Source organism: Camelus bactrianus, chromosome 17 (assembly GCF_048773025.1).
Source record: "Camelus bactrianus isolate YW-2024 breed Bactrian camel chromosome 17, ASM4877302v1, whole genome shotgun sequence".
Classification (NCBI taxonomy): Eukaryota; Metazoa; Chordata; class Mammalia; order Artiodactyla; family Camelidae; genus Camelus; species Camelus bactrianus.
This window is the reverse complement of record NC_133555.1, coordinates 15,874,609-16,018,787: the sequence shown is the minus strand read 5'-3', so window position 1 is coordinate 16,018,787 and position 144,179 is coordinate 15,874,609. Positions and strand designations below refer to the sequence as shown.

General features: G+C 44.0%; 1 protein-coding gene across 1 annotated transcript; it reads right to left on the bottom strand.

Annotated features, from left to right (window-relative positions):
- Nucleotides 1-54,608: 54,608 nt before the first annotated feature.
- RYBP (RING1 and YY1 binding protein) lies at nt 54,609-126,096 on the bottom strand. The gene is made up of 5 exons (XM_074344461.1): nt 125,940-126,096; nt 125,060-125,185; nt 59,351-59,527; nt 59,158-59,256; nt 54,609-58,692 (listed from the first exon to the last, which is right to left on the bottom strand). Exons 1-5 carry the CDS (start codon nt 125,969-125,971, stop codon nt 58,440-58,442), a joined length of 687 nt encoding a protein of 228 aa, XP_074200562.1. The 5' UTR covers nt 125,972-126,096; the 3' UTR covers nt 54,609-58,439.
- Between the last annotated feature and the right edge of the window lie 18,083 nt (nt 126,097-144,179).

Genomic DNA, 144,179 nt, shown 5'->3' with positions numbered 1-144,179 from the left:
CCATGTCCACTGCCCTTCACTGTATCCCTCCATCTCTCTCCCTTCCCCCTGCCCAGAAGCTTCTCTCTTCCCAACCCTTCTCCCACATCTATTATTTATGCCCTCAGTCCCTCCCATCCCCCTGAGCCCTAAGCTTTTGAAACTCCAAAGCAAAGAGCTGACACTCTTTGCTCTCAGTTTCTGCTGAGTCATCCCCTCCCCGAGGCAGTAAGTACAAAACGCACCGCACCGGGCAGCATGAAAGAGAAGGCGAGGTAGGAACACCCCAAGCAAAGAGCACATCACCTCTCACCACATGCTCTCCAAAGAGTTCTGTCAAGATTTAAGAGGATGATTTTTGTTTACTTGTTTCCCGAAAAGTAGAGCTGTGCCTGTGGGTATGTGTCACCATAGGAAAACCATAGGGCGGCCTCTCTCAGGAGACAAGATGCTGGAGGACAGAGGCTTCTCCACCCCCCTGCCCCTGTCCTTGTCCCCTCCCAGACCTTCATCCTTAGGAAAGTCCCTTTATCTGAGAGAGTGCGATGGTCACAAGTCTGTGATGGAGACCGTGGGAACTGGCAGGGCTCTGATGCTCAAAGGAAGCCGCTTCCAGGGAAGTTAGAGGTGCTTCAGACCTGAGCTTCCGAACAGGAGCATTATTTACACAATGAATCTTAATAATGCCATCGATTACCATAAAAATATTTCAGAAACATCCTCACCCACTTGGGGAAGGTTCCCAGCCAGGTGACGAGGGGAAGTCTTCTCTTTCCTCCTTGGTTGTGGGACCAGCCACCGACAGACAGTGCACCGTGGTCTGCGGTCTCGATGAGAGTAACTCTGCCATCGGCAGCACCGGCACAGCCCTGAGAATGAAGAAACTTGTTCAGGGACTAAGCTGGAAAATAAAGCGCCTCATGCAAATTTGGGAGACATCTCCATCCACAGCTTTCCTAAAAGACACCTCCTTCAGTCGTTCCATGCCAGTTCAACTCCTTTCAACAAGTGCATTTTCAAGTTTCAAGAGGGAACCAGGTGCCATGAGATGCAGCAGGGGCTGCCGTCACAGAGCGGCGCACCGGGACCCAAATGTTGGTCCTCAGTGCAAGGGTAAGTCACAGAATTTCTCTGCTGAATTTGTCGCAAAGTAACAGCATTTCTTGTATTCCTCCCGGGTTCCCGCATGGTGTTGGTGAGGAGCCCTCCACAAACCAGTCAGCTGATCTCTGGTACATCTTAGAACCTCTCCAAGTCTATTTCCCCAGCCATAAAATGGGAATAATTCTACATATCCTCTCTCATAACGCAGTGAGTCCCTCCTATCAGATCATCAGGCATCTGAGGACAAAGACCATGTCTTATTTATCTTCCCCAGGGCCCCGGAGAGGTACCCATTAGTAATAACAAGGACCACAATAATGAAAGTACCCTCTATTGAGGACCTACTATGTGCCAGGAACTCCGCTAATCACTGGCCACACATTATCTTGTTCAATACTTACAACAAATTTCAGTTTAGTATGGTTATTATTTCCATTTTACAGATGAAGAGACTGAGGTTCAGAGAGAAGAACTTTAACCTACTTGATTTTAATACAGGCATACCTCGTTTTATCGTGCTTCACTTTACTGCGCTTCACAGATACTGGGCTTTTTAAAAAACAAATTGAAGGTTTGTGGCAACCCTGCATCGAGCAAGTCTATCAACGCCACTTTTCCAACAGTATCTGCTCACTTCGTGCCTCTGTGTCACATTTTAGTAATTCTAGCAATATTTAAACCCGCACCCCCACCCCCATCATCAACAAAAAGATTACAATTCGTGAAGATTCAGATGATGGTTAGAATTTTTTAGCAATAAATTATTTTTAAATTAAGATATGCACATTGTTTCTTCACACATAATGCTATTGCACACTTAACAGACTGTGGGAGAGTGTGAACATCATTTCTGTATGCACTGGGAAACCAAAAACTTCGTGTGACTCGCTTTACAGTGACATACACATTATTGCGGTGGTTCGGAACTGAGTCTGCACATCTCCGAGGTCTGCCCATACTTGATCCTAGCTCATTTGCTCTCCCTTCCTTCCCCTCCCCAACTCTTCCCCCTCCCCCTTAGTAAAAAAAAAAAAGGAATACAATCTGGTATATGAAAAGATGTTCCATAAATGTAATTGCAGATAAATTCTGTCTAGAGCATCTGCAGCTCCCTCTCCTCCCTGAGAAACATTGGCCATTTATCTGTTCAGGAAACAATTATTACAAGTCCCCTCAGCACAGACTGAGGATAAAATAATGAGCAAAAATAATCATGATCCAGCCTCATCGTCCAGGAATATCGTCCAACCTTCTGGGCATCTCTGTAAACAAAAGGTGCTCTCTACCCTACCCCTACCCCCCACCCCCCGCCCAGGGTTTACTCATTCACTTTTAAACATGTACAATTTATTGAACTAAGATTGGGTTAGACTGCAAGTAACATGAAACTCAAATGTCAATGGCTACCTTAAACTATAAAGTTTAGGGGGTTTTTTTCCCTTCTATGACATTATGTCTAGTAATAATTTGTTTTCTAACAGAGAACAATCTTGATGGTTCTGTTGGTCTTTTCCTCATGGACATAATATGGCTGCCAAAGCTCCAGCCATTAACCTATATTCTAAGCAAGAGGAAAATGGGAAGGTCTTGAGCAAAAGAGCCCTTATCAGCTAAATCAGCCCCTTGTGGGGCTTTTCAGGAAGTCCTTTGCAACATCTTACACTTCTGTAACAGACACTGTTGATGCCTGTCCCTCCCATGTCCCCGGCACACTCATCAGTCAGGCAGCAAGAATTTCCTTCTACAAGCAACTTCCTTTGGCTCCAGTAGCTTGCTCAGGTTACCACACAGAGCAGGCCTGAAGTGCCAGAGTTAATGCGGCCCAGGAGCAGCCTCAACCAATAACACACAGCAGCTGGTGGGAAAATACTCCAGCTTTCCCACCAGCAGATGGGAAAGCCTGGGGCCTATTCTACACTACCTCTCAGAGGCTCCTGGTGCGACTTGAGCCCCAGTTGCCCCTAACAGTAACTCTCTCACTTCTAGGACCTGCGTTTGGCCTTTTCTCTTAGTCTTATTTCTCTGCTTCCGTAAGAATCCTTCCAGGAGTCATCTTCCAAATAAACTGTTGGCTCTTATATCTTTGCCTTAAAGATTCTGCTTCTGAGAACCCAAACTCAGACAGCCTGATGAGTCAGACTGCATCACCGGATCACTTTGGCTGCAAGAGTTTGGAAGGTGTGATCCTTTAAATGTATATTTTAGTGCTCCCATCAACAAGTAAGGGAGCAGCCACTGTGGAAAACAGTATGGAGATTCCTCAAAAGACTTGGAATAGACTTACCAGACGACCCAGTAATCCCACTCCTGGGCATATATCCAGAAGGAACCCTACTTCAAAAAGACACCTGCACCCCAATGTTCATAGCAGCACTATTTACAATAGCCAAGACATGGAAACAGCCTAAATGTCCATCAACAGATGACTGGATAAAGAAGCTGTGGTATATCTGTACAATGGAATACTATTCAGCCATAAAAACTGACAACATAATGCCATTTGCAGCAACATGGATGTTCCTGGAGAATGTCATTCTAAGTGAAGTAAGCCAGAGAGAAAGAAAAATACCATATGAGATCACTCATATGTGGAATCTAAAAAAAATTTTAAAAAGAACATAAATACAAAACAGAAACAGACTCATGGACATAGAATACAAACTTGTGGTTACCAAGGGGGCGGAGGGTGGGAACGGACAGACTGGGATTTCAAAATTTGTAGATACTGACAGCCATATGCAGAAGAGATAAACAAGATTATACTGTATAGCACAGGGAAATATATACAAGATCTTGTGGTAGCTCACAGTGAAAAAAAATGTGACAATGAATATATGTATGTTCATGTATAAATGAAAAATTGTGCTCTACACTGGAATTTGACACAACATTGTAAAATGACTATAACTCAATAAAAACAAAAAAAGTAAGGGAGAAGGGGAGGGTATAGCTCAAGTGGCAGAGCACATGCTTAGCATATACAAGGTCCTGGGTTCAATCCCCAGTACTGCCTCTAAAAATAAATAAACCCAATTACCTCCCCCCCAAAATAATAAAAATAAATAAATTTTTAAAAAGAAAGAAATCTTTGAATAAAATGAAAAAAAAAAGTAAGAGAGAAGAGGTAACATCTTGGGCGTGACTGTTTGGCAATCTCTACCACACCTAGATCAGGTCACCTCTAGATCAAGTCCAGAAGTCCCCACATTTGCCAAGGACCCTCCCATTATGCTGGGCACAGGGTTCCAGGAAGGCCAGGACAGCCTCTGCCCACAGGGAGCTTACAGTCTCAAGAGGGAAACAGACAAATAGCAACTATAATGCAGATGTGAAGGCACCAGGGCGGTACGGGTGCTGACTTCGGGAGCTAGTTCTGAGCGATCAATCGTGATGCTCTGCTAAGAGCTTTACGGGCATGAGAACGTTTAACCCTCCCAGCAGCCTCTGAGGTAAGGACTATTTTTACTTTTTTCACTCTACAGATGAAGAAACTGAGAATCGGGGAGATTGAATAACTTGCCCAAGGACATAGGACCAGTAAGTTTCAGAGTTCAAACTCAAAACTCAGTTTGTCTGACTCCTGGAGGTGGTATCTCGGCTGTGCACGGAAGGATGCTCAGTGAGACAGGTGGAGAAGATGGCAAGACAGCTCCAGGCAAAGAGAACAGCACGTGCAAAGGCCAGGAGGCTTGAGATGCTTAGGAAGGCCACATGGGCCGGGGAGGCTGCCCAGGCCTCAACAGATCCACCCCATGCAGACAGGGAGAGACAGCTTGGACAGGGCTGCTCCGGCCCCCAGAGCTGTGACCAGAGCTGCTCTCCCTCCCCCAGGACTCTGCCCCACCATCCCTACTGGCTCCCTCGCTCACAGGCTCCTGTCTCTTGCACACACACCTCCCACCTTCTGCCCTCCACACTGCCCTGCCATGCTCACCACCACGTGGGTACATTCAAATCAGATAGTCTGTCTGAGCCTCTGTTTTCTCATCTGTAAAACGGGAATTAAAATAGCTACCTCACAGAGTTGTAGTGAGGATTGAATGAGGTTGAATCAGTGAGTTCATAACAGTGTCTGGCGTACGTCGGTCTTTTTTTTTTTTTTTTAAACTGTCACTGTCACCAATACTGGTACCTCAGAGTGTCCAACCTCATGTGATATTTCTCCCTAATACTGCAAAGCATGTTCCCACCCCATCTCTTTTACTCCAGCTGTTCCTCCCGCCTGGGATGCCTTCTCTGTCTATTCAAGCCGTTCCCTCGTTAAAGCCTGGGACTCTCTCCCCTCCAGCTATGTCTCCACTGGCTCAAACTCGGCTGCAAATTAGAATCACTGGGGAGCTTTTAAAAATCCCCATGCGAGAGCTTGAGGGCATGATGCTAAGTGAAGTAAGTCAGATGGAGAAAGACTAATGCTTCATGATTTCACTCATACCTGGCATATGAAAAACAAAACAAAATAAATGCACACACCAAACCAAAGGCACAGATACAGAGGACAGAGGAGTGGTTACCAAGAGGGGAAGGCGCAGGGGAGAGGGTGGAACGGGGGAAGGGTATCAACTGTGGGGTGACGCGTGGAAACTCGACGTTCAGCGGCGAGCGCGCTGTAGTGCCTACAGAAGGAGACATAGAAGGCTGTACGTGTGAAACTTTTATAATGTTAGAAACTCATGTTACCTCAATAAAAAATAAGTTTAAAAAATCCCCACACGTTGGCCCCTGAGGGAGGCCTGCTTCAGAATGGAGTGGAGCAGGGCCCTGGCTCACTAGGTCGTCAGTCTCCCCCAGGTGACTTTGATTTGCAGGCAGGTTGGAGAACCAGTGACAAAGGCCTGCAGTTTGACCCACATTTGCCCAGTGCCTTTCATTGTTTGGTAGCTGGCCTGTGTATGTTTTTGTCTCATGCCCCAAGCAAAACCAAGTTCTTGCAAGGAAGCACCATGTGGAATCCCTCACGACTCCCAGCAAGCCAAGTGCTGACCCTCCTTCCCACACTCACTCAGGCCCGGTCGGCCAGGAGGCTGGTGGACACACAAGGGGTCATTTATCTCTGTCTCTCTTCTCCTCCCCTCCGCCCTTCCTGCTCAGCGGGGGCCGTCACTCCGATCCCCCAGGAGCTGGCCTCTGCCTTGTCCACACGCAGCTCTCGGTGGGGACTCCTCAAAGCACATCCAGAAGGCCTGCCCTGCCCTCCAGGCAGCCTGCCCCCGACAAGGGCAGGTCAGAGGGCCCCATGGGCTGGCGTGTGCGCAGCCGGCCTGTCCATCCATTCCCAGCCCCTGCGGCCGCCCCTTGGCCTCCCCTGCTGCCGGCCCATCCCCAGAGTCACCTAGGGAAGACAAATGTGCAGATGGATACAGAAAGCACTCTCCAAAACGGCCACGGAAGCATCTCCCACTCCACAGGCCCTTCTTACTGTGTCATCTTGCCCTCCCTGCCCCCATCACAGGGGAGAGTTGCCATCCCTCCCCCTGAACCTGGGCAGACAACTGTTCTGAGCACCAGTTGCCACATGAGGAGGAAGCAGCCCTGGAGAGGCCACATGCAGATGTGCTGGCCGGCAGCCCTGGCCGAGGCCTCAGCCGACAGCCAGATGGACCGCAGACGTGTGGGTAAGAACCTCCAGATGATTCCAGCCCCAGCCACCATGGACTGGACGGCAGGAGAGACCTGAGAGCACGCCGCTGCGCTGACCCAGCTGGCCCCAGACCCACCCCAGACCCGCGAGAGGTGATAATAAGATACTATGCAGCTTCGGTAGTTTTTCACAGCAAAGGAAAACAGATTCACTGTCCCCAAAGTGGGCACAGGCCTTTGGGAGAGGGAATTCTGGGGTCCCCAGGACCCAGAGGCTGGTCGAGAGGAGGGGATACAAGCTCTGGGTGGGCAGGCCCCTTGCCAGCAGACCCTCCTCTTCTTTATGGGGAGGGGCCCGGCTGGATAGAGGTGGCCCTGTGTCTCTGTGTCTAAGGGTGACACTGCCCCCAGGCACCCAGCCCAAAGGTGGCTCAGGGGTGACCGTCCAGACTGTGGGCCTTTGAGCCAAATTCTCACTCCTGCCTTCTGGGTGGAGGAGCAAGGGGCCCAGTGAACAAGCCGGGCTCTGCAGTGAGAGCCTGAAGCCATGTTTGACTTGGCTCCTACTGTGTTTTTTTAAGAAAAGGAATGTGTTGCCAACATTTAAAAATCAGAATACTTCAAATAAAAACCTGTAGATGTATAAATATGTATTCTCCCCCCTCCGATTATAGAGACAAACATGCCAAGATTTCCTCTTAAAAATCAGACAAGCTGGCCCCACTGGGTCCACATTTCCTTGTGGCAACAGCTAGCTTGAGCTGAGAATTAATAAGGGGTTTCCCCTCCAGTGCACCCTAGTCCCCACCACTCCCTACTGCCTTGCACTTAACCAGCCTTCACTTGTTACATTCCACTCCCTGGCCCCTGTAGACCCTGAGCCTTAGAATCGCCAAGGCCCAGATGCTCAGCTGGCCACCTCGGTTCATTACTTACTAGCTGCGTGACCTTGGGCAAGATACTTCTGTCTTCCAGCTTGTAAAACTATGACAGGCCTGCCTTAAAGAATGAGGTTGAGAACTAAAATTAAAATGCATGGGAAAGATTTATCTCAGCATCTGACATAGGGTAGGAACTTTCTAAATAATTGCTATTATGATCACCATGGTTATTTCTGTTATTCGAGGCCCCGGGCCTAATTCCCTGCCCACCATCTCATGGCTCCCGCTCAGCCCACACAAGCAGTCACCAACACCCCACTCTGCAATTCCGTCCCCTGGGCCCAGGAGAGCCACGGGGACGGGAAGCAGCCTCAAGCCGCAGCCTTGCCTTCAAATATAAATATTAGTGTTGGCCCAGCCTGGAAGTGCTGGGTGCAGAGAGCGAGCGTGCGGGAGCCCAGGCAGCACATCTGCCAAGAGCTGCCAGGCAGAGGGCCCCCCCTAGCCCTGCCTCCCCGAGCTCCAGGTTGCTTTCAGGAGGTCCGGGCTGGGAAGAACTCAGTTGGCAACATTTGTGCCCCCATCCAGGGTCTGTCCGCATCAGGCCTGGGGTGTCTGACTGCAGGGGAACAAGAGCTGACACTGGGGTCCAAGATCATGGCTTTGACAGTGATCAGCCCAGAGCAGGCAAAGGAAAAGCAAAGGCTTCCCTCGGGACGGCCAAGTCCAGGAGGGAGGCAGTTGGCTTCTGCAACTCAGGCTGAGTGATTTCCTTCAGCTGCAATGATCTGGTTATTTTAGGCAAAAGCAAGCAAACCAAAAGCCATGGGCTTCAGATCAGACTGCTGACTGAAACTAGAGCCCTACCTTGGCTACTTAAAGCTGCTAAATGTGGGCAGGGAGGGTCATTGTCATACCTGGGACCCTAAGAGGCCCAGGGTCTAAGGCACAGCTGTGTTCTCCTAGCTTCCCTATCAACAGCATGACGTCACAAATTTCCCAAGAACCAGGCCATCTAAGGAGGCAGTAGTTACACAGGGGCGGTGTTTGGGGTGGGTCAGGCCTGGGCTTGCATCCCAGCTCTGCTATTTACTAGCTGTGTGATCTTGGGCAAGTTTCTTAACTTCTCTGTCCCTCAGTTTACTTATCTGTAAAATGGTGATAATGCTACCTACCTCACAGGAGTGTTTTGAGGATGAAATGAGGTACTCCCTGTACCCCACAGCAGAGGGAAGGGTGCGTCTGGCCCCGAGGTGAGCGCTGTGATACGTGCCACCTCCCAAGTCGCTGACCAGCCTGTGGACAATCAGCCCTGTGCCCACACTGATGGAATCAGTGGCCGCCCCCTCCCCCATCACAGCTGTCACATCGCAGATCTACAGTGGAATACAGTGTGACATGGAACAAGACCTTCCTCCACGGCCTGATACGGAAAGATGGAGCAGGTCCCTCTGGACGGGCTTGTGGACGTCCAGGATGGCTGAGGAGTACCATTTTCTCGGCTCATCTATTCTTTCCCTGTTGGGGCAGGCACTGCAGGCGGATGCCCAGATGCCCATCACCTTGGCTGAGCATGAGATGCTGATGGCTCCGACCCCCTGCATGAAGCCTCGACTCCTGCCGCCCTGACTCCAGCAATAGCATCTGCCACTAATAACCATGGACACACAAGTCTCTGCTGGGGAAAAACTGCTTCTCCTTTGAATTTACTGCCAAGCCCAGCGAGTGTTCCAACTCGGCAGAATTATCAGCACTGAGCTAACAGTGAGAGATGGACCGAGAGGTGAGTGGGGACAGCCAGCAAACAGATCTATTTCCCAGCTCCAAGATTCTATCTGGGCTCCCCCACAACAAAAGATGAATTTCTCAGCGGAGGTGTCCACAGGCTCTTGTGGTGGAGTCAATATTCTTCCCCAGGCCTTTGCCGAGGGGCTGAGGGAGGAGGCAGGAGGACTCCAGCTAGCAGACCCCTTGCTGCAGCCCTCAGCATCTCCCCGCCCCAAGGAAGACTTCCTGCGATCCCATCCAAGAGGCCGCTGGAGGACCAGGGGAATAAAAGGAGTCTGAAAAATGCAGTTCTTAGGAGAAAAGAGATTGGCTGTCTGGAAGCTGAATGGAAAACAGTCAACTTCAATCCAATGGGAAATTCTTCTTTCCCCAGGCATTCTATCTGATGACTTTTCTCGGCCAATCTTGAGCCCTCGGCAGCCCTCCGGGGGTTGGAACTGCTTGTGCGGGGCCGCGGGGCCTGCTGGGACAAGGCTCCCAAGATGATAAAACTGCAAGTCTCCCTGACAGGCCAGGTGGTGCCCAAACATGCACAACGGTAAGGGCTGCTGGCCCTGGGGCTGTCGCTCTGAGTAGAAGGGGAGCCAGCACCAGAGGCTCCCCACCTGCCATGGGCGCCCAGGATGAGCTGCTAAGTGGCTTCACAGCTCTATGCCTGGACAGCCCTATCGATTCAACGGGAGGGGGACACAGGCTCTTACCAAGTGGGCGTCCGCCTAAAGATCATTGTTCATAGGTTTCAGCGTGGAGTGTTTCAGAAGGCTGGACACCTGGAAGCAAAACATGGGTCAGAGGGCATGCCATGAAACATTCTGATGGATCCTAAAAGCTCTCCCAGTTTTCACTCCTATGTCAGGCAACTTTTACTGGGTAACAACCCTGAAATTTGAGCTGCCCAAAACAATAAGCCTTTATTTTTCAGCTCACTTAGCTGCAGTTCAGTTGGGGTTGGACTGGTCCAGGCCATGTCTCCTGTCCTCTTTGGATCCGTGGCTCCCTGGGGAATGTCCTTCTTGTGGTGATGGCAGAGGTACAAGAAGGACAAGCAGAAACACTCAAGGACACTTAAGGCTTAGGCTCAGCGCAGGCTACCATCACCCCTGTCCCTGCTCCACTGGGCAAAGCATGTCCTGTGGCCAAGCCTGTGGCCAAGTCAGTGGGACAAGGAGGCATCGTCCTGTCACAAAGTTTGGAGTAAGGGAGGAAGGAACACATCCTAAACAATAATCTAGTCTGGACAACTCTGTCACATGTGTGCATGTCTGCTTGTGTGTGTGAGGATGTTTGCTGCAGCAGAGTTCGTGCTGTTGAAACCTAGAGAGAAAAACCCATCAACAGGGAGTGATTAAATAAATGACACTACATGGCTACAGTGGAATACTATGCAGCAGTCAAAAGGAACAGGGCCTGTCTCCATCAACTGATAGAGAAACATTCCCTAAGATATGGTAAGTGAGGAAAGAAAGTCACAGAAAAACAGATTCAGTATGATCCCTTTTAGAGGGAAAAACACCCCACCTGTGTATCCATGTGTGTGCACCTGTATGTGTCTGTGTGTCTGTATTTCTGTGCGTGCACATATCTGTGTGTCTGTATGTGTCTCTGTGTATGCGTGTGGATCTCTGTATGTGTATCTGTGTGACTGTGTCTGTGTATATGTGTGTCTGTGTGTATGTGTGTGTGTATATGTGTGTATGTGTGTGTGTATATGTGTGTATGTGTGTGTATGTTTGTGTCTGTGTGTATATAGAAGGAAGACTAGGAGGATGGTCATGGGCAGTTTTACCTGTGGGGAAAACTTTCTGAATTCTTGTAATCTTTTACACAGGGAATATGTTTATATATTATACATGAAGTTCTCTTTTTCTGGTTAGAATACCACAAGAAAAGAATATGAAAATACCATTGTTAGGGGCTTAAGACCTAATTACACGCAAATATTCTGGGGATTCGGGAATGCTAGAACTCTGCCAAACCAGGGCCACCCTCTCTCCTCCCCGCCGGCCATACACACTTCTGTGCCACAAAGTCTCTTTGGAAGACAAACTCTCAGGAGAGATCAGGAAAGAACACTAAAAGTGGCTTTTTTATTATGAGTTGGGCTGGTGCCCAGGCAGGCAGAGCCCTGGGGCAGGAAACCGAGCTGAAGCATGAGGCGCAGGCCCATGACACACACGGGCTTCTCTGCTGAGCCCGGGGCCAGTGTCCAGCTCTCTGCTGGGCCTGATGGCGACCAGAGTGTCAGGGATGCCGATGAGAAATGGAAAAGAGAGGGGCCGAGGGAGGTGGGCACACGGGCTCAGCCTCTGCTTGGCTCTCCACCCCGGACACCCATGAGGGGGAAGCCACGCCCCCCGTGAATGCCCCGCCCACCAGGAAACCCGGCTCCCTACTCACATCCCCTACTCCAGGCGCGGGAGGAGAACCGAGGCAGAGGCCAGCAGACTTTGTCCTTATAACCAACACAGCTTCCTCCAAATCTCTAGGCCTGCACTGTAGACTAGGGCAGCTGCTAACCCCATGAGGCCACTTACATTTAAATTGCCTTAAATTAAATTAAATAAGGGATCCAGCTGTCCAGCCACAGTCACGCATCTCACGTGTTCAGAAGACACTTGTGGCCGGTGCTCACCTACTGGGCGGCCCAGATGGAGAACACAGCCATTGACGTGGAAAGTTCTAGCAGCAATGCTGCTTTAGGCTCTCACAATAACTCCCAGTGGAGGGATGCGGTGTCCTCCCCAGACCTGTTCTTGGTACAGGAGTTGGGGGTGGGAGTGACAAACTGGACTCTTCTCTTCTGAGCATCATTAACGTTTAATTTCAAAGTGTCTGTGATTCACAGTATGGCAGGAGGCCTCTGGAGGACGTCAACAGTTCAGCCGCCCTTCAGGTGGGCGGGGACACTGGCCTCACACTGGCTGGTGGGTCCCAGCCCCACTCTCTTCCAGGGGCAGCCTGGGTCTGAAGCAAAGAAACTGCCATCTGTCTCCCCTTGGTACAGCAACAGTAGGTTCTGAAATCGAGTGAAGTCTGGCTTCTGTCCCTGCCATTCCATAAACCTGCTCTGTGAGAAACCCCCTGTGATGTCGTGAGGGCCAAGTTTCCGTACTCAGACCCAGGGCCCTCCTGTGACGTTCAACACTCCAGCCCGCCGCCTACAGAACACCCGCCAGCCTCCTGGGCCCTCGGCCCGACAGCACCCCTTGAGACCAACCCCCATCCTGGCCCTTTCCCTCACTCTCCCCAGAGATTGTCAGCTGACTGCCCATGGGCTGAATCCAGCTCACAGATGTGGATTCTTTGGCCCATATAGTACTTTCACGAAGCTTGGAAAAACTCTCCCAAAACAACAATAAATTTCACATAAAAATCCAGATTTCCAGCTTCCCTCAACAAACCGGGAGCTCTTAACAAGCCCAGGCTTGTCTTCCTACCTGGTGACCAGCCAGTGGGAGCGAGAGAGGCTGCATCTTCTTCCAGCAGTGATGTGGGCACTTCCGTTTGCCACAGGCCATGCTCCTCCCTAATGTGACCAGCCTGGCTCTCATGGACATTAAAGTGAGGGCCTCTATTCCCACTGTTCTTTGTTCTCACTGTCCCGTCCCTCGGGGCTCCATTCTCCTGGGGTTCCCAGGACGCTCTCATGCCAGACTTTCCACACACCCCCGGTCCTCATTTCTGTCACTTACCTGGGCCTCACGTGGACATCCCTGCAGCACCGCCCCCTTGTCCTGCACCAATACGCCATCTCCCCTCCCTCCACAGTCGGCTCCTCCCACCACGTCCCCAGGGATGGAAGTCTCCCCGCGTGAACCAGAGCACCAGGACTCACTACCACCCCTCCCTCCCTGCACCAGACTCCACAGCCCCTCACCTCTGGGGCACAGTCTGTCCTCACCTGGAGTAGCTCAGTAGCTTCCCACCTGAGAATAACAGCCATTCATTCAGGCATTTGGCAAGTATTTATCGAGCACCTACTGCGTGCCAGGCACTCTCCCAGGGGCAGCGACCAAAATGAACCAAGATCTCTGTCCTCGTGTGCTCACACTCTAGTGGAGGGAGATACGAAAACAACGGGAATGAGAAAAAAAGACATTCAAGTGTTAGAAGGTGATGGGGCTATGGAGAAGAATGAAAAGGGGAAGGAAGGAGAGAGAGGTGCTGCCATTTTAAACAGGTGGTGAGGAGTGGCTGCAAAAAGAATATGACATTTAAGCCACTGTCTGAAAGAGGTGAAGAAGTGAGCCATGTGGACATCAGCGGGCAAAGCAATTCAGGCAGAGGGAACAGCAGATGCAAAGCCCTGAGGCAGGAGACACCGGCTTATTTTAGGAAGAGCGCAGAGCTCCTGTGGTTGGAATGAGTACAAGAGCCGAGTGGGCATCTCAGGAGATGAATCAGGGAGGTACTTGATAGGGAGGGAGTTGCAGATCATGTAGCACCTTGAGGGCCATTGAAAGGACTTTGTTTTTTATGCTGAGAGAATGGGCTGGTCCCAGAAGGTTTGGGATAGAGGTGAGAGGTCTGACTTAATTTTATCAGAATTTCTCTGGCTGTTTTGTTGAGAGGAGACTGAAGGGGCCAGAACTGGGCAGGGTAACTAATTGGGAGGCTGCTGCAGTGAGGCAGGCAGGAGAGGGTGGGGGCTCGGACCACTAGGTAAAACAGAGGGATTGGGGGGAGGGAGGACGGGAGAGGGAATGGTTTACTGGATCCAAAGAAAGTAGCACCAAGTGGCTCTGGAGACATGTTAGGTGTGTGATGTGAGAGAAAGAGAGCAATTTGCAGATAAGGGCAAGGTTTATGGCTGAGTATCTGTAAGGATGCAGTCGGTGAATTTAACTAAGATTATTAATTGACTGTGTTCCAAGCACTGAACAAATTGTTTAATTCAATCTTCTTCCAAACCTACAAGTTTGAGACTAGTCCACGCAATGGGTAGATTAAAGAAGTAAGACTATGGAGGCAGGGCTGGACCACTTTCCCAGTTAAGCGTATGTCTCCTGAGCCAGCCTGTCCGGTTCAAATCTCGGCTCCCCCATTCTCTGGTTGGATCACCCAGGGCAGCTGATTTTACCATTTCTCCAGTCAGGACTGCATAAAAAACCACCCCAAACTTCACAACACTCATTTTATCGTGGTCGCTCATGATGTGGGGGCTGGCTGGGCTCAGCTGGTTGGTTCTCCCTGAGAACCATTCTTGCAGCTGAAGTCAGACATGGGCTGGGGATGGAGTCACCTCCAAGGCTTCCTCACTCACCTGTCTGGTCCCAGGGTGAGAAAGACTCAGAACTGCTGAGACTGGAAGGCTGGAGGTCCTTGGGGCTCTTTCTGTGTAGATGTGTTCTCCCCACATGGACTCTCCATCCAGCATGGCAACTTCAAGGCAGCCCGACTTCCTTCTTGGAGCTGAGGGCTCCAAAGGCACACGTCTCAAGAAAGACAGAGCCAGGAGGAAGCTGTACCACCATCCTGATCTAGTCTCAGAAGTCACAGGAGCAGTCTCTACCTCATTCTCATCTTCAGCATCCGATTGCTAATCCCAGTTCATATTTTAAGGCAAAGGGAACCCGGCTTCACCTCTTGAAGGGAGCATCAAAGAATCTTCAGGCATGTTCTAAAACCACTGTAACAAATTCTGTCCCTCAATTTCCTCATCTGTAAAATGGAAAAGATGATGATATTAACAGTCCACCTCAAAGGGCCATCACAAGGATGAAATGAGATAATTCAGGTGAAGTATTTATACAATGCTTTTATTTATATAATGTATACTAAATACATACATAGTAAGTATTTAAAAAAAACATATGGTTAATCATGTCATTTAGATCAAAATCTAGTAATTTTCAAGCCAACAATCGGCCTTTTCCTAGATTTTTCAGATGCCCACCTGGGTTTTGGCTTAGATGTTCTGAATTCTTCACAGGTGCCTGCCAGCCCTGGAAGGAACTCCCAGCTGAGTGGCACCTGGCTGGGCCTGGGAGTCAGGCCCCCCAGCTTCTGCTCCACACCTGGCAGATCAGGGTTAATTCACTTCTGGCTCGTTAGTGAATTCAGTTGCTGAGCTCACATCCCCAGCTTCCAGCCAAGCACCCCTGCTCTCCTCCAATGGAGCCATGTCAGAAGAGGGAAAATAATTAGTCATTAAAACAAGTGCTTCAGGAACATGACAAACGTCAAGACCCGGTCCCATGGCTGGCTGACATCCTGACATTTAAAACAGTTCCCCACTCCCGATGCTGAGATGCCTGGTCTCCCCAGTCATAGCTGGTGGCCCAGAGAACCCTCGGGCTGCCGTGCTGCCTGCAGATGCCCCGTGCCCTGGGGTTCCGCGAATAACTTGCTCTGCGGCATGTATCTAGCAAAGTGGCATCACACAGGGCATGCCCCGTGCTAACAAGGCCAAAGTCATGGCCCTGCCTCCCACCCACCAACCCACCTACCTGCTTGTCTAACCATACACCCACCAACCCACCCACCCATTTATGCATCTACTCACATATCCATCCAACTATATATACACCAGCCTACCCACCCATGCACCCATCTACCCACATACTCACCCACCCACACGTCTCTTCACCTATTCACTCATCCATCCATCAGCCAACTTATCTATCCACTCATTCTACCACTGAACGTTACCTATCCATCCATCTACCAAAGGAACCCAACCATGCCTCTACCAGCCAAGCCATTCATTGACCCAGCCAGGCAAATAGACACTTAATGAGCACCTGCTAGCCATTCATATATTCATCAATATATCCAGCAAGCATTTATTAATAGCTACCATTATATTCATTCATTCAACCAACATGTATAAAGAACTTATTATCTCATTCATTTATTCCAGCAATGGGCACCTACTGTATATGCATTCACTTAATAGTGATCAGGCAGCAAACATTTATTCATTCACTTAACAAACAGTGAAGCAACCGTTACTCAGTCAGTCAGCAAGTGAGAATTTATTGTGCACTTACTAATGCCAGACCCTGTTCCAGGCACATGGGATGCAATGAGAGTTAGGACAAAGTCTATGCCCTTAGGCAACAAACATTCCAAGCAAGCAGACAGACCCATCAAAAGAGAACTGTTCTACAAGGGTGCTAGTGAATTGACAGACACACAGGAATGTAGGAGAGCTCCAAGAAGGTGTGCAAAATCCCGTCCAGAAACTTTAGAGAAGGCTTCCAAGGGAGTCGGGTGAGCTATGACGTACCTACGGGATTGAAATTCAGACCACCTGGAATCCCAGCTGTCCCCTAGCTCTGTGACTTGGGGTTATGACTTGCCATCTGAATGCCAGTTTTCTTACCACAGACTGGAGGAAATAACAGTGCTTACCACATAGTGTTGTGAAGAGGGAGGCATCCATGGTTACTGATCAATAAGCAGCCATTCTTACTATTTACACTTAAGGCATGAGGAAGTTAGCCAGTGAGAAGTAGAAGGGAGGGCACTCCAGGCACCAAGAGCCAGATCCAGGCCAGAAGGCTGGGTGAGTGCAGGACCAGGGCACCGGGGACTAAAAGGGATGTAAGGTTGCTACAAGATGTGGTGAGAGCCCAGAAGGGAGGAAAGGAGGGACTGGGGGAAAATATGGGCCAGAGTGTCTAGGGCAGTGGTCCTCAAAATTTGCTCCCTGGAACACAGCACCAGCATCTCGTGGGAACTAGTTAGCAATGCAAATTCTTGGTCCCAACTCCACACCTACTAGATGAGAAGCTCAGGCTGGGACCAGCATCCAGTGGTCCACAAGATCTCCAGGTGACTGGGATGCACTCAAGTTTCTTGAGACTGGTTTAGGGGAACTGGGAGTTATTTTATACTGGGAGGAGGAGGGTGGGGTGGAGCCCAGCAAGATTTCCCAAAGGAAATGTTTGCCAAGAGGTTTACTCTCATTGCCAAACAATAGAATGCCTTTAGTTGCAAGATGTTGACAGGGAAACAAAGGGTAGAAAGTGTTGGTAACAGAAGAGAACCATCTTTCCCACTGGCAAAGCCATTCCCTGCCTGCTCCCAGGGGGATGGGATGGGGACACAGGGTCCAGGAGTGAGGAAGCTCTTCCCTTAGCGTCCCTTTAACTCCTGAAGGCAAGGGACAGCTTCCAGCTCAGACCGGAGGGCACCAGGCCAGGGATCTGCCAGCTGTGGGGGTCTGCCTCCCCCGTGCCCTCCCCCTCCGCCTGTCACACGCAGGGATGTCACAGGAAACAATGTGCTTTTGCTAGCGCCCTGGCTGCGTTGGCGGCGGCCTGGCGTCAGGCATCACAATGACTCTCATTTCCTAGGAAACAGGGAGTCGCACTTGTACCTTTGCTGGGAGCCTCCGCATTTGGAGCTGTCACATGACTCAGGGAGCTATTTTTAGCCTCCCCCAGCCCTGTGTTGTAGGAAGAATGATTTGATGAAAATACTAAACTCATTAAAAAGCCTGGGGGATGGGAAGGCAAGGAGTGGCTGCCTGAGCAGAGAGGCTGCAGCCTCCAAGATTCTGACCCAGGCTGAGCTGCACAGAGGGAATGACAGCTGGGACCTGGCATTTCCTTGGCATCCATGGCCTGGGGAGGTGGGTGGGCGGAGGGACCTGGTACTGCCGGCACGTACATGGGCCAGGCACTGTGCTCAGCACCTGACCTGAATCGTATTGTTTCCACTTCACAATACTTCTAGAAAACGAGAACCAACAACATCCCATTTTGCAGATGAGGAAACTGAGATTCAGAGGGGTTAAAGAAGCGATTCAGGGTCATGAGCTAGAGAGCTGTGAATCCAGGATTCGAACCCAGGCCACTTGACCCTGGAACTTACCCCATACTCATCCTGCCACAGAGAAACCAGTCTGTACTCACTAGCTGTTCATAGCAGGGGTATAGGGCCAATGACTTCATGACATGTAGGTCCTGCATTTACGAGGGCCCCACATTTAATCTCTGCTGTCACCATCTTGAAATTCTTAATCACTTTATAACAAAGGGTCGGTCCCATATCTTCAGTTTACCAATTAGGGGTCCAGCAAATTACACAGTGTGCCTCTGGAGGGGGTCCTCAGTCATATCCCCGATGCCAAGACGGCCAATAGCACATATGATTCTCTAGATCCTCACAGGCTCAAATCCTCCAAGAACACGTCCCAAGAAGCCCCAGTTTCAGGCCGAAGTGGGGAGACACTCTTCACCCCACTCCATCATTTCTAGTGTCATGCTCACGTCAGCCCTGTGAGGCGGATGTGAAGAAACGGCCCCATTTTACAGATGCAGAAGAATGAGCCTGGAGAAGAAAGTAACTTGTCCAAGGTCATGGCCAGAAAGTGGCTCAGCCACGATTAGAACCCAAGCCCAACAGCAAGTGCGGTGTGACCGTCAGGCCTCGTCCTGTGCTAGGCAGCCATCCCTTCATCCCACAAAGAAGGGTGACTCCAGTGTCCACTGCAGCCCCTTTCTCCATAGGTCTCAGAGCCAGAAGAGGGGCTGCAGGGAGGGGGCAGGGAGGGCAAACAACAGGCCAGTGGTTGGCACCCAACCTCCAGACATCCATGTGGGAAACCTCCCTGCTCCTTGAGCCAAAAACGTTTTAAATGCCCTTATGCAAACCAGCTCCTCCCAGTCCTACCCATCAATTTCCCAGCCTGTCCCAATGCTTCAGAGTCTCAGGTGGGATGACCTACTTTAGAGGCAATGGGGAGATAAAGCTGGAGAAGTTGCCGGCGGGAGGAAGGCTCACTTGAGACAGACACTCACCGGTCTAGGGGAACGTTCAGAGTATAGGGGAGGGCGGAGGGCCACAGGGAGACTGTACAGAATCATGTTTTGCCTTTGAAGGATGCCCGGAATCAGGGAGCCCGGAGATCAGAGCCCTAACCGAGTCTGCAGGTGCATCACCTACATCCCAACAGCTTCTTAGGCAAGCTCTCACGGGAGCCGCCCCGGCCTCGGGAGGGAGCCTGGCCATGCAGAGTTTACGCCATTAACGCTCCCAGGAGCAGCCTCAACCAAAGCCAGCTGGGAGGTGGGGCTCAAATATCCAAATTCCTCGCACCCCAAGGGGGACAATTCTCCTAAGGACCCAGTGGCACTGGGTCTCGTTTGCCTACAGCAGTGACCTGCTCCTTAACCCACCCCATCTTGGCTGCTTGCCTCCCCTCTCTCATTTCTCCCCCAAACACCCCACCTGTGTTTCCCGGGGTCCCCTCCAATCTTTGCCTCAGCATCTGCTTCTGAAAGGACCCAGCCTAGGACAGAAAACATTCATTCATTCATTCATCCATCCATTCATTCATTCATTCATTCATGTAAGTTACAGGTCTTCCTGGCCTTTCTGCCATTGTATGGCCTGTAAAGTGACTTCAAGGAGCGCTTCCGTGGGCCCTGCCTCTGCTCAGGTGCCTGGAGGGATGGATATGAATAAAAATAGGCAACTTTATCGAGAGCATCCCCTGTGCCGGGTCCTGGGCAAAGACCCTCACGCGCATCCCCTCTTTTTCCACCCCCAGCGAAGCAACAATTCTCAGCCTCCTTTTTCAGGCAGGGGAGTGAACTGTCGGGGAGGTTAAGTGTTTTCCCATGGAGACACAACAAGCAAGCAGCACCAGCGAGGTATGTGGGGATCCTGACCCTGCGGAAGCTGGACCTGACCACCAAGCTGCCCTTGGCCCATCGCCCCCACTGCCCGCCAGGCTCCCTCCCCAGCCCAGCAGCCTTCGTCCAACTGCTGTTCACAGTCTGACGGTCTGCGGAGAAGCTTAGATCCAAAGGGCTCACGCTCAACAGTCAACTGCCCATCCCTCTCTTTCCACACTCACTCTGTGACTTCAGGCAAGTCAGGTCACCTCTCTGAACCCCAACACTTCATCTCTAAAGCGGGGTGGTGGTGAGAGCTGCTTTGGGCTCTGATTATGAACCAATGCCCTGGGACTAGCACAGTCAGGACTTGGACCCAATTCGTCAGGCTCTAAACCCTGTATCTGAAGGTACCTCCCCACGACACACCCCCACACGTTTACCTACAGATCTAGCCAGGTGACTCTTGATAAGACGTAATTTCCAACTGTTTCCAGAAGTTTCCAGAAGTGTCTGGAAAGCAGTGGGCTGAACCTCAATCCTTTTCCTGTGGAAACAGTGTTCTCAGTCCACCAGAGCTGCTTTAATCCACGATGTGCCAAAGGCTGGTTCAGAGAACCTCTCACGCCTTACCCTACTGTATCAACTGGCCTCTCCTGCATGAGAAAAGACTGGGGCACAAAAGGTAGAATTCATAAGGCCAAGAACGTGGTACGCTCTGAAGTCAGGGGCCACCCATTGTGTGTGGGGCCGGGCAGAGGCAGGCAGGGGCTTCTGGAAAGCAGTGAGTGGTGATGCCCACCAGAGTTATAGAAGCCTCAGAGGCAGAGTCTGACTCTGCCATGGTCTAGCCAAGTGGCCTTGGTCAAATCACCTCCCTGAGCCTCAATTTCCTCATCTGTGAAATGGAATAGTAGCAGCATCCGTAGTATGAGGTTTTTGTGAGGATTATTACGTGAGATAACGTGTGTCATGGCCTCAGCTCACGGCCTAGGAAGGAAGTGGTACCTCCTGGTACACAGGGCAATAAGAGTGTGTGGTCAACTCTACTTTCAAACCTGACCACAGCCGCTTCTCCAGTTTACACATGCTTCTTATGATATGACTCTGATACTCCTCCCAGCAAGAGGCAGAATCTCTGTTCCCTTCTCTGGGATCTGAGCAGGCTTGTGGCTTTGGTGGAAATGACACTATGTGACTTCAAAGGTTGATTCGTAAAAGGCAATGCATCTTCCACGTGGTTCTCCTGGGATGCTCCCTCTTGGAACCCAGCCACCATTGCTGTAAGGAAGCCCAAGAAGCCCCATGGAGAGGCTCACAAGAAAAGCCAAGGCCCCTGGCTCCCAGTCCTGGCAGAGCGCCGAGCCCGCAGCCGGCATCTCTGTGCTGGCCCCGTGAATGAGTCGTCTTAACTCTTCCTCCAGCCCCAGCCAAGCTGCTTCCGCTTTTAACACGTGGAACTGAGAAAAACTCTCCCCTCTCAACCCTGCTCAAATGGCAGATTTATAAGCAAAATATCTGATACCTGTTGTTTTAAGTCACTAACTGGGGAACACTTTGCAGCAGTAGGTAACTGATTCAGAGCGGTAAAGGGAACTTGCCCCAAGGTCGCAGAGCTGGTCAGTGGAATTAAGCCTCGAACAAAAGTACCCAGCCTCCTGGAGCAATGCTTTTCCCTTTCACAATCCTGGTTTGACAGATGAGAAAAAGGACTCGGGGAAAATAAGTAACACACTCAAGGTCATAGATTAGTGTTATGAGTTGAATCGGGTCTCCTCCAAAAGATACGTTGAAATCCTAATGCCCAGTACTTCAGAATACGATCTTAAGTGGAGATAGGCTTTTTATAGAGGTAATTAAGCTAAGATGAGGTCATTAGGGTGAGCCCTAATTCAGCAGGACCGGTGTCCATATAAAAAGGAGACATCTGGACACAGAGACATCACACAGAGGGAAGACGGTGTTAAGGCACGGAGGAAGGCCATCCGCCAGGCAAGGAATACTCGAGGCTCCCACAAGCTAGAGGAGAGGCAGGGAACAGATTCTCCCTCACAGGCCTCAGAGGAATCAACTCTGCTGACACCTTGATTTTAGATTTCAAGCATCAAGATTTATGTGACAATAAATTTCAGTTGTTTGAATCACCCAGTTTGTGGTACCCTGTTACAGTAGCCCTGGGCAACTAATACAGCTAGGAAGTGGGAGGCTAACCCAGCTTTGTCTGAACTCCTAACAGTTATCCTCTACTGCTTCTCTCCTGAGACATTCTGGGAAGGCTTCCTGGAGGAAGTGACATCTATGAGGGATGCATAGGAGCTGGCTAAGAGGTGATGGGAGGGAAGAGTGTTCTCTGTAGAGGAGTAGCTTGGGGTGCCAGGAGACCTGCTCCAAGGACTGAAGAAGCTCTAGGGGCTGGAATGGGCTGCATGTGGCAAGGGCATCGGCTGGAGCAGGGCCCAGAGGATGGATGAGAATGGCCTTTGTGAATCCAGCAGGCAGGCCATTTGGATGTCATCCCGAGGGCAGTGGGGAGCCATCTGCCTTTTTCTTCCGAGCCTTGTCACCCCAGCAGGATTCCTCTAAGAGCATTTCACACTGCGCCCTGGCCCTCCTACTTGGAACCTGGAAGTGAGAGAAATGGTGGGTTTGCGCTCAGCAGGGGAGGAACTGTCTTTGCGAAGCCCCCTCCAGTCTGGGAATGAAGGTCTTCTGAGGCTGACTTCCACCCTGCGGCCCCTCAGAAAGTCTCATCCCTGCCAAGCATGAATCCAAATAAGGAAAAGCCTCCACAGAGCTGCTGGGGGTGGGGTTTGTTGGGAGGCCATCAGAGGGTGCCTGACAGAAATCTCACCTACAGGGCAGCCCCATCTCAGGAGGCACGGGGTGGGGTCCCCAGACTTGCTGCTCATGGGAAGGTTTAGAGATTAAGATCCAACCCTCACCCCCTGCAGAGCTGGGGCCTGTGAAGGGTCCTGTTAAGTGGAGCAAGGCCCACATGGTGAGGGGGTGTGGACGCCAGAAGCCTTTCTCCTACCACCTCCCCCGCCCACAAACCGAGAGCTTCCATGTGTCGCCTATTCTTTGCCTACATTCCTTTCATATCCAAATTCCTCAGCCAAACCAGAGTTTCTCAAGTCTCCCTGGGGCCGCCATCTCCCCCTCCCAGCCTCCTGAGTGCCTTCGGCCTCCACTGATAGCCACTCAACAGTTCACCAACCCTAGGCCAGCAAATGTTGTCAGCAAACATCCCATCAGGTAACTACAAGATGGAGCAGACGCTGGGGGAAGGGGGTAACTGGGACAAGGAAAACACAGCACCCAGCCCCTCTCCAAAGGCCCTAGTGGTCTTTTCCAAGAAGCTTGAGTTGTCTTGAAATCCTCCAACTGTCCCAGTGGGGGCTGTCAGGAGAGACTGGAGGACAGGGTGGTGGTCCCGACAGAAACCTGGGTGAACAGGAGCTTCCTGCTGCACACATCCCCCCTCCCCTAGGACACACGTGTGCCGCCCCCACCCAGTCAGGATGCAAGGCTCAAAGGAGGTCAAGGGCATGCACAGTGGGACGTGGGAGCACAGAGAAGGGAGGGGCTGGGGAGATGTTGAACTGAGACCTCTGTTTCTGTGTGCGTGTTTCATCTTTGCTGCTGGGAAGGAGAGCTGTTTGTGGCTGTTCAGTGGCCCCACGGGGAGCCAGGCCCTTCGGGGTTACTGCAGGGCTTGGAGACAGCCTCCGGCTGCTGTACAATCTAGAAGATTAGGCTGGATTCCCAGAGGGAAGAGAGTGGAACGATTGCCTCAGAAGGGGATGGAGTCTGAAAGCGCTCAGAGCACCCCCAGCGCGGTGGGCAGGGCTGGGGTGGGCAGATGCTGGCGGCCACATGGGACCCCTAAGGAGGCTGATCCCCCACATCTGACACCAACAAATGCCAGCCCCAGTGCGGCTTAGAAGGAGCAGCCCTGGGAGACTTCAAAGGATGGGCTGGGCTTCACGAAGAGGCGGCCAGGGTGGGGAAAGGCCGAGGGGCGCTATTCTGCATGCAAACCCTGTAGGAAAGATGCTGGGAAGACTCCGTGGGGATGGAGACAGATGAGATGGAGCCTCCCGGTCCCACCAGCACACGGGCTTGGAGTCAGGGTTAGGTGATCTTTAAGAACATACAGACAGAGGGACAGCTCCTGCATACCTGAGGTCACGGCTGCAGAGTCACCGGAGGAGGATGAAGGGAAACAAGGGGTGGGGGGAGGGGTGGAGAAGGAGCCAGGGAGGGAGGAGAAGCAGAGGAGGCGGCTTGAGAGAGAAAACTGACAGGCCCAGGAGTGAGATGGAAGAACTACAGAGGGAGAAAGACCCTGGAAAGGAGGGTGGAGGAGGGGAGAGGGGAGAGGGGAGAAGCTGGGAGAGAGGGGGACTGGGCAGAAAGGAGAGGAGGAGGAAGTGAAGATGAGGAGAACTGAGAGGCAGGGAAGGAGATGGGGAGAGGGCAGGGAAAGAACAGCTGATGGGGAAGATTGGGGAGATGGGGGAAAGCTAAATAAGGACCATCACAGGACCCAAGACAGCCAGCCCTGGGGTCCCAGCCTACACAGCTCCTGGCAAATGCTCCACAGCCGCTCATGTGCTGCCTGACCCCCATGCCTGGGGCAGAACCCCCTTACTGGCCCCCAGCATTAGGACTAGATTTCAAGGGTGTGAGTGGAGACTGAAACCCTAGTCCACACTCTGGCCCCCCTCTGTGTGCTCTAATGGGGCTGCTTCTCTAGTCCACACAGAGCCGGCCACTCGCCAAGCCCTGGGCCCTGGTGCCACATCTTCTTAGAGGCAGTGGCTTCTCTTGGTTCACAGGAAAGTGGCCTTTTTGCAGCCTATCTGCCCTAACTTTGGCTCACACACTGGATAGCAAGGTTGGCTGTGGGATGTCGCTGTTACCCTAGGCGGGTCATATGCTCACCTCACATTTAGAAGTTCAATTTCTAAAGAAGGAAGAACAAATCTTGAAGGGGAGCAGAGCCCCAGAGAGTGGGAGCAAGAAGGTGAGGTTGAGGGGAGGCAGGAGGAAACGGAGGCTGAGTGAAAGGCCTCCTGAGAAGGAAAGGCCAGGGTGAAATGTTAGGGGGCAGGGCGTGGGGGGTGGGTGCAAGGACAGGATGCACACGCGGCTTTCAGTACAAGGAGGGGGTGGCCCTGGGCCTTAAAAGTCAGACAATTCTGGCTCTGCTGCTCACCACTCTGGCTTTGGGCAAATTACTCCAACTCCTGGAACCTCGGTTTCTTCCTCTGAAAAATGGGTACAGTAAAACCATGGACTTCATGGTGTTACTGTGAGAGTGAAATGTCAACAGCCCATCCAGTAGCGCTGGGCACAAAGGAAGCCCTGAGCAACTGGAATCGATGACAAGGCCAGGTGCGTATGGAACTAGGTTGAAAGAAGGGAGGGGAAGAAGCTTCTAGAAGCCTCTTTAGCCTGGACCGTCAGTTTGCCTGGTTGGAAAAAACTAGTGCTAAGTCAGCAGGGACCTTAACCCCTTTCCATACTTTCTTAATTTCATGCTCAGCCAGACCCTAGGAGGGAGGATCTGAGGCTATGAAAGCCAGCTAACCAGCATGCCCAGTGCCGTCACAGGCCAACAAGCGGGCGAGCCCAGAGAGTTCCCTCCGCCTGGAGCACGCCCCACTCCAGCAGGAAGCAGCCTCAGCGCCTCTGAGATGAACAGTTCTCCCCTCAGGCTTAGAAACCCTGGCTGACTCCCCAGCTGGACCGGAGCCAGCGTTTGCCCCGTGATGAGAACCACTGCCTAGCTCCAGGGAAAGCCCAGGGTGGGCACAGGAATTCAGCGAGTGGGACGCCACCCCCAGGCTTCTCCTCATCCCTCTCGGGGAGAGCTGGGAAGGGGAGGCCTTGCGGCCAGAAAAGCCACATCCAAGTCCCTGATGCTCACGCCAGGAGTGGGTCCGGCAAGAGCACCACTGGACAGCAGAATCCAGGAGAGCAGAAAGGGAGGGATGGAGCGCAGAGGGGGCCTGAGTGCCCCCCCCCTTCCACCCTGGGCTGCTCGGATCAGGATGTTCTGAAATGAGGAGGCACATGAGGGAGTGACGCATGTGTGCCGTGTATCTGTGTGTGCACGTGTATGTGTACAGGGGAGGTGAGTGGCACTATGAGATGTCAAGGACACAATCTGAAAAACTAGGGGAGGTTTAGGCATTGATTTGGGCAGAGCAGGAGGAGGTGAGGCTGGAGGAGGGCGTGGAGAACAAGGGGAGGGGGAGGGGCATGAGGAAAAGGAGGCACCGGGGGTTTGAAGGGGAACTCATGCTCCCACTGTCTCCCGCCTACCCCCTCTGGGAAGAGCTCCGGGGGCCCCTGCTCTGAGGAAACCCTCACGGAGCACGTTGGTGGTGTGGGTAGTAATTGGTCCCGGGCGTCTCCTGCCCTGTCCCAGGGGCCTTCAGCCTCTCTGGCTGACAAGTAGGTCCCACTGGAATCCTCAGTCAGCTTACCTGCCCCTCCTCACCCCACCTTTCCTGATGAATCGGGAGCAGAGGCTGACTGGGGACCATTCATTCTGGACACTTCTGCAGGGAGTTAAGGCATGTTTTTAGTTTGATTTAGGATTTCTGTCAGGGATTTGCTAATACTCACCTGCCTGCTCCTTGGTGTCGGTGAGGTGAGATGAGTGACTGATGGTGGCCGACGGGGGGGGTGATAACCAGCCCTTTCAGGCTGACTGGATGACGGGATGTGTGACTGCGACCCTGGAGCCTGAGCTGGCCACCTTGACTGCCCCCCCCCCCCCCCGACTCGCTGAGACTGACCGACTGGCTGGCTGGTGTTTCCTCAGGGCTGGGACTGACCAGGCCACAGACGGTGGCTGCCTGTGACTCACAGTGACTGACTGTTCAGTAGACAGAAACTGACTGTGTCCAACTGACTGGTCTGGCTGAGGGCACCGACTACCCAACTCAGTCGCTGTAAAGGGAGTATCCGGCGACCTTCACTGCTGGGGACTGCGTGAGACGGACTAGACTGACTGAGCGCCACCCGACTGAGTGGCAGTGCTCCTGAGCCTGGCCGTGGGACAGTTTCCTGCCAGCTGACTGACTGGAGTGTGCTTATGGGCTGGCTGACTTTGATGGGCTGTTGGATGACAGATGATGTGGTGACACTAGGTGACTGGCTGGCTGCTTTGAGGTGGGCTGACTGACCCTGCCTTGACTGACTGGCTGGCTGGCTGGCTGACAGGCTGAGATCGACCGGTTGGCGGGAGACCTGCTGACCATGGCTGTGACCCCCACGGTGAGTGGCCGTGTCTGACTGTGCAGCCCTGACTGTATAACCAGGCCTGGCTGTGAGGCAATGACTGCCGGGCTGGCTGGCGGGCTGACTGAGACTGGCTAGGTGGCAGACTGACCAGTGAGCTGTGGCTGTGACCCCTGGCATGAACAGCTGTGACTGGGTGTAACCGAGTCCGTCTATGAGTCAGTGGCTAGCTGCTGACTGGCTGGCTGCCTGAGGCTGGCCTGGCGACCGGCTGCCTACAGCTGTGACTTGAGTCGTGAGTGGCCTTGTCTCACTGTGTGGCCTTGGTTGTGTGTCAGAGTCTGACTGTGAGACTATGACAGACTGACTGACTTTCCTGGCTGGCTGCCTCCGGGTCAGCTGGCAAACACAGTCCCTACTTGTCCCAGAACCATTGGAGGGCCCGACAGGGAGCCGGCCCAGCCTGAGGGGACAGAGCAGCTTCTGTGGAGCAGCCGGCAGCAGGAAGAGGAGAACAGGACCAGGCCCTGCCCAGGGCCGGGCCCTGCTGGAAAGTTCTCCACCTCACCCTCACAGGGGCTGCGTCACTGGCACACATGCTCTGAGCTGCGTTTTTGGCTCAAGTCTTATAGCTCCTTTATTAGGGGGGGTAGTGAGGGGAAGGGGAGCTGGGGGGACTTATAAAAATATTGAGCCAATAACTTGCAGACAGGACTCCCATTATAGGAGCTTGGTGTGGGGGAGGGGGAGGAGGGAAGCCGGGTGGGGGTGGGGGCGGGGCGGGGCCCACTGACTGCCAGTTGCCGGGCTTGGATGGGGGCCAGACACGGCCCTAGAAAATTCAGGCGTTGTAATGCAGAGCCGAGGAAGCCTTAGGAAGGAGCTTGTGTGTGTCAGGCGCACCTCTGTTCCCGCCACCATCTTAGAGCTGAGGAAACCAGAGCCCCGTGCCCCGCAGGGCCCAGGGCATTTCCCACAACACAGCCCTCCCGGGGCCACCCCATCAGAGCCCAGGAAAACGGTGACCTCCCGCCCCCGCTTCCTCTCCCAGAGGGCCCTGGGCAGCAGGTTTTCAGGGGCAAAGCTAACGACACTGGGCAAGGCGCTCCGCCTCTCGGGGCCTCAGTTTCCTCCTCTGTTAAAGAGATACTTCGCATAGGAGGCCGTTTGGATTCATGGATGTCGCTGCCACTTACTGAACGTGTGGTTTTCTCACCTGCTGAGGGAGTATTATCAACAATGTCTCTTACTCTATTAGCTTGTCGCGAGAGGAAAAGAAATATAATCCAGGTAAAGACTGCAGCTCAGGGCCTGGCCCCAAGTAAACAACCAAGAAACGTGAACTTTAGTGATTATTAATACTCCTATCACGGGGGCTGTCTTAAGATTAATGGGTATCTTGCAAGGGAAGCTGGGGAGCTCAGCCCAAAGCAGGGGGAGGCAACTGCTCAGTGCGGCACGAGCCCCTTCACTGAGCCCGGCCAGGCCCTCCCCAGCCGCCCTGAAATGCCCCCTGTGCTCCTGAAGGATCCAACTGACTCTCTGGGGACACCAGCTGCTCCTGACACCACAGCCACTGCGGCCTGGCCCCCAGTGGTCAGGGAGGCAAAAAGAGGAAATTCTCTGGGGTTCCCCTGGGAACAGCCAAGGGCCCAGTGGTCTTGAATAGCCCTGGGGAGTGGGGGGCTCTTCCAGGAAGGCCCAGGGACTCAGGCCCTCCAGGGCCAAGAGAAAAGGCCAGGCTCTCCTCTGAGCCAGGGCGGGCCAAGAGGTGGAATTTCCCCAGGAGGCTGAGAACCTGGGTGTGAACCCAGAAAAATCCCTACCTCACTAATGCCGCTGCCCTGTTCTCAAAGGGCTGCTGAGGACATGAGCTCACTGGACCCTCAGAGCCACCCACAGCTGCAAATGACAACAAACAAGTAATGAAACATCCCTAAGGTCACGGCCAAGGAACTGAAGTTCACCTCTTGACTCATTCCTTTCTCATTCATGTCTTCATGAGGCTTAAGACCTGAGACTCGGGAACTGGGTAGACCTGCATTTGAATCCTAGCTCAGCCAGTTACTAGACCTGTGATCTTGGATCTGTGACTTCTCCCCCGAGTCTCAGTTTTCCCATCTGTAAAGTGGGGGTAACTGTAGCATCAATCTCAGAGTCATGGAGAGGACTGGACAAAATGCTCCATAAATGCTTAAAAAACTCTCAGAGAGCTGAGAGCGTGTCCCTTCTGCCCCACAACTGTTTCCTCATCTGCAGAATGGGCTTAGCCTTACCTCGCAGGTCATGGTGATGAGTTAATGAGCACTTAGCATAGTGGCTGCCGCCTTGCACAGCTCCAGAAGGTGCTAGTCACATCCTAGCTGATCTGTCATGGCCTCTGTAGCTCTTCATAGCGGCCCTGACTGGCATGCAATGACGGCTCAATAAATAGGACCTATTTATTTGTCTTCTTAAAGGGGAAAGCAAAGAAGGAAATAAATATTTAAATACCAAGGGCGTGCTAAGGGCTAAGTCAAGGTGGGTGAGAATGCAGAAGAGGGACCTCCACTTAGTGGAGGAGGGACTGAGGAAGGACAAGAAGTGGTCCCAGACAGCAAGGGCTAACCCAAGGGACTGACTGCCCCAGCTGGGGGTTCTGGGCAGAGGAGAAGTCCTGTGCAAAGACCTGGAGGCTGGAGAGAGTGGAGCATCTGGGGCACCCGGACCAGCTAGTGGAGCTGGAGCTGGAGTCCTAGCAGGATGGGGGAGGAAAGGAGGCCCCAGGGCAGTAGTTGGGGAGGGGTGGGGGCAGAATGAAGGCCCTCATTCCTGGCTCCCAGGAACACTAGGGGAGGGATCCTTTGGCCTTGGCCAGGTCAGCAGCAGAGGCTCTGAGCAGCTCTCCCTCCTGGGGCATGGCAGGCAGGGGTTCTCACTGTTCCATTTCACAAAAGGAGAAAAGAGCTACATCTTATACTCATTTCCTATCGCTGCTGGTAGAAACTGCAACAAATGCAATGGCTTAAAACAACACAAGTTTGTTCTCTTACTGTTCTGGAGATCTGAGAGCTGAAATTAAGGTGTCAGCAGGTCTGCACTCTTTCTGAAGTCTTCATTGGAGAAATGGGTTCTAATTTCTTCTAGTTTCTAGAGGCCAGCTACGTGCCCTGGTTTCTGGCCCCTTCCTTTGATCACTCTAACCTTTGCTTCCATTTTCACATTGCTTTCTATCCCTCCAATCGCCTGCCTCTCTCTTAATAAGGACCTTTGTGATTACATTGGACTCACCAGGATAATCTCCCCATCTCAAGATCCTTAAGTTAATCACATCTGAAAGCCCCTCGTGCCTCAGGGCCTTTGCACTTGTTTGTTATTTCATTGCCGGGAGTGCTTTTCCCCCAGATATCCATATGGCTCATTCCTTCATCTCCTTCACGTCCTCAGATGAAACCGCTTACCCACATCCTAGAACTTCTCATTCCTCTATCCTGCTTTACTTTTCTCCATTCCACTCATCACCAATCGGTGTATTAGAAATTACGTATTTGTGTATTGTCTTGTTTCCTCCAACTAGAGTGGAAACTGCACTAAGACTGGGGTTTTGTCTGCCTTGTTCACTGCCATATCCTCAGCACCCACAATAACAAATGAACAAACGGGGCAACTGAAGTTCAGAGAGGTAGAATGACTTGCGCAGGGTCGCACATCTACCAAGTCACAAAGCTAGGGACTCAAATCTCCATGGGTCTGACTCCCATACCTCCATGGTTCAGCTCAACGATGCCCGTCAGCCTCTTCAAATACACTTACGTGGTGGATACCAGGTGATCAGGCCCTGCCCTCTGCCTTCTGCTGGCTGATGATGGGGTAATTGTGGGCTGCTGTGTGACTCACTCTAGGAAATAACCAGAGGAATAAAAATAGTTTCTGTTGGCCTAGGGCATTAGACTTCACAACAGACTGAGGGTACCGTGAGAGCAGGGAGCATGCCTATTTCACTTGGCACTGTGTCATCAGTGCCTGACAATGCCCGGCACATCACTGGTGCTTGTGAAACCTTAGTTGACAAATGAATGAGTGGCTCTAACTTAATTCCATAGAGAAGATGTGCTCTAGATCTACCTATCAATGCACTGATGTATTGATGCATCTGTCTATGTATGTATCTACCTGTCCATCTGTCTGTCATCTGTCTCCCTCTCTGAGCTTTGGGGACCATGCATTTTTCTGCCCTGCGGTCCTGGCCACATTCCCTGCTTCTCTGTGCATCCCTCTTGCCTCTACATCTCCGGGTTTCACAACAGGGTCCCCCAAGTGGTATCTCAAAATGAGCCCCGCCCTCCCCTGAAGTACCTGCTCTCAGAATTCAGTGCCCATGGTAATGACCCCAACGACAAGGGGAAACATGGTGGAAAGGGCCCCACATCAGCCTCTCTGCTTCTACCCTGGCTCTGTACCCCCAGGACTGGCAGAAGGTGCAGGTAAAAGTGCTCTCCCGGACTCTCTCAAGAGAGGTCTACAAATCTCCCCTGGTGGGAAAAAAGCTAGAGGAAAGTGGAAATAATGATGATGTCATCAAACCCCATATGCAGCCCAGAGGGGCTGCAAAGATATCTCCCCACAGGGGAAGGAGGATGACAGGAGGGTCAGCTGTGGCGGCCACGGCAGGAGGCGACTGATCCCGCACTGACGAAGAGGGAGGAAACTTTGCAGGAGGAATGTCGCCTGACTGAAGAGGAGGCTCCCATCAAGGGCACACTGCGTTCGTGCCATTCCATCCGTAAGCATTTCAATCAGCCACTGAAGTACCACGAGGACCAGCGTGTGGTTAACACTACCGACCCCGCGTTTTAAAGCCTTTGCTTTACACACACAACCATCCTCACTTGATGCGATGATGAGAAGCCACTAGTGTATGGCCACCGTGCGCCCAGTTCCTACCATGAGCTCAGGCTCTGCGCTCAACAGTTTTTCTCCATTAATTCTCAGAAATTTCACCATGGATTGTTGAGGCAAGGTGTGCCCGTTCTACAGATAAGACTGAGACTCAAGGAGGTTAAGTCACTTGCTCAGGGCCACAATGCTCTTCTCATTTCCACCTTTGCTCCCCTACAAAAGGAACAGCAAACCAGAGCCTACAGGTCAAGCCAGCTGCTGCCATTTTTATCAAGTTTTATTGGAATACAGCCACACCTGGCTGTTTACAAATTGCTTCTGGCTGCTTTTGTGCTATTCCACAGAAGAGCTGATGAGTCGTGACAGAGACTGGCCCCCAAAATTTACTGTCTGGACCTTTACAGAGAAAGGTTGCCAACCCCTGCCCTGTCATCTCTTCTCTGCCCATTCCCCTTAAGGGAGACTTTAAAAAGCTAACTCAAGTCATGATACAACCTGTTTAAAATCTTTTGAATAAAATCCAAATTTCCTCCCTCAGCCCACAGGGCCAGCAGGGTTTGGCACCTACCAAGCTCTTCCCCTTTCACCCCCATGGATGACATTCCAACACACTGGACATTTTCCCATTTATCTAATGTGCTGGCCTGTTTCTAACCTCAGGACATTTGCATATGCTGTTCCCCCTTCTGGATTACTTTTCCCCAGCTTTATGTCCTAGCTCAAATTTCATTTCCTTTGAAAGTCTTCCCCTGTTTTTCTCCAGCCCCACACCCAATCTAGTTCCTTCCCAGCAGTGATAATACTGTGTCATTGTTTCATCTATAGGTTCAACTTTACTCTCTCTTTTGCTCTAGGCTGCCAGCTGAGGGAAGGCAGGCGCTGTCGCCCGTGTGGTTCAGTGCTGCATCCACTGCCTGGCACACAGTAGGTGATCTGTGAGTATCTGCTGAGTGACAGCAGCACAGGCACGTTGGCGTCCAGGCCTGAGGGACTCGTGACCCACGTTCCTCATGCTGATACTCCTATTCTTTCTCCCTTCCCTCAAGCATTCAGAAAACAGTATTCATAAAGGTCTGCAGAGGCACTAGACAACTCCAGAGAGGGGGACAAACAGACCCCAAACCTCACTGAATTTTCCAGGACAAATCCGCCCAGCTCAACCTCTCTCCTCCATCCTCAGAAATGCCGGCCAAAGAAGGGAGGCCCCCAGGGTGCGTGCCCGCTAATAGCCCCTCCCCAGGAGGGAGGCTGGTTCTCCTCACTCAGACCCCGCCAAATGTCCCCAAGACTGTCACCTTCCCTTCCCGTGAGACAGAGCTGGGCTTCCCTGGAGAAGGTGGCGCTGCAGGACTGGGGTTGGCACTGAACAGGGTCCCGACCCCAGGTGTTAGTAGGTTGAACTTGGCCACCAAAAAGATACGTTCATGTCCTAACCCAGGAAGCTTTGCTGAAAGGGTCTTGGCAGATGGAACTAAGGATCTCAAGATGGGAATCACCCTGGATTACTGGGGGAGATCCTAAATCCCATGACAAGTGTCCTTTTGAGACAGCAGAGAAGACAGACACAGAGAGATTGGAGGGGTGTGGCCACATGCCCTAGAGCACATGGAGCCTCCAGAAGCTGAAAGGAGCGAGGAAGGGCCCTCCCCAGACCTTCAAAGGGAGTGAGTCCTGCCCACACCTTGGTTTTGGCTATCTCCCACGCAGAATGGTGAGAGCACATTTCTACAGCTGTGAGCCAGCCGGGTTGTGGTTCATTTGTTACAACAGCCACAGGAAATGAATCCCCCCCACCCCCCACCCCGGGAAGGGCAGGCTCCTTTCTTGCTTCGGCCCACAGAGAATCACAGGATACTTTGCTGGGAGGGACACGGGGGCTGAGTCAACTGGCATGGCCTGAATCCAGGCACCCAGGCTCCACCTGACTGCTCTTTCCTCCTCCACACACACTCTGCTCTTCATCCCCAGGTATCTGTCTTCAAAACGACCTAACATTGCCCTTCCTCAAATGGATTTCCAGAGAGAGCTTGATCTCTGAGTTAGGAGAACCAGTACCGCTGGCAATTCATTCGCTCCACCTTTGTATTCATTGATTCAGTCAACAAAACATCGATGCAGCACTAGGTACTGGGCACGATTCAAAGCTCTGGAAACAGCACGAAAGTAAATACGAACCCCTGTCCTCAGGGACCTGGCTTTCTAATGTGGAAGGGGTGAGAGGATAATTACCCAAATAAATACAAAGCTGTTAAAGTTAAAAATGTTCAGTGGCATAGCCCCTAAAATTGTCAGTGATCCCCAACTGGGGAAATTCTGACAAATTCCCACCAGCCCCAGGGAAGCAGCTGAGGGGGAGGAGGGGGCGGAGGCAGAGAACAGAGTTTGAATTCTAGGGGTGCCACTCCCTGGCTCTGAGCCCTGAAGCCTCAGCCTTCCCTCCACCAAAGCAGAAGGAATTCCTGGGTTTCCTAGTGTTACCGAGTCCAAACTTGTTCTGCTCACCGCACAACAGGCCAATAAATCAGGAGACAAGGTGTTGCGGCAAGGAATAGCGACTGTATTTGGAAAGCCGGCAGACCAAGAGGATGGAGAACCATCCTACTCAAGTAAAAATATAGGCTCCTTTTATTAAAAAACAAAATAAAAAAACAAAACAAAACAAAGAACCAGGGGAGGGGGTGTGGTTGGTTGTTGCAAACTTTTTGTTGTAGGAATTCTTTGTTCTTGCAGCTGTCCAGTGGACCAGCTCATGGTGCTCCTGCAAAACCTCCAACAAAACAAATGTTATTCTCTATTTTGCAACTTGTTATCTTTACATGAGTGCAGAGCTAGCAGGACTAAGCCTAGAAAACAGGGCACAGTGGTTAAAGCTAAAGGAACAGATCTAATATAGAGTCAGATTTGTTCTTTTCTATTACACTAGTTCCCTGTCTCTAAGAGCCCGTGGTTCTGGAAAGAGATGGGCCTCCTTCCAGGGTCAGAGCTGGGGCCCGTCGATGGGGCTGGGACAGCAGCGCTTCCAAGGTGCTGAGTCCCCTGGGCCCAGCGGCAGGGCCAGGAGGACACTCGACGGGGAGGGGGAGGAGGTGCAGCCTGCCAGAGCTCAGAGCCAACCCCATTCTCCCGCAGGTGACAGGAACGGATGTCGTGTGACTTGTGGGATCTGTGGGCAAACAAACTATGAGGCTGGACCCTGGCCCAGGGAGGATACGAAGTCTGCTTCTGAATCCTCTGGTTATAATAAACATCAGCCACTCACTGAGTATCTACAATTTGCCAAACTCAGACGATCTATTTCATACGGTTTACCAGCATGACAATCATCAAGATGAGTATTACTATTCCCAATTTACAGAGAAGGAGACTGAGGCTCAACAAGACCACACAGCTCTATGTGGCAAGGCTAGGATTTGAACCCAAGGTGTATCGTAGCCATCTCGTTCTGTAGCAGAAAAGAACAAATCTGACTCCATATTAGATCTGTTCCTTTGGCTTTAACCCTGTGCCCTATTTTCTAGGCTTAGTCTTGCTAGCTCTGCACCGTTTGCAAAAGAATGTTGCCTTTAGCCTGAAATATACAAGAGAGCCTATTTTCAAGGCTCTGACCGTTGAGGATATTAACACTTTTGCATTTATATAAAGATAACAAGTTGCAGAATAGAAAATAAAATCTGTTTTGTTAGAGGTTTTGCAGAGGCACCATGACCTGACCCACATGGACAGCTGCAAGAACAAAGAATTCCTACAGCAAGAAGTTGGCAACACCAACCACACCCCCTCCCCTTTTTAGAAGCCTTAATTCTGACTTGGGGAAGATGATTCTCCAAGACGTTAGTCTGCCATCTTCTCTGTCTGCCAGCTTTCTGAATAAAGTTGCTATTCCTTGCCCCAATACCTTGTCTCCCGATTTATTGGCCTGTCATGCCATGAGCAGAATGAGTTTGGACTCGGTAACAGTTCTACCACCTTTAGCCCTAGCTCTGAATTAGTAAAGTGTTTTCAGTTGCAGGGGACAACTATCCAATTTAAACCAGCTTAAGCCCACCTCCATCCCCCAAAAGAATTTATTATAGACTTTAGGGCTTTCAGGCACAGCTGAATCCAGGTGCTCAAACAATGTTCTCATAATTCTGTCTCATCCTTTAGACTTGTTTTCCTCGAGGTCAGTTTCACTTTATGGTACCAGAGATACAAAGATGATTACCTGAGGCTCCAGAATTCTTCTCTGCTTCACAAACTCTCTGGCAATCTGACATTCTGTTCTAATAGTTCTAGCACAAGTTTGTTGGCCCAGCTTGGGTCACATGACCAGCCCAGAACCAATCATTTGGTCAAAAGAATGCAGTAGTCCCATTGTCCAGAAATGGATCAGGTGTCTACTCCTGAAGTTAGCAGCTGAGGACAGCAACCTCTCACTCCCAAATCACAGAAACTTAGAATGGGGCAAGTGATTCACCAACGAAAATCAGGAATCACTTACTAGCAGAATGGATTCTTGGCAAGCAGAACCAATAGACAGCCACTACAGCCTCTATTTCTCCCTTCAGTCTTTGGTAAAGTTCCTTTCGAAAAATCTCCAGGCTTATCCTCATGGAAAGGCAAGATGACAAGGTGGCCTTGTGAGCTGCCTTTGTGTGACAGATCAGACTGGTAGAAGTGGAACGTACATCTTCCACATTGATGGTGTGCGTTGCCATTTGACTGCTTTCGGCCAGCAAAGTGTACATTAGCATATGAAGGCAGACTTCATTTGGCTTGGTCTTCTGTGCTTCTGCCATTTACCCTAAGACATCCTCTGGGTAACCACTTACTCCTGAAAGAAGAAATACATGGAACATACCTGATCAGAGATCCAAAGCCTAAAGCAGAGCTACCCTAGAAGGCCCACAGATCCAAGAGCAAGATCCATTAATGGCTATTTCTGTAGGCTCTTGAGATTTTAGGGGAGTTGTTTGTCATGCAGCAGTATCACAGCAAAATCTGACTATCACACTTTAGGAGGTTTTATGTGGAGTGAGGCCACTACTCTTTGAAGTAAATTGTCTTTCAGGGAGTTAGTACTCTGAGCTGTGGCCAGTCTGTATTCTGCCAAGATGCCCCAGGAACCCAGAAAGGCGCAGCCATCATAGTTTAACCCAGCAGTCAGAGTCTCTCAGGATCTTTACTGGCTGTGTGACCTTGGGCAAATCATCTTCCTCTCTCAGCCTTAGTTTCCTCATCTGTAAAAGGATGCCCCAATGTACTAATCCTTCATTTTATGGGGAGCTGATCAAGGGAATATATACAAAACATAGTTACAGTGTCTGGTGCAGTGAAACAGCTCAATAAATGTTAGCTTTCTTTTTACTAATTTTTTAAATTACTGGAGTAGTAAAGATGTGCTTGAATGTCGAGTCTGCTCCTCTGAGCCTTGGGAACATCATGCAATAAGCATGTCCATACTCATGACAAAGAAGCCCCCAGGTGCCTGAACCTGGGAGAAGAGGAGTCTGGAACATGACAAGGCAGCTTTTCTCTCTGTTTTGTTTTGTTTTTTGCTTTAGTTATTTGAAATCACACAGCCAATTTACTTATTTTGATCATTCATCACACAAATAAAAATGAAACAAAGATGTGCGAACAGCGACAGCATTTGCTACAACTTTGATCCACGAGAAAGAGCCATGGTGGGGAAAAAAAGTCACAATTCCATTAAGTGGGAGAGCACTGAACTCCCATGCTTTGTTTGCATCGGAAATTTACTATGAGGTGGGATTTTAATGCCAACTGATGAACTAGCCCCTGGTCCAGCCTTCTTCAGGCTCTGAATCAGAGCTGAGTTCAAGTCCAGAGCGGCCCCCGGCTAGCTGTGGGATGTGGGTACATCACTTGAAGTGTCTGAGTCTCAGTTTCCTCATCTGAGATAAAATACACAGCAGCCCGGCAGGATGTGGTGAGGACTCAGTGAGGCTGCACACTGAGCACGCGCCCAGCGAGCCCTGAGTTAGCACTGCTCTGCTACTGTCACTGAACAAGGAGCGTTGTTTCCCTCCAAGGCTCCAGGACTTGAACTCAGCTCTGATTCCAAAGCTTTTACCCCCAAAGCCCTATTTTAGGCTTCACTGCATGGTCCTGGATGCACAGGCTTGGTCCTCTTTGGGGAGGGATGGATCCAAAGCTACATCTCCTCCAAGCCCCTCACTGGCCACATCCACGAAAGGCATCCTCAGAACTACAGCCTTCTGCCCTCGTAGCAAAATCCCCACCCCAGGCCGCTGTGGCAGGTGGCCTTCGCCACTGCAAGGGCGCTGCGGTAAGGGGCTGCAGACCCACATCCCACTCTTGGAGTGACCTCTTCCCCGCTCTCTGGCCTCAAACACTCACTCATCTCCCAGGGCCTCTGTTTCCCCCTCTGTAAAAGTTTCCCCATCACACACTTGTCCCAGTGGTTTCCAAACAGTTTCAGGCAAGGACTACACTAGTAAAAGAGCACACAGACCTCCATGCGTAAAACTGAGGAAAGATCAGCTTTTCCAGATAAATGAGGCCCGGATCTCAGCACCCCTCAGTCTCCAAGGGGAGCAGCATGAATGCTATATCCAAGCTCAGCTCTGCACCCCTTCCAGCGCTACTATTTTGTTCTTCTCAGATCCTGGCACATGGCCCTCAGAAAAATTTTTCTTCCTGAATGTGTTCATCAACTCCCTTGGGGTGCCAATGACAAAAACTCAATTCAAACCAAGTTAAGCAGAAAGGGCAACGTAGGGGCAGGGTCCCTGGAATGCCACTTTGATTTTCTCAAAGTTGGCCCTCTCTTGTGTACAGCCTTCTTGAATGGCTTTCCCCCGTCCCTGGGGAAATTAGGAACATACTCCTTCAGCATGTAAGTCCCTATGTGACCTGGCCCCTGGCTCTCACTCCGACCTCATTTTGAGTCTTCCTCTCCCTCCTCCGGGCCTTTGCACATGCTATGCCCATTGAGAACTTCCCCAGATTCTTCCATAGCTGACTGATTTTCACCTTCAGGCTTCAGCTCAAATGTCACCTCTTCAGAGAAGCCTTTTCTGTCCACTCCAACTTACGTGCCCCTAATCTCTCCGCACGGCCTCTTGCGGCCTCATTTCCTTATCACAGTCCGGGATGGTCGTATCTATGTGCTCACGTGTTTGTTGTCTATCTCCGCGTCAGAATGTTCATTGCATGAGGCTCCGCCTTGTTCACTGCAGGATCCCTGACATCCAACACTTGGTTTGCCGCAGACAAGTACTCCATTAATAGCCCTGGAATGAAGAAGTGAATAGTTGACAGTAACTCTTGCTGCTCTATCGAGTCTCGGCTCCTTTGCCTCAAATTCAACATTTCATCACAAACCAGACGCTTTTGATTCTCTCCGAGGGAAGCCACCCCAACACCCCGCTCTGCTGGCCAGTCCATCCTTGGTCCCTCCATCCCTTCACAAACCCAACCCCATGTCCCGCCAATGCTACCCCTCCTCTCTCAGAGCCGACCTCCTCTCCCTGTCTCGACCACCGCCCTCCAGGCCAAGCCCGCACCTCTCTCCTCAGGGGCACCTGCTGCAGCTTGTCCGGGGCTCTCCCAGAATCCCTTCTCTCCCCATTCCAACCTGATCCCTTCAGGACAACTTTAATTCCATCACCCTCTGCTGAAAAGCTGTCATTAGCGTCGTCCAGGACACTCAGAGGATGCTCGGCTGCCTTTCCTTGGGCCACGGGCTTGGCAGGGCTGCCCCTGGGAGCCCACTTTGTACCTCCCTGCCCCTCTCCTCCTTCTCTCGCTCTGTGTTTACTGGGACCCCACGTCATAGCACACTGAGCACACTTGGTTGACACACTTCTGCTGTGGCTCCTGGAGGAAGTCAACCTCCTCTACCTCACTCTTCGCTCATCAGGGCAGACCCCACAGGCTTAGCCCAGTCCCATTCCTGGTATTTGGCGCTGCTTAATAAACAGCGGTAAATGAATGGATGAATAAATACGGTTGAGTACCTGCTATCCATCAGACATGAAGCTGAAAATGTCAATATGTTATTTCATTTTCTCAGCAATCTTTCAAAGTAAGCGCTATTTATGTTTGATTGAATACATGAATGAATGAAGTTCTAAATGAGGGCAGAGCCACAATCCAGAAGCCAGGACGGAATGTTCTTAGTGAGGGGCACCCAGTAAAAGGCATCAGTGGATGGACAGGACCACGGCAAACGAAGTGCCACGGCATCCGTTCTGGGTTGAACTGTGTCAGCTCAAAATTCACATGTTGAAGTCTTAGCTCCCAGTATCTGAGGTTGAGACCTTATTAGAAGAGAGTCTTTGCAGATGATTGAGTTACAGTGAGGTTGTTAGGGTGGGCCCCAGTCCAACATGACTGGTGTCCTTATTAAAAGGGGAAATCTGGACACAGAGACTGGCACACATTGAGAGAAGATGACATGAAGAGACACAGGGAGAGATGGCCACCTGCAAGCCAGGGAGACAGGCCTGGAACAGATCCTTCTCTCACAGTGCTCTGAAGAAAACACTCTGACCTTGGACTTTCAGGCCCTGGAACTGTGAGGTTTCTTGTTAAGCCACTGGGTCAGGGTACTTTATAGCGGCAGTCCTAGCAAACGAATGCAGCAGGGAGGGCATTCACATTCAACAATGTTTTTCCACCCCTCTGGGCAAATAAGACTTATCTGGAGGCCACATCCTTCCCGAGAGGGCACAGGTGGCAACCCCAGCAGCCTCGTGCGTCCCCAGAGCGCACGCTGTCCGCGGGGGAATCGGCTCCGTGGGAAGCTGAGGTCAAACGGATCAAATGGGAATTCAATTATGGTTTGGAGAAGAGTCGGCGAGGTCACAGATTAAATGAGGGCAGAGACTGGAACGGGGCCCCAGGCCCCAGAAGCTGTGTGGCCACCGCCACACAGAGTGCGGCCGGCCGCAGCCCGTTTGTCAAGCACACAAGACAACCCGAATTAAAGGCAAGAGATAGATGGAATCTGTTTAGACATTGCTCTCAGCTAACACCCCCAGCATACGGTGATCAATACTCTCTAAAGCACACTGGAACTGCTGTTTACAAGTATCTGTTAATTATTAAAATTGAATCTATTTCCCCTGCTCCATTTAATTGAGAAATCTCATGTTACACAGAAAGGTTAATTACAAACCGACTTCCAAGAACCCTTTGTTGGAAGCTTCTGTTTCGTTTTCTCCAAGATGAGTCCTTGAACTCCATATTTGGGAGTGCAGACGCAGGCCGGCTTAGCAAAATCGTTTCCTCATTCTAGCAGCCCCCCGCTGGAGCAAACCTCTCAGATGGCCTAATGCAGCTGGGATTAACCAGAAACCACTTCAAATCGCCCCCCAAACCATCTAAAATGTGGTTTTGTTGCTTTTTCCATTTAGACTGACGACCACCATCTTTTCAACATGTTGTCCTGGTTGCAAAAGTAAGAGGGTCTCAAATTCTGGGACCACAATGAGAGACATACAATATTCCAGTGGCTGCACCAATTAGGTCTGTTTGCTCCCAGCCTTGGGGAAGGTAAATGGCCTATTACTTGGTGGGTAATTCGTACCACATGGCATTCCTCAGCCTCAAGGAAGCCTGCGAGGCCTCACTTTCCCAGCGATAACTGGAATGGCACAGCACAGAGCAGACTCCTAGCACCAAGGCTCACCCCTTCCCCACCATCAGCTGTGCTGAAGAGCTCCCTGCTCACCACTGTAGCCTTCCCAGAATTCAGTTCTCTCCAGCAATGCTTGGAAACTTCCTCGTAGCAAGTGGGGCAGTACTGGCCACTGCCTCTACTGTCTGCCCGGTCACTTGCTGCTTCCTCTGGCCTCTTCAACAACATGTGTCTCCATGTGGTCTCACCAGGCTGTCATTATGGTACCCAGACCCCGGGTATCATGGCTGGGCCAATCATAAGACTGTATCCCTCTGTTTGGGTCAAGAATGGGCACATGACCCAAATTCCCTGGGACTTACAGTTAGTGTGTAAAGATGGTCCTCTCTTTTCAAAAAGAAAAAAAATTTAAAAATTCTATGCTATAGGATACGTACCCAAGATTCTAGGAACCAACTTTCTTGCCTGATGGAGTGTTCCTGGATTGCAAAATAAATAATAATGATAATAATAGTTAAATACTTATATCCTATTTACTATGCCAGGCACTATTCTAAGCATATTATGTTTACTGCCTCCCTGAATCCCCACAACTCTCCTCTGAGGTCAGCATTCTTACTGTCCTGCCCATTTTATACAGACTAGGAAACTGAGGCATAGAAAGGTTAAATAATTTGTCCTTTATCACCCGACAAGTAAGATTCAAATCCAGGCAGTCTGGCTCCAGAGTCTTCACTCTCAACCACTACCATAGAATGAACAAGGCAAAGAGAGAGATTATATCAGTTAAGCTCCTGGATCCAGCTATGCCTGAAGCTAGCCCAGATTTCCCAGTAATACAAGCCAATTCATTACCTTTGTTTGCCTAAGCTGTTCTGTTCTGTTGTGTGTCTCTTGCAACCAAAGGGGTTTGACTTACTACATCCCTCCAACACATTCTTCCTGGGTGGAAGACAGGCAAAAAGCATCTTAGTGTTTCCCATAGTCTATTTAACAGGGCCCTGCCTATGAACATAAAATTTCTTCCTGTGGTTTCATTATTAATCTTATTCCACAGACTGTGAAACTGAGGCCCAAAGAGGCTAAGCCACTTAAGATTAGATAAGAGTCCCCTCAGGTTTGTCTGACCCAATGTCCAGGACCCCAGCTATCTCCTCTCAAATCCATAGTAATTTATAATGCATAGTCCAACTACTTCCAAAATTAATAAAGGGTTTTAGTAAAAATGCAGATGCCAAGACAGTTGAAATTAGTGCTTTTAACAATATAGTTACTTATACATAATTCACATACCATGTAATTCAATCATTTAAAGTATAACATTCAATGGTTTTTAGTATATTCATGGAGTTTGTGCAAGCATCACTAAAATCAACTTCAGAACATTTTCATCACCCCAAAAGAAACCCTGCATCTCTATCAATCACTCTTCATTTCTCTCCAACCCTCTCCCCAGCCCTAGGCCACCACTAATCTACTTTCTGCCTCAGCAGATTTGCTAAGCAGATTTGGACATTTCACATGAATAGAATCATACAATAGATGAGCTTTTTATCTGGCTTCTTTTACTTAGAAAAATGTTTTCAAGTTTCCTCCATGTTGTCGTACGTATCAGTACTTTGTTTCTTTTTATTGCCAGCATTGGAAATTGTGCAGATAGATTACATTTTATTCACCCATTCATCAGCTGATGGATATCTGTGTTGTTTTCACTATTTGCTATTGTAAATAGTGCTGCTATGAATATTTGTGTATAAATTTTTATGTTTTTGCTACTTTGGTAAGTAGCCAGGAATCGCTGGTTTATGTGGAACTCTGTGTTTAACCTTTTGAGGAACCGCCAGCCGCACAATTTTACATTCTCATCAGCAGTGTGTGAGGGTTCCCACTTCTCTACATCCTCACCAACACATATTATTACTCGTCTTTTCTTTGTTATTGCCATCCTAATGGGTGCATCTCATCATGGTTTTGATTTGCATTTCCCTGATACCTAACAATGTTCAGCACTTTTTGTGAGCTTATTGGCCATTTGTATACATATTTTGAAGAAATGTCTATTCAGGTCCTCTGTCTAATTTTAAATGCATTGTCTTTTTATTATTGAATTGTAAGCAATCTTTATATATTCTATGCACATGTTCCTTATCAGATACATAATTTGCAGATATTTTCTCCTGTTCTGTGGGTTGTCTTTTCGCTGTCTTTTTTCTTTTGGGGGTGGGTAATTAGATTTATTTATCTAATTATTTCTTTTAATGGAGGTACTGGGGATTGAACCCAGGACTGTTCTTTCCTCCTTGAATTGTTTTGGCACTCTTGTCAAAATCAATTGACCAGAAACGTGAGGGTTTATTTCTACACTCTCAGTTCTATTGCATTGCTCTATATGTCTATCCTAATGCCAGTACTATACTATCTTGGTTACTGTTGCTTTGCAGTAAGTTTTGAATACAGGCGGCATGCTAATTTTGTTCTTTTCATGCCCCTCCCTGCCGGCTTTGATGCTATCATTTTGGGTTCAGCTTCCTTATCCCTCCCCAACCACAGATCCCTCAGGGAGCCCTTCCTCCATGGCTCCAAACCTCCTGGGCTCCAGGAAACCTACCTACTCCCCTTGCTCTTCTGGCCTGGCCCTGGTAAGAGCTTCCCATTGTTGCTAAAGTCCCAATGTGCCTCTTCATCCTTGTCCACACCTCTTTCAGTAGCCCTTTCATTTATAGCTCTGGGGATGAAATCTCTGAGTGAAATGCTACGTTTGATCAGGCCCTGACTAAGCCTGTATGTGTGTTTGAATTGGTGATAAATGCACAGAAAACTCAGCAAACAAACAAAAATAATTATAAACTACAGAAAAACAAATTGTGCAGGAAAAGAGAAGTCATCCTAATTTTATCATAAAACTCCCGTGTAATACTCACTTTCCTAGACAAAATTATATACATATTCAATCTTGATCTAACCAAATATGATGTAACAATAGAGAGAGTTGGGCAGGGGGTGGAGGAGAAGTCTACATTTGTGGGGTGAGAAAGGGCAGAAGGAAAGAGCTAAAATCTCATCTTCCACAGTGGAAGTCAAGAGATAACACTTCATATGGAAAATACGGGAAGGAATACTAGGCATGATTCTTATAAGACAAGGAAAGAAGCACCAAAGAAATAGTAATAAGGAATTAAAACAGTTTCCTCTGAAGAAAGGAAAATGGAAGGGAAGGGAAGCATGGCTGGAAGTTGGGGCTGCTGTTTCTCTCAATGTATTAGTCAGCTGGAGCTGTATAACAAAATACTATCAATTGGGTGGCTTAAACAACAGACACTTACTTTTTCACAGTTCTAGAGGCTGGAAGTCCAAGATCACGCACCAGCAGGGTTGGCCTGTAATGGGACCTCTCTCTTTGACTTGCAGACACCTGCCTTCTTTCTGAGTCCCCACGTGGCCCCTCCTCTGTGGGTGGTGAGGGAGAGATCTCTGGTGTCTCTGCCTGTTCTTATAAGGGCACCAATCCTTTTAACAGATCCCACTCTTATGACCTCATTTTACCTTAATTATCTCTTTAGAGGCCCCATCTCCAAACAGAGTCACACTGGGAGTTAGGAATTCAACAAATGAATTTGGGGGATACAGTTGACCCATAACACTTAACATGTCTTGTTGATCCAGGAGATTCTTTAGACTGTGGGCACATGGAGGAGGGCACATCCAGGGAGTATCCAGCATGTGCTGAAACATCTTGATACAAAGGCCAGGAGGGAGGGCTCTAAGACTTGGGCTAATGGCGGACATTTGTTAAACATACACTTCTTGTGAGTTCTGCTTTTGGATCATCACAGGTGACTCATTGTCAAGGGCTACAGAGATGGACCTCCCTCACCCAAAGACCTTCCACAGGAGAAGGAATTATATGTGTAACTGAAACTTCATCTCTTCCCCTACCCAGAACTTTTGACCACACAACTCCCCAGCTTCAGCAACATTTCCCAATCTTCACTTTAGAGGAGTGTAGGCGACTAGATGCAAAAAGAAGGTTGGGAGAGTGAAGCTGTGATCGTCTTCAGCCTGGCTCTCCCAGGCTTCCATGTGTCTCCACCTGGCTTCCTTTTTCTTCCAATGTTTATACTACCGCCCGAATAGAAAACCAGATTTTTCTGTCTGGTGCCTCTCCTTGGATATAGGGCGGGGCAGTGAAGGGACTGGAATGGAGGAAGCTAGGTTAGATTCAGGTCTTTCTAGTCCTTGGTCAATTTCTGTTTATATTCTTATATTTCAAGAAAATAGTGTGGTAGGATTAATGCTCAAAATATTTGCTGCCTCTCCCTGTGATACTCATCTTGTGGGATGACTATACATCCCTATCCTGTGTCATCATGTGACTCTTTGTCTAATAAAATGTGAACAGCAATGATGTGTGTCAACCCTAAGCAGATGGTTTCCTATCCCTTCTGCCTCAAGATGGTAAATACTATCTCCGAGAGAAGCTGCTCTATCAGCCTGGGTTCCAGAGTAAAGACGACATGGAGCAGAGCTGGGAGAGACTCATAGCTTGGGTGGGAAACAAACCTTCATTGCTGTGAGCTTTGGGGTTTGAGGTCACTTGTTACAGCAGCAAAACACAGCCCTAGCTGTGCTAATTCAAGTGGGGATTTCTTCCGTTTGAAGCTGTCCAACAGCTCCCCACTGACTCACTTGGCCATTAGAGTCTCTGCATAATACAGATTCTTTATTCTTCAAGGGGAAGTCATTCAGAGGAAGAGAAGTGAGAGCTGTTCCCAAATTATCTGGATGCCCTTGGCTCCTCTCTTAATTGGTGCTTCAATTAAAGATGATGGAACCATTCTAGAGTCCAATGAAAACTCTGAATGCTGCTCCCAATAAAAAAGCACAATTGCAATAAAACACACACATATTTCTGAAATGATTTCAAGGAATTCACCTCACAGACTCTCTGCAGCCCATTCATGTAACCCTGATTTCAGGTCTAATTTCAGTCTCGCCTTCTTCAAAAATTCCCAATAGCAGGAACTAAGTCAGACCTGACATACCACTTAAGAAATCTTCCATTAAAGGACAGGGACTCTATTCACTTCTGAGTCATTACAATACTTTGCACAAAGCAGGCAATCAGAAAATGTCTGTTGGACTAAATACAGCAGCCCTGTGGGGAAGGCATCCCCATTGCATAGGAGAAGGCATTAAGGTCAGCCAGTGATGAAATGATGGTTAGATCTGCACCCCAAATCTATTGACTTTAGACTCAGGTACTGTCCATAGACAAGCTCAGACTACTCAGAAGTGGGTACAGGAGGCTGCAGGAGAAATGTAGCGCATTTTCTGGGGTGTCAGTTTCACCAGAAACGTTTTTTATCACTTAATATTAAATTCATCTTTGCGTAAGAGAAAACCCCAAAATACTAGTGTGTAGGGGTAAATTTTATGTGTCACCTTGACTGAGCTAAGGGATTCCCAGATAGCTGGTAAAACAGTATTTCTGGCTGTGTCTGTGTGTCTGTGAGGGCTTTTCTGGAAAAGAGTAGAATTTGCATCAGTAGAATGAGTAAAGAGATCCTGTCTTACCACCGTGAGAGGGCACCGGCTGGCCCATGGAGGCCTGGATAGGACAAAAAGGTGGAGGAAGGGCGAGTTTCCTCTTCCCCTGCTGAAGCTGGGACATCTCTCTTCTCCTGCCCTCGGCCATCTGAGCTCCAGGTTCTTGGGATTATGCACTTAGACTGAGATTTACACCACCAGCCCCCCAGATTCTCAGGCCTTTAGACCCAGACTGAATCAAGCCACTGGCTTTCCTGTTCCTCCAGCTGGCAGACGGCAGACTGTGGGACTTCCTGTTCTCCGTAAGAATGTGAGCCATGGTTATGCAACAAATCTCCGGATAGACAGACAGATAGCCCAGTAGAAAGACAGATACAGCTAAACATAGATACACATATCGATTTATAGACAGCTGACCCTCGAACAGCACAGCTTGAACTATGTGGGCCCACTCAGACACATTTTTTTTTTCAATAAATAGATATTACGGCACGACATGGTCTGTGATTGGTGGAATCCCTGGTTGGTTGAATTTGTGGAGACAGAACCACAGGTTTGGAGGGTCGACTGTAAGTCATACTTGGATTTTGGACTGAATGGGGAGGGTCACCATCCCTAAGCTTCCCTTGTTGTTCAAGTGTCAACTGTGTATCTCCTATTGGTTCTTTTTCCGTGGAGACTCCTAACTAATAGGTACGTAGAGACTTAAATAAAAAGGAAGTTTCTGTCTCACCTGTAGGAGGTCAGGGGCCAGGCTGGGCCCCCAGGATGCCACCTGTCAGCCCTTGTTGTCAGCCTCCAGCCTCCAGGTGACCTCATAGCCGAAGATGACCGAGTTCCAGCCATTACGTTCAAGTTCCAGGCTGGAAGCTTGAGGAATCAGGCAAAGCTATAAAAATGCTTACTTCTCTTCCATCATTCAAGGATGCTGAGAGTCTCTACTGCATAACTGGGAGGTGTCATTGTTCTTACATTCACATGTGACCCTTCTAATCAGACAGATCTGGAGGCAGTTTGGCCGTGTCGCTCGTAACAACGGGCGAGGGTTGTCTGGACGTAAGGACCATCGTGTTTGTGCACCGTCCACAGTGGTGGTTCAGTGGGAGGCCAGATCAGACTGTCATTTCCAGGGTGGACTCCTTTCGGGCAAAGACTTCAGGGTGGACAGAAGAGAGGGTAAACATGCTAATATCTGACAAAGAGAAAATCAGCCAAGCCAAGCAAACCTTGGGAAATAAACTGCCAAGCCTTTCAACATGACGGTGGGAGACTGGCAGTCATCTGGGCTCCTTCCACAGGGCCTGCTGCCTCTTGGGGTGCAAGCTCCCAGTGGGACTGGTGGCCCTGGATCGGGAGAGCCTGTTCTCCAGGAGAATTGAAATTCGTGTAGGGAGGAGGCGGGAAGGGGGCGAGGGTATCGGCTACCCGCTGTCCTAGAACTGTGTTCTTTAACCATCAAACAGCAGCAGAGTCAGTGCTGGGCTTTGTTGGGGTTGGGGGTGGCTTCCTGTTGGGGGAGAGAAGAGCTGAGAATGGAGGCGGGCTGCAGGCCGGCTTTCTCGTGGTTGAGTCCCAGCCTTCTAAGAGGTGCTCAGCACATGTGAGAGAGGGCGGGAGGCTGTGTCTGCCGCCAGCTGGAGGCTAGAAACTGCGTGTAGCAGGGTCTGGAGCCCACGCCTTGTCAAATACATATCTACCCCTTCCCCATCCTCTCCCCAAACCAGGCTCCATGCAGTTGCAAGACTGGAAAACAGCAGGCTTCCTCAAACATTTCAACAAAGCACTCATCAAAGCAGCGGTGGATACTAAAAACCTGGAATTTCTTGGAGGTCCTGCGTTTTATTGTTAAAATACACACTGAAGTGGTATTACACCACACTTGTGCTTCTGGCATTGATCCTTATGTATTTGGCACCTCCTGCGTGCCAGGTGTCCTGTCACCTCCCTCGGCCCCCTCCGGGAGGGCCAGCCTTTCCCAGGCAGGCAGTGATGGGGGTCGGGTCACCGGCTGGGCTGGGGCAGAGCTGGCCTCACGCTGGGCTCCCACACCGGAGGCACACCTCCCTCCGGTGACAGCCGACTCTATTAAGCAAAATCTTCAGATGTCTGGGCCGCGGGGCCGTGGGGATTTTCGCAGGCACTGAAGTGGATGGTCATGTCAAGAGGCTGCCAGCATCTCACCTGCTGTCAGGAAGAAAGGCTTCTGGTGTCCAGGGAGTCAAGAACGACTCACTTAAGCAGGAGTGTGACTAAGATGAGAGCAGATTCAAGAGTGCGACTGACAGCCAGAGCACACTGTTAAATCTGCTCCAGAAAGTGACGAGGACAAACCCATGAGGCGGAGAGCCGGCCCCCTGCCATGGCCATGCTGTTGGTACCCAAATGCTCTGGGAGGATTTTTTTTTTGTCTGCAGTTAGGGTGCTAGAACCTTCCCTCTTCAGTGGTGGGGGTTCTTGTTAAGGCTGTGAATGGTGCCAACTCTGTAATCAACAGGGACCTAATGTGAAATGAGCGATCCCTTTGCAAAGCAACTGTGCAAGGACCCATATGTGGTCTTTATGATGGGAAGTGACAGGCAGGCAGGACACCTGAGTTACCCAGAGCGGAACAGGGAACCAACACTTTGTGAGCATCTACCAGGAGCCAGGAACTCCTCAGCTCACTAAATCCTTACGGCCACCTCACCACTTTACAGAGAAAGAAACTGAGGTTCAGAGAGGCTCAGTAATTTTCTCATGGTCACAGAGATGCAAGTTGTACTGAGTATGCCTTAATGACAAGTCTTTTCACTAAATGCTTTGCCCAGAGTTTCATCAGGAGGTGGGAGGTAGGTCAAATAAGTGTTGAAAACATATTAGAGAAAGTTAATTTCTTGAAGGACTTCTTGGAGCCTCTGACATACTAGTGATCACTGTGAAATTCCAAGAGGGCTTCTATGTTAAACAGTAGTTACCAAACTTACTTGGCCACAGCTTGGCATCTAGCCTAACTGGTGTTCCAAGGAACATGCTTGTGAGATAGATGCCCATTCAGCCTCTAGAAAACTAAAAGCCAGGACTCTGGATTCGGCAGCATTGATCTCAATCCTGATTCTGCCTCTCACTAGCTGGGTGACCTTGGGCAAGTTCCTCAACCTCTCTGTGCTCAAGTTTCCTCATTCATAAATCAGACAGGCAGTGATTCCTTCATTCCACAACCATTTATCGAGGCTGACCCCACCAGTAACTGTTCTAGACACTGAGGACTATGACAGTGCTCACCTCAGAGAAAGCGACAGACAGGTGTGTATTCCAGGGGTCAGCACACTTTTTCTATAGGTGGACAGATAATCAATATTTCAGGCTCCGTGGGCTGCATGGTCGCTGTCGCGATGACCCCACTCCACTGTTGCCTGATAAAGCTTTACTGACAGACACTGAAATTCGAATTTCATCTAATTTTTGCATGTCACAAATACTATTCTTAAAAAACCATTCTTACCTCCTGGGCTGTACAAAAACAGGCAGAGGAGAAGGAGATGGCCCTGGGAGCTGTAGTTTCCCCACCTCAGCCGTAATCAAGTGTTCCTGCAAGGATGACAGGAGATAATACACGTAAGGCGCTAAAAACAGTACCAGTGAAGGCTGCTGTTCTTGCTACTCAAATACATTTTGCTAGGATGGTGCCCGTTTATGTTGAGTAGAGCAGGTTTACAGAGTCAGAATGAAACAGGAACTGTCCTAAGGCTGGGGACATAAGCAAGGTTCTAGAGTGAACTGTCATTCCCACCACCTCCCAGTCACATGGGTCTCTATTCCCAGTTCATCCAGTTCTCCAGAAGAGGGGTGAGCCCGGCTAGGTGCTGGCAGCCCTGCCTCTGCTCAGCAGCCCCCCAAAGTGGTCCCCATCTCTTCCTGGCCTCACAGGTGAGCTGGTCCACGCGTGTCCACCACGAACAGCACAATGAATGGGAGATGCTGCGATCCTCCCTTGTATTAGCCCATTTGTCTGCTGCCTTCGTCTGCACCATCAGGATGATCTTTCAAGCAGGAGTCGCTGGAAACTTTATGGTGTAATTTATTGGAGGGTCTTGCCTGGAGGTGAACGCCGCAAATTCACACATTTTCCACTCTGGCAAGTTGTTAATGATTCTAGGCAATGAGATAACTCTACTGTAGACTTCTCCAGACGGGTATAAATTCCTTTAAATGAGAAGAGGCAAAGAATACAGTTAAATATATCTATCTGCCTCTCCCATACATGGAGCTCCCCACGTTCTGGGGCCGCTGTGAAGGCTGAACTACTCAGGCTGACAAAACGGTTCTTATCTAGAATTCACACTCCACGAGAGTATGTGTGGCTGATCTAGTGGTTTGTAGCTGAAACCTCCCTGTGCTAGGAACTTGTGACGTTTACAAATGAATGGAAAGTCCTATTCTCAATTAAGAGCGTCTATGTGTACATACATGCGCATGTGTGTAAGTGTGTGTGTGTGTGTGCAGCCTAGCAAGGGACACTTGTTAAGCTCCTACTGCATGGTGACGCCAGGTACAACACGGCTCTCTAATTCTCTCATAACCTCTCAACTTTTTCTTTTTTGATAATAAGAGGGCAGTGAACATCATTTAAAAAAAATCAAACTTTTAATGATGAAAACCGTATTTATTGTAACACTGTTTATAGACACAGAAGTTCAAAGCCATTGTCAAGAATGCCACCTGACTTGATTTATTTACACATGGCCTTCAACCAGTTGCTCCTCCCTCTGGGCCAAGAAAGGAAAAAAAAAAGCTACAAAAATAGATAAATAAATATTTAAGAACAAGATAAGACAATCACAAAACAAAACAAATCCTTCTCATTCACTCCGGGTGTTGACATCAGTGAAGCATTAGAATGAGTGTTCCGGAAAAGTTTTGCTCTCCATTATCAGCAACCTCTGAGCCGCTGGCCCATGACCCCGTGGAGCAGAGAACAAGGCAGAAGATGTTTGTTTCAGAGATGAGGACAATGAACCCAGGGAGGCGACTTGCCCAAGGTCGCCCAGCCAGGTGGAGGTGAGAGTCACCCAGCTCTGGCTCCAAAGGTGCATCCTGTTGTTTCCAGGAGTCACATCCGTTTGGTGTTCTGTCCTGTTATTTGTCCCCGAGGTCAGTGGAACTGGTGTGACAGCCTGAGCAGGTCCTGGTCTGGCCTACAAGGTGACACCCATCGTGGCTGGCAGGCTGGTGGGTCTGGCATTTAAAGTGACAGTGCTCAGCATGGGCCGTCCCATCTGCTCCTGAGTCTTTTGGAGAGCTGGTGTCGGGTATTTAGTTCTCTTCTTTCCCGATTCCTCCAAGCCTCTCAGCCCACCTTTGCTCAGATGTCCCATGGCTCCAGGAAGTGCTCCACAATTGAAGAGTTGATTAAAAACTGACTTGCAGGGTTCCCCAGTTGCTTTGGGTGTGTTTGGTCCAGGGCAGGAAGGGCAAATGAGTTTCACCTCACAGGAATGTGGGGTCAGGATACCTGGAGAGCTGTGTTGAGGTTTCCGAGTCTGAATTCAGCTTAAAAAAGGTACGTCGAGAGCCCTGGGTGATGCCCGGCGCGAGCTCTAGGCTCTTATTTGCCTGGTCCAGGTCAAAAGCACCTGGAGGAGTGAGCCTGTGCCTTTCTCTCCACACTCTCATCCCTAACAGCTGTTTTTGGGAAAGGACAGCACCAGATGTGTAACTGGGACCACAGAATCGTCCAGTCACTGGATACCTTACAGCAAGCCTCCTCTCCAGCCTTGCAGTTAGATGCCTGGAAAGAAGGCAGGTTGATCAGGCAGAACACATCTGGATTCCCTTCACTCCAGGGTCTCCCCAGGCCTGAGCTCCCTCCCCATCTTTCCAGACATGGCCTATGATCATTTCTGGACAAATCAGAGCCTTCCCTGCAGCATTCAGTGGTCCGTTTCTGCCTTGCTTAACAGAGGCCAGGCTGCCGAGAAGAAGATGGTCCTTTCCTGACAAACACCATTAAGGGCAGCCAGGTTAGAACCTGGTTTCTCGTGAGGACTGGCAAACAAGACCTTGATCGAGAGTTCTTAATCCTAACACAAGGATGGCTCTGGAGCTTTCCTTGCTGTGATTTGAAGGCTTCAGAGATGATCTTGAGAACTGCTGGGAGGTCAGGGATGGAAGAGACCAGGGGCCTCCCTGGCAGCCGCGTCTTCTCCTCGCTGCCCCAGGGGCTGGCTGGCTTCCATGTCTCAGGACTAGGAAAGCAGAGCTCAGCCTGGGCACTTTCCAGCTTAAGACAGCATACTACCTTTACCGAGATCAATTCAGCAAGAGCTTCTTACCACGATGCTGTCACACCCTGGCCACGGTATTCCTCAGTCAGGGTCTGAAAGTGCGAGGTTTAGCTAAAGACTTGAGGGAAGGCTCCTTCACCTCCCTTCTCATCTTCACAACTGGAAGGAATCCACTCTTCCTAAAAGACATCTTTCCACTTTCATTGTTTTAAGGACCAATCTCTTGCTGTACCCCTCCAATCAGTGTATGAGGCAGCCTCCATCCTCCTCAAAATGCGGTACCAGTGCCATCAGCGGTGGGGACCCTCACCAAGGACCCCTCGGGTGCCAAAGAAAGCTGAGAGGTGGGGGTACAGCCGATAGCCTATCTGAGGGCCCTGGAAACATCAGAGACACCGTCTGGTCCCTGCCCTTCAACAGCCAAATCCTTTCCAAGACTCCTGGGGAACCAGATTTGGATTGTGACTCAATACTGAAAACAAGGACAAAAAAGAATAGAATTTGCTGTTTTCTTTTACCAGGACACACTCGTTTTCAAATCAGGGTCCTGCAGCACATGTACCCTTCCTCTCAGTGCTCGTTCAAGTGCAGACCCAGGATAAAGAACAGTCATCAGGGATGGACCCTCAAAGTGTTTTAAGTGGTTTCCATATTCTTACGGTTGCCGCATCTCTGGAAGATCACGTTGACTGTCTCGGCGGCAGTCTCCCTAGCGCAGGGCAGTAAGCTGGTTTTGTTTGTGTGGCTTTTAGGTTAAACAGTGCACCTCCTTTACCTCAGAGTCACAACTGATCTAACTGGGATGGCCAAAACCCAGTTCTTTTGAGGGTTTTCGGTCATACACTGAATTAACCATAGTTAGCCATCGTCTCCATGTCCTTAAGCAACCTATCTCAAAGGTTCCACCTAGAGACACCGGCTCGTTTTCTTCCAATATTCAGTTATTCCCTTGTTCAATTATATTTTCTGCTGCATCTCTGAGCCATGGACTTAGACGCCCAAATCAACTTCAACATCTTGAAAATTCAAGTTTTTCACCTCCTATTCCACTGGAAATACTACACAAGCTAAAAAAAAAAAAAAATCTGAGTGTAAAAAGTAACTGCTTTCCTCTGGGTTAAAATCTAGACACACAAAAATAGAGATTTCAATGTAAATTTTACTATTTTATTTGTGAAAAAACTACAAGCAGAATTCATAAATAGACATTTCTATTTAAAGCAGGGAAATGATAAAGTGGCTTCTAATAACATAGTCGTGCACATGCCAGTAACAGGAATATATTAACATCTTTTATTTGCTAGACAAAGAGCAGTGTCCAATATAAATTTCCCCAAAACATTTAAGACCTGTGAATCTCTGACCAGTTCACAAAACCACCAAACTGACACTTTAGCATGAAGAAAAAAACAAACCTAACAGACTGTCAGCTCTAAAGACGTTACAGAGCAGAAACTTCCAAAAGCGTTATACAAGCTGTCTTTCTGGGCAAATGAAAAATATAGCTCGTATAATACATTAACAAAAATTCACAAGATTATGTTTTGACATACTTAACAAGCATTCTCTATTTGTCTCCAACAAACAAAGCTAAGGAAATAATGTAACCATCTTTACACAGTAAATTAAGGTTACAAGTCATACACAAGAACAGAACTGCTTGCGCATTAAAAACTGTTCAGCTCCATTGTCATACTCTAAATGTTGGCTCTTAAACCATTTTCGGTTACATACAAGCAAAGGTTATTATATATTCAGCAATTAATAAATTTTCAATAATTTAAGATACGGTAGCTTAAAAAAGTAGACTGAGAATGGTCTTGATAAGGCAGGTGAAACATCTTAGTGGAACTAAACTCACAGAAGCTTCTGCCAATGTTTTTAACTATCCAAATTGAAACTGAAAGATTTTGCTTAAAATATTTTCTGGGTGTCAAGATCTCTTTCCTTTTTTTTTTTTTTCCCTTTCCCAACTGCATGACTCAAGCAGGGCAGGTCAGTTAAGCTCTGTGTGTGCGCACGGACGAGTGTGAAAGATCGAAAAGATCCTGTGGTATTAAAACAAATGGAAACTTGCAAGTGTTAACACTGTGCTTTTTTTTTTATTTTGTTTTCATAACCTGCTTACTGTGCCGCCGAATACCAAGTATTTCTGGTCCTCTTTTAACGTACACCTTTATCATCTACACTAGTGTTTTACGCGCTGCCTACTAATTGCAGGGCAAACTGCAAACGCAGGAGTTACAGGAATTCCATTTCCAGAATACATGCCTGAGGGATGTCATCAATTTCAGAAATTAAGCCTTAAGTCCCTATCACCTACCGTAAAAGAATTCACAACAGCAGCTGAAAAACGGGCCCAATACCATCCGATTGCTGAGAAGTCCCACTGTGAGCTGCAGTTTCTAGCAAAACGGCAATTTCGTCATCTCACCTGTTCTAAAGCAATCCTCCCTTCCTTCACCCTTCCCCAACCTTTAATTTATTCTTGAATTTATCATGGAGGCAAAACTGAAAAACCAAGACACTGGCAATGAATTAATTAGCAGCCTATGAGTAGCTGGTTAATCAGCTTTTTTCCACTAATCTAGGGGTCCAATCACTTTACATGAAACTAATTTTGAAAAAGTACACAGTGTTTCTGAACAAAGTGCATACCAACACTTATTGGTTCCAAAAGCAGTGCAACCCATGAGTTTGGTGGCATTTTAAGTTTTTTTTTTTAAAAAGTTAATTAAAAAACTTAGCAATTCCTTACATCTCTGGAAAATAAATATGGCTGACTAATTTACCCTCCCTGAGACCCTTAATAAAAGGAATATTAAAACTTTAGAAGGAATGTCTTTGCAATACCCCACTAATATTAAAATGTGGATTTAAAAGTCATAGTCAAATCACTATGTATTATATAGCCTGATGCTTACAGAAAGCATCTGATTTCCTTTGGTTCATTAATAAATACTTTAAAAATGTATTTAAAAAGGTAAGCACAGCTTGCATCCCAGATACAAGCGGTATTTTTAAAAGGGGGGAACATTGTCTGTGCATTTGAGAGTAGGACCACAGCAACAAATGGCACTGCTTTATCATCTACACCTTTGAGAACAGAATTTAAATGATGGTACATTAGTGACTACAGAATAGTTTTAATGTAAATGTGAAAGGAGCCTTTCCTGTTGGCTACTCAAATCAAGCTGTTAATTGTTCTTTTTACTCGTTGCCTCCACAGACAGAAGTTACTTCTATTCTTAAGCAAACCAGGTTTTTCACACCAAAATGTGGTGTTTCATTACCAACCTGCCGCCCTCCCGAGAAAGTCCCTAGACAGTATGGTCAGATAAAGGAAGGTGACATCAAGTTCCCATGCTTGAAATGACTCTAAAGTCTATGAATTCAGCGAATGAATGTAAAAGTCAAACACAACAGACCCTAAACCAAACAAAGTAAGACAAAATAAAACATTTCAAAAATGAGGAGGGGTGGATTCGTATCAGTGGTCCTTTTCTTTTTCCTGTTTTTTTTTAATTGTTTTTGCAAGACAGTTTTAAAAAAAAAGTGAAAAAAAGTTTTGTTTTGTTTTTTTTTTAAGAGTTGACTCAAGCTGTCTTTATGTCGAGGGAGAAAGAGATCACACATTCTCAGGAAGCAGGAGCTTCCCCTGCAGCCCTGGCTGCCAGCGCTTCAACCGCTCACCACTGAGGTCCTTCCCATGGCGGGGACTTGGGAAATGTCTCCAGACACTGACAAGCTCCATGTTGGGACTGGCTGTGTGGCTGATAACCTTTGTGCAGTCAAACAAACAAGGCTAGATTTTAAGAGAAAGACATTTTGCGACTGAGTTGGTAGGGTAAGGGAAACGAGGAGACATGAGGCAAACAAATCTCAAACGATCACATAAACCACCGCTGCGATGTTACGTGCAAAGTGGACACAGGGGTTTGCTTCTTGGATGGACCAAAAATAGTTTCGACGGTTTTAATCCTAAAACTAAGAGACACTTTACAGATTTACCTCAGACGTGAGGAGAGGTCTGGAAAATGGATGGAATTCGAGTTACAGAATACCGTATTTTCATGAGTGCTTATGTGAGAACAGCAATGTTAACATGTAACCGTAATTTACACGAATACTTGGCATTCTGGAGCTAGTTTAGTTACTTCTGAACGATCAAAGCCCTCCCAACTAAACCGCTTGTGATTTGTCAGTTATTCCACCGCAAATGCAGGCTATCTGGAGCAGTCTTTAAATGTGAGCTCACATTGCTTAAAAAATATATATTTTTCTATCGTCCAGTACTCTTTAGACAGATGAGAGTCAAGTTCCCATGTGGGCTGGAACATACTTCACGTAAGACTGATTTTAATTTAATTTCAGCACTTTCATAGAAGGGACTGTCCCAGATCTGTGACTGTTCAATGTTGTATTCACTTCACAGTGTATCAAGCACCAGCGTTGCCATGGATTGGTTTCAAATAACCCTTTATATATAATTTTATATTTATATATATATATATAGTTATATCAAAACTGATAGTACATAGTATAACTGGAAGAAAGAACTAAACTTAAAAGGATATGCTGAAAGGATGGAGTCTGTGAACACAATAAATAAAAGTTCCCCCCCCCTCCCAGCCCGCCCCCTCCCCAACAAAACAAAAACAAAAAACCAGTTGTAATGTACATGGAAAATTGTGCACAGCAGATTTTTTTTTTTATAAAAAGTAGATTCAGGAGCACATCCAATTATAAATGATTGTTAGGAAAATCATATAAAACAATGGAATACATAAAAGTGTCAAGAGTAATCGTCAGGGTGCGAAATTCCTTGGTGGCCAGATGCCCATGGCAAGCAGAAATCATCCTGGCAGCATCACTAAGAGGTCGATGTCCACAGAAGATTCTCCAGGGATGCAAGCGGCATGGGCAGGTGGAGGATGTGAATTTCATACCCTGATTCATAGTTTTCACAATTCCATGTGCAATTTCAGAAAGATTCATCATTCACTGCTGACATGTCGCCCTTTGGCGTGGAGGAACGGGAGGAGCCCTTGTCTGTGCTCTCTGAGCCCGAGCTGCTCTGGTTCTGCTGTTCTGACCCTGCACTGGAGGTCACTGTGGATGAGGACGTCGAGGAGGAGCGAGTCTTTTCCTTAAAGTCTGTGATAATGACGGTGACGTTGCCCACAGTTACTGCCAACTGCTGTGCAGTGCTCCTGTCCACATTTTTCAGCCGGGGCCTGAAAGGGACACCACAGGGGGACAGTCTGTTCAATAAGCTACGGATTAGAAAGGATTCCTGGCCAAACATCTCTCTCTCTCTCTCTCTCTCACACACACACACACATACACACACTTCATAACACCGTGGCAATGAACCTACAGTAACAGCACACGTATCAACCCTTACTATCAAATCTGCTGACTAAGCTTAGCAAGAATAGAAGCCACCATCAGTTAGCAAAGCTTTGGACCACTGCAAAATTATGATCAATTTCTCTTTCCCCTGTTTTGGCCACAGCGATATAAAAGCAGCTCGTGTACATGTGCATGTATTTTGCAAGTTAACAGTCCCACACCCTTCTCTTCACCCCACCCCTTCTCAGCCTATAAACCCACAGGCACAAAACCAGCCCAGGCTCCTGCCTGCCTATGACCAGGTGAATCAGGGCAGCAGCGTGGCACTTCATTCTAGTTTCAAATACCTTGAGGTGTGATTCGTTTCACTGGTCTTTGTTGTAGCATTTGCAGACTGTATACTGTTTGCTTCACTAGGAGGATCTTTCAGAATATCAGACTTTGGTCTGAAAGGGGAGATACAAAAAGAGGTATTTCAATGACATTTCTGATTCACCTGCAAAATAATATAGTACTGTGCTGAGTTACCCAGGGTCTTACTTTGTTTTCTTGTTGGTGTTCTTCTTGGTAACACTAGGACTAATCTCCTTGTCTTTCTCCGGCTTCTCTTTGTCTTGCTTCTCCACCTTCTCCTTCTTCTCCTTCTTCGGGGGCGGGGGGGTGGCGTACTGCTGTGCCACTTGCTGTGCCACCAGCTGGGAGTTGATCCGGGGTTTTCTGAAACATTCAAGGAAAAAAAGCGTCATCATTTGCTTTACTAATTCCTTCAGTTTTTAACATTTTGGCCTCATAATTTCTTAAGTATTTTATTACTAGTATCTGGCAACTCAAAAGTAAATTATATGTATGATCCAGCGATCTCACGCCTGGGCACATATCTAGAAAGACGAAAAGTCTAATTTGAAAAGATACATGCTCTTCAATGTTCACAGCAGCACTATATACAACAGCCAAGGCATGGAAACAATCATTGACAGATGACTGGATAAATAAGTTGTGGTATGTTTATACAATGGACTACTACTTAGCCATAAAAAGGAATGAACTATTGTCACTTGCAGCAACATGGACTGACCTAGAGAACAGCACACTAAGTGAAGTTAGAGAAAGACAAATACTGTCACTTATATGTGGAATCTAAAACAAACAAACCCAGTACAGATTAATCTATTTATAAAACGAGAGACTCACAGATACAGAAGACAAATTTATGGTTACCAAAGGGGAAAGGGAAGGTGGTGGTAAATTAGGAACATGGGATTAACAGATAACACACTCTATATATAAATAGGTAAGCAACAAGGATTTACTATATGACATAGAGAAAAATAGTCAGTATCTTGTAATAATCTATAAAGGAAAGTAATCTGAAAAAAATATAACTGAATCACTTTGCTATACACCTGAGACTAACACAGTATTATAAATCAACTATATTTCAAAAAAAGGCTAAATTATATGGTGTTATTTCTATATTATTTCTAGGTAGTATGGTTAAGTCCATAAACCTTTTGTTTAATATCAACTCTCTGTACATCTACCGCTGATGATGTATACACCTGTACTCACACACACACAACCCTGTGCAGTCAAGAATTTCAGCCAATAAAACATTTAACAGTGGTTAGAGCAACACTTATTTTCAGCTGTCAAGATTATACTGACTGACAGCTTTCAAATACTTCTGCTGCAGAGGGTTAATCTCATTTTATTAAATAGACACTGGTAATCCCTTGAAAAGAGAATGAAATTAAAAGTGTGACATTCACTCCTCAATCTAATTATTCTGACTTGATCTGCTCCCCTGCAGTTCTGTGACTGGCATGCACAACATATATAGAGCAATAAATAGAAGGTAACTGGTTCATAGTAGCTCCCAAGGGGGTGAAGATTGAAAGTCACTATAAAAAAAACTTAGACAAGTGATACATTCATTGTGCCATCAACCATTCTGTCCGCACCAATCTCCAACTGACACTGGCTCTTAACACTACTGTTTACGAATAGTAAGTGGTGCCAACAGCCTCTCTCAATGCATTACCATTCAGACCCAAATGAAAAAGGGAGAAAGGAAAGCCTATGCCCATCCCTATACACTATTAATTTTCAAAGACGTTCCCATCTAGGTTGACATTTACAATATAAGCTCTCGAAGCACAACGTAGTAAATAAATATCCAAGTGGGTCACTAATGAGGTGAAGTAACTGCCCGCCGTTACGTAAGGATCCCCTTCAGATCCTACAGCCCCCCCTCACTCCCCTCAGTGGAGCACTGGCCAGAGAAAAATAACCAGACGGACTAGGTCTGGCTCATCAATGAGAGCGCCAGTGGCAGAGGAACAGAAATGGAAAAAACCAAAACAAAAACCAACCTATGAAAAACCAAACCAAACCAAGTTTCTTTTTCAAAGAATTCTGCAATTTTTGTGCAAGAAAACCAACAAAGAGAGTTGCTAGTTACATGACACACTGAGCCTAAGTTAAGCACGTACTGGAGCACCTCTTAGGAGGGGGTGTGATGTGGCTGAAAAGAGGATACAGGACAAGGCGGGGACAGACGCCTATGACGTCATCAAGGCGAGCCCGCGCGTGCAAGCCACTGGGCCTGTTCTGAGGGTTCCAGTGCCGGTTCCGTGCGAGTGTGGCTTTGACAGAAAACCTACCAACAAAGGAGCAAACCAAGGGCCAAGTTTCCTGTCGGCCGGCAGCAAACACAGGCCTTGGTCATGGGTGGCACAGCATGAAACCCAGTCACAGGTACCAACACCTCAGCCTGGACCGCAAGCGGCCTCGCTTGCCATTGAGCAACGGATTCAAGCAGATGTGAAGTGCCCCTAGTGAAACGGGGGAGGGTACTCTAAGTCCCGGTGACAGACAGGCAGACAGACAGACACACACACACACACACACGCCCTCCTGTGAAAGGTAACCTTGAATTCACACAGGTTCTAACAAAGGCGGCAGCAGCCATTCTAACACGTTCTACTCCTTCTAAGAGGAAGTAAAGGTGCCACACTGTCGGAACTGCCCTGGCCGCCCTTGTCATCCGTCCCCTCCTTATTTCCAGGTCAACGCTCTCTGATCTCCTGTGAAAGGAGGGCCACACGCACCCTACTCCCGCCCGGCCCCCGCCCTGCTGGGCTCCCCAGGCAAGACCGTCCAACCTGCCCCTGAAGCAGCAGAGGCAGAACCGTCTCACAGCCATCACAGGACGGGCACGCTAAGAAGCTAAATTCAGCACACATCCTTGAGAGCAGGCATTGTTGTCTTCACTTTTCAAACTGAGATGATTGAAAGCAGAAAGATTAAGAAACCTGTCTAAGGTTCACAGTAAGGGGCTAAGCTGGGATTTTTAACCCAGATCTATTGGAACTTTTTACAGACACCTTTTACGTAACCTCAAATCAGTTTCCCCACCGTGTGTGTGTGTGTGTGTGTGTGTGTGTGCGCGCGTGTGCGTGTGCGATGTGTGCAGTGGGTAGGGAGGGTGATGTGACTCAGGCACGGGATACTAGGGATGAAAGACCCAGGTCAACTCAGGCTACAGTCCCTTAGACACCTGGCAGAGAATCCCACCATGCACACGAGCACCCCCCCCCCCCCGCAAGAAAAGGCCTACTTGGCTGTCCTTAAGAGAAGAGACAAGGGCAGGAGGAGAGGAGCTGGCAGGAATGTTTTCCAACGCCTATGCAACATTTCCTGAAAGGAATGAACCCTTATCATGGTATTTAACACTGCTGATCAGTGAGAAATAGTTACTTCCCACAGATTTACATTACTTAATGAAGTCCTAAGTGTCACAACACACTGTGAACTGCTCCTTTAATGGGCAGAACTGGCAACATACTGCAGGAAGTCAATCCTTCCACAGAGTTGAGAGTCTGGGCTCTACAAAATTATAAAATTTCTCAAATAATATATCTTAAGTAGGTAATTAAGAGCCTTCACAATACAGTGGAAGTATTAGATCAAAGCACACGGCTTATAGGTTTTGGTGCCTAAGCCTCAAATTGACGCCAATCAACCACCACCAACAAAAACAAACAAAAAGCCCCACTGGACCAGAAATGCTACAGTATACAACAGGGCGCCTGGATTCCTTTGTGAGTATGTTTGGCAACCAACAAATTTTTTTTTTCTGTTTTCTTCTTCAAAACTGTATTTTTTAATTAAAAAAACTTAAAATTATTTTATAAGCTTATTGTTGCCATTTCAATAGAGTTTAAAAATGAAAATCTGCTGTCAAACTTCAAAATCAGACATCAGGAAATCTTGTCTATCTATTTGCATTTAAACAGCTAATATTTCAGAGAAGAGCTGATTCTATAACATGAAGCAAATCTTTATCTACGGACATTGTTAATTTCTGACAAGGAAAAATTTCAGAGTTCAAGCATGCATGAACATAAATGAAAGCAAGAAACAAGCTATCTTCCTGGACTGCTCTGACACATGCACAAGGGGCACTGTGGGGACACGGGCAAACCCTGTCCTATTCCACTGTGTGCTCAGCACAATGTGGGCTCTGAGATCATTTCTCACGTGCTGCTTTACATCTTAGCTCCCACAATGAGCAATGAGACAAAAGCATCTTCCTGTTGTTCAGGCAACAAAGAACAATAATAAATCATTTCTTTTCCTTGATTATGTCCAGCTTTTCTTGAACTATCATTTGTGCATTTTGCCCACTTGCAGAATTCCACTTTTAGTTAGAATACTCGGAAGACTGCAATCAGACAATCAACTCACCCATTAAAAAAAAAAAAAAAGAGTACTTTGCAACTTACAAAATGTCTTCACCAAGTCAACTTGAGTTCTTTGGACACTGCCTTTCCATTTCCATTCCCCCCAATCAATTCCTTGCCTTGGCAATCTGTTAACTGAAGAATTAGCAACTTCAAGGATTTAACCACTCTGAGAATGCTTTTCCACTTAGCTTACTCTATTAGGAGCCCAGGATTCTTTATGAAAGATCACATCAATTAGAAGACTTCTCCACAGGACCTATTTTCCTGTCTCTATGCTCAAAAGTTCATCCTGCACACATGCACTGGGTTGGCCTTACCCCCATCTAACAATGACGGAATTTCTGTACTACTGATGCCCTCGAAACACCCTCCCCGAGCTGGGAATGTAGCAAAGTACTCTGCACAGCTAATATTCGATAACATCTGCCGACTGAAGTACTTTGAAGATGAAATAGGAATAATTGATCCAACCTCAGAGAACTGCACAGGCCAAATGTGTACAAATGCTTTATAAACTGCACTTTTTTTTCTTTGCAAAAGTACCTTGTTAAAACCATAATGATGTGAGTAAATCTGATCTTCATCTGCACTGGTCTGCATACAATAATGTATTGAGTTGAAACAATTAAACTGCAAATACATTTGTAGAATATATTTCATTTTTAAATCAGGTAATGCCTGTAGTTCCCTCTAAGGCAGTGTCACCAGCATCAGAGTTTGTCCATCCCAACATTGTCAACCACACCTTGATGGCTTCCAGCTTTGGTGATGGGTACAAAAAAAAAGGCCCTACAAGAACAACCTGTCTTCTGTTCATTTTACCTCCCCACTCCTGATTCACTATGTATTTTTTAAATACCAAAAATAAAGCAGAGGAGAAATGCTGTGAGAACACAGAAGTCAGGATTCTAGCTCCAACACCAATGACCATGAGATCTTTAAAGGTGATGTAAGACTTTTTTTTAATCTAGAAATGCACAGATAGAACAGGTATGAAGTAACTAAGCTCCCTCTAGAGCTCTTTCCCTTCCCCCTAAACTTATATTTTAATTTATTGCCTCACTTTATCCTCAGCAATTCTAAAGGGTATGTTAGACAGCCACTAATATTCCCAGTTTGAAAAAAGAGGATTTACAACTAGACCCTAGAGAATCAGACTCTCTAGACTATTAGTCTGGTATGCTAGGTTGAGAGCTTTGCAATAAGTGATTTTAATCTCATAAAATTATCTGCACCTTTTCCTATTTGATGCAGTTATTACTAAGAATCACCAATGGGATTCAATCCAGCCCAATGAAGAATGACAGATGAGGAAATAAATATGGCAGATAATCTGGTTCAGTAAATTCCCAGGGAGTTTCTAGGTGTCTTCTTTGCCACTATTTTAAAGGACTGGTTATCTTAACAGACCGCTGGACAAATATTTATGCGTTCAGTTACGAGAAGACAAAACCACACAACAGCTCCAATCAAGTTCTTCCCTGAAGCAGGAAACTTAAGCCCCTGTTGTACCAGCTGTTAGTCCCAGTGACTAGGGTGCCCTTTCAGCTTGCTGGCTTAGGCCCCTGTCGGCGTAACTCAGGCCTAGCTGGCTCCGCTTTGGAAAGATCGAGACTCATAGCCCTCCCCAGAGCTGCTCCTGCCGCGATGTCAGGTCATGCTGCACTAGCTTAATACAGAGTCTCCATGGCCTTGTGACCGGCACTGAAGCCTATTACCATTATAACGTGGGCACTTTAAAAAGTGCTCTGTCACTTAACTTTGCTGAGATCATACACTACATGGCATTATTTAATTCCCTCTGCTCCCCAAATAGTTTCCCTTCTTGCTGTTCTTTTCTCTCCTAAACAGTTCTTTCCTTTCTCATGTAAACACCTGTCTTCATGAAATTCCTCAAGCCTTTGGCTCATCTTCTAGAATGAGCCACTGGGTGGCCCGAAGGGGTCTCAGTTCTTATTCCAGATCACTTCTACCCATCAGTATACATCCTCGACTGGCATCCTTGAATGGTAGAAGAACTATTCCGCTCTGTATCAGAAAACTGGTTTCTTACTCAAATCTGACTCCACTATCGAAAAAAAAAAAAAAAAAAAAAAAGCCACCCCCTTTAAAGTAGCTTTCCCTCTGTCATCTTCCCAGGTGAAAGGAAGAGCTGGACTCTGGAGTACGGACAGCCTCTGGACTTTATCCAGACTGTGCTACTGAGCCTGGGTAAGGGCCACTTGGCTCTTGTCACCATACACTTACACAGAACATGTAGGTAGAGTAGTTCCCTTTAAAGTGACATACATTCCAGAGCACTACTTCTTCCAGCAGTAGCTGTGTCTATCACCCTTCCTCAGATACTGGAGGGCAAATGAAAAGATTTACAAGTGAAAGAAGCTGGTAAGCCTTGCCCTAAGGAAACGGTTCTAGAGACAGAACTCCCTGGAACAAGTTAGTGTCCAGAAGTTAAATCACACTGCCTGGTAGCAACAGCCATACTAAGGAGCCTCACTGATAAAGCTGCCAGCTTTTCTGCTTTATTTTGCGGAGAACTGTGGTTTTGCAGATATTCCTTTTAAAAGGAGATGCCTTTAGGGGAGGCTACCAGATTTCATTTTACGATATACGTGGTACTACACAAACTCTTACCAGACACAAGTTGGTTAGGACAAGTGGCTCCAATAGAACTAACATAAGCCTCCTTAACTTAATAAACAGCAGAATCTGAAATGTTCTACTGTAGATTTAAAATTGTCTTCCTGAGTACTCAAATGTCTCTTATGCTCTGAAAACACACTTATCTAACAAATATTTGAGCACCGTAACCGTCTGTATTCTAACTTCTCTGCAACTCAGGAACATATACTCAGAAAGTAAAAGGGGCTACAAGTGGTTTTGACTCTGGAAAATAAAACCTCTATCTTATAACTAACCTCTGTGCAGCAATGTACAGATATCTGAGCCCAGTTCTCGGAGTATGGCCCAGAGACCCCCGGGGGTATACAAAGACACTTTCAGGAGGGTCTACAAGGCCCAAACTAGTTCCCTAACAATCATCTCCATAATAATTCTAAGACATTACTCGCCTTTTCACTTTCCAAAGACTAAACGACACATGACACCACTGCTCTGACAACTAGTGAATTGCAAGTCTGTATGTTATTGTGTTCAAAACATTGCTCAGTTTTAATTGCTAATACAGAAAGCATCTATAGACATAACCAACGTGAGCAAAAGCTACTGGGGGCCATAATAATTTTAAAGAGTGCAAAGGATCCTCTGACCAGTAAGTTTGAGAACTGCTACCCTAAGACCACACCAAATATTTTACTGTGCAAGTCTGCTGCTTCATCACAGGCCAGGAAAGTAGAGGCTTTCTTTAGAAGACAACTTCTAAAATACCTCAAGCTTAAATTCTCTCTCAGCAAAACTTAAAAAAAAAAAAAAAAAAAAACAAACCATGAAAAGCAGCATCACCTCCAAATGAAGGTCAAGAAAATGTTTTGAAGATAAAGAAAAATTCTAAACTTAGTAAACATAAGAACAACTTTCAAGAAGTGGGCTTGAAGTATTCCAACCATTGACTGTAAACCTGGCTTTGTTTCATTTCCTCTCCCTTGTGGTGCCTAAAATATCAGAATTTTGTTGTGGTCATTCAAGTATTTTAAGTAAATGTCCCATAATAAGTACGCCCTGTAGATCTCTCACAGCATTTCCCCAAAAGCAAGCCCACTGACAAAATGTGCTGGTTGGCATCATAAAAAGAAAAATGTTTTCTCAGCTGTTTTCAAAACGGACCTGTTTTGAAGATGGCTAACTGCATTTCTTTTTGATACCCGCTACTCCTTATTTTCAATATACTCTACAGTAAAACACTTTGATGTTAAGACTGAAAAGAGACTTCTGCTGACTGAGGAGCTGGTGTGAGCAGTGCTTCAGGGCCGCCGTTACACCTGAGGCAGCACAAGCGTCACGGCAGCTTCTGGGGCTGTGACCACAGAAGTGGTGGACACACAGCTCGCTTAGGAGGAAGCCCCTGCAGGCACCAAATCCCTCCTCTCCGGGCCAGCATCCCGCTTCCCAAAACGCCCTTGGGTAAAGGAGCAGAGAAAGTCGTAACATTCCTTGTGCCATCTCCTCTTCCAGTTCCACCTTTCATTCTCACTTATGTTTCCAAATTCATTAAACAGACTTTTCCTGGTGCCTACTCTACGCCAAGGCAGGGTACTACGCACTCTGCATGTGTCTGGATATACGCTTATTTTCCAAAGAACTGATAAAATACAAGGCATTAGATTGCAATGGCCCAGATCTCTGTTAAGGGTCCCTTGTGTTTTCTGGGCTGCTTCTTGTCACACAAGCTGGACCACAGGACTCAGCAGGTGAGATGCCTTAGCCCTCTCCTAAGTCAGTGACCTTGGAGGGATTACATGCTCTCTTCAAACTTCAGTTTCCTTACTGATAAAAGGCATTAGAACAGGGTTAGTAAGTGATCTCACTGGTCCTTTATCTCAGATACTTGTATTCAATATTTAATAAAGACAACTAAATAGAGTATCTGTTCTTAAGGTCCAGGCAAGTTTGCATGAGGTACATTTTACTAAGTATACTGTTGGCTTAGTGACTTTGAAATGATCTCTTCCAATCCCCCCCCCCCAATTACCTTATAAATCATGCCAATAATTTTAAGAGGGATCTCAAAATACAAATCTCTAAGCAAACCATATTTTCAGATGCAAATAAACTTGATGATGAATCAAGTCATTCTCTCTCCAAGAAACACTATACTGGAGCAATCCAATCTGCTCTGCAAATTACTTTATAGCTATCAGAGATCCCATTTAAAATTCATTTAACCATTTTGAAATTATAGTTCATGGCTCAAAAATGGGCACTTACAAAGCACACAGAATTAGTAATTCTTCAAAGGGGAAAAAAAAAGCTATTTAGATAATTCAAAGAAATCCAAAGTCTAACAAATCACTTCCCTCTTCAGGTCTTGGTTTCCTCACCTGTAAAATTAACAGGTTGGACTAAATTAAGGTAATCTTAAGGATTCCCTTGAATCTAATCCTTAAAACAAAAACATACATACTAGAAAATAACAGTTCTAAAAAACAGGCTAGTTCATGGTCATATTATCATGTTATAATGAGTTTTGTAAATCACTGGTAATCAAAACTTTCCGAAAGCCTATCATCGCTTCCTAAGGATGTCTACTGCAGGGCTTCTCAACCAAGCACTGCTACTATCTTAGATGTGCTAACTCCTAGCTGTGGGGCCGTGCTTATGCACTGAGGGGTGTTTAGCAGCATCCTTGGCCTCTGCCCATCAGATGCCAGCAGCACCTCCCTCCCTAAGTTCTGACAGACACTGTCAAAAATTCTCTGGGTGGCAAAATCACTCCCAGGTGAGAACCACTGTTCTATACAAAAACATAAAATAGGAGAATAGAAATACGGACAAACATGGGAAGGCAGCCTAGCAAAAAACAGCATTTCTCCCATCAAAACTTTATCAAAAGATATCTGCCAAAAACACGTGTAATATTTTCTCCAGTCTAATAAGAGGGTAGGATTTAGAAAGAAGAGTTCTAAGAGCTCTGAATATACTGATACTGTGTGGGGTTTTTTTGGGGGGGAGGCGGTGGTAATTAGGTTTATTTATTTTATTTATTTTATTTATTTTTAGAGGAGGCATTGGGGATTGAACCCAGAACCTCCTGCATGTTAAGCATGCGCTCTACCACTTGAGCTACACCCTCCACCAACCTTTTTTAAAATTAAGTTGTGGGATCAAGCCTCTCAAACATTTTGCAAGAGTTTTATTAAATAAAATTCTGTACTATATACAGCAGCACATAGATTTACCAATCATAAGATGTATCAGTTGCACTGATTAAACGTAAGTCTTTGGTAACTCTACAGAGCTACGCACCACACATTTGGTCGGAAACATATCCTTGCTCAGGTCTTAAATAATAATATAAAAAAATCATTATTTTAGTATGTAGCACCTATTCTAGGGGGAAAAAACAAAGGTAAAAATGTAAAGCAACTTCTGTGTGTAAGAGACGAGTCTGATCTATCACCAGATGCTTCAGGGAAGACTACTGGATGGTCTCTATACAATTACAACTCTGACAACTAACGTCATCTTATACTTCAGGCATTTCAGGCTAATTGTGGTCTTTAGTTCCAGAAGGAAAGGTAATTTTTAGGGTATTTTATTACTGCAAATGGTTAAAAAAATTAGATGTGAATGAAGGTGAAGACTCTGAAAGACTCTATCAGCTAGAGACACTAGCACTGAGCTTGAGAATCCCTTTCACTCAATAGACATGATTTTGCTGTGTTGGGACAGAAAAACAGTGTGGCACAGGTGAAAAGAGGGATCCATACAGCAATGTAAACAGTACAGTAAGTCTTTGAATTAAACGATGGTCATAATGGCTACACATGGATGAAACACTTCTCAGAACACTACGAAATAATTAGAATTTTTTTTGACAGGAATAGAAACTTGAATAAATACCAGGATATTTTGTGATAAGCCGTCAATACAGTCATCCCTTGGTACCCAAGGGGGACTGGTTCCAGGACCTCCAGGGATACCAAAATCTGCAATGCTCAGGTCCCGTGTACAAAAGGGCATAATATTTGTTTATAACCTATGCACATCTTTCTGTATGCTTTACAATCCTCTCTAGATCACTTAACCTATTACAATTTAAATGCTATTTAAATAGTTGCCAACACATGGAAAATTCAAGTTTCGCTCTTTGAAACTTCCTGTGATTCTTTTCCTTTCTTCAAAACAGTTGCAATCCAACCCTGAATAAATTCTCAGACACGGAACCCTAGGCTACAGGGGACTGATGCTAGTCACATATTATATCCCTGGCGGGTGCCAGGATACATCTCATCTCAGTGCCTAAGAAATTAGACATACAAGTACCAAAATCCACTTTAGCCAAAGAAAATATCTGTTGAAAAATTCTGACTATCAATTCTTTGTAGATTGTATCTACTCTATTCAGGAGGATCAGAGAAAGTGGTGTTTAGGACATTACCTTAACAAACATTTCTATATAAAATAGTAATTCTTTCTTTAAAAAAGGTAATTCTGTGCAGCCCTTCCCCGTGAGTACCTTTGCTTTTCCTGTCTAAGCAAAATTCTCAAAAGAACTTTCCTAAGCAAATAAGTTTGATGAAATGAAGGCAAGTGCAGTACCATAGCGGGTGCCATCTGATGTTTTCAGGGGCAAACTGACTGCTGCCATGTTCAGAACAGCTTCCTGGAAACACTTGGGTGTATCCTCTCCTCTTCTTCATTCTCCACGTGCCACAGGATCTCAGAACGTGGGCTACCCACGTCAGCTACCTCACCTCCACTTCTCCATCTCCATCATCATCCTCCGCTCTAGTTCAGGGCTCACACCTCTCCCTCCACAATGTCCTACCTGCTCATTTTCAGTCTTCCCTCTAGTTATCTTACGTGAGGCTACTGGGACCAAAGGTCCAAACAAGTAAGTTGCAATGCCTTTCTCTGCTTAAAACCTCTGCCACTGGCTGTGGCTCACAGAAGTCCATCTTCACTTCCGAGCGTGATAGGTGGGGCTCCTCACGAGTTAGTGCCAACACTGCCCACTAGCTCACCACCCCTCCACACTCACCACCCCAGGGTGCTCCTGAGTTCTGGCTCAAGCCACCTTCTCTTTCTCAGACAGCACCTTTTATCACTGGCTGTATTTGCCTACCTGCTGATTCCTTTAGCTTCTGAAATGTCCTTCCTCATACTTCATCTGCAAAGCTCACAACTACTTTAAAGCGGCTTATATGCCATTGCTTTTCCAATTTCTCCCAGCAAATAACAGTCTACGGCCAGATGTTCAGGGTTCCCAGACCACCCTGACACACCCCCACCACTTACATGTTCTACATCATCACCCTACTTACCTGTCTCTTCCCACCAGATTATGTACATCTCTGAGGCAGTCCCGGCCTTTCACATTTTATGCTACACTCTCCAAACTGCTTCAAAATAATTACATGTTTCCCAACAGTAGCTCAGTTGATGCTGGTTGCAAGAATGTGTGTTCTCTGTACAGTGTGGTGCAGACACCATATGCTGTATCAGCAAGTCACGTAACACTATTCAAATTCTGTACTTAAGTCTCTCTGGGCCTCAGAACTGAAGGACCCTGTAGAACTCATCTTTGATACTGCCATGCCGGAGCAAAAAGTCTAGGACATAGTAGGTTCTCAATGAATAAAATTTATCTGCCCCGGAGACCGAACAGCTCCCAGTTTAGAAGTGAAGAAAATTAATAGGTGAGGAAATGCTTCCTATGGAGCGACACTGTGTTGAGTGCCCTACATATATCATCTCGTAATTCTCACAACTTCGTGGTATTTAAAAAAAATTTTTTTTTTATAACTTTGTGATGTTTTTGAAGGGACCAAAAAGCCCGAAGGTCCAACAGCAAAAAGGCTAGAGGAGTTTATCCCAACTTTACGCTCTCTGCACTAACCCACCCGGCCCACCCAACGAACCTTAAGAAGAACTGAAGCCAGGGAAAGTGAGGAAAACAAAGAATAGTATACCAATTAAAAAAGAGAAAGAGCAAGCTTCCAGTATTGAAAGGTGCAGCAAATGATGACTGAGAACAAGTCTGAATCTGCCAGGCAAGGATGTGCCCATCCAGACGAAGGGTTTCTCTTCCATTCCTTCGCTAGGTCACATACATGCCCCTCAACTCTTCACCTTTCTTCTTACCTCAAATCCAGCTACTTCACATATTCCACCTACACTCCACACGGATACAAAAAAACCACATCCCACCTACAACCATACAGGTATGAAAAATGCAGGCTGTGCTGTGACATTCTGCACTGCAATGCCTCTATTTTCAAATACCTAGCACAAAATTCTTAGGAAATCAAGTCTAAGTCCTTTAGGAATGCTCTCGGTCTTCTGTTTCTCTATCAAAGTGAAAAAAGATCTTCAGGTAGTAACTGACTTCTCAAAGCGCTGCACAATTATTAAGTCTACTTATTTAACCTTGGAGAAACCACATTATCACTAGAGTAAGTACTGTAGAATCACCTGGGATTCTCACACTACCAGCAAGCCCTCCAATTACAAAGATTTATCTTAACGTTTAGCTTTTTAAAAAGGGACACTTAGATAAACTGGGATGACGGTACAGTGCATACATGCACGTATCTGCATCATTCGGATACAAGCATCATACAAGTTGGTATTCCACTCCAAAGCATCTGACTTTGGCATCAAAATGAAGCCAATTTGCATGGCCTATAATAAGCTTCCGACAAGGTAAGGATTCTGTATGTTACAAAAATGACTTCGAAAGGGCTTTTCTTCCTTCTTAAATTAAAACGCTGCAAGTGCACTTTCTTCAAAGATTTGCTGAAAATTTGATTCACTAGCTTGCAAAGGTAAAACGGAGATTTTTTTTTTTTTGAGGTCTGAAAAGAAATTTAAACTAATTTTAGAGTTGCAAAAACAGGACTGAGTTCCCATATATCCCTACCCAGCTCCTTCTATGTTAACATTTCATATAAATATAATTATCAAAACCAGAAAACTAACACGGGCACAATACTGTTAACTAAACTGGCCACTTTTCTCACTACTTCCCCCACGAACGTCCTTTTCTCCTTCAGCCTCCCTTCTGGGCGTCCACACGTTTAGCCTCCTTCTACCTACGATAGCTCCTCAGTCTCTTTGTCTTTGACAACCCTGACACTTTTGAAGAGTAATGCTCAGTTATTTTGTAGAAATGTCTCTCAACTGGGGCTCTCTTATGATCAGAATGAAGTTATATATTTTGACATCATGGCAAAGATGTGTGTCCTCCTGAGTGCATTACAGCAAGGGGTTCCCAATGTGTCCATGTCTCACGCCCAGAGATGTTAACCATGACCACTTGGGTAAGGCAGTATCTGTCAGGTTTCTCCACCTTAAAGTTATTATCTATTAAATAAAAGACTTCAGAAGGGTTATCTTGAGACTATATATACAAATATGCTGCTTCTCCTCAAACTTTCACACACCAACTTTAGCAATCAAACACAGACCTTGCAAATATTGCTACTGTTCTGTTTTGGCCTAATGGTGATTTTCTAGTTCTCTTTTTCCTTCCACATTTATTAACTGGAATTCTTCCTTAAGTGAAAGCTGTCTCTTCAAACTCATTTATTTATTCATTCAGTTATTTTTATCAGTATGAATTCATTGATATTTACCTTATCCTACAAGTTAAAATCCAATACTATCATTTGTTCTGTTGCTGAAATAATACACTAGGAGCTCTTCCTTCAGAATGAGTTCTTCTCACAGCCTCCGCCCTCATCCTTTTTCCCTTAAAAAAATCTAGAAGTTTTTAGGATCAAAGTTCCTTGGATTATTTTATATTTCTAAGCACTGTACTCAAAGAAAACCTTTACAGTCCAGCTAAAGGAAAAAACACTTGTCAGTCACTCAAAGTGATAAATCATTTTATATCCTATGCCATTTAGTGCTGTATTTCAGACAGCATAACCCATAACAAGAGTTGGGTGGTATCTAAGGAAGTGAGAGCTCTGGATATTCTGAGTACATTTCCTCAGAATGTACTCACTAGTCTATTAACAGACTACTTCTGTGTTCTAAAGACATACTTGATCATCAAACATTTTGTGGCCAGAGGTAAAAGTTCCAGGTGGAATGACAGAAGAGTCTAGTTAGACAAAAGTGTCCTCTAAAATCTAAAATATATTCTTCTGGCATTCTGCGGAGGGAAAGGGAAAAGATTTCAGACTCTGGAAGAAACTGAAGCTATTTTACGCAGGAATAAGGGTATGCGCCAAGGCTGAGTGCGTGTGCCAAAGAGTAAACAGCCTGTGGTGAAGGAAAACAACGTTACTGTTCCTCCCAACTTGATCGAGCTCTTCCCACAGATCTAAAATAACTGAAAAACAGTGGCACCTCCAAAGTTACTCCCTGCTTAAGGGGCATAATCCCCACCATCCAACCACCTGAAAAAAAGGTGAGTTGGGGGGCCCAGAAAGACTAACAGGTTCGCTGACTTGGACAATCTTTGCCTGGGATAAATTTTTTTCTTTTTAACTGTAGTTGACTTTCAATGTAGCGTTAGTTTCAGGTGTACAGCACAGTGATTTAGTTATACCTATACACATATATTCTTTCCCAGATTTTTTTTCATTATAGGTCATTACAAGATATTGAATATAGCTCCCTGTGCTATAGTAGGTCCTTACTATTTATCTATTTTATATATAGGAGACGTTAACCCCAAATTCCTAATTTATCCATCCCCCAACTCTGCCTTTCCCTTTTGGTAACCATAGTTTGTTTTCTATTTGGGGGAAATCTATTTCTGGTTTGTAAATAAGTTCATTCATATCATTTTTTTAAGATTCTACACATAAGTAATAGTGCACTTAAAAATTTGTTAAGAGAGTAGACCTCATGTTAAGTGGTTTTTCCACAACAGAATAAAAACCACAGCAGACAAAAAATAAAGATATATAGTTCAGCTACATCTCCCTATAATTTGTGTCACTGTAGATACAAGTATCATCTACATTTGTCATAAACATCAGAATGCAGTGTTAATCTTTACTTTAAACATGTCTTTTAAAGAAATTAACAGAATTAAAGAGAACTTATAAAAAAGATTCCACATAAGTGATATAAGATATCTGTCTTTCTCTGACTTCAGTTAGTATAATCTCTACGTCCATCCATGTTGCTGCAAATAGCATCATTTAATTCTTTTTTTACAGCTGAGTAATATTCCATTATACACACAGACACAGACATACACACACTTCTTTATCCAATCATCTGTCCATGGCCACTTAGGTTGCTTCCATGTTTTAGCTACTGTAAATAGTGCTGCTATGAACAATGGGGTGCATGTACCTTTTCAACCGCAAGTTTTCTCCTGATATATGCCCAGGAGTAGTACTGATGGATCATATGGTAACTTTATTTTTAGTTTTTCAAGGAACCTCCATACTGTTCTCCATAGAGGCTGCACCAATTTACATTCCCACCAGTGCAGGAGAGGGTTCCTTTTTCTCTACACCCTCTTCAGCATTTATTATTTGTAGACTTTTTAATGCTGGCCATTCTGACTGATGTTGTTTTTTATTTGCACTTCTCTAATAATTAGCAATACTGAGTATTGTTTCATGTGCCTCCTGGCCATCTGGATGTCTTCTTTATAGAAATGTCTATTTAGGTCTTCTGCCCAATTTTTGATTGGGTTGTTTGTTTTTATATTAAGCTGTATGAGTGTTTGTATATTTTGGGAACTAATCTCTTGTTAGTCACATCATTTGTAAATATTTTCTCCCATTCCACAGGTTGTCTTTTCATTTTGTTTATGATTTCCTTTGCTGTGTGAAAGCTTTTAAGTGGTCCCATTGGTCTACTTTTGCTTATTCCCATTACTCTAGAAGATGGATCCGGAAAAAAAAAATATTGCTGTGACTTACGTCAAAGAGTTTTCCTCTAGGAGTTAGTATCTGGTCTTACATTTAGGTCTTTTTTCCACCGTACAGTCTTGCCTCCTTTGTTGTAGATTGACCATAAGCGCATGGGTTTAATTCTGGGCTTTGTATCCTATTCCATTGATCTGTGTGTCTGTTTTTGTGCCAGTACCATACTGTTTTGATTGCTGTAGCTTTGTAGTACAGTCTGAAGTCAGGCAGTGTGATTCCTCCAGCTCCATTCTTCTTTCTCTAGATTATTTTGGCTATTTGGGGTCTTCTGTGTTGCCATACAAATTTTTATATTATTTATTCTAGTTCTATGGAAAATGTCATTGGTATCTTGATAGGGGTTGCACTGAATCTGTAGATTGCCTTGAGTAGTACGGTCATTTTAACAATTAATTCTTTCAATCCAAGAACACGGTATATCTTTCCATCTGTTCGGCCATCTTCAATTTCTTCCATCCATGTCTTACAGTTTTGGGGGTATAGGTTTCCTGCCTCCTTAGGTAGGTTGACTCCTAGGTATTTTATTCATTTTAATCAGATGGTAAGCAGAACTGTTTCCTTAGTTTCTTTTTCTGTTATTTCATTGTTAATGTATAGAAATGCCAACAGATTTTTGTATATTAAATTTTGTATCCAGCAAGTTAACCAAATTCGCTGATGAGCTGTAGTAATTTCCTGGATTTTATATGTATAGTATTATGCCAGCTGCAATCTGTGACAGTTTTACTTCTTTTCCAATTTGGATTACTTCTTTCTTTTTCTTCTCTAATTTCTGTGGCTAGGATTTTCAAAACCATGTGGAATAAAAGTGGTTAGAGTGGGCATCCTTGTCTTGTCCCTGATCTTAGAGTAAATGCTTTCACCATTGAGTATGATGTTAGCTGTGGATTTGACATAAATAGTTTTTATTATGTTGAGGTATGTTCCCTCTATACCCACTTTCTGGAGAGTTTTTACCATAAATGGATGCTGAATTTTATCAAAAGTCTTTCTGCATCTATTGAGATGATCATATGATTTTTATTCTTCAATTTGTTAATGTGATGTATCGTACTGACTGATTTGTAGAAATTGAAAAATCCTTGCATCCCTGGAATAAATCCCACTTGATCATAGCGTATGACCCTTTCAGTGTATTGCTAGGAGTTCGCTGGCTAGCATTTTGTTGAGGATTTTTGCATCTATGTTCATCAGTGATAATGACCTGCAATTTTCTTTTTTCTGTGATATCTATGTCTGGTTTTGGTATCAGAGTGACGGTAACCTCACAGAATGAGTTCCGAAGCATTCCTTCCTCTGCAATTTTTTGGAATAGTTTCAGAACGATAAGTGTTAACTCTTCTCAAAGTATTTGGTAGAGTTCACCTGTAAAGCCGTTTGGCCCTGGACTTTTGTTTGTTGGGAGTTTTTAATCACTGATTCAATTTCAGTACTGGTAGTTAGTCTGTTCATATTTTTTATTTCTTCCTGGTTCAGTCCTAGGAAATTGTATCTTTCTAAGAGTTTGTCCATTTCTTCCAGGTTGCCCATTTCATTGGCACAGAGTTGCTTGTTGCTTGTAGGAGCCTCTCATGAGCCTTTTTATTTCTGTGATGTCAGCTGTTAACTTCATTTCTGATTTTACTGATTTGGACCCTCTCCCTTTTTTTCTTGACGAGTCTGGCTAAAGGTTTATTAATTTTGTTTATCTTTTCAAGAACCAACTTTTAGTTGCACTGACCTTTTCCACTGCTTTTTTAGTTTCTACTTCATTTATTTCTGTTCTGATATTTATGATTTCTTTCCTTATACTAACTTTGGGTTTTGTTTGTTCTTCTTTCTCTACTTGATTTGGGTGTTAAGGTTAAGTTGTGAGATTTTTCTTGTTTCCTGAGGTAAGCATGTATTGCTACAAACTTTCCTCTTAGAACTGTTTTTGCTCTGTCCCACAGGTTTTGGATCCTCATGCTTTTGGTTTTGATTTGTCTCTAGGTATTTTTTGATTTCTGCTTTGATTTCTTCAGTGATCCACTGGTTGTTCAGTCGGGATAAATTTTAAGGAGGCACATTTTACATACAACAAAATGCACATGGTTTTAAGAGTATGGTTTGTTTTGACAAATGTATCCAGCACTGTAATTACCACTGCCAATCAAGGTCCCTTTCCAGACAATCCCCACTCCCAACTCCAGGGGACTACAGATTTGTTGTCTGTCACTGTGGATTAAATGAGTCTTTCCTTGAGTTTCACATAAATGGAATTAGATGGCACATATACTTCGTTTTGTGTATGGCTACTTTCACTGAGCATAGTATTTTCTGAGATTCATTCGTGTTGCTGTGTGTTTTGTTTACCCATGTTCTTGCTGATGGACACTTGAGCTGTTTCTAATTTTCAGTTCTCATGAATAAAAGCTGCTATAAACATTCACGTACTTATTCAAGTCTTTGTGTGGACACGCTTTCATTTCTCTTGCCTAAAAAAGCCTATGGCAAGTATATACTTAACTTTTTATGAACTGCCGAACTTTTCCAAAAGTGACTGTACTGTTTCACGTTTCCTCTAGCTAAGTATGGGCATTCCAACTGCTCCACATCCTCAACGGCACTAGCTACTGTCACTCTTTTTGGTTTTAGTCATTCTAGTGAGTGTACAGTAGCATCTCAATGTGGCTTTAACTTGCAACTCCCCAATGATTAATGACATTAAGCCAACTTTCTGCACTGTATACAAGTGCAGTTGACAGCTTACCAGAAACAATAAGCTTTCATAGTGTCTGTGAAGATCAATGAACTTGCCAATATGGTAACTATCAATGTTGGGTGACAGGCAGGGGGGACTGTTGTTTCTACTTTTGTGTTCAAACTGTACCTACTGAAAAGAAATTAAAAATAAACCAGAAGCCTGCTAGGTTACCCACCCACAGAGTATCTTAATGTCTTATAGAGGTACAAGGACACAGAAAGGGAAGAATGAAAGATAACTACTTGTCTAATTAGGCACAGAGCAATGAAATAAAAGTATTTTGACTCTGAGCTAAACAGACTTCCAAGAATCTAGTAGACTAATTCTTTAAAATTACCCAATTGACCCAGATGAATAAGACTGGATGTACTACATAAAAGTTTGTTTTAAAAAAAAATCAATGCATTAGATGTAGACATAGTAGACTGGTGACAAGGCTAGGAAGGTTAGCTGGAGGGACATTTATCACTTTGGATGATAGAATGAAAATCTGTAGGGGTTTGGAATAAATGGACTTGAGACCAAACAATAATATTTTACAGGCTAGCAATATTTATGGACGTAATCTGCTTGCTGTATCTCTTAATCTGAACCTAACTGGTCTAGTGAAAAAGTCATAGGTGTTAAGAAAATGGAATTTGACCCCCGGTTCTTTTATTAATTTACAGAATGACATATAAGCCACAGGCTTCAGCTTCAGTTTTCCCAACTGTTAAAGGAGAGAAATTACCTGTCCTACATTTTTCTCAATCCAGCTGAGATAAAATGTTGGAATCAGCAAAACAAATGCTTGGGGGAAAAAGTATAGAAGAGCTATTTTGGTTTTCACATTCACACACATGCTTCCGTATGCATAACCATAAGCAAATTCAACTTTTAAAAGCTTTGGAAGACTACTTTCCCCAAGTTTCATACCAATATCTGCCTTAGATGGTTGATGCTATATAAATACTCATTCAATAAGAAAAATAAGACAAGACTTAATTGGCCACATTACATTTACTGAGCACCAGTGGTGATTTATGAGTGAATTCACCAGTTTTTTTTTTTTTAAGGTTTTAAAAAACTGTATTCTGTATTCCTCGTCTTATTAAACACTTCATGGAAAATAATTTAACCTTCTTCTGGTTACTTTAGGCAGCCACCACAGTGAAATTCCCTGAAGAGGTGTGCAGAGCTGCTGCAGCCGTATACAGCTTACAGTTTTCATGGTATGTAAGATGACAGTGTCCTATAGTTATGCCATCTCTCTTATCCCAGCAGCTGTCCACTGCGCCTGCTGTTAAGATAAGAGCCATCCCACACCCATGTCCAGCCCTCATTCTGAGAAACTGGAATGCACTTAAAATAATATATTAGAATTAAGAACACAATTGTTTCAGAAGCAGATTATAGTGCATTCAATTTTTGACCACTAATTCAGGATCTTGTCCAAGTGTCTTTTAAAGAAACTTGTTCTTTTACATGAGTTACTACTGCATTAAAGCCAGCAATAATAAAAAAACAAATTTAAAACATCCTTCCCTACGTAACTGTTCTTAATAAGTAAGCCACAGCCATGTTATCTCAATATGAATGCACAGCCCAAACATAAAATCTAGTAAGGAAAACACGTCTAGAAGACACAAACTCATCAATAGCCATATTCATTCTGTAAGTATGAAATATTATCCCTTGGGAACAACATGTACAAAAAATCAAGACCAAAACCCTTCTCTTCAAACAGCAGCTAGGAAATATATTTTTGATTGGTAGGGATACAGGGAGGGAGCCATCAAAATTAACCATTAAAATAATCACAGAAGAGATATTTCCTACCCAACAAATGACTCATTTTCTCCGAAAGAACTAGCAAATTCAATTCGGAATTTTTAGAAAAGCACAAACTGAATAATACTCATTAATTACTAATTTAACTTGTTTGTTGTACATTTTAACAGAATTAGCTTCATTCAACATTCTCAAGAACTGAAGAATATGATGAACAGCTTGCTGACCAGGTTTTGGCAAAACTAAACAAACTATCCCATAAAGTTAAGAAAATACTAACATGTTTAAAATAGAGGAAATGAGAAAGAGAGCAAGAAGTTCAATTGTAGGGGGAGGTACAGCACACAGCCAATCCCACACTCAGGTTTTGGAGCTGTGATCATTCCATTATCCACAGTTCAAGATCCACAGGCTGCAATGACTAGACTGGACGTGGGGGCTGACAGACAAACTCTACCACGGGCACCTAAGCTTCTGAGAAACCCATGGTCAACATGATCTTGCCTGAAGCCCCAATTCTGCTGCATCTCTGAGAGAGGAAATCAACAGTGCTTAGAAAAATAGATGCCTGTTTATCTCACTTTTGTTCCTTATCAGGGAGGAGGGGCTCAAGTCTACACATTTTTAAGGGCCTACTAAATGCAAAACTGGCCCCTTACTAGATGTTGCAAAATAAAGGTGAAAAGACAGGGACCATAATGAGATAGTGGGATAAATACTCCAAAAGTATAAAGGTTATCAAAATTTCATGCAAAGGGGAAAATATATCCAGCTGCTGTGATGAAAAATATGTTTAAGGAAGAGGTTTTAAGTGGACTGTAAGGAATAAACAGGATTTTCAAGCTTTTGAAGACCCAGCTTGGACTGCAGTCATAATGTGACTTTCCAGAAACAGAGTAGTTACTAAGCAATGTTGGGTTATGTGTAAAATAGGCTTCTTAAAAAAATAAATTTGAGAAATATATGTCATATATCCCCTTTAAGGTCCACAACAGACACTAAACAGTAAAAACCGAAAAGCTCTACAATCAATCTGCAGAGCATTGTTTTACCCAATTACTCCACATTTATTTGATCACAGAACCTTCTCTGGTTTTATTTTCCCTGTTTATTATATTCATTGAATTCCTAACTTTCATAGGATTTTCTTTTTGTGTTCCATCTGTCTCATCATCAAACTATTAAAATATGAGGACTGGTGTTTTTGGAGAAGAGCTGGGTAAGAGTGGTATTCTATTATCCCAAAAGAAGCTGTGGTTAATTTTTCCCTTTTTTTCTTTTAAATAATAAAATTAATTTCAGAAAGTGCTAGGAGTGGGTATAGCTCAGTGGTAGAGTGTGTGCTTAGCATGCATGAGGTCCTGAGCTCAACCCCCAGTACCTCCGTTAAGAAAAAATCTAATTATCTCTAGGAAGGAAGGAAGGAAAGAAGGGAGGGAGGGAGGAAGGGAAGGGAGGGGAGGGGGAAGAGAAGAGAAGAGAAGAGAAGAGAAGAGAAGAGAAGAGAAGAGAAGAGAAGAGAAGAGAAGCTATGTGTCTGTGATAAAAGTTTCAGTTAGTAACCAAGAGGGTAACGGGTTTACACATTTTACACGTTACAGTTCCCAGGTAATCTTACTGTCTTGAAGATAATAACTGCCACCCAGAAAAGTAGATAAAGAAATGAGAATACCTGCAGAGGCTGCTGCAGCACGCTGGATACTCTCTCCTTCACTTAGTTTGAAAGTAAATGTGTTTTTTCATAATGAAAAAATTCCTTTGTTTTACAGATGAGTAAACAAGCTTAGAGAGAACTAGTAATTTTCTCAAGAATCTGGGTTTAATATGGCTCTTCAAATAGTAACAACCAGGTAAGTGCCTAACCAAGACTCCTAAAAAATTTTCCCAGCTTTTAACAGAAGGTCAGTGCGTAACTGAAACTCTTTTGCATCATCTACTTCAAGCCCCAACGGGGATGTGGTTTTTTTAATCTTACCAGATGTCAAAGGGAAATTTTTACACTTCTACTTCTTAACACCAACTGAGACGTCAACAATTTCAGTATGTCACCATTTCAGCAAGGCTGAAGTATGGCAATGTGACATATCAGAAGAGGTGCAAAACCATGCGTGATCTGACTTACTCCTTTGGATCACTCAACACTTGTCTAGAGTCGTTACCACTGCAATAAAAAGACATAATGCTTAAAAATAAAACTGAATTAATTTTTAAATATTCTTAATAGTCTCGTTTTAAGGTCAGATTGGATTTCTTCCCTTCCACCCCCACTTAATCTGAAATAGTTAACTTTCATTAATCCTTAACACCCAGAAAGCTTCAGAGGTTACCGAATGTCTATCCTTAAAAAGTACCTAAAAGATAATTTTCAAAATGATCCAGGAAAAGTGCTCTCCTTAAGATGCTCTGTTATTCTGTGGTTCTGGGGACCAAGAAAGGAAGCAAAACATGGCTTAGTGGAGGGAATTACGGGACATCTACAGTAGCAAATCTTCCCAGAAAAATTCCAGACTTGTATCTCTGAGACATATTTATTCACTGTGCTAAGTGCTGAGGAAACAGAGAAAGAACATTATCTGTGTCTCAAATTCTTCAGCAGTTCTTAACCTGGGAGGGTAAATGGCTCCTTCTTGGGAGCTGTCGTGAATACGACAAAAACTATTAACCTACTCAGATAAAAACATATACACAAGAAAATGTCAGCATACAATTTCAGAAGATTTGCAGATCCCATAGTTAGGAATGATCCAGCAACTACCAGTGTATATAAAAAGAGACAAGAACAACAGCGATGACTGGCTAAGGTTCCATCTGGGACCTGCAGAATCTCAGGCGTTACCATTCAAGCTGTCTGATCCTTCTCTTACCAACTATGAAAACTGCAAATTCAGCACTGAAGTTGGATCATGCTTTGAACAGTATCCAAAAACACAGCTAAATGGAAATGACTGAAAATGGCCACACACATCCTACCTGTTTTCCCATAGATACAGTCACTGAAGTATACCCATTAGGGTGTGATTTAACATCCAAATCCAAGAATCATTCCATCTTTCCCTCTCCATTCTGGCTCATAATTACCTTTTATTATAGAAGAACTGCCACAGAGTTTAGATTTTTTAACTTGCTTATTTTACTTTATTATTGCTTTTTTTTAAAAAAAAAAATTTAATTTGAGGATCTCCCAGGCCTCTATCCTGGCCAGGCCCCTGACAAATGCTTTCCGGCCAGCGGACCCAGACAGCTCCATCACTATGTCCAAAACCAAATGACACTGAGTGACGAGTGCCACTTGCTTATCTATTCTTTTTTTTTTTTTTAATTTTTAGGTTTATTTATTTTTATTTATTTATTTTTTAATGGAGATACTGGGGACTGAACCCAGGATCATGCATGATAAGCGTGCAACTCTACCACTGAGCTATACTCTCCACTCACTGCTTAACTATTTTTACATTGAGTTTTTGCTTGTGTATTTAATTTCCCTAACTAAATTTTAAATAGTTTGTCATGAAGAATGGTTTTTATTCTTTTCTGAAATCCAAGCTTCTGTAAAATATTATCTTAAAGATTAAGATAAATTACCAATGTCTAGTATAATAGGACGTTGTGTTTTTTCTTTTCTCCTGTAATACACTGGACAACAGCCCTGAATTCCAAATCTGTACTTTAAAATCCTCTCAAAATAGAAATATTTTGGAATGTTCTAACATGAGGAAATAAGTCTTTATGGAAAGATTTATTCAGTCTCCTTCAGAGCAGAAACTACTGGGTCCAATATGAAAATGTGAGTATTAGAGTTTGGCGATACTTTAAAGCAGATCTTTGAATGAGTTGATGGGGGCAGACTAAAATGGGATAGAGCTTGGGTGAGACAAATTCCACAGGCTTGTGCAGAAAAGCCATCCATATAAAATTCATGTATGTATATACAAAGCTATTTATGCCTATGTGTAACAAAATAATGCCAGTTCTCAGCAAAGGCAGCTTCCAAAAGCAGAGATGTAGCCGCTCCGGGAGGCCTCCAAATGAAGTCTCAACCTGCCTGTGAGAGTGAAGAGTCTACCCTCTCCCGATAAAACAGCATCCCAGTCTCATCTCAGACACATCAGCACGTACCCTTTCAGACAAACAGACATACACATACCTACCCAGGCCCTCTAGCAATCTCCCCAATCCACCCCACACAAGTACACACACCTCTCAAAGGCACATGCACCGTGGCTTCCTCCTTGCTCTTCCCTTGGACCACTGGGAGAAGACAGCAGTCAGGTATTAAGGACAGTTACAAAGCCTTAAGGAGAGGTTCATATGGTGTGAGCAGCTAAGACTTCCTGCCTTGCCTGCCAACACCCCAGCAAGGAACTGAGATTTTTAGCAAAGTCACAAAAGGAAGTCATCTTGAAAAGCAGATCTTCCGGGTCCCAGTCAAGCCTTCAGATGACTGCAGGCCCATCCAACATTTTGTTACCTCATTAGGGACCCTGAGCCAGAATCACCCAGCTTAGATACTCTTAAGATTCCTAACCCTTTTAAAAGGTGTGAGAATTGGATAAAGGTGGTGAAAATGCACAAACTTCTGGTTATAAGATTAAATAAGTACAGGGGATGTAATGTACAACATAAGGACTATAGTTAACACTACTGTACGGTATATATGGAAGCTGCTAAGAGAATAAATCCTAAAAGTTTCATCATGAGGAAAAAAATACTATTTCTCTCTCTCTCTCTTTTTTTTGGTAGAAAGGGCAACAGATGTTAACTGAACTTACTGTGGTAATAATCATTTAACAATATAACTACGTCAAGTCATGATATACCTTAAACTTATACAGTGCTATATGTCAATTATATCTTAGCAAAACTGAAAGAAAAAGGTATGAGAAAACATTTGTTTTAAGTTGCTATCTTGGGGATAATTTGTTACACAGCTATAGCTAGTTCACACCCAAACACATGCCACCCACATTTCCTAAATAGACAACAGGTTAAAAGTACAGAAAAATGCCTGGTCAGATCTGCTCTAGAGGTAATAATGGTTAATTCAAGGAAGCCAGAAGTGAATCTTAATTAATATAAGTAACCCAACCCTAACCTCACAGTCAACTCTTCAGATACTCAAACATTATCAATATTTACTGTATTCCTTTGGACCAGGGGTCAGCAAACTTTTTCTGTAAAAAGTCAAGTAGTAACTATTTTAGGTTTTGTAGGCCAAGAGGTAAAATCAAGAAGATTATGTACACACTTACACAACGGCTATTTAAAAACATAAAAATATTCTGAGCTCCCAGGCTCAGAATACAGGTGGCGGGCCAGTTTGCCAATCACAAGTCTAGACTACAGAGTATATGGCCTCTCATACAAATGCAAATCCAAAACTTTCAGTGTCTGTACTTCAAGAGACTTCCCATAGGTTGCATATTATGCATCTTACTAAAACAGCAACAAAACTTGTAACTAGAATAGCTGCTTTTTCTTAAGAGAGCAAGGCTACCATTCTAAAGTTAACAATATCTTAACACCATAGTTCTAAGAACAAAGACAGACATTTCTGTCAAACTGAGGAAAAATGCAAATCTGTTTTCAGTCAGGATATTAGGGACAAGAGAGTGATATTAGAGAACAGGGAAAGGGGGCTTGAGTAGTAAAAATGGCACACTAGTTACCCCATATAGCAAGGAATCACAAAATTCACCTTGAACTACTGCCATTTATCACATCCTCTGCCTTTAAAATTTCTCAAGCTAGAGGCTTCCTAATTTTTTAAAACAAACAAACAAACATGCATTTCTGTAAATTTAACTTATCTGGACCAATGGATACCTGGAATGAGGTTAATCATGTTAAATAAGCCCTCATAACAATACGATAGGGACTCCAAAGTCTAGCCCTTACACTCTGTGACTAGCTGTTCAACCTCTGCCCTGTCATTTGTTTTCTCTGAGATTCAGATTCCACACAATGGAGCTGAAGTTTCTTACATCTAAATCCTCTGAATGGCAAAAACTGTAACATAAACTTCAAAACAAATATGAATAAGCCTAAAATAATTTAATTCTCTTTATTTGCTATTAGGTGGCAAGCAGGTGTTCTTACACTGTAAAGAGGCTGGACAATGAAGAGAAATTAAGGTCTGGGAAATACCCCACTTGCTTAGGTTCTCGTATTAGGAAAATTCTCTTTCTAAGAAGCCAGTGAAGTGTTTTCTAAAGGAAATGCCAATCTCACTGTTTAATCTGCCTTAAGACAATGTTTTGTCTCTGACTCTAAAATTATAGACCCATTAATCTTCTCAGTAGAATTCATTTTCCCCCAATAAAGGTTTCCTGTTAAATGTCCTTTAAGTGGAAATATCACTGACAGCACTTGAAATCAGTCCGGTGGGCCCATCAACGACCCTGAAAACCCCCACAGGAAAAATAACAGGCTCAAGCTACATCTGCCAACAACCGGCAGCCGGGAACTCATCACACAACGATACATAACGTCTTGCACTCACTTGGTTAATCAGGTTTCCTGCTTGGGGGCTGAGACCTCATTATCTTACCTCGGGCATCTGGTGACAGGTAAGGATCCAGTGTGAATCCGGGTACCCTACGTGCTGAGATACTGTTTACGGTCTTCAATATTTTAGACATACTTAGCGTAACGGTGTAAATGTAGTAGGAACCCACGCTGATGTAAAACTCTTTAAAAACGGGAAATACTATGTAAATTCGGGAAACTCAATGCTTTAAGAAAACGTACATTTTAAGTTTCTTAAGAAATGAGTGCTGTGCTAATCATCTCCTCACCAATAAATCTGTTACATATGTTACTTCAATGACGGTTGAAGAGATGGGTAGCAAAGGTCTAAATGTTTCAAAGTAAAAGAGTGAAAATGAAACTAATGTTTAAATGAGATGGTCTAGGACTTCTAAAAGTTCTAACCATTATTCTACCTCCATAGTGTACCTTAAAGGAGGAAATGACTTACAAATCTTCTCAATCACAAATTAAATGTTTATATATTAAAAAATCAATACTAGTAAAAAAAAAAAATAAAAGCAGAACATTTGCAATAGGAAAAAGAATATACAACACTGTCGCTATAGTTGACTGAAATTCAAATGTCGGCTCTGAGTTTCCCAGGGCTCCCTGGTACTTTTGAAAAATCAATGGGCAACAGCCTCTGGTTAAAGCTGTTGGATCCTTAAGGAAGAAAGTTGAGAGGCAAAAGGCCTGCTTAGCCTCTCTAATCTTCTTTTACTTTACATACTTTACTTTATATATTTGGAGGGGCAATTTTTGAGAGAAGCTGAACAGAATCAGGTGGAGGAGGAACTTTCTGACAAGGGCCTACATACTAGCAACCAGATGCAGAGCTCAGTCCTGTGGCACGACAACTATTAAGGCACTTACACCAGGCCAACCACGCCCTTCTAGGGCGAACAAGCAGAGGCAGTGGTGGGGAATGTCTCATATTTTTATTTGGAGAGCCCACCCTGTATGTGGACAATTACTAAACTGCACCCCCAAAGTTCTACAGGACAGGCCATGAGAGATGATTTTCTTCCTGGAAATTTTTAAGAGAGGTGCCCACCAGCAGCATCACAGGAAGTCTTCGTTTTGCCACCACGGATATTCGGCTTTGCCAGTGCCTTCTGGTGAGCTTAAGGCTTAGGCGTCCTACAAGGCTGCTCACTGGCAAAGAACACTGATAAATCCCTGTGCATTTTATTCACTGGACAATTAAAAACAGGAATTTAAGCTGGGGAAAAGCCAACCATGAGTATCTTTTTTCCTTGGTTTATGTGTGAGTATGTGTTTTCTTTTAAGCTGTGAGATAAGTCCAGACAAAAAGGAATAGTAGGTAACCATGTTCTGCTGGTTTCACCCAGTTAAAAAAATTTAGTTCAATTTTTTCTGTCTTACAGATGACAAAAATGAAATGCAGATACTGAGTGATTTGCCAAAGGTTTTACTTTTATTTAGTGTCTTCTAACTCCTGGGTATAGTGGTCTTACTCTTTTTATCCCATAATACTGACTTTCTTATAAAATTCACACAAATGTCCTGAAAGTAGTATTCATAGATATGTGAAAATACATTCTTAAATATTAGAAATGTGCCCTATACTCATCGGCTATTAATGAACATCAAAGATTTAATGAACAATTGGTTTGTCCGCCAATTTTAAAACTTAAGAAGATGTGGCTTATACCTATCTCTTAAAAATAAAAAAGCCACTCAGAAGTCGTAACTACCTTATTTACGTCCATAAATTTTGCTACCATTTGATAACAATTCCTGTAAAAATAACCACTCTTAATAAAACCACTATTTCTCCACGCTGACTCTTTTATTTTCCATCCTGCAAAGCCCACGGAGGACAAATACCCCGCACAGTTTCTCTCCGTCCCAAATCCAGAGCAATCTTGGCAGGGCCCAAATGGGGCTCCAGAATCCTCAAAAGATAAAACCCATATTCTTCTCAGAATCTCTAGCCACAGAAGGCTCTGAGTTCCTATCAGCTCTTGTATTTACTTGATTCTACAGGCACATACAAACTAACGGAACGTGTCCAGTTACTTTGCACTTTCATTTATTCACTCATTCAGCAGATGCTGCCTTAAACACTGTGCTAGATGCTAAAAACACCCAATGGTGAGTAAAAGCAGGCTGATCCCTGCTCTTAAAGAGTTAGGTCTAAACAGGGAGTCAAACTAGCAAAATCACACAAGATGAGTGACTTCTGTCCAAGAGAAGCCCCCAACCCCATCGCCCTCACCACCTCCATCATCAGCAAAATAGGAAAAAGAGCAGGGCAAGGAAAACCACTAGATTCGTGTCTGCTTGCTGTTCCATGCAAAAAAGCTTTGAGAAAATGACAGAAAACATCAGACAGCAGGATCCCAAGAACGAGAAAAAGGAGTGTATTCAAAACTGCTCATAAAGTTACAAGCATCTAACAGGTTTAAGAACTCAAATACAAATCAAATACAGATCAACTTTTAAGCTATTAATGCTGCCTGAGTTTAAGTAGAGAAACTCTGGTTACTGCTTGTGTTTGTTATTTAAGAAAGCTGCTAGTCTACTTTATCTGTCACAATAGGATTCTAGCCGCGAATACTGGTTATATACAAAGGTAATGTTTATAATAATTCAAAACGAAATGCATCTTATGGGTAATTTTAGATTTCACTGGCAACTTTGGATTTTCTGTGCCTATCTCTTGAGTATGAGGTAGGTACAGAAAGCATAAAGAAGATTTTAAGCATTAAGCAGGCAGTTTTATACATTAAAAAAATCAGGATTTGTTTAATGAAAATCATCTCAAAAGATGCAATGCAATTTTCACCTTCTTTACTTTAGAAGTGAACCCAGTCTAAGAACAATTACAGGTGACAACAATGAGAAAAATCAGTTCCCTCCAAGAACTTTCCATTCTGGGCCAACTGCAAATCAATCACATCATGCTGGCACCATTATTTAAAGTCATCTTCTTTTTAAAGAGTCTCGCAACCAAAGGCAGAAGTGCCTTTCATCATCTATCCCACTTAATGCCCACAATTTCTCCCCAGTTCCACTGACCAGAACACACAGAGCTGATGTAAGGGTGGATCACTGGGGCTCTCAACACCTTTACTTCCGTCAGCTACAGGCTGAACATCTGGCTGGCACTGTGCCTAAACTATGAACACATGGAACTGTCAGCCTAACTTCAAGTGTCTTAAGGGGAGAATCTTGAAGGAATTAATGAAATAAAAAACAATGTCTGCTCAGCAAATGCCTCTAACCTCCAAATGTCTAAGTGTCAAACATACATGAAATGTTTTTTCTTTAAATCCAGGAATAGGAACATTCCATTTCGCCTTTTGATGGCATAATATAAAACACCTTTTGGATTTTTATTTCCTTCCCCAAATACAGTTACACTATGAAAAAAAAAAGATGACTTAAAAATGTCCTTCTTTTAACAATGGCTGCATTCTTGAAACTATGTTCTATTCCATCATCACCACCATTAAGACCAACAGCATGTTTTTGTGTTTAAAATACTGACCTAACATAAATCTTAGGACCAACAGAAATAAATCAGAATTACTTTATAGTAAATACATCAGACACCTTATACAAACATACTGCTTTTTGTGTGAAACTTAAAAGTTGTTTCTATAAACTCAGGAATTTAATATTCCCAAAACAATTTCCTCTACTTCTAGTATTTCATCCAATAGGTGTAGCTTAAAACATAAAAAAACCACTAAACTACTATTACTTACTAACTTTTTTTTTTTTTTAATGAGCCTGTTTACACTGGAGTAAACTCAAGGCCAAATAAATGAAAGATACTACAGTTCCCTTTTGGAGATTATAATCTACACCTATAAATAAAAATATTCAGGGCATACAAAGAAACAAACAAAATAAAATATTTGATGCAAGCTCAACAGTGCGTTCAGCAGACTGGTGAGTAAACAGGCAAAGGAGGGACAGCAGTCTGTTGCGCTAGGTCACTGTGCCTTCCTACAGAAGAGCTGAACACTCTTGATATATGGGAATCTACTTGATTCAGATCTCTGGGGTTACTGAGAAGGAAGTTGACAGGCTGATACAAGGCATTTCAGAAATAAATGCAATTAGAAGGGAGGCGTGCATGCAGGAATAGAAAACTTAAATGAAGTGGATTGCTGTGCATGAATCTACACGCTCTACATAAGGCAAAGAAGTGTGAAGACATGAGGGGAAAACGTAATCTGTCCAAAAAGGGGACACAACAGACACAGCCAAATCCCTGAGTGATAAAAAGTTTTCCTTCATTTTTTAATAATGGTTAAGTTACTAAGTGGGAAGTTAAATTACTGTATAGAGCTTAGTTTTACTTTCAAATATATGTAATCATTTATCTCCCCAAATACAGAATTTTTACAATACATTATCACTATTGATTCATCAGATGATCTTTTTAACACAGGTAATACTCATTTTTAAAGTGGTTAAAGATTCTTCCTCACAGTAAGAATGTTTGTTCTGCTCTTCAAAGTAACAGATCAAAGGTTTGACTTATTTAAGTAATAATTAGTAAATAATCTGGGTAAGAACAAGTGAGTTCCCAAAGAAATCAAAACAACTTCATCTTAGTTCTCCACCAAATTTGCAAAGGCAAAGCCTGAAGAGGCCCACAAGTTAAGGGTACCTTTCACAAGGCAACTTCTAACCTGCCACCCCAACTCTTCTATGTAATGCCTGCCCTCCTCTTCAAGTGCGTATAGCATGCTGACTCAGTGTATTTCTGGGGGGAGTTATATCTATCCTCCTCTTTAAAATGGGAGTATACTAGGTGTCTCCATGGCTGCTGTAAAGATAAAGGCATCTACAACGTGCTTCGTACCAGGCCCGGCATATAATGGTCCCTCAATAAACGGTTATTATCCCACCTCCCACTGTAGACTGAACGAAGCACCGCTCACCTAAGCCACCTACTACAAACCTCTGGGCCTCGAGCACTGTTCTTCAGCTTATCACAAGGAGTGTTCATTCCTTCACTGTCACTGATTGTACCACCCGCTTCCTCAAAGTACCAGCAGGAGTTCCCACGCGCACTGAGCCAGATCCAAGTTCTTACCTTCACAAGCCACTGCCAAGTAGCGCTGGCACGTCTAGACATTCTCCAGAGGTACCCTTTGCCTGGACCACTCTTTCTGTACCCCAATTCAATCCACAGTGTCACCTTGTTAATTATGTCCTGAAGTCTCACTTGTTTCACTGACTCAACAAATAATGACTGAATATCCACTATATGCAAGGCCTTATGTATTAGCTTCTTTGATTGATAAAAGGAAGTGACAGCTAGAAACCTCCCAACAATTTAAACTTAGAATTTGTTCAGTTTCACTAACACTTCACAGTCACACTTCTATTTTGGTGCTTTCTCGCTTTCAACACACTTGCTCAGACATTCTCCAGCAATTCTCTGCAAACAATTTCACAAATGAGAAAAGTATGAGAAGCCCAAGGATGGTGCTGACCTAATATAATGACCTTCTAGACAATGACAACGAAGGCAATCTCATTTTAGGTTTTCTGTGTACATGCCTCTTTTGAAGCTCTATTATATTTATTTATTTTTTTAAAGACCCTGCTGGTGTGTTGTCTGCCACCAATTACATACCTGGGTTTGATGTATTATAGTCTTTACATCACTTAAGCTGTTTTTTAATGCCTTTATGCTCCTGTCAGGCAGTAACAGCAGTTACAGGTTAGGTGGTTTGAGCACGGTGTTAATGAAGCCATAGTTCTGTGTCTGTCTTCATGCAGATCAAGGTATTCTGCTGTTTGGTACCCCAAAACACTGCTGCTGTTACTACTGTAAAACCTTGCTATAAAAGCCCATCATTGCACTGAGCAAGAGAGTGTAAATGGATCATTCCAACACATATTCAACCAACACATATCAGGTGTTGACAAATCTAACAGTCCCTGCCCTCTGGGGATGGATAGGGACAGGGTTGGTGACACCATTCTGTAAAATACTACTTTTTAAATCTGAGGGATGATGGTTATGAGGCCAGGTACTGAGACACAAAAGAAGGAATCCCAACTCCTGCCCTGAGAGATCAGTAATGGAAACTGACCAGGGGGTCTTCAATCAGTGAAGCAGGAGAACAAAGGAAACACATCTAGGAGATGGAAAAATATACAAGGGGAGAGACAAACAAGTGTGGGGAACTTCGGCCAAAGCATATTATCACCAGACAGAAAGGCCTGTAGGTGTTCACTGAGTGCCTGTGTTACTGGAAAACCAAAAGCACATGCCAAGTGGTGACGCAAGCACAAAGAACATCTTTGCTCCCGGTTTTGTTTTGCATTTGTAAATTCACATAAAAATTGACTGTATCACACAGTGTCCGCAGCCTTTCTCTGACTGAACCACAGAACATGAACAATTATTTCACGGATTATTTTCTCAAGTCTCCCAAGGATATGGATATGGATATAAACTACTATGATTCTGAATGCATGGGGGAGAGGGTAATTCACTATCTCCAGTGGAAGCCTTAGAGCAAGAGAGCTTAACTCTTTTTCACAACCAGTTAAGAAAGACTGTCGGGTTTAAGAACTCTGGCCGTGCAGTTATTTTAGCACTGAACACATCAGAGTATAAAAACTCAACTTGCTCTTATTTGAAAGCTAATCAGCAGTAAGGAATTTCCACTGCTGCCATAGTCTTCTTTCAGAGGTGAAAGGGGGAAAAGCAACAAGATACGCGAGTTTCAAGTCTGTAAAGTATCTGCAAATAATATAATTGCTAAGCATCTTAGATGATGTACTTATTTAGAACAAAGCTTGGTAAAAAAAAATTACAACCCACAAATTTGACGATTTAGAGCTGGGTAGCACTACTGCGATCCATTCTAATACATTAAATATAAGCTTTTCATTTTACAGATTAGAAGGGAAGTTACACACAGTGCTCAGGCAGAGGCCACAGAGAGAGCAAGTCATTCCAAGTACTCTCCAGTTCTGTTCACTGCTCATCCTCTTTACAACTGACACACATCACACTTCAAGAAAAGGAAAAAGGACTTTAGAATGTAGTAGTAATTTACAATTGCAATGATAAGAAAGAAGCATTAATGCTTCTCAAATTCAGCATTAATAGTCACTTGAACACACATTATAATAACTAAGCTTGTCTGGTTGTGTTTCCACGTCGACTTTTTAAAGCCTGAAAATACTTTTAGATTTGTTTACTGTACTAATGACTTTGTTGTTCTAGTCAGAGAGAAACTAATTACTATCAGGAGAAATATTCTCTAATGTGCTAAGAACATCTAATTTATAGATATCCAATTTTGCAGTAAATTTTGAAAATTAAAGTTAAAAATAAAATATGAATTCCATCTTTAAGGCTCCTATAAACCCTCCTACACTGTTAGTGGGAATGTAAATTGGTACAGCCACTATGGAGGACAGTATGGCAGATCCTTAAAAAACTAAAACCAGCAATCCCACTCCTGAGCATGTATCTGGAGAAAAATATAATTCAAAGAGACACACCCCCCCCAATGTTCACAGCAGCACTATTTACAGTAGCCAAGACATGGAAACCACCCAAATGTCCATCAACAGACGACTGGATAAAGATGTGGTACATATATATAATGGAATACTATTCAGTCATAAAAAAGAATAAAATAATGCCATCTGCAGCAACATGGGTGGACCTGGAGATTGTCATTCTAAGTGAAGTAATCTAGAAAGAGACAGAAAAATGCCATATGATACTGCTTTTATGTGGAATATTCAAAAGGGGGGGGGCACAAATGAACTTACCTACAAAACAGAAAAAGGCTCACAGACATAGAGAACAAACTTATGGTTACCATAGAGTAAAGGGGGTGGGAAGGGATAAATTGGGAATTCGAATATTGCACCTCTTAGAGAGTGATGGAAATGCTAGCTATCTTGATTGTGGTGGTGGTTTCATAGGTGTATACATCTATCAAAATTCATCAAATTATACATCTGAAATATGTGTAGTTTACTATACAGGAATCATACCACAATAAAGGTTTTAAAAAAAAATATGACTTTTACTCTCTAGCTAGATACCATTTAGGATGCTCCCTGAATCTCTGTGCTCTGAACTGCAATTCTTTGATCCCAAATAAATGCTTTCTGCCTGATTTAAAATTTTAAATAAAAGACCTCTATAAGATATTTTATAAATTCAACTTTAATAACATTTCATTTATACCTTCAGAATAAGAAAAGTCTCAATTTACTTGGCTCAAGCCAAAGTAATTTATTTTCACTGTGCCACAGGTTTTAATCGTGGTTATTACTTAAAATCTTTTCCCATGACCTATTCAAAAACTTTAAAGTATATTCTAAACTATACAGACAACTCCGAACACAAACTTAAGTACAATTTATATATAAGGAAAATGAGCAATCAACTTTAGCCTAAATTCTAGACCAACAAATAGCAAAAATTAAGAACAATTCAGTCAATCATAGATCTGTGATGAGAAGCCACCTCAGTATTTATCTCTATAACTGAACGTAAAAAGGGATCTCCCAAGCCCCGTGCAATCATTTAACAGGTGACCAGGATTACATATGCACCTTGGCAGCTTTAAGGGCCAAGATCTGCAGGGAGGCAAGAGTGAGGATGGTTCACTCTTGATCATTCACAAAAGATTCAGAAGGGTTCCAAATCAATCCTTATGCAGTTATACTAATGGTAACAATAAAACAGAAAAAGATAAGCCAACATTTTTTCTATATTGCAGCAAATGGGATTCCATGATTTGTTAGATTTACCTTTTTATGCACATTCATGCTTAAATGGGATAGAGTGCCCTAGAGATCGATTAGTGCAAGTTTCCTGGTCAAATGAGAATTCCTCCCCAAAATAGCTTCCCTACTTACTTCCAAAGACACTAACAGGTGTATTACAGAATACTCTTCAAAAACAGAAAAAAAAAATTCATCATCAGCTCTGAATGCTGTGAAGAAAATCTTATTAATCATATAGCGATAACATACTCAATGAGAGCAAAACTATTGCACTTGGGAAGAAAGTTAAAGACAGAAGGTTGAGTCCAGTCACCTGCTCGTTAACCATCCATATTTCTTCAACAGTTTGCAAAACATGCATTCAGATTTGTAATTGAAGGAAAGCATCTAAATCAAGTTGGAAGGCCCTCAGTTTACTAGACTATGGCTGGTAAGGGGACAGGATCAGACTGCCTATAGCTCAGTGCTGCTTTGCTAACTGGAGCCTAACCAGAAGTCTGTGGTTAACTCAGCAGGACGTATCACCGGAGAAGACTTGAAAACCACTATGTATTTGAAATACATATCTGGCAAACTCCAGGAGAGTATGTTTAAAAAGATTACAGCATGCTTATTAGAACGCTTATGTATTTTCACTTCTGTGCATCAACTATTTTGGAAAAAAATGCATCAAGTTAAATGTCTGCAGAAGCAGGTGCTCCACATCTACAAGGCGAATCTCCCCTTAACTGTGTACAATGCAAACCAAAGGAGACAACTCTTCAAAAAAAGGGGGCAAAGCTAATTCTCTGATGGAAATAATCTCACACAAGGGCTTAACATGGTATTCCACCAACACTCCTATGCCACACACATCTCCCCCATAGAATTCTCTCATTTAAGAGGCTTTTCAGTGAAGCAACAATTTATCAACATTCCCCTCACCTTGTCACCAAGTTTAGATAGGTCATTTTACTTCTTAGCAAGAAAAATCTTAACGTTCACAGGCAAAAATACATAAAGTAAGAGGGGTACACTCAGTTCATACCAATGTGTCCTATCTGAGCAGTGATCTCAGGCCCCTCTAATTTCTGATCTTCACTATTAGAGTCACTTATATGACTTGCTGTCCATACACACTGCCCGAAACCCAGGACTGTTTCGCACAGTGGAGATTCCTAACAGACGGTTGATGCAAAGCAGTGGGAAAAGTCCTCAAATAATCTTTCACCTGTACCTATCTTGAAATCCACCTGAGAAGTTCACTTTCAATCACGTTATCATTCTGCTGTCTTTGGCATATGAATACGATGAGTGGATAAGCAATCCAAATCTAATGCCATAATAAGGTGTACAGTTTGCATTCTTAACAAATTTTCTCTTTTTTTGCAGGGGGGGAGATTTACTCAGTATCTACCATGCACTTTAATCCTTTATTACTAGTGAGCCAATGTCATACAAAGACAAAACTGAGATATGATGACAGGAAAAAAAGATAAAAACTTGACACCTCTCAAGCCAGAAATAAACGGTTGTAATCAATGTCCAGATGGCAGTTTTTTTAAAAGCTTGTTGCAAGAATGAAGTCTATATTAAAAAGTTGCAAAAGGAGAAATTATAAAAGCCTTTTTATTTCTTGCTGAATTCTTAACAGAAGGAGGGTATATAACAGAGGTCAAATAGACACTGATTTCCCCATTAGCCTGAATTTCTCATAAAAATCTGATGGCATTTGGCATCATTTTTAACATATATATCGTGTATCTCAATCAAGATTAATTACTTGTTCTTCAAGAAACTGTCCTGAACAGGCCTATGGTAGAATTATTTATCACTTTTTCTCTATGAAGTAAAATGATGAAAGCCTAACTTTTCACACAAGATTTATAACACATTCAGAAGGTTATGGGGCAAAAACATAGCCACTGTAAGCTGTTGTTTCATCACTGGGTAAAAAAGCTAAAAATCAAGAAAAGATTCAAGGCAATAACAGTATAATTTACAAACACAATAATATAGGCTCACAATGTGAATATATCATGCTTTCACTGGTAAGACTGCCTTCTTAAAAATATTCTTGGTTGCTCTCTCTCTCTTGCCTTCTGAGACAGCCTGCACTCGGTCTATGGAGTGTGTATCTACCTTTACTTTAACCACTCCCCCCGCACCCCGCCCCGTGTACATCTCTCTAAATAAAACTACTTTTACTCAAAAAGAACAATTCTTCTATGAGAGTATGAAGAAATGATACACTAAAAACTCTTGCTCTCCAAAAGACATCAATAAGATGAAAAGGCACATATATTTGATAAAGGACATATATTCAAAATATAGAAAGAACTCTTAAAATTCTAAAAAGACAGACAACTCTATTTTAAAAACAGGCAAAATATCTGAATAGACATTTGACCAAACATATACAAATGGCTACTAAGCACAAGAAATGATGTTCTTCATTTGTCATTCAAGAATTACAAATTAAAACCACAATAAGTTCCAAGACACACTCACTGAAAAGGCTATGCACAAAAATACAGGACTACCAAGTGCTGGTGAGGACACAGAGAAACCGGAACCCTCCGATGCTGTTGGTAGTAATATTAAATGGTACAACTGCTATGGAAAGCCCTTTGACAGTTTCTTCGAATAAACAATGATTGTACAAGTCAGCAATCAACTCCTAGGTTACCTACTCAAGAGAAACAACACATATCCATACAAATGTTTATAGCAGCACTGTTCATGACAGCCACAACTGGAAACAATCCTAATCCATCAACTGGTTAACAGAGAAAATGTGATTCACCCGTGCAACAAAATACTACACAGCTTTATTGAAACAAGGTGGACAAACCTCCAAAACACTGTACTAAGTGAAAGAAGCCAGACACAAAAGACTACATACTGCATGATTCCACTGACATAAAGTTTATATAGAGACTAAACACAACGTTATCAGTGGTTGCCTGGAGAGCAGGGACTCACTGCAAACAGGTACAAGGGGACTCTCCGGAGGTGCTATACGTGTTCTAAAGTTGGACTATTGTCATGGCTGTACAACTGCCCAAGTTCACTAAAGCTTACTGAATTGTTTGATAGGTGAGCTGTATAGTAAATTATAATGCAATAAAGCTGTTAACTTGAACCCAATCCTCTAACTTTTTTAATATATAGAAGCCAATTTAATTTTTAAAATATTTTCACTTACTAGTCTTTATTTACTAATAGACAATAGACTCTTTGGAAACAACATATTTAGAAATTTCTAACATAGCATACATATTCCAGTCTTATTTATACAGTCAAAAAAAAAAAAAATTCAATGCTTTGCCGAGCTATTATACTCTTGGGCATTTACCCTAGAGAAAGCAAACTTACGTTCAGACAAAAACCTGTACACAAACATTTACAACAGAGCTATTTGTTCACAGCCCAAAACTGTATATAACCCAAATGCCCTTCAGTGGGTGAATGTTAAAACTGTGGTATGTTCATACCACGGAATACCGCTTAGTAATAAAAAGGAATGAACTACTGATACACACAACCTGGATGGATCTCAAAGCATTTATGGATGAGTGAAAAAATTCAACTTCGAAAGATTTCATCTGTATGATTCCATTTACATAACACTCTTGAGAACACCAAATTACAGAGATGGAGAACAGATTAGTAGTTGCCAGAGAGGCTGGGGGTGGTGGACATGATTCTGGCTATAAATGAGCAGCATGAGGGATTCCTGTGATGGGACTGTTCTGTATCCTGACTGTGTGGTAGTCACAAAAGCTACACATGTAATAACACTACAAAGAAGTAAATATGCATTCTCTCACATGTACCGCCATCACCATCACCACCACACGGGTTGGAGTAACTATAGGAATCTCAATGAAGTCTGTAGATTATATCAGTGTTAATATTCTGGATGTGTTATCAGTCATGCAAAAATGTTACCACCGGGAAAAACAGGCTAAAAAATATCTGAGATTTCTCTGTAGTATTTCTTACAACTGCATGTGAATCTATAATTATTTCAAGATATAGTTTCTTTAAGTTAAAAAAAAATCAAAGTACTATATTTGCATTACTACCTCTGTGGACTACCAATAGATCACATATTCTGAAGGCTGCATTATGTTTAAGTCTTGCAATACATTATTCTTTTTTATGGGGCAAAAACCTCCTCACCAGAAGGAATGCTGTGATCAAAATCAATCATTAACTATTGACTCTTAAACACCAGACAAAAAAGGTAAGAAAGAAATTCAGCCCTTATAACACTTCTACAGCAAACCACTTAAAACAATCTCTGGAGGTGGATTTAAAATTTTCACTGGAAACAAGAACAATCTTATCTATCAGAAAGGTATTTACTACAGCGTGGTATAAGCCATGCCTCTAAAACTGTAAGACACACAAACAGGCACACTTTTTGTTAGGAATTTCAGGTTTACCAAGCAAGTTCAAGTCACTAACCAGGGTTCTTAGCACCGTGACATGTAACAAAGTGCATGTGACAGGACATCTGAGCATTCTGGTTAGTGGGAAGACTATCACAATACACAGTCATTCTGCTTCTACCTGTCTTCTGTGAGTCTGATTCCATCTTTTCCCATTATCCTCACTTTAAAAGGTCAGTAAAGCCCAGCCCCTTCAATCTGGTGATCTACTGATTACACCATCAAGTCTTCAAATGAAGGGACAGTTGCCAGGAAAAGGAGAGTTGGGAAGGTGGGAAGCCTTTCTCTCCATTTCAAAGAAAGGGGCAGCAGTAAGGTAGTCACTGGAAAAACTGTAACATTACCTGACAGTTACAACAATAGGAAGAAAAGCAAAATGGGCTTGTACTGTGGTCTTTTTCACATTCTGAATTACACAGGTCTAAAGACAAAAGACAGAAAAACAGGGGAAGAGACTCTGAAGGAACTAAAAGAAAGGAATGCCAAAGTTCAAATTATATCTCAGCGAAGTATGTTCAGAAGATTAAACGTTCTCAACATTCCAACACAGTTAAATACAGAAAGATTTCAAATAGCTAACAAACACATGAAATGATCTTTAACCTTCTTGATAATGGAAATGTAAATTAAAACAATGAAAAACCCTTTCCCATCCTGTAATTCCATTCTCCCTTCTCAAACGTAAATCTGATAACCCCAAGTGTTGATATTACAGACATACCTTGGAGATATCCTGGGTTCAGTTCCAGAACACAATAATAAAGTAAGTTATATAAACTTTTAGGTCTCCCAGTGCACTTAAGAGTTATGTTTGCACTATACTGTAGCTTGTTAAGTGTGCAAAAGCATTATGCCTAAAAAAATACACACCTTAATTAGAAAATACTTCATTGCAAATCTTAATATTTTTCCAATTGTGTCTTAATAGCTCTCTAAATCAGTGTCTTCTCCTGTAAAATGGAAATTGAGTAGTTCTTACCTAGCATGAGGATTAAATTATATGATAGTTTTAAAAAAATACTTTATTACTAACAAATGCTAACCATCATCTGAGTCTTCAGTGAGTCGTAATCTTTTTGCAGTAGTGACATCACAGATCACTGATGACAGATCACCATAATAATGAAAAAGTTCATAATATTCTGAGAATTACCAAAATGTGACAGAGACACAAAACAAAATGCTGTTGGAAAAATAGATAGACTTGTTTGACATAGAACTGCCACAGACATTCCATTTGTAAAAAATACAGTAGAAACACAATAAAGCAAAGCACAACAAAACAAGGTATGTCTATACGAAGGAAAACTGGAATTCTGCTGCTGGCAAAAATCACTGTGGGGAACAATTTAATCCACAGTCAGCCCTCTGCATCTGCAGGTTTTGCATCCATGGATTCAACCAACTGTGGACTGAAATTACTGGAAACAGAAAAAAGAATTCCAGAAAGTTCCAAGAAGCAAAACTTGAATTTGCAGGCTGACAGCAACTATCTATGTAACATTTACATTGTAATTAGGTATTACAAGTAATCTAAAGATGACAAAGTATACGGGAGGACGTGTGCAGTTTATATGCAAATACCATGGCATTTTATGAGACCTGAGTATCCTTAGTTTGGTACCTGCAGAGTGTCCTAGAAACAATCCCCTGGTGATACCTACGAATGACTGTGATTCTTAATATTGAAGCAGCTCATATCCTATGATTCAGCAATTCCACTTAAAGATCTCTAACCTACAGCAACTCCCATACTTATCACAAGGAGATACACAGAAGAAAAGGAGAAGCAATCCATCTTATGATAAGCTGTATTTTAGCCAATAAAATGCTACAGAACAGTTAACATGTGCAATCCAGACCTAGTATCAACATGGCTGTATCTCAAACAATGCTGAGTAAAAAAACAAAATAGTACATCATTTAGGTAGATTTCCCAAACAAAGAAAACAAAAGGTTTATACTGATAACAAATTCATATAAACATGTAATAAAAATAGGAAAATATGCACATGAATGATACACACCTGCTTCAGTAACAGTGGTGTACTCATCATTTAAATCCCTACTAAACGTTCACTATTTAAACATTTTAATTAAAACCGCCCAAGGCAAATATGGGGGATAATGTTAATATTTATTAACATTAGGTAGTGAGTACATAGATACTTTATATTACTCTTTTGTTCTTTTCTATTAGTTTGAAGGATGATTTTTTTCTTAAATTTTGAAAGGAGTTAGCATATTAAGGAAAAAAAAGATACAAATTCTCCGTATCAAGAATGAAAGAAGAGACATCACTGTAAGTCTTAAAGACATTAGAAGGACATGGGAAAATTACAACTTTACCCTTAAGGTTGACTGCTGAGATAAAGTATGTGTCAAGGAACTTTTCCAAACAAGCAAAACTCAGTTAAGAAGAGATAACATAAATAGACCCACCCACATCTACTAACAAACTGATTTGTACCTTAAAAACCTTCAACAATCGAAATAACAAGACCAAAAGAAAACCCTCCAAGCCAAGACGACTTAATTGGTGAATTTTTACCAAAAATTTAAGAAAGGTAGAATTCTACACAATCTCTTCCAGAAAAAAAAAAGAGCAACAATCTTCAATTCATGTTGTAAGGCCAGCATTAGAATACCAAAACTAGACAAAGACAACACGAGAAAACTTTAGACCAATCTCTCTCAAGAATATAGATCCAAATCTCCTTAACAAATCCCTAGTACACTGAATCCAGCAATACACAAAATAATAATACGTGATACCAAATGGGATTTATACCATGAACACAAAGTTGATTCGCTACGTTAAAAATCAAAATAATTCACCATGTCAACAGATTCAACTATATCTCAATAACTGCAGTTAAAAAAAAAAAGCATTAAAAAATTCAACATCCACACATACTTTTCAAAAAACCAGAAAACTAAGACTTCTAGTCAACATTGTACTGGGTGGTCCCGGCCTATGGAATAATGGGGAAAAACAAATATACAAAAAGCAGAAAGACTGGAAAGGACAAAATAAAACTATCTTTATTCACAGTTTACATGATTGTCTATGCAGAAAATCCCAAGATATCACCCCAAATTACTAAAATAAGTAAATGCAAAAATCAATTTTATTTCTACATACTAGCAATGAACTGGAAATTTAAATTAAAAAAGAAAAAGTACCATTTACAGCAGCATCAAAAGAAATAAATCTAACAAAATACGTATGAGATCTGTATGCTGCAATCTACAAAACACTGATGAGAGAATCGAAGACTTACCTAAATGAGGGATATACATCATGTCTCTGCATTGGAAGACTCAATGTTATTAAGAACTCAATTCTCCTCAAAATGATCTACAGTTGAGTTACCGCAATAAAGTAGCCACTAGCGATATAACTTTTACATTTGAATTTAATTAAAATCATAACGAAATTCAAAATTCATTTCCTCAGTCTCACTATCCGCATTTCAACTAGTCAATGATCACCTATTGTTAGTGATTACCATATACTGGACAGTGCAGATACAAAGCATTACTATCATTACAGAAAGTCCTATTGCTTTGGGGCAGTAATACTGATCTCTAGATTCAATGCAATCTCATTAAAATTTCAGCAAGTTTTGTAGAAATTGACAAGCTGATTCTAAAATTTATGTGAGAAAACAGAGGGCCCAGCAAACGCAAAACAACTTTGAATTTGAAGTACAGTTGTCCCTCGTTATCTGCAGGACACTGGTTCCAGAAACCCCATGGATACCAAGATCTGCAGATGCTCGTTCTTTATACAAACGGTGTAGTGTTTGCATACAATTTATCCACATCCTCCCATATATTTTAAATCATCCCTAGAGTACTTACAATACCTAATACAAAGTAGACACTACCCTAAGAGTGGTCAGTGAGGAGCAAGCTCCAAGTTTCGCTTTTTGGAACTGCTTAGAATTGTCTCTTCCCAAATATTTTCTATCTGCAGTTGGTTTAATCTGCGAATGCGGAACCCGCAGTTATGGCAGGCCAACTGTACCAAGCTCAAGGTCTGACATTACCTGATTTCAGGTTTTCATGATTTCAAGATTGAAAACTGACAGTATTTAAAGACGGTGTGGTATGTGCCAAAAGGACAGACACGTAGATTCCACAAACAGAGTCCAGAAATATAACCACACATTTGATTTTTAACAAAGATAACACTGTAATTCAATAGAGAAAAGAAAGTCTTTCAACAAATGGAAAAAACTGGAATGTCCATATGCAAAAATTCGGAGTCTCAATCTGTATCATTCTCCATATGTAAGAATTAATTCAAAATGGATCATACACCTAATTATAAAACCCACATAAGCAAGGTAAGTACATAAGTAGGTTGAAATGGGGCTTTTCACAATTCATTAGAGATACGAAAATTAAAACTACAATGAGATACCACTACAACCTACTACACCAACTATTAAAAAAAGACAAAATGACAACTGGCAACACCAAGTACTGAGGAAGAAGCACAGGAAAAAAAAAAAAAAAAGAAAGAAAGACATAAACACCTAAATGTAGGCTTTCTAGCTACAAAACTTCTAGAAGTAAAGATCTCAGAAAACCAGACTGTCAATGATGTGTGGCAAAGATTTCTTTAATATGACATAAAAAACTACAAAAGAAAAAATAAGGGGGAAGGCTCCAGCTCAAGTGGTAGAGCGCATGCTCAGCATCCAAGAGGTCCCAGGTTCAATCCCTGGTACCTCCTCCAAGAGGAAATCAAACGAAGAAACCTAATTACCTCCCCCTCAGAAAATACAAATAAAAGAAAAAGAAAGAATTTAAACTTCATCAAAATTAGTTAAGTCTACACTTTTAACATATATCCAAATCTAGAATAAAGAACTCTCACAATTCAGTAAGTCAAACAACCAACTTTAAAAGTGGGTAAGTATTAAAAAAAAAACAAAAACTTAAAAGAAAATATACAGATGGCAAATAAGGACATGAAAATATGTTCCATATCATTAGTTATTAGGGAAACACAAATTAAAACCACAATGACGGATCATTAGAAGCCTTCTATCAGCTTAAAATTGAAGGCTGACCACATCAAGGTTGGCAAAGATGTGGAGCAACTAGAACTCTCATACACTGCTTTGGGAATTTAAAATAATATAACCACTGTGAAAAACCAGTATGGCAACTTATTAAAAAGTTTCCACTCCTAGCTACCTACTCAAGAAAAGTAAAAGCATATGTCCATACAAAGATTTTTTTAGGAGCAATTTCATCTGTAATAGCCAGAAACTGGAAACTCACCAACAGGTGAAGGAATAAACAAATAGCAGAATACAGATATAATGGAATATTATTCAGCAATAAAAAGTAATAAGCATGGATGAATCTCAAAATAGGCATACTAACTGAAAGAAAACACCCAAAAGTGGATACTGCATGACTACATTGATATAAAAGCCAAGAAAATGCAAGCTAATCTGTAATGACAAAAAGATTAGTGGTTGCCTCGGGATAGAAAGGGGCAAAAGGAATTACCAAGGGGCAAAAGAAAACTTTAAGGAGTGACAGATATAATCATCTGGTTTGTGGTGGTTTCCCAGTTTACTCTTTAACTGTGAAATTTTCTACATGCCAAATATATTTTAATAAAACTGAAAAAAATTAAACACAGATGACAAGATGTTGTGCTTTCCCCCCTGACTGCAGTAAAATACTTTCTGGTTTTTCTTGCATAGTACAGAGGATTAAGTAACACACAGAGTTAATACAGAAATTACACGTTAGTGTACAAAATTTATACACATTTTTAGGGGGCAGGTAATTAGGTTTATTTATTTTAATGGAGGTGTTGGGGATTGAACTCAGGGCCTTGTGCATGCTAAGCAAGCTCTCCTCCACTGAGTTATACCCTCCCCCTTTACTGGTTTCTTTGTTTGTTTTTTAATATATTTTTATTGAAGTACAGTCAGTTTACAATGTTGTATCAATTTCTGGTGTACAGCACAATACTTCAGTCATGTAGGAACATATATTCATTTTCATATTCTTTTTCACCATTGGTTACTACAAGATATTGAAGATAGTTCCCTGTGCTGTACAGTATAAACTTCTTGTTTCCCTTTACTGTTAATATTTTTTAAAGTCAGGAGATCAAATCTAGTTATTTAGTACCATTTGATGACATTCTAGAAATGCCACAAATAGAACATACTTTTGTAGATCATATTTTCTTACTTGCTTATAAGATACTCTATCCTCATCCCTAGTAATTTTAATTGGCAATAGAGCCTGACATTTTAGCTGTAAATTTAGTATCAATACCATCATTACCATAACATACACAGACACAAAACACACCCTATAAATTATAACATGCATCTCTTCAGAAACAATCTGCACCACCAGAATTTCACCAAGGCATAAAGTGGTTTTCCTGCAGACTGAAGAGATCATAAATCTAGCTTGTTTATAACTTTGTGTAATTTTGGAGTCACTGTGCTATTTCTCATATTCCCTACAGTAGAGTAACCCTGCTCTTCTTATCTCCACACCAGTATCTGGTCCAAATGTTTTTATGTCCAGCACAAGAGAAGATATGAAAGGAACAAAACACAGCCAGGCTGAATTTACTCAAAGGTCAGTCATCTAGTTAGCTCTTCCTTGCTTCATGTCATCTAAAAATTTTCATGAGGCTGGACACAGGGAGAGGCAGGACTTCCTTCCCGAGTTTTGAATCCCTGAGTCTTGAAAAGCCAGAGGTAAGGAAAGAAAAGTACATCAACTTCCATTTGTCAGAAACCTTTCTTTTAGATCAATTCCAGTGTTTGGGTTTGTCTGCTATTTGGTGTTTGTTTGTTTGTTTGTTGGGGGGGGTGATAAAAAGGTTGACGCTAATGATTAAAACGAATTTGGGGGTTAGATGAGGAAATGCTAAGTCATACGAGACGACTGGAAACCAGCACTAGTTGTTCTGCATTCATGGCTCCTACTTTTGCTTCACCTTGTACAGCAGAAGTAGAGGCAGCCCAAAGATACTTGGTTCTCTGATTCTAAATACAGACTTCATGATCTTATCAATTTAATTCACCTTTCCCTCTGTAAGTCAGACTCCTGAGCCTGGGCCCTCTGGTTACTGTTTTACAAACCTTTCAAGATAGCTCTGTTTCTAAAATCTTAAGCCAGCAAGCAGAGAACAGACTGGAATTTAGGAGGAAGGCACTCTTTAGGAGATCTCCTGAGAAGGATCAACTTTTTAAAACACACACTACTTCAGAATAATTCTATTTTGCAATCATTTGCTGTCTCACTGTAAGCAGAAAAGCAGATATAAACCTGAAAGGGGGATAATTAAGGGGCCTATCTTAAGAGTAACAATAGACTATGCAAAGAGTAAAATTAGAAACTGAAGAGAGGAAATAAACTAGGGTTGGCAGTATTTCCAAGTCATTTACCAAGGGTTTTTTTTAAATGAACATACCCATTTGCAGAGAGGGTTAACCAATATATGACACAATTATTTTTAAAAGGAAACAAGATTTTAAACAGATTAAGAGAACAGTTTACCCTCTAAAAGGTACATTTAAGAATATAAAAACAGCAGCACAGAAGACCCTACCTCTGAAGACTTAACAGTACATCACTGTGCCTGCGCATGAAAGCTTCAAATGTAGATTTGGGACAACGAACAATTACAGTACAAAATGATGATATGCTATGCTAGAGATGTGCATGAAGTGCTTCAATGATCACAGAAGAATCAAGGAAGGTTTTCCCAAAGAGGTGGCATAAGCTGGGTCTTGAAGCAGAAAGTGGCATTTCCCAAGCAGCAGTAAGACACATCCTCAGGCAGCACAGTGGCATGAAAGAACAGGTTGAGGGAACACTAAGTGACCAGAAGGTGCAAGGTAAGACGCGGTATGGATGAGCTGGTAGGCAGCACAGAACCAGACCACGGTGGACCTTGTTATTTAACAACACAAGGCAATACCTCCTTGGGCAACGAGGGAGCAACAAAGGATTCTAAGCAGACAAGCTACATAGCCTACCTGTTTTCTAAAGACATCACCTACAAGTTTCAAAGCTAATGCAATGGACCAGATGCAGGTCTGAGTTACAAGGCTTGTGATTATTTAAGTTCATACTGAAATTAAAAATGAAATAATGAGGACCTAAACTAAGGTAGTAACAACAGAAATACAGGGGAAATCATCAACAGAATTTTGTATCTGACTGCTATGGGTGGGAGTCTAAACTGACATATACAGACTGAATGGCTGTACAGACGGTAATGCCACTTTCAGATAACACTAAACAGAACTAGGAAATCCTGTGAAGGTGGAAGAACTCACTCAAGTGTAACTGTGCCATTTAAATTTGGGTTAGGAATGTAAACTCTAAGCTTCAATGCATTATCCATAAAATGGGGATATATCTATGTATACATCAGAGCCTTGAAGGCATTAAATGAGATAGTGCATGAAGTGGGCCTAACACTGCCTGCTACATGTTAAAAGCCCATTCAATGTTGGCTCTTTTCAGCATTATTACTGTACTGGGTGCAGAGCTGATGAAACCTTTGAGGCGCTGTATCCCACTGCTCTTCCTGTTACCGCTGATGAAGCTCTTTCTGGATCTGTGTTACACTTAACAGTACCGAGCTCACTCAATAAACAGTTGTTCAATAAACGCTAAGCATGAAAAATGTCCAATGTACACCTGTTCTGTTAGAAGCAAGCTTTACCTCAGGGCATGATACAAGTATTAACTATTTCACCAATACAAACTTAAAGAAAAAAAAAAAAGATGCATCAAAGTCATTCTTTTAATTAAACGACACAACAAAGACTAAGAATATCCCTAGGGCCACATTACACCTGTCTGTGCTTTACAAAACACTCCTCTTCCACACCAGGTGTTCTGACAGGGAGCCTTATCTTAAAGATCCTTCATAGGACATTAACTGAATCTAGTGTTTTGGTCAGTCCGCAATGAATTTAATTTCTTTGGGAAAATTAGGGACAAGGATTTCTTAACTCATAATGAATTTATATTAACTATAACTTAAGGAAACTATTCAGCTACACATACACTAGAGAATGCCAGAAAGTTTTAATAGATAAAGCTTTCCTATTAAGAGAATCTGATTATTTATCTACTGATATATCTTGGGGTTAGAAGGTGAGATATTACAAATACATTATTTTCTATATATTTTAAGATAAGTAATTTGACCATGATAGTTGAGTCCTTTTATTATTATAAGCTGCCAAAATTGACATAAATCGCAGTATTTCAGAATTGGAGGAAACACAGAAATCATCTAGTTCTGTGAATTTCAGGGAATTTCAAGTGTTAACTGCAACCCACAGTTTTACATTCCAACCTAGCACACAAATCTGTACACATATACTGTTTACAATATAACATTTTAAAAGCCTGTATTCACAATATAATTGCAGTGGCAGAAAAATCTGAAAAAGGAGAGAAAACTAAGGGGCAAAGGACATTCTACCTACCCCTCAATTCATCACTCCTGTCCTGAGCACTAAAATTTAATTCCTCTTATTATAAATATGCTTCAATGATACACATCAGAACTACCTTGTCAAGATGAACTGATAGTTTACTGTCATACATTTTGTCCCAGAGTACCCAACAACAAATCAGATGTCCTGTGACTTCCTCAATTTTCTTAATTAAAGAAGAAACCATAAGTAAGGTCAGCAATGCATACAATCAAAGCAGAACCGACATATTAGAACAGAGAGACTAAACACCCAATGATATATGCTCCATCTGACTCTGCCCAGGAGACAACTGCCTTCCACTGTACCACTGCCTTGGGAGATTCAGTCTTTCACAAACTCACTGCCTCTCACCACTGACTTCAATGGTGGCACGCAATGTTCTTCCAAAGAACTGTGTGATTTTCTGAATAAGTCAATCCATGAACAGCACTTTAGGGAACCTGATTATTACGCTGACAAAGCAGTCAGCATATGTAGCATATTCTTAACCCACTCTTATGGGTATATTTAACCAAGAGACAAAATGAGAAACTCAACTTTATAAAAGGAAACATCACAACAAGCAATATAAATCACCTATCTATACAGGCTTATGTAAACTTTTTACAATCATAGGTGATCTGATTAGGGCAGTAGCGGCAGGACATTTCTGAGCAAGGTACCTAATTCAACTGAAATATTTTCACCCTCTCTTAATTTAAATGGCCCTAAAAGAGGGTGATGTGTTCTCTCCTGAGATGGGAAAGGTGGAAAGAAAAGAATCAAAAGAACATAGTTAAAACACATTGGTACCATATTAATCTGTCCATTTAATCAAGTAAATTTCTAATTTCTTCTATTCTACTATTTGGGCATGAAATCAAATAAGTTACTTCACTTTTTTGAGCCTTAGTTTCTTCAACTGTGAAAGTTGGAATAACTACCTCAAGACTGCTCTGAGTATTGCATTGGGAAAACAGACATAAAACTGGCATGCAAAATGTGAAGTACTATGCAAATAGATACCATATTTGAGGATATCATCTTTAATTCTGGAAAACAAAGATTATCTCACATACTCCTTATATATTTATTCACTAGTAATATTATTAAGAAATCAGTCATGCCTCGAGAATGATTAGCTGTTGGGAAGGGAAACAGCTCAGTGTTAAGAGCGCACGCTTAGCGTGCACAAGGTCCTGGATTCAACCCCCAGTACCTCCATTTAAAAAAACAGTAATAAAATAACATAATTTAGAATGACTAGTTGTTTAATCCAATACTTGATCTACTGGAATAACAACATTACCAAGTTACGTATTTATTTGTTTACTGTGTGTATTCTGTGCCAGGTCTTGTGCCAAGTATGCTACATACACTCACTCATTTATCCTATGAAGTTCTTAACCATAAACGAAAAATTAAAGCACAAGTTAAAGTAACATGCCTAAGGTCATAAGGTTAGCAAATGACAGAGCTGGCGTTACTCAAAACTTAGGTCTGACACCAACGCCCTGACTCTCATCTACTACTGCTACTACTCTTCAATATGGTAGCTACCAGCCACATGTAGCTACCGAGCATTTTAAAGGTGGCTAGTCTGAATTGAGTTGTGCTGTAACTGTAAAATGCACACCAGATTTGAAGACAAAAAAGAACGTAAAATATCTCAGTGCTGTGGCTACTAGAATGTTTAAAATTACACGTGGCTTGCAATGTGTAACACTTATATTGGACAACAATGATTCAGAACACAACACAGAATTTTGTAAATCAAAGAGCACAAAACAATTTTAAATTTACAGATACAACATGTTTTAGAGCATTGTTTATTACTAGATTTTTTTTTGATGTAATGGTAAATGGAACTGCTTCCTTAATTGCTTTCTGATATTCATTGTTCGTGTATAAAAATGCAACAGATTTCTGTGTATTAATTTTATATTCAGCAACTCTACCAAATTCATTGATGATTTCTAGTAGAACATTCTCTAACACCATATACAAAAAATAAACTCAAAATAGATTGAAGAGCTAAATGTAAGACCAGATACTATGAAATTCATAGAAAAAAACATAGGCACAACACTCTGACATAAATTACAGCAGTATATTTTGGGATCCATCTCCTAAAGCAAAAAGCAAAAATAAACAAATGGGACCTGATTAAATTTAAAAGCTTTTGCATAGCAAAGGAAACCACTGATAAAATGAAAAGACAACCTATTAAACGAGAGAAAACATTTGCAAGTGATATGGCCAATAAGGGATTAATATCCTACACATATGAATAGCTCATACAACTCAACATCAAAAAAAACAACCTGATTAAAAAGTGGGCAGAAGAACTGAATAGACATTTTTACAAAGAGGAAATGCAGATGGCCAATAGGCACATGAAAAGATGCTCAACATCCAATCAAATGCAAATCAAAACCACAATGAAATATCACCTCACACCTGTCAGAATGGCTATTACCAAAAAGAACACAAATTGTTGGTGAGGAAGTGGAGAAAAGGGAACCCTCCTACACTGTTGATGGGAATGTATACTGGTGCAGTCACTGTGGAAAACAGTATGCAGGTTTCTCAAAAAAACTAAAAATAGGACTACCATATGAGCCAGCAATTCTACTTCTGGGCATATATCCAGAGAAAATAAAGTCATAATTCAAGAAGTTACATGCACCCCAATGTTCACAGCAGCATTATTTACAATTGCCAAGATATGGAAGCAACCTAAATTTCATAAACAAATGAAGATATGGTATTTGTGTGTGTGTGTGTGCGCGCTCGCATACACACACATGGAATACTACTCAGTCATTAAAAAAAACTTTGCAGCAACATGGATGGACTTGGAGGGCATTATGCTAAGTGAAATATATCAAACAGGGAAAGACAAATACTGTATGATATCACTTATATGTGGAATCTGAAAAATACAACACACTAGTGAAAATAACCAAAAAAAAGCAGCACTCAGATACAGAGAACAAACTAAACTAGTGCTTATGGGGGGAGGGGCTTTATAGAGGTGGGACATATAAATTATTGGATGTAACAGATTACGACAAACTGTACAATACAGGGAATATAGCCAATATTTTATAATAACTGTAAATGGAATGTAACCTTTAAAAATTGTATAAAAACTTTTTAAAAAACAAAGGCAAAAAAATTTCCAAATGTGGAAGTGTTTTTTCCAACTACAAAAGTGATACCAATTCATCTACACTAAAATTGTAGAAAAGCACACATACACACAAAGCCATCATCCCTCCAAGCAGAGCTACTATTTTGATCAGCTATTAATTCTAGGTATGTATATTACATGAAATGGTACGAAATATAACTTAAAGCAGAATCATATTTTTATCATTTTGAAACTTTTTTCTAATATATCACGAACATTTTCCTTTATTATATATTTTTTCCAAAATTTTTCTTAAATTTTTATTTTGAAATAATTATAGATACACAGGAAGTTGCAAAGGTAGTAAAAGGTCCCACATAACATTCACCCAATTTCCCAGAAATGATTGCACCTTCTTGAGTATAGTACAGAATCAAAACCAGGAAATTTATGTTGGTATAATGTGTGTAAACAGTTCTATGACATCTTACCACATGTGTAGATTAATGAAACTATCACCGAATCAAGATTCAGATCCATTACATCACCACAAAGATCTCCCTCTTTCTAGCCCTTTATAGGGCTAGAAACACCCACCTCCCTCCCTTCCTCCACCAACCCTAACCCCTGACAACCACTAACCTGTTCTCTCTGTAATTTTGTCATTTCAAGGATGTTAATAGCATCCTACAATATGTGACCTTTAGAGATTGGCTTTTTTCACTCAGCCCTTGAGATGCACACCAGCTGTTGTATTTATCAACAGTTTGTTCCTTTTTAATTGCTGAGTAGTATTCCGTGGTAAAGATGCACCATTCACATACTTAAGGACTTTTACATTGCTTTCCAGTTTTAGGCTCTTACGAATGAAGCTGCGATGAACACTTGTGAAGAGATTTTGTGTGAATGTAAGTTTTCATTTCTCTGAGATAAATACTCAGGAATGAAATTCCTAGGTCATATGGAAAGTTTTGTAAAAAACTGCCCAAATTGTTTTCTAGAGTAGTTGTACCATTTTATATTCCATCAGTGTATGAGAGATCTCAACACATTTTTAAGAGCTGCAGCATATTCATGGCTACTTCATACTTTTTTCTTAACAATTCCTTGCTGATTCGTATGTAGGTAGTTTTTATATTTTGTAACAATAATGATGTAATAATATACATACACAGAAATTTTTACACAAATTTTCACACTGCCATATGGCCTTCGGGAATTTTGTCAACTTAGCATACCACCCACCAAGGGTCAGCGGGAATACCCACTTCTCAGCCTCACTAAAAAAATTTTTTTCATCTTTAATTACTGACTTGCAAAAAACATTATCTTATTTTGTATTTATTTGAATAATGGGAAGGCTGTATACATTTCTCATGTTTCCTGACTTAGTTTGTAATTCTTTCATAATTACCTGTTAGTGTTCTTTGCCAACATTTTACTGCAATGTTGGTGTACTGATTGTAAGATCTGTTTCTGCCTAATATATGTTGTAAAGAGATAGATTTTCAAAATAAATTTATCTGAAATTCAACCCACATGTTGGTAATGCAAGATAATGGCTGATTGTAGAAAGTAAAAAATAAACAAGTTTAGTTGATATTGTCCAACTTATAAATCCTCCTATACTTCACACAACATATTTATTAAGGAATCATCTTTAATGCCAGCTCTGGATTAAAAACATGGTTCCGAGAATAATGATCACTTATTTCCCCTAAACTCACTTCAAAAGCCAAGACATAGTTTTTCCAGAACAAGCATCAGAAACTATCTTCAGCTTCATCAGGAAGCCTAGCTGGCTTCCCTTTAAAGGAGAATTTAACATCATCTAAACCAGTAGTTTCCAAAGTGCTCCCCCAATGAGCAGCATCAACATTACGTGGGAACTCGTAAGAAATGCAAATTATCAGGCTACCCCAGACCTACGAAATCAAAAATTCTAGGGGAGGGACCCAAAAATGTGTTTCAACCAGCCTTCCAGGTAATTCTGATGCATGCTACAGTTTGAGAACCACCACTTTAAACAAATTCAGTATAAAAAGATTAAATGTGGGTCGTGTTGTATAGTTATTTGTTCTTTAATAAAGGAGTTGGGCAAAACTAATTATGCTACAGATAGTATTAAGAATTCAGTGACATTTTCATTCTTCCCCAAGTTAAAACACTCCAAAAAGAAATCCTAAACCTGGATTTTAGTTTTATGGTCTACAAATAAAAATCCTAAGACCATAAGGTGTTCATAAGAAATTTTCTCTTAGAAGAATCCAAAATGAACCATATAAACTAACAGGTTAGAGTATATCTTTCCAATCAGACTCAGTTTGTTTCATATCACACACTGCCTCATACTTGGATTCCCACATGCAAGTAACACCTACATCATTTTGAAAACTCAATGAACTAGCATATTAAAACAAAGCACCTGGAAAACCAGTTATTCAAATATCTGTGACCCAGCAAATAAATAAATTGCTGAATAAATAATTCTGAATGACAGCGGACTTTGTTTAGTTATGTTTCTCTGTTTTGTCCAAGTTTTTTATAATAAGGATTACCTTTGTAACAAAGACAAAGAATTAGTGACCATACATAACGATAAAGGAAGTTAACCTACAGAATATCAGTATCTTTAAATTTTACCAATGGTCACTAGTAATCTTTTTTTCCTTTATATATATATGATAAAAATGTATAAGGTGCTGGTTTAATACCAGATAAACAGAGCTCCTGATTCAAGGAGTTCATTGTAGTTTGAAACTAGAACTGAACATATCAGGACCACGAGCCCAGTAACAAAGCCGGGATACTATACCATGAGAGCTATTTTCTGTCCACCTAGTTCTAAGTGTCCCATCTCCCTTCAAGTAACAAACCCTGAAGATGTGTTAGGACTGCACAATCACAGTATCTCAACCTCCAGGCAACAAAGAATGGTCCAGGAATTTGGCAAGTGACTGGGGTTCCTGCAGTTCTTCCTTTGATTCTGAGTTCGGACAGTAGTATCCTTTTCATTACTGGCTATGTGGGCCAATAAATTCATTTTTTGTTTTGTTTTGACTTAAGGTAGTTTGAGGTGAATTCCTGTCTCTTGCAACCCTGAATATTCTTGCAGCACTTATGATATTAAACAATTTTCAAATTTGTAAAAGAAATGAACAGTGCATAAAACTCATCGCCTACATTATGACATCTGACCTGTTCTTAGACAGCAGTCACCAGGTTTGTTTTCTCCCTCTGACAAAGCACTACACACAGTGGGTTTTAAGACCCAATACACTGATGCAACTGGCATCCTAACATCACTCTAAATTTCTTGTGCCTTCCAAAGGCTATCAAAGTGTCACCTTCTATTGTATTGCTAATTCTCTTAAATTACAGAGAAAATGTTCTGAACAAGTTTTAAGATGTTTCTTTCACATACCCCTTCCTAGTTTCTTTTCCCAACCAAAAGATCATTTAAATAGATCTTCTAAAATGACAGAGTGAGGAAAGGAGAGGAAGAATAAAAATCTACTCACATTTAAAAATAAAAATTTCATGTTTACTTTGTGATTTCAACTATAGACAGTTCCCGACTTAAGATGGCTCGATTTAGCATTTTTCGACTTGAAAAAGTGATATACAGTCAGCAGAACCACACTTCAGATTTTGGATTTTGATCTATCCCTGGGCGAGAGATCTGTAGTACAATAAATAGTCTCTGGTGATGCTGGGCAGAGGCAGGAGACCCCAGGTCCCAGTAAGCCATCCAATCACAACCACGAGGGCAAGCACCCAACACAACCGTTCTGTGCCCAGACAACCTGTCTGTTTTTCAGTACAGTCTTCAATACATTACATGAGATTTTTAATACTTTAGTGTAAGACAGGTTTTGTTGTTTGATGATTTGCCCAACTGGAAGCTACTGTTAAAAGTATCCTGAGCATGTTTAAGCTAGACTAAGCTAAGCTGTGATGTTAGACAAGTTAGGTGTATTAAATGCACTTCCAATTTTAGGTGTTTTCAACTTATGATGGGTTATCTGGGCATAACCCCATTTTAGGGTGAGAAAGATCTGTATTTATGATTTCTCAGTAACAGAAGTTTATCTGCATTGCCTTTACTGAGAATTCATCCTTGGCAGCACAGTCTGTGTAATCACTGCACAGAACTGAAATTACAGCTAAATAAATGAGTCAAGACTTCAACTTAACAGAACTAATTAACCCAATTTATTCAATAGAACAGTAACGTACACCATGTACAAGGCACAACCATCAAGCTGAGTATGTTAACACAGCACAACTGAACACAATGGCCAAGGTAGCATGACATTTCCAACAACACCCAGAGTGTTCTGTAGCCATTCTGAAACTGCCTTTAGGTGCCAGCTTACAAGCACACCCATCGAGTTCCTTATCACACCTCAAAACTGGTTTTGCGCAACATGACTTATCCTCTGCTTTATTACCAGACTTCTTGAAATGACTTTTGGCTACTTAAATCATCAAATGGGCAACCAAAAGGGAGTAAGAATCTTCACAGTTATTGTCATGTAGGTAAGTGTGCTAAAAGCTCTAAAGCTCAAAACCATCCCAGAAAGTACTTTAAGTGCATGGCCCACAGCCTCTAAGGCTGTAAGTATGTGTTTAATTTCTAGAACATGTTTAGAAAACAAAGCCAGAAAAATGAGAAAACTACTTTTTAAAGACACACTTCATAAAGACAAATCTCCCCTAATCCAGTAACTTTACATATAGGATGCTAGCCCCAATATGCAAAAGTATGTATTAGAACTCCTAACTGGAACAGTATTAAAGACAACTCCAGTTGAAACTTCCAGTCTTCACCTACTCTCTATATACATTCACTGAACCCCTGCTAGGTGCCCTTATTGTAACAGACATAAGAAAATAAGGCTTTGAAAAGAAAGGTCCTGCCTTCAAAAAAGGTGAACACGTAACAGAGGCAATCAAATAAAAAAACAGTTCAAGTGTTACAAAGAGCATACATGATTGCAGGTGATGGAAAGGCGTCCTGAGCCACCTAGAAGGACAAATAGGAGTCAGCCAGGACTCAAAAGGAAGGAGCGGCACTTCGGAAGAAAATCCAGAGGAAAAGAACGTGTGATGGTATGGAAATGAGACATCACGGTCCATGTTAGGAAAACACCAAGCAGTCTGGCATGAAACACACATGCTGTGCGTGGAGGGCAGATGGGGTGGTGGCAGGCTGCTTCCAGAAATCCTACAGAAATGGTAAAAGACCAAATCAGAAGCCCTTTGTGGTGCTCCGGATTTGGACTTTATCCTAGAGGCAATGAGAACCAGGACATAACTTAAGTTGTCCCAAGTGGAGAGGCCCAAGAACCAGCTGGATCTGTCTGTCAAATGTATGTGTGCATGCGGGTGGTGACAAGTGGTTAGTAAACAGCATCTGGGGATTACCAACCTGTAAAGAGAAGTGGAAAGGTATGGATGACATCTGAAGAGAGTAAACAGTTAAAAAGGAGGTAGGCAGGGACAGAGAACCTGTATCAACCTGCACAATAAATCCTACATCCAAGAATCAAAAAGGCCTATTTTAAACCCCAGATTCAGCTAGGCCCTCCTCATCATACCCCCCCAGACTGACCATCTCCATCTCCTCTAAAAAGTACTACTACTCATTATTCCAAACCCACCATGCAGTTCATACCGCTGGCTATCTTTTCATTGTCTTATCCTTTCAACAAGTCTGTTAGATTCCTTAAGAGCAGGAATTTTCAATTTAACCAATGCCGTCAAATATAAATGATGAACAATACAACTCACAAAACGCAAAAGTTTATTTACTCCGTTTAAATATTCTAGAAAGTTCCCCATACCAGGTCTTATTCCTTTCACCTAATGATGTGTGTGGATTTACGGTGTTGCTGGGAGGAGACAGCTGTGTTCAAGGGTGTAGGTAATGACAAGAAGCTGAGGAGAGATCCTATCTCTAGAACGTGTTAGGGACCTGTATGCAGAGTTGAGCTCTAAGACAGTCTTAGGATAAACAGCACTAGTAAAAGAAACAAGAACTACACACAACACGGATATTCATAAATATAACAATGAGTGGAAGAAGCCAGACCCCAAAGAGTACAAACTATACTGTATGACTCCACTTAAATGAAGTTCAAAACCAAGCAAAACTCATCTCCAGTGTTAGAAGTCAGGACAGCGTTGGGGTAGGGGGAAGACACTGTAAGAGCACCCGAAGGACTTCTAGGGTTCTGGTAATGCTGTTTCTTAATCTGGATGCTGGTTACACAGGCGCACTCACTTTGTGAAAGTTTATCAAGCCTTATCATTTGTGCACTTCTCCATACGCATGCTAGAGTTAAAAAAGTTTAACTTAAAAATACAAAGGTAAAAAGAAAAAACACAGGAGGGGAGCTAGTGATAGGAAGTATAAAGGAAGATGCCACAAAGAGAAAAGGCCTCCTTTGGTGACAGGGCAAAAGGAAAAATGAGAGCCACAATGACTGTAGAATGTTTTAGTTCAACTTGTGAAGGAGACATCTGGAGACCCACTATTACCAGAAGTACTGATGAACTGAGTTAGTGCTGATAACTATCTTGGTAAACTACAGCCACTTGGAATTTCTTCAGCATCTACAGAAGCACACAATAAATATATGAAGCATGAATAAACAATACACAACTGAATCCATTCAAAACCTCCCATCCTAGTAACAGCTGAGCTTTGAACAACATGGGTTTAAACTGCCCATGTCCATTTATACATAGATTTTTCCCAATAAATATGGACTACGGTCCTACACAATCCATGGTTGGTTAAATCCACAGACACAGAACCACAGGTACAGAGGCCAACTATGGAACTTGAGCATCCTGGGAAACCCATGGTGGGTCCTGGTACACATGCCCCTAGGATGCTGAGGGACAATTGTTACATGGATTTTTGACAGCGCCCAGGAGGGCGGATATTGGTGCCACTAACCTCCCAGTCGTTTAAGGGTCAACTGTAATAGGATATACTGACCCATTAGCTGGTCTGAGTTTAGTCTACAACACGCAACTAAGACAAGTTGAGTCGCCTACGCACAAACACTCGAACTCTAAACTGTCCCCAACCAAATGAGCTAACTGGCACAGGTAAACCTCCAGAAATCACAATCCCCTTGCTCCATAAGAAAGCAGCACCAGCGTTTCCTAAAAAGGCAAGTGTGCATCTCAACAATGTCTATAAAGCATCACTCCACCCAGCTCTCCTCACTCTACAGTTCCCTACCCTGCTCAAATTTCTTCGTAGTACTTGTCTCTAGCTGAAACTATCTTATTTTTCTGTTCACTTGTTTATTTTCTTTTCCTCTCCATAGTATTTCAAGCTCCATGAAAACAAAGACCTTGTCTGTCTTTACACCACTGTACACCCAGAGCCCAGATGGCTGCATACTCAATAAAAACTTGTCAAATAACCACAACTACCCAGGTAATTTACTTCAAGGTCATCCAGTATACAAAAGATCAAGTCAGTACCAATAAATCAGTTAAGTTCAATGTAATAGCAAATACAAAATAAATTATCACTCCATTTCTGAGTAAGAGTGATCTTTAAAACTGTTCCCACTTTTGTAAGAGCTTCGAGGCTGAAAGGTTTGACAAGGTTTGATGATTTGGAAGACAGGTAATTTTTCGACGTATTTTATGGAGAAGTTTTATGAATGACCAACACTTCAGTAAACCCAATATGGCCTAAGGAGCAAAACCACTGTGGTGGGGAAGGGCCTAGCCTCGCTCCAGGTTAGGAACCCCCTCTGCTTTCTGGAAGTCTTCCTATCTGAAAAGTGTCACCAGATGATGCGCTTCTGAAGCTTTCAGCAAAGAGCAAAACTGTCACGTTTCACTAAATATGTGTTTCCCACTTCTAAAGCACTCCAAAACTACTCAAGAGACTTTGGGATGTTTGGGTATTTGAATTTAAGGGGAGACAAAGTCCACAGCTCTAAGTGCGAAGAATCAGAGTTCCTGAACAAAGAAAACGTTTTACACACTATCAACAGAGTACCAACTTTCCAGTAGATATTCTGAGTACCAACTTTTCTTTAAAGCCAATTTTATTACATATCTTACAGCAAACTGCTCACTTTTATTTTTCTGTAAAAGCTCTAAATACAAGGGGGGAGGGTACAGCTCAGTGGTAGGGTGTGTGCTTAGTATGCTCTAGGTTCTGGGTTCAATCCCCAGTGCCTCCATTAAAAAAAAAAAGCTCTAAATACAGTACACTTTTCAGGAAGATAGTATTCAAATAAACAGGAATTAAATAAAACATGATTTCAACTCAACACCATGATAAAAATCTGGAGATGAAGCTGAGAAAAATTTTAAGTCTATGGTAATTACCCAGTGCAAAAATTTTCCGATTTTCCAATGAGTGTTAAGCAGTATGGGAAGGTCAACATGCAGTTATTTATCAAAGAACCACTAATCAAGACGAGCTGCAGCAATGTTTTAGCAATGTTTAAAGAGACCACTGCGTTCAAAGAAATAAGAACAAAAGTAAAGTATATTTAATTTATCACCAAGTCTAGGAAGTTACTCTGCCCAACACTCAAGAACTTCAACTTAACAGGACAACGGTTAGGTAAATCTGTGAATTTGTGCTTTTGTTTTGCTTTTTTTCCTTTTAAAAACTGGCACCCTCTTTCAGGAGACTGGCAAAATGGGCTGGGAAATACTACTTTAGCTATCACCTAGGGAAGGGATAGTGTCTCTTCCCCACCCACAACCAGCTTCTATGCGCACTCCTTTATTTACTACCTCGAAAGGCTTAGAGCACGTTAGCCTGGTGGGAAGGCAACCGGCCAGCAGCAGGTGCCTCCTCCGGGCTCCAGTACTGAAGACTGGGTAAAAGGACGCCACAGAACAGGCAGAAGGAAACCATTCAAAGTGGTGGACACGTTCTAAAACTGGATTGTGGTGATGGCTGTACAACTTTTTAAAATTACTAAAAATCACTGAATTGTACACTTGAACAATTGGTGGGTTTTATGATAAGTAAATTATGCTTCAATAAAACTATTAAAAAAAAAATAACCGGCAAAGGGTAGAACGTGGAACAGTGTAGATGGAAAAAGAAGTTTAAGAACCAAAGATACCCCACATAAAATTGATAGTACATTCAAAATAGAGATCTCTACCGCCCCCTGAACTTCTAAGTAGCCTAGGAAGTGGTGCCACCTCCTTCTCGTAACACGTTCCTTTGGAGCTTCTGATCTTTCATTCTGCTTTATGCTGCTCCAGAAAGAAAAGACCTTCTAAATTACTTTCATGACTCTACCTGCAGAATTAAATTTATCTAGTACACATAGCAGTAACAGTGAAAGATGGCAGGTAATTTTGTAGATATCAATTCTCCTTGTCCAGAAGAGTTGGGGGGAGGGGGAAATCCTTCTAACTGATGCCCAACCCCGAGTGCTGGGACTTCCCATAGCACTTTGTTTATACCTCTCTTAGAACCGTTATAACTTGGATTATGGTCATTCCTGGAAGTGTCTTACCAACCTTTTTTAACACCCCCCCACCATGTCGAGCAGAATCTTTCACATCCTAGGAATTAAATGTTCTTTGGATGAGTAGCAATATTTTCCTAATCAAATTGAGTAACATCAATTCTAATCTCAAAGGGTATACACAGTTCTGTGTCCTACTGGACTACCACTAATTCAAAGCTGACTTCTTTGCTTTACTGGTAGATACACGACGGCAACAACGACAAGAGTGATGAACAAACTCCAAATGACCACTGGGCTAGCCAACTAGCAAAGCTGTTAAAATATGAAACAGCAGCTCAGAGCAATAAAACCCAATTTCTATACCAGTCAACAGGTTAGACTTCCTTTTATTATTTAAAAATTATCCTAGAAAATTACAAGAAAAAGGTCCAGGTAAAAAACAGAGCAGTAATTAGCAGCACACAGAAATTAACCAAGTTAATACACTGGACAGAACAGAAACCTACAAAATTTACACATGAAGCCCATTCACTGCATAAGAAACACAAAATGTTATTTGCCTTCCGATTAATGACTTCTAGGGTAAAGTCTTTTTATAGAGTTCTAGATCTAACACACCAAAATACTGACAATAACCAAGATGAAGCTAATTTAAGCTATGTAAGAATATCAAGAGTTGGTAAGATTTTAAGTCCTCAGATGTCTAAAATCTGTTCAAATTCTATACAACCACAGACATCAAAAAATTACTAGGAGATTCTCAAAAAGAATAGGTGAGTATCCTATCCCTGAACAGACTATAGAATATTTTCATTATTAATAATACATTTGTTGAAAAAACTGAATTCCACTGCTGTCATCTGTGACTCAAAACATTTTAGCATCTATATTGTTTTTAAAGTCAAAACCTTCCACGTGCTTCCAAAAAGTTGATGAGTCAGATTTTTTTCTACTTGCAGAAACTGAAATGCATTTTATTATGAGATAATTTTTCCCAGCAATACATCGGATGTAAACTTGAATTTGCTTTAAGTTTCTCTTCATCAGTAAAGTTCTCAAGTTCTTAGGAGTTTCCTAGTCATTTACTTGAACATCATCTACGGTAACACTCAAAGCAAAACCACAATAAAGAGGTTTGGCCTCTGAGGGATTCTACACGTAAAAAAACATTACTCATAAATAAAATACAATCACTACCGCTTTAGATAACAAATACATTTCTAAACGTTCATGTCATTTGATGGAATTCCCTGTTTTAGACAGCAAAACAAAATCTACTAAGCTCCCAATGGGTGTTCTTTCTGCTCTATGATAACAGAAAATATTGATATGAGTTCACTTTAAAAACTACTTACGGGGAAATATTTCTAGTTCCTGAGTATTTTTATTCAAAGGTCTCATTATTTAGAGTTAGTGGAATTCACAGAACTGATCCACCAGTCACTGAACCAATTCATCCCAGTTATTCTCAAGTTGCCCAATACCCTACTTACTCCAAGGTATAAATAAAGCATCTAAACCCTAACAGAACACATTCATTTAATCAAAGAACAAATACCTAGTTAGAAATGCAGAGCACTACTTATAAGGTCATGTTGGAACACCACCAATTAAAAAGTAAGTATCTGATGAAATGAGACTTTTGGCAACCAACTTTAAAGATCCACCAGGAACTCACTCTTTCTGTGTTCCTTTCACACACACACACATACACACACACTCCAATGTCTGACCATTAAACGGCATAAAGAATAGTTTAACTTCAAACTCTTAACATCACTGAAACACATTCCAGATACAAGTTAAAAGATGACAGGAAAACTACAAAGTAGCTTCGAGATTTCATCCAAGTACATCTAAATGTTGATTATGGAGTAGTTCAACTCGTTTTGATACCCGAAGGTTTAGTACCTCCAACAAAATGAAAAGGAATTTTCTCAACATTCTTTTCATCATAGTAAAGCTTTAAACAAAACTCCAACATAATCACACCGTTCATTTCACACTTTGCAAAAATCGTCCTCCATCACCACTCTGCATAAGCTAATCAGAAAAAAAAAAACCCCAACCATACACAAACTGACCCTTCAGTCTTCCCCAAAATGCACTTTCTTTATCAAACCCCAGCATTCATTTTCAAGTGCAAGAAAAAAACCAGACATTTGCAGCTCAGGACAGGAAAAGCACAACCACCACTTTACCGTACAACCACCACTCCATTTCTCAGAGAAGAGAAAAATAATTCAGGGCAAGTAAATTAAAAACATTTTGCACATGGCAAAAATAAACGGTCTAATGTCCTAGAATCCATAGCAAAAGTACTACGTTTGGTTCCAGTACCAATAAGCCAAAGGATTCAAGTGTCAAATAAATTCAGGATCTGTTTGAAGTAAGACAAAACCTGGAAAAATTCCCTCCCATAAATCATTCAGTGAACATGAGGCTTTGCACCCAACATGAAATACACACAACCAAAACCACACATCAACACCCCCTCCCAAATGCAGAAAAACCCATCATCAACAAGTTGGAAAGAGGGCAGAAGTAGAGCTCACAACCTTCTTCCCCACTTTGAAAAAGAAAAAAAGAAAAAAAGTCCTATAACAAAAGGTAACACAGATCTTCAAGTACCTGGTGGAGGTGCCTTTCCTCACATCGCAGATGCTGCATTTGAAGGCTTCGGCGCTGTTTCTGAAGGTGCAGACACTACAATCCCAAAAGCCTTCGTCTGCGGCAGGTTTTGCTTGTCTTTTTGGCCTTCGGCGGAATGAGGAGTGGGGGAAAGGGGAGGGAAGAGTCAGGGAGCAGGAAAAGGGGGGAAAGACAGCAAAACAGGCGGTGGTGAGGCGTCGTATTTTCGCAGGAATCAGGCGCTGGAAACTTCGCTCGGGCGACCGACCACCCACCCACCCTTTTCGGGGACGAGGAGAGGGACCGGGGGAGGGGACGCCGCGCCCCCACCGGCGCCCCGCAGCCTCCGGGCCCGGGCCGTGCTGCCTCGCACAGTAGGCGGCGGCGGCGCCCCGGGAAGGGCCGCGGCGGGCGCAGGAAGCGGGCGGACTTGTGGACTTGAGCGTGGGGCTGGGGGGGCCGGGAGGGGAGCCGCGGGCCGGATCTGGAGGGGGCGCGCAGGGGCAGCCCGAGGCCGGCGGCGGGGAGTGGGCAGGCTCCTTCCCTCTCCCCTCCCATGCTCGCGCCCTCCCTCCCTCCCCACCTGGTTAAATCTCCCTTTGTCTGGGAGGAGTGGCGGCGGCGGCGGCGGCGGCGGAGGGCGGCTGAGGAGGAGCCGCCATGGCTGCGGCGCGCACAGCCGCCGGCCCCGAGCAGGAGCGACACCGCCTCCCGCCGCCGCCACCGCCACCGCCCGCCGCCGCCGCCTCCCCCCGCCCCCGGATCTCCATCTTAGCAGCGCCTCCCCCCGCCCCGGGTGGCTCCGGGGCCTAGTCGTCGCCGGCCCCCGCCCGCCCCCAGTCCTCCCTCCCCTTCCGCCCCCTCAGCTCGGAGCAGGTACCTGGTCGGGCTCTTCTTGTCGCCCATGGTCATGGATGGGCTGTACCCCCGCCCCCCCCAAAGCCGAACCCGGCGCCGCTCGGAGGAGAAACGCCGTCCGGGGAGTCGTCGCGGACCGGCCCCCCTCCCTCCCCCGCGCCCGCCCGCCCTCAGCCGCTGGGGCTCGAGCTCCTGCCGTCGCCGCTGCTGCTGCTGCCGCCGCCGCCGCCGCCGCTGCCAGTCTCCGGACGAGACTAGTCCCCGCCAGCGCCGCCTCCGCCGAGTGACTGACGAGGGGCGGGGCCGGGCGCCTCGCGTCACGCGCCAGGCGGCCAATGGGAAGGCGGCGGCCGGCGCCGCGAGGGCGGGGGCGGGACGCGGGAAAGGGCGGGGCGGGGCGGACGTGGGCCGGGCCGCCGGTGTGCGTGCCCGGGAGTGTGTGCGCGCTGGGGGCGCGCGTGCCTGCCGCTGGCCCCGCGGCCCGGCGCGGCGGAGCGTGCGAGCCCGGCGGGGCGCACGTGGCCGCGCCCGGGTGCCGGCGCTGGGCGCCAGGCTCCACGCGGCGCCCCGTGGGGCTTTCGCCCGGCCCCCGGCCCCGAAGCCGCCTCAGGGAAGTAGTTGCGCGCAGTTTTCGCGCGCCGCTGGGGCTTGCAACAGCCGCGACGCTCGCAGTGCCTCGAGGCTTGCAGTGCCCCGGGAGCCGGTAGGGCCTCTTTTGGCCCGGGCTCCCCCGCGCGCTTCTGCTCCTCTGCCACGTGGAGCTTTGTATCAGCCTCTTGTGAAGTCCCTGCCTCCAGCCTGTACGCCGCCCCGAAGCCCCTTCCCTGGCCCCTGACGCAAGAGGGAAGTGTGCTGACAGGGTGTGGCACAACTAAATGTCCCCCAAGGCCGGACACTCAGCTCCTGCCTGGGCCCCCCCAGAGCTTAAGTAGGGCATTTCCCTAGGGAGCTTGCTGTTCAGATCCCTTCGGCCACATGCCAACAGTTTAACCTTATGTCTCAGCGCCTTCATCTCCAAAAAGAGGCTAAAAACATCTTCCTTAGGTCATTTGGGAAATTCAGGGACGTAATGCACGGAAAGCATGCAGGTCGGTGCCTAGCACTTAGAAAGGACCGATACAAAGTATTGGGTTGAGAACTATTACAATTGGGCCTGGGTTGTGCACCATTTCCCTGGCTTTAAAAGCTTCTTGGAGGTGAGGAACAAGTAGTACACTTTACTTTCTGCCCTGCTCCAAGAACGCTTGCCAGAGTGACTTGAACGTGACTCAGGCCCCTCTGTCCTCAGGCAATGGGGAATTGTGGTAAGGGGAGGACCACAGATGATAAGATGAAAGACTTGGCTGGGCTGAAGTCCTGGGTGGGAGTAGGGACAGAGTCAAAGGATGATGCTAAAAGGTGGGGGGTGGGGATAGGGTATGGAGGGAAGATAAGACAGGCCTTCGGTTTCCTCTGAGGTAGCCCCCCCACCCCAGTTTATATGCAAACACAAGGCAGGTTGTTATCAAGACCACCCCATAAAAGGGAAGCATACCAGGGCAGGAGACCAGGGAAGCTCTCTGAGACTGAGTGCCCAGGGAGCAAGAAGTCCTAGGATCAGTCCAGGGATCAGAAGAGAGAGAATAAAAGAGGGAGGGAATGTGTCAACGATAAGCTTGATCAGCACATGCTGTCCTTTCTAGGCCGGCACACCCTGGAGGGCCAGCAGGGATAACACTGTTTAGCAAGGGTCAGCAACCTCCCAAGCCACCCTTCAAGGAGGACAGGAGGAAGAGGAGGGGGGAGGCACAGGGCTAAGGGCCAAAGAGGCCAGAGAAAGGCGAGGGGCGTGCACACAAGCCATGGCCCGGTGCCCACAGCCTTGGCCTCTGGTGTCTGCCTGGCTTGCTCCCAGGACTCTGTCCCTGGGGTGAAGGTACTGAGAGAAAAGGGGCATTAAGAAATCCCAGCTGGAGGAGTGGCCACTGGGGACGGAAGCTGGGTAGCTGGGAGCCACAGGTAGTGGGAAGGAGACTGACTTTATTCTTATTTACCTAAAGTAAAATGCACACGTTGGTTTGCAGCTCCATGAATTTTTATGTGTATCTACCACACCTATGCATGCACTTTCCAGTTCAAGATATAGAATACTTTCATCTTCTTGTTGAAGTTACTCCCCACCCTGTGGGTAACCACTGTTTCAACTTCTGTCACCAAAGATTTGCTTTGCCTGTTGGTGAATGTCATATACATGGATCATATGGTATGTACCGTCTGCATCTGGCTGGTACTTTTTGCTCAACATGACATTTGTGGTATTCTCCCATATTGTAGTTCATTTTTGTTTCAAGTGTGTAGAATTCCATAGCAAATACATGATAATTTAGTTATACACAGGAGACTGACTTTTTAAATATATTTTTGTGTGCCTGTCTTTGACCTGTCTTACCTTTTCAAAAAAAGAAAAAGTTTAAAAAATGGTTTTAAGAAAAAAAAAAAGTTCCAAAATAGACAACTAATTTCTAGGAACATATCAGACCCACACATCACCATGTGGTTCTTACTGTAAAAGCTCTAACTTAATTCACATGTTGGAGGTAAATATCTATTGAAAGTCTCCTGGTAGTTCCAGGAACCAGACATGGCTACTTCTGGAGCAATGTGCGGTAGAAGGGCATGGCTCTAGGCAGAGCATCAGACTATGATTCTAGAGCGGTGCTTTCAATCTGAGCTGGGTGGGGAACAAATCTTTTTTCATGGTGTCACCTTGAACCAGTATGGGGTGAAGGGATGAGTGGAAGTTGACACACAGCCCCTCTCCTGCTCCTGTTTCCTACCTTGAACTTCCATCTCATGTTTCATTTGATGGAAGTGTTCTACTGCTTTAAAAACTATGAGAAACCCATGTTTGTAGCATAGATGCTGGCTAGTAGCACTCCCCGAGAAATGTCTGATCTAAATGATTCCATGGATACACAAGACAGATTAAAAGACCACATTTTGATGTTCTGCCTTCTTTCCTCTCATTCACTCCACCTCAGTCACACTTCTTAGCTGTTCCAGGAACAAGTCATGCTCCCACTGCAGGGCCTTTGCACTTGCTGTTCCATATGCTTGGAATGCTCTTTCCCCGGATAACCACATTTTCAGCTGTCTCACTTCCTTCAGGTCTTTGCTTAAAAGTCACATTCTCAGTGACCAGTTTTCCCTGGTTACCAAATCTAAAAATATCATCCACCAGCCTGCAACTGGTGTGTCCCTTAACTGCTTTACTTTTTTCTCTTTTGCACTTATCACCGTCCAACATACCGTGCCGTTTACTTATCTTCTGTACCAGATCTTTGCCCAGAAGAGTGTAAGCTCTATAACGGCAAGGATTTTTTTCTCTTTTTGTCTCCCCCCTCGCCCAAGTACACACAGTGTTATATATAAACGCCTAGAACAGTGCCTGGTAAACATGTGTTGAAAAGAATTTCTTTCACTTAACAATAATTTATTGAGGAGCGTCTAGGTGCCATGCCCCATGCCAGGAACTGGAAGATCGGATAAACAAGATAGACTTGATTCCTGATCTTTTGGAGTTTACATTCTAGTTGAGAAGGCAGACTTTATTTGAGTAATTAATTATGATTGTGACAGCAGCTGCAAAGACAAAGTACAGGATGCAAGGTGAGATTGCCTCGGAACAGAGAAAGGAAGAGCATTCAGGGGTCAGGAGCTTGGGAGGAGAGCTGTGGCAGAAGCCCTGTGGGAGAGGAGAGATGAGGCCAGAGAGGTCGACCCCCACTAGATCCTGTGTGGCAGGGTGGGCTCAGATGGGAGTGGAGTCTTTATCCGGAGGGCCATGGAAGCCACTGATAGTTGTACCAAGACTCTTTGACTGCCTGAGACTGTCTGTGGTCTGCCTTCACGAATGAGCGGCTGGGAGAGGCAGACCCCTTGGAGCGGGGACTTGGCTTGAGAGTTGCACCAGGAAGGGCAGTTCGCAGGAGCTTCTTCCCTCCTTTCTTTTGCTCAGGAAAGCAGCAAAAACTACTGTTGGCTGTCAAGAGGAGGGTCCAGAACATTATCAACTCAGCTTCCTCCTGCCTGTGAATTTGCAAGTGCAACTCCAGGGAGAAAACCTAAATACTCACTAAGACTGGGACTTTGAACTTGAGCAATACCCAACAAAGGTAATACAAACAAGTGAAAGAAAAAAGCCCTTCTCCAAATACCTGAGGGCTTACCCCGCCCCACCCAGGTTACACTTTCCTATGGTCTGAGTCCAAATGTGGTTCGGGGTGAGATTTTTGCCAATCTGCAGTGAAATGAGAACACTAAGGGGGTAAATGGACGAATCCTTTTGTACGTGCAAGTAAATTACCAATGAGTTGGTTCTCAGCAAAGACTGTTTTTTATTCCGAGATTATGTCCTTCCAATTTTTTTCTTTTCTCAGAGGGTTGGGTTACTTAAATGCTCCTTTTTTAAAATGGAATGTTAGCAATAGTACACAGTAGTTGCCTTGCTTAAAACATCCTCAGTTGACAAAATCCCAAGTTGACAAATCTGTGTTGCCTTCCTAACCCTCCCTCCTCACCAGTTTTATTCTTGATGTTTTACGTGCACCAAAATCTAAATAATTTTCACGAAACTTTCCAAGATAGTGTGATTAAGGGGAAGAGAAAGAGAAAACAGTATCAGTGCCTGAAAAAGCTGCCCCAAAAGGATAAAAGCTAGGAGGGTTAAGACTGCGATTGTAATTGCCAAGACTTAATGCCGTACTTTATGCTGAGTGTTCCTTCAATGGTTTAAGAGAGAACTTTGTTTCTTGAAGCAACTAACTAGCTGGAGTGTCCTAGGAACTGCGGAAAACCTAGCTCATTTCACTGGAAAAACTCAGGCCTGGGCTGGTATCACTGGGGATATCTGTAGAATATTTCTGAAGATAGGATCAACTTCTGAAGAAGCAACCCTGGAGCCAGAAAGAGGTGGAGCTTCCAGGGCCATCTGTTTGAACCTTAACCAGATTTTGCAACCAGCTACAATGTCACCTGAGCATGTGCTTATCAGAGGTAGAAACTTTCATTGATCTGCTTCTTGCACGGTAGGAAATATTTTGTCAGTTTTGTCCTGGGTTATACCTCACACCATTTACAAAAATCCATTCAAAATAGATCATAGACCTAAGTGTAAAGCCTAAAACTATAAAACTTCTGGAAGAAAATATAGAAAAAAATCTTTGTAGCCTTGGATAGATCCAGATTCCTTAGATACAACAAAAAAACATTATCCATAAAAGAAAAAGTTGGTAGCTTGGACCCCATCAAAATTAAAAACTTTGGGGGGTGATGGAGGGTATAGCTCAGTGGTAGAGTGTGTGCTTTTGCATGCATGAGGTCCTGGGTTCAATCCCCAATACCTCCCTTTACACTATAAACAAACAAACAAACAAACCTAATTACCTCTCCCCAACCCCCCCCCCCCAAATTAAAAACGTCTGCTCTTTGAAAGACGCTGTCTAGAAAATGAAAAGCAAGTCAAAGATTGGGAGAAAAATGTTTGCAAAACATATAGCTGGTAAAGGAATTGTATCCAGAATATATGAAGACCTTTTACTGTACAATTAAAAAACAAGCAACCTAATGAAACATGAGCAAAAATCTGAATGGAGATTTTGCCAAAAAAAGATATTTGTATGGCTAATGAGCACGTGGAAAGACACTCAACATCATTATTCATTAGGGAAATGCAAATTAACCCACAGCGAGATACCACTACACATGAGAATGGCTTACATCAAAAAATCCTGACATTCCCAAGTGCCAGGGAGGATGTGGAGCCCCCCTCACGCAACACAGTGGGAGTGTAAGATGATTGCTCCCTCTGGAGCTGGTTTGGCATTTTCTTACAAAGTTAAACATGCACTTACCAGCAATCTTCCGGAAATTTACCAAGTGAAATAAAGACATATGTTCACACAAAAACCTGAACTGAGATATTTATAGCAGCCTTATGGGTAATCACCAAAACTGGCAAACAACCCAAAGGCCCTTCAGCTGGTGAATGAGAAACAAAGAGTGGTAAGTACACCCACGCCACGGAAGAGCACTAGGAACAAACAGCTGACACACTCGTGCAGCACCAGTGAATCTCAGATGCATTATCCTGAGGGGAAGGAGCCAGTCTCCAAAGGTCACACAGGGTGTGAGTCTAGTTAGGTGACATTCTGGAAAAGGCAAAAGGCAAAACTGCAAGGATGGAGAACAGATCACTGGTTGCAAGGGGTTAGGGGTGGGAGGAGTTTTTGACTACAGAGGGAGGAGCCACAAAAGGGAACTGGACAGGTGATGGAAGTAATTTATATCTCAGTTGTTTAGGTGGCTACGAGGCAAAATGCATTTGTCAAAACTCAGATCAATACACCAAAAAGAGTAAATTTTACTACATGTAAATTATACCTCAATAATCAAAAAGAAAATGAAAACAACTATATATATGTAAATGTATGACTAAAACATTAAGCTGTACACCAGAAATCGAAAACATTGTAAACTGACTATATACTTCAATTAAAAAAAAAAAGAAAGCTAACAAAATAGAAGCACCAATAAAATAAAATTAAATAAATAACGCCTCAATAAATTTGACTTTTGATCTCTTGGGATTGAAAAGGTCCCCAACATTCCATATTACCTGCCCCCTTAATAGTAGTAACCACAAGAGCTAGCATTTTCTAGTTTTGCTGTGTGCCTAGCACTGTGGGTGATCCTGTGTTCCCCGAGTGTTCTTTTCAGTAATTCACCCACTTACCCAGGCCTTAATCCTTAGAGTCATGCGTGACTCGTCTCTTTCCCTTATACCCTCCCTTCTGTCCATCGGCAAATCCTTTGCAATTAACCTTCAATATATATTCTGAATCTAGCCACTTCTCATCATCTCCACTGCGGTCAACTCCAATCCAAGCTGGGATCACCTTCGGGCCTCCTAACTGGCTGCCCACTTCCCCTCTTGCTCTCAGCACCTGTTAGGATGTGTTAGGTTATGCTGTGGTTACAACTGCCAGATCTTCATGATCTATCCTGACCAAGGTGGATTTCTTACTGAAGCGACGTGCCCACTGCAGGCCGCCTGCAGCTCTGTCCTCTGGCTCCTCCCTCTGGGACCCGGGCTTCACCTCTAATATTGCTGATTGCCGAGACCGAGGGAAAAGGAGTTCTGCTGGCCCTGGAAGTGACACTCGTGACAGCTGCCCGCAGCTCATGGGTCAGAGTCTTGTGGCCCCATTCAGCAAGAGGAAGCACAGCCCACTGTGTGCCCGGCAGATGCAGGAAATATTTGGCGATCAGCTTGGTGATTACCATGATTCTTTAAGGTCTCTTCTCCAAACAGCAGTCAGAGGATCCTTTTTGAAGATGTAGTTGACAAAGTGACTCCCCTTGCTCAAAGTCCTCTCATGACGTCTCATGAGTATTTAGATTAAAGTCCAGAATCTTGACTCTGATCTTCAAGGCCCGCTGACTTCACCCACTCCCAACCCAGCTCCGGGCACACCGGCCTCTTGCAGCTTCCTGCCAAGCCCAGCCATTCCTTGGGGCCTTTCTACCTGTTCTTCCCCCAGATAGTCCCATGGGTTCACGTCTTGTGTCGCCCAGGTGTCTGATAAACGCCCCATCTTCATCCAGGACCTCCCTGACTAAGGTATCTTACATGTCATGACCCCAGTCAGTGCATTCCTTTCACCCTGTTTTATTTTTCTTTACAATCTGGCATCAATGACGTATTATTTGTTTTTACCTGACCCACTAGAATTTAATTTCTCCTAGGATGATGGCTTTGCTTTGTTTCATTCTGCATCCCTAGTGCCTAGGACAGTGTAGGAAATGTTCCTACATGTAGGAGGAGCTCAAAAGTTATTTGTGGAAGGAATGAAGAAGCACTTTTATACTTGCTACCCCACTGAAGCCGCATACGATCCAGTGAGGTGGGAACTACCATTACCCTATTTGATAGATGAAGACACTGAGTCAGTGAAATGATGTGCCCAGAGTCAGGGACACGGTTTGAAATCAAACTCGGCATCTAACTTCTCAACCCCATCCCTTCATTTCTGCTTCTAGAGCCCAGCTTTCATTGAAAAGGAAACAGCTGGTTTTAGAGGGAGCTGGAGGCAGTTGGGCAGATGTGGAATTTCAAGTGGTCCTCTCTGACAGAGCATCCTGGGGTCCTCTTAAAGACAAGGAGGTTTCCTATCTCTGGCACCTAATTTATGGGCCCACATTGCTGTGAGTACTTGCCAAAGCAGACAAGCCACGCACAGCAGAACCCAGGGACGGAAGGGTGCCCGTGAGCACTGCTGCAGTTTGGGCCTCGGGAAGATGCAGAGCAGGGGGTTCCCTGTGATGGCCCATTTCCTTCCTCGATTCAGCAGTGTTTACTGAGCCTCGGGCCTGGGAATTGCTCCCCTAGCAGCTTGTTCTTGATGTTGAATTTCCACCCTTAGAATCAGAATCACACAATTTTGAGAATGGAAAGGAAAGTCATTATCATAGTAAGTGAAGTAAGGCAGATAGAGCAAGACAAATATCATAGGATATCACTTATATGTGGAATCTAAAAAAAGGATGACACAAATGAACTTATTTACAAAATAGAAATAGACTCCTAGACATAGAAAACAAACTTACGGTTACCAAAGGGGAAAGGGGGAAGTCGGAGGGGAGAGGTACACTGGGGACTTGGAATAACAGGCATATAAGATAACCAACAAGGACCTACTGTACAGCACAGGGAACTATATTCAATATTTTGTAATAACCTATAATGAAAAAGAATCTGAAAAAGACTATATATGTATGTATATAAATGATTCACTTTGCTGTACATCTGAGGGATTGTAAATCAACTATACTTCAGCTTTAAAAAAAAAAAAAAAGGAAGAAGAATCAAAACAATCTAGTTCTGTCTTTTTAGGTCAGAGGCAAAAAACTGGTGAGGGGGTGGGGACCATGGAGGACTCTCACCCACACTGTGCCCTGGGCCCTCACAGTCACCCCACCGTGAGCTACCGCCGTCCACCCCCTCAGGAAGAAGGCGCACGCTGAGGGTCAGGCAGGCCACGGACACCATGAGTGGGTTTTAAGCCAGAGCTTCAAAACCTGCTTTTCTGAGCACAGTTTTTCTACTATACCACAAACGAAATTCCCTAAACCCTAACACCCTGGGATTCATTAATTAAGAATTAAATTAAGAAATAGGCTCGCCCGCCAAACATCCAATGGTGGGGTTTATTTACATGCTGTCATGGACTGAATGATGTCCCCCCGTCTCAAATGCATATGGAACACCCTCACCCCCAGTACCTCAGAATGGGAGTGGATTTGGAGATGGGGCCTACAAAACAGTGAGTAAGCTAAAATGAGCCCATTCGTGTGGGACTTAATCCAATCTGACCGGGGTCCTTAGGAGGAAGAGACATCAGGAATACATACACACACACACACACACACACACACACACACACGGAAGAAAGATCACGTGAGGTCACAGCCAGGAGGCGGCTGTCTCCACGCCAAGGAGAGAGCCCTCGAGACAAAGCAAACCTGCCCACAGCTTGATCTTGGATGCCCAGTCTCCAGCAGTGTGAGACAACACATTTCTGTGGTTTAAGCCACCCAGGCTGCAGTATTTTGTTACAGCAGCCCAAGCAGACTAATACTATGTCATGAATTTGTGGGTAGGTGAAGACAGGCAACCTGCCACGTGCGAGATCCTAATAACTGACATACGTGGAGTGTTAGCAGGCCACGTGCTCAACACTTTAGGTTTTTTAATGGAGTGAATGCTCACAATAACACTGTGAGGTAGGTTCCATGATAGTGCCTCTTTTATTAACAAGGAAGCTAAGACGAAAGTCACTTGCCCTGAGCTGCATATTTGGAAAGTGGCAGGGCTGGGATTTGAAGGCAGGCTCTGAAGTATCTAGTTCAGTTAGTTAGCATCATTCCCATCTTCCAGATGAGGAAACTGGGACTCAGAAACTCATCCGACTGTCCCCAGCCAAGGCGTGGCACAACCAGACCTCTTAACTTTGAGCTTTATCACAAATTGAATCCCTGGAACTCAAGAATCCGGAATTTGATTCACTGCAGCCAGAGAAATGATCCACCTGGAGGAGTCAGGGCAAAAATCTCTGGACATCCAAGATGAGTTTGCAGAGGAGAGGCACCTGATCTAGAAGTTTGAGCCTCTAGAAGGGTGAGGAGAGATGGTAAGGTCGAGCTGGAGTCTGGGAAGGCTGGGAGGAGGGGACATACAAACACCAGAGCTGTAAGGAGCACCGTGTCCCTCACCACCCCCAATTCATATCCATTCCTCCCTGTGGCCGCTGCCCACTGGCAGAGGGGCAGGGACTGGCTCCAGGTCACACAACTAGGAAGGCAGTTGGCAGGACTCAGTCAGGTCTCCTTGACTCCAAAGGCCACTCTCTTCCTACTTTTAGTTTTAGATCTGATAGTATGGAGACCTACTGTGTGCCAGATACCAGGTGCTGACAACACTGGGATAGAGAACATGGCGGGCCTTGGCTACTGGAACGCTTGGGCCCAGAGAAATGGGACCTAGGCAGATGCTGACAGAAGGTGTGGAGGGCAGTGGTGGATTGTCATTGTCCCTCTGTGTTCTTTCCTCCCCTGGTATTTTCCCCCTTCCCAGGTAGTTAATTGGGAACGTGTTCTCTGTCTGAAGGAAGCAATGTGGCAGAGTAGAAGAGAAAAGGGCCGTCAGTCTCTGCCTCTCATGTTCCATCCTGCTAAACTCTCCAAGTTCCCAAGCTCCCACAGGGGAACCTAGGGGAGGTCAGGAATAAACTAATGTCAGAAGAAGAAAGTAGGTGGAAGTGCTTTTTCAAGAAAAGAAACTTCCCAGGTGCTGTGGGAGGGAGAGAAGGCAAGGAGTTAATGAGATGGAGGGGGCGACGGCCCGAGAGTGGGAGTCCATCCACAAACCCCCATGAAGGTGGCAAGACTTCAGAGCAGGAGTCCTGGTGTCTATGCAGACATAGCCAAAGCCACCTGGTAGAGACTCCAGGGATCCAGCATGGACTGGGCATTGCCACGATGACTCCTGCACTGGAAGTGGCTATGAAGAGAAAACCAGGGATGTCTCTATGGCGACCTGTGACGAACAGATGCCCTGGGACCAGGCAGACGCGTCCCTCAGCACCTTGACATTAGAGAGTCTACAACTCAGATACAACACCAGAAAAAGAGGAAGCACCAAACAGACCGAGATTGAGTTAGGATGGGGGTTCAAAATAAAAGTCAAGGGCAGAGAGATGAAAATAAGGAAAGAAATTTTGGCATGCCTGAAACTCACACTTGCTATGTTGTATGGGTGGCAAACCCAGGTACCTGAGAATATACAGGCCAGCCAGGATTGTCCAGGGAGACAGGTCAGAGAAGACATCCCAGGTCTAGGGAACCGCACATGCAGTGACACTTGGCTTGTGGACCACAAGGAAATCAATGCGCTGGAACTTAAAGCGCACATGGAGTGGTGGAGGTGAGAGTCCAGACAAGTAATCCTGTCTTGAAGCATCTTAGAAACCACGTGGATTGGATGGATCTCATCTTGAAGACGAGGGTAGACTAACAACACATTTTGATCAAAGGAGTTGCAGGATTAGTACTGAGTTTTAAAAATCTCTTTGGGAGCAGTACAGATGGTGGTGGCTTGAGTTAGAGTGAGAAAGGGGGCAGAAGACCAGTAAAATTCAGCAAAGTGCTGAAAAGAACAAGGAGAGGGTTAATGGGAAGAAAAAAATGAGAGATTTCAACATTAGACTTTCCAGGACTTAATTCCTGGTTTCACTTTGGGGTGAAGCAGAGGGAGGAGTCAAGGATGATGTCCAGGCTTCTGACTTGGGTGAATGAGTCAATTATGGTGCTATTAACAGAGATAGAGTCGTAGGAGGAGAGGCTGTTTGGAGGAGGAGACATTGAGTTGAGCTGTGAATATGATGAATTTGATGTGTCACTTAGGATGCTTTTGGCTGCAAGTAACAACAACAACAACAAAAGAAAAGAAAAGAAAAAAGCCATGCAAACAAGAAGAAAAAGTATTATTTAACATTGTTGGAAGCCCCTGTCCCAGTTAAGATACTATCAGCTGGTCATTAAGGACCCAATTTCTATGCTTCTCTTGTTGGAGTCAACCTATCCTTCATGGTTGCTGATGGTTGTCACCACTGCAGTATTACAAGGCACAACAACATCCAGAAGAAGAAAAGGAACCATTTTTCATGTGTCTTTTTTAAAGGGAGAAAAAAAACCTTTCCTAGACATTGCCAGCAATCTCTCCTGGCAGGATCAGGTCACGTGCCCACTCTGTAAGCAACCACGGACTTCGGCCAAGTAGCAGAAATGGAAGGGCGGTTGGTGGGCCCACCATCACCACGTCTGCAAGGTGACTGTGGCACATGCACATGAAGATATCTTGGAAACAGCTGGAAAGGTGGATCAGAGGGTAGATTTTGGTTAAAGATATCATGAAGGGGCTATGAAAGGAAGGCTGAAGATGAACCTCTCAGGGATGGGGCAGAGAGAAGAAACACGGGCCAAACACAGAACTCCAGGAAATACTCCTAATTAAGGGGCTACCTGGGGAAGAGAAATTACAGCGTGGTAATTGAGAACTTGATTCTGAATTCCAACAAACCTAGATGGGAATTCCTGTCCAGCCACTTATCAGCTGTGAGACCTGGGGTATAGATTCCTTGATAGCTCAGAGCTTTATTTTCCTTGTCTGTAAAATGGAACCAAGTCCTACCTCCAGGGGTTGCTGTGACGAGGTGATAAGAAAATGCACACAAAGCCTCGCATGACCTCAGCCCACAGCAGCTGCTTGTAGCCGTTGGTGGAAAAGAGAGCAGCCTAGAGGGGGTCTGAGAGGGAGTGACGGGGAAAGCCAGAGTACACCCAGGACGGGAGAGTGTCATTGAAGGCACAGGGCGAGAGGATTTCAAGGAGGAAGGAGTGGGCAATTATGTCATCTGCTGAAGAGAGGTCGGGTCACAAGTGGACTGAAAAATGCCCTTTGGATTTAGCAATTAGAAGGTCATTGGTCCCCTTGACAAGAGCACTTTGAATGGAGTGCTGGGGTTGGAAGGCAGGAAGCAGGGGTCAGCAGTCAAGACCGGAATTCAAGCTGCCTGGCTGCCAACATCAGTGTCCTTTCCACCATGCCAGGAGCTGTTTCATTCTGAAAATTCCCGTTTTAAGTCATGCCTCAAAAATACTCTCTCGGAGAGCAGTGAACAGTAGGATTCCACAATCTGTGAATGAAACGACCCCTCTTCGTCACTTTTTATTTTGTTTGTGGATCAAGAGAAGGTGGTTGTTTCCTTTCATTAGAAATATGTCGCTTTCTTTCGGAGGGTTTGTGTTTGCATTATCGTTTTATTGCTATATGGTTCCTTTTTATATAACATATTTTGCTACTGTAAAAACAAACAAACAAACAAAACCCAAACAACATATGTGCTTTGCATTAAACTCAAAAAGTTCAAACCCCTCGCTCTGTGCACATTTTTGAGGCAAAGTGTGGGACTTGGAAAACTCTAGAAGAACCGTGCAATTTGGCAAATCCTCCTTTAATAAATGATAGCGGTGGCTTTTGAGACTCGTTTGGTCATATGGATCAGGTTCGTCAGGGCTGCTGTTAAAAGCCTAATATTTTTCCTGTTGCAGAATGTCTCCAATTAATCCAAACGTGGGCAGCGGCTGAGCATGGTCAATCTCATGACCTCCTTCCCGCTGCCCACCTCCCCCGCCCGGCGTCTCAGCTCCCCAGCGGATGATCCCTCATCCCTAGCAACAACTGCAGCTGCTACTGTTTCTTGACTCTGGCGAGGAAAGTGGGCTCGGGGCCAAGTCCACTGTCCAGGGCTCCCGGTAGAAGATGCTAGAAGAGCGCTGCACACTCTCTCACCGTCAGTGACCCAAGTTCGTCACCTCTGCCAAACATCTGGATTGCAACACACTGAGTTCAAAGGTCCAGCGTGTGTGTCTGCACCTGGCCTGGCTATTTAAACGGAGCTGACCTCAAACCAAACACCAGGCCTCCGTGCTGTTACTTCTGCGGAGGCTTGGATGCCAAATATACATATTAACTTCGGCATCTTCTTCCTACAGGCCTTTGTGACTTAAAAAAAAAATGCATATTAAGCATCTAATGTGCAGAAAGAGCCACCCAGCTCTTCTCCGGGTCCTGAACTCTTCCCTCCCAGGCAGGCTGCTCTCCTATTCAGCAGCCGTTTTGAATGTCTGTTCACAGGGCTCCTTTCCACCGTGAAGGCCACCGTGGCTCTTGTATTTCAAGTCATCAGGTGCTGGGCACGCTGCAGAGGTGCTGTTTCCCGCCCCCAGGAGAGGCTGTGAGCGAGCGCCGGATGTGAGGAAGACCTCTCAGAATTCACTGCCAGGGTGGGGAGCGACGTTGGGGAAGAGCAGCGCAAAACGGGGCCTTGAAGTTCGAGTGGCTTCTTCTTTCTCAGCAGCTCTGAGGCTGTCCTTCTCTCTGAAGTCAGCTAAAGGAGGATGGATGAGCGTGTGTGGAGAGTGTGGCTGGGAGCCGCCAGGGGCGGAACAGGTCTGGCCGTCGAAGGAAGAGGTAGATGATGGGATTCCGGGGCACAGGAATGGACCAAGTTTTCCTGTTTCTAGAAAGAGGCCTGAAGACGGAGAGAACATTGTTCAATTTCCAATGCAATAAGTGCCAGGGAATGTACAAAATATCATGGGGTAAAGAGAAGAAAAGACTGTCACTCAGATGTTTAATAAAAGTTTCACAGAGAAATGAGTGCTTGAATGGGGTCATTGGGTCCTTCCTTCACTCACCAAATATTTACTGAGCCCTACTGTGTGCTGGCACCATACTGGGCACAGGCAGAGGACAGGCAAGGTCACTCCCATCATGGAGCTGTCTCTTTCATGAAGCTACACTGTATGCCTACTGGGTGCCAGGCCCTGGGAGATGTCCCCCTGGAGATAACAGTCTGTTGAAATAGATGAGACAGTCAGATGAGCCATTTAAACAATGAGCCATGGTGTTATGATCTGGGAAGAACTGAGAGCTCTGGGGTGATAAGAAGGGAACTCGGTCTAGTTCAGTGCTTCTCAGGGAGGTGGACGGGGGCAGAGAATATTTTGCGGGCTTTGGACACGGAGACTTGTCACAACTGTCGGGGGAAGGGAGCTACTGGCATCAAGTAGGTAGAGGCCAGTGAGGTTGCAAAACCTCCTACAGTGCCCAGGGCAGCCCCCACAACAAAGAGTTATCCAGCCCTAAATGTTAACAGTGCCCAGGTTGAGAAACTCTGGCTTAGTCCTAGGCTCAGGGAGCGGCGTGGGGAAGAAGTGCAGTTTGATTTGAGAACTAGAGGATGCTAGGGGGTCAGATGCTGGGGGATATGGGTCTGGCGTCTCATCAGAGGAAACAGTAGAGGGAAATAGGTGTCCCCGGGGAGCTTGTGCTGAGGCTGGAGGGAGGGCGGAGGGGAGATGGTAGGAAATGAAACACAAAATCCAGTCTGTTCCCAGAGTGACCAGAGGGCTTTCTGTGCCCCCTTGTAAATTGTGAGCTTTGTTTGGAGGGCATGATGGGCTGATACAACCTCCCCACCCACACACATCTACACAGTCCCTTGGAAAAGGTCAAATCCAGAGATAGGATTCAATTTGTTTTCAGAAGACCCACTCTAACAGCGAGGCAGGTGATGGGAGAGGGGAGAGACTGGAGGCACGAGAGAGGCTTTTGCGAAACAGGGATGACGAATGTAGGCCACGGCCGTGGACAGGACGAAGTTGCAGCAGACTCCTGAGAAGAGAGGCATTTTTTATACTTGGTGGTTAATTGGATGTTGGGAGAGAAGGCATTGCTGGGGATGACTCTGAGGTCTTCAGTTGAGGGCTAGTGTGAGTGGTGAGGTGTGTCAGAGACATACATTTGTAGGGAACATAGCTCTGTTTAGAAATATGGTGTTTATAGTCCTCAGGGGACAGCAACATGGACACGTCCTGTGCACAGAGAGAAAGGTGGGTGTGGCGCTAGGGAAAGACCTGCACTGGCGATACGGATGTGGGTGGTAACCAACGTCTCAGAAGTGGAGAAGGTGTTCATGGAAAGTACCTAGGGAGAGATAAGAAGGAAGAGACAGAGGGCAGAATGTCAGGGTTCATCCATAGTTGAAAGGCAGAAAGAGAAGGGAAAACAGAGGAGGGACCATAAAAGTACAGAGACATCTGCCATGGAGGGAACTCACTGTAAGAATAAGAAAGTGGTCAAGCCGTCTGATGGAGCAGAGGTTCAGCAGGATGTGAAATTAGATGAAGCCTTCATCAGACACGTCAATCAAGAAGTCACTGGTGACCTTTTCAAGAGCAATTTCACTATAATGGTAAGCACAGAATTTATTTAAAGACATTTGATTACTTAAATGTAGAGGGAGAAAATGAGACTTGAATGTCTTTATATCAGGGCAGAATTTGTATAGCAGTCATTTTCCAGGCTTGGCAAGCAGAAAAGGAGGGTATCAATTAAGTAGCAGAAAACCAGGTTTACAATAGGCTAAATATAAGAAGAGTTATTGTGTACTAAAAAAGAAGTTTGGAGGCAAGCATCCCCAGAGTCAATCTGGCAGCTTAGCAATGTCGTAAGAATCTGGACTCTTTCTGTTCCGCTGCTGTCACCCTCATGCTTATCACCACATGGTCACAAAATGGCAGCTGCAGCTCCAAGCATCACATTCTCACCTGGCAGTACCTACAGCAGGAAGGAAGACAGCTAGAGCCAAAATGAGGCTCACGCCACACTCCTCTTTCCTTGTATTGAGAGGCTTTCCCTCATGCCTCATTGGGAACTCAATCGTGTGCCCTCTCCTAGACCAGTTAAGATAAGGAGAGTGGGACAACCGAAAATGGCTTGCACAGATCATGATTCCTCCCCTGGGGCTAGGCACATGGCTGCCTGAACAGAACTGGTGTTCAGTCCACAAGAAGGTCTGGGGACTGGCAGTTGGGGTGGCAACCAGCAGTGTCTGCCGTAGGAAACCATCCTTTCATAGGGTGAGGATGAGTTATGGGAAAGCAAACCAGAGACCTTATAGAATGGGACAAGACCTTAGAGAGCTTTGAAAAGAATGTGTTCTCGGCCCTGTTGTCACTGGTCCACATGCATCATTTTACTGGCCCTCATAATGAGGTTATGAAGAAGAAATTTATTATCTCCGTTTTACAAAGGAGGAAAAGGAGGCTCAGAGTGTTTAAGTAATTTGCTCAAGGCTATGCAGCTAGTGAGTGGCAGAGATGAGATCTGAACCCACCCAGGTCTTTCCCTCCAGACTGACTGTTTTTTTACCCACTATACTTTACTACCTAGGTACTGCCAAGTATAAATACGTCCAGCTATTGAATGAGCCTGGGGTAGGGGCAGGAGGAAGGGGATCTTGAAACTCACAGTCCCTCTGTGTCTTTAAAATCCTATCTCTCTTCCAAATATATTCCAAAGTGTATGGAATATGGAATATATTCAAAATATATCCATCTATATATTTCAGGATGAGCACACATGCCTAATTTAAATCATGACAGCATGTTGGAAAGGCATCTTAACAGTACCTAGAAACAAAAGTAAAGAGGCCATAAATGCTATGTAACCCTTTAGTTCTGCTCACAGTGTCCCGGAAGTTGGGTGGCGGGACTTTCAGTTTCCTGAGAATGAAAGAGCTCTAAGGCAAGCCAGCCTTTCTCAGGGTTAACATGGCCCTGCTCTAAGCCTGGGACCAGTTGTTTCGCTAGCTGGGTCTCCGGTGTCTTTCCTCACCATGCCCAAGACTGCTAAGATCGCCCACTGTGGCTTGGATTAGGGCTGTGGGCAGAAAGGTGAGAGGCTAGCTGGGACTTGGCAAGGAGATGACCCCACCTTCCCACCGACAGTGGGAACTCAGTTCTAGTCACCTATGCAACCCCTCTCTCCCTTGTGAAGGACCTAGAGACTCTGAATCCCTCTTACCGATGCAGCGCTTAAAGGTGTTACCCAGAAATGGCATTATCACATTGTAACAGGGAAGAACAAATCTGACTCCATATGGGATCTTTTCCTTTTCTTTTTAACCTTTGTATATACAGAATACAGGATGGCCCAGTCTCAAGGCTCTACCTTTACAGGTATAACACTCTTCCATTCATATAGAGAGAAAAAGTTTCAGAACAGAGAATAACATTTGTCTTGTTGGAGGTTTGTAGG

Coding starts and splice junctions, on each gene's coding strand:
- RYBP (XM_074344461.1), bottom strand. CDS start 125,971: ATGACCATGGGCGACAAGAAGAGCCCGACCAG. Junction 59,257..59,350: donor AACACCAACAAGAAAACAAA/GTAAGACCCTGG, acceptor CTCCCCTTTCAG/ACCAAAGTCTGATATTCTGA. Junction 58,693..59,157: donor GAAACGAATCACACCTCAAG/GTATTTGAAACT, acceptor TGTCCCTTTCAG/GCCCCGGCTGAAAAATGTGG.